Genomic DNA, 129,153 nt, shown 5'->3' on the forward strand with positions numbered 1-129,153 from the left:
TCCTTAGGTGAAGGTAAAGAAAATAAAAGAAGATTGCTAGCTATCCGACATTAAGATAGGAATATTATCCTAGATTATCCAGGGGGTGATTAAAAACTGGAGGAGGAGGAGAAAGCGGTGTGATGGGAGGGCTCAGGCCGGCCGTAAGATGGAGAAAGGAAAGGAGAAAGGGGGCCACGTGGCAAGGAACTGAAGTGGCCTCTAGAAGCTGGAAAAGACCAGGAAACCAGTTCTCCCTTGGAGCCTCCAGAAGAGAACGCAGCCCAAGGACCCCTCGATTTGGACTGATGAGACCCGCTCCGGACTTCTGACGTCCAGAACTGCAAGAGCACATCTGTGCTGCTTTAAGCCACTACGTTTGTGGGGATTTGTTGCGGCAGCAATAGGACACTACCACATCCTCTTACCCTTGCCCTTTACCAAGCCCAGGCCCGTCTCAAGCAGTTCCACTGTGGCCCCAAAGTTTCGAGACTCCCCACAAGCCCTGCAGTTGCCGAATCCCACCCTCCTAAAAAGGCAGCTTTGGCAGCCATCCGTTGTTACGCAAGGATGTGTCTCTTGATAAGAGGGCTCACGACCTAGCAACGAGTCAAAATACTCCTCCCAAACAGAGCCCTTTGTGCTCTGTCATCTCCCCGACGACTCTGGGACTTCAGTCGTGAGTTCTCTCTGTTCTGAACCTCCCTCTTCCCATTGAGGGTCAGAACTTTCACTCTTGGGGCCTGTGATACCAGTTTCTGTAATGGGGACCTCTCTCCCTGCTGGTTATAGAGAGACAAGCCCATTCTGGAACGCTGGCTGGACAGATGGGGTGCCCCCTGCTAAGTGTTTGTCTCACTGGACTTCTGCAAAGGCCAGTCCGGAGTCACAGTGGCCACTCTGGGGATCTTCTGAGATTCTGAAATTAGTGTGCTCACATGCAGAGTGGGAGACTCTTAGAAATGTGAACAAGCTGAATGGAAGGCCCTTTTCCATCGGTGTTCAGAGGCCTCTGAGCAGCTAAATGATGCACAGTCTTAACACCTCTCTCGTCCCTCTGTCTGGCCGAGACGGCTTTCAGGGGAATTTCCCTTCACCACAGGACCTTCACCCTCTGCAAGTTGCCAAAAAGTTCCTTCCTTGGAAACTCTAGCTGCTTATGTAGACAGACATTGTGGTCGCTTCTCTTGTGTCTTTATAATAAAATGGACCGACTGAGTCAGAATAATTTACAACTCTAATGGCCATTAAGGAAAAACTTTGTTTAAAGTCCATGTCAAGCACCACCCCCCACTTGAAGAGAGAATTTCAAACCTCTCCTGGACCATGGGATTCATTCTTGTATTGACATGCAGAAGTTTCTAATAGATAAATTGACTTAAATACACATACACACACACACACACACACACACACACACACACACCTAAAAGGATCCTGAAAGAAACTTTGCCCATCTGAGCAGGAATTTAAAATTTTCTTCCTATTTTCTCCTGCCTGAAACCTGATAAGATATAAGAAAGGATTTAATAATTTTTAATCAGAAATTTGGCCCAATTGGAAGGTAAATATTCAGAGTATGGTAGGAATTTTTTTAAACCTTCCTCCCTTAGGCTAAGATGAAACTGTGCACCCAGAGAGAAAGAAACAAAGTAGGAAGATGGATGCGTAGACCTACCTAAGATCTTCAGAGATGGAAGGCAAGTGTCCTTAGCTTAGAAACATTTGCAGACAACTGTAATTGAACAACAATAAAATAATTTTTAAAAATAGCATCTGTTTGAGACAGATAATATGAAAAAAAAAAAAGAAAAGAAACATTTGCAAAACCAGAAGTGCAACCCTAGAAGTTCAAAGTCACCTGCCTTTCCTGACAACCTCCATTGCTCTGGGCCGAAGAAAAGAAATAGGAAACAAGGATTTATGTAAAAAACATGAACGCTGCTCTGGTCCCAAGGCTCCTTGCCAAGAACAAGTACAAATGTTAATTGTCTTCTCCGCAATTTGTTACAAGTGTTAAAGAGAAAAAGCCTTAGCCATTTGAATGAATAGACTTAACTTACTGCAATGGTTACAAATTTGTAGGGGAAGGGTTGCTTTATTGTACCTGGCTCAAGGCTAAAATTTTAAAGCAAAACTATCAGGTCTCTGGTTGTGTTTCTCTGTATGTGTGTGCATGTCCACCTCCAGAGGGTATTGCCAGAATTGGTTTGTGAGGAACTCTGTTTAATTGGCTTAAAGGAATTAAGTATTTATATAAAAATTCTTAAAAATGTAACAGAAATTAACCCAAATGTTTTTTTGGAATCCGAGAAAATACTTGATATTAAAACTAGTGTGAGGTTGGTTTGGCTAAACAGGCATGTCTTTAGAGTATCAGCATTAAGTATAGTATTTTTTATTTTACCTGGGACTACAAAAATAAGTTCATATCATGTCTGTTACAAAATTTGTCGGCAGGAAAAATGTCTTGGGATAATACTCAGTTATTATTATTGTCTGACATCTCTTGGAGTTTTCATGAGTAATCTGAACACAATTTTAAGAGCTAATAAACTATTACAATAAAGTCTTGTAAAGTCCCTGGGATGGGGGGAGAACGAATAAACTAAAAAGATGTAAGTAAGAGAAAAGGGCTTTTATAAGTAAAACTTTTTAGCAATAAGTGTATGACAGATATACTAAAAAATAGTTTCCCAAAATCTTTTGGTAATGTCAAACCTTAGTGTTTTTCCAAGTTAAATTATGTGTCAAATTAAATTAACTATCTAGATCATTTCCAAATAAGATGATATACTAAAACATTAACTGTTAAATGAGTCTGTCTACTTTTGAATGCATACAGAGAAACTAAGAGATAAATTGGGGTCTGTTGATAAACATGTTTCGTACTTTGCTGAGGAAATATATGTTTCTAAAAATTATGAAATACATTTACCAGTAAAAGAACCTATGTGTCCAGAAGTTATGAAATATACTCATAAATTTGCCAATCTAAAGAAAGCTGGTTGCTTACTTTTCAGTTGTCTTTAGAAATTAGGTTTTTAAGGATTAAGAATTCTGACTAATATGGGAGGAAATCATTCAGTAAACGAGGATAAAGGAATGAAAATTCAGTTCTGCTGAATTAAAAAAAAATTGCTTATCCTAAAATAAGTTGGTTATTTCTGAATAAGAAGAGACAAACTAAAAAGGACAGGAAAATTGTAGAAGGTTTGTGAAAAAGAAACCCCAAGAAAGGAATTTTATGTGTGGTCAAGCAACATAAGATTAAAATGAATTTAATTAAATAAGTGAATTGGAAAATTAAAAGTAAGCCATTTCAAAACTACAGTTTGGTTCCTTCTCTGCTAAGAGGACAAGGTTTTCCTGTACAATCGGTATGCTCTTAAGAAGGAATTATAAAAAGAAGGCAAAAATTTTGTGTTTTATTAAAATTATTTCCTGTGATGTTTCATTAGTCTTTGATTGCTTAGGTAAACCAAGTCTTTTTAATATTATGAGGGCTAAATTTTGTTTATAACTATTTAACATTCTGTATTTGCCTGTGAAGTCTCTGTAAAACTTTTTTGTCACTATGATTAAGTAGATAACTAAATATTGTTTCACTGACTTATGATCCTATTTGACTGAGTGCTTTAAAACTTTTAATATGTTTCACAAACTTCCCCAAAATTAAATAACATCTTTCTTAACCTGATAACTTAAAAAATTTTAAGACTGACCCCTAAAACATTTCAAAGGACAGCACTCTCTCTTTATGAAAAGGCAAAATTAAACTAATTAGGCCTATTGATATGCTAAAATTAATGGGAAGCATTATCAAATAAGAAATAATAATTACATTTTACTTGTATGCATATATTATTATTGTTAAAAATAAATGTTCTAGAAATTATACAAAATTTCCAAGAATCTATAATGTCCTGATACAATGTTTTTATTTGCAATTCTAGCTGTAATTTTAAAATGCTGCGTATTACAGAAAAAAAGTAAATTTTTTAGTCAATTGCATTATAATCAGATCTTTAACCCTGTCATTTTAAGTCTCTGTCATTAACAGTCATTATTTTGATACTTTTCACAAATATGTTTTATCTTCACAGAGATTCAGAGTGAGGTCCCCGATACTCACTCTAAAATACAGGTTTCTGATAAACTTTCAGATTATTCCTTGAACTGGGTGAGGTTTGCGGAACTCTGGAAAAAATTGGATTCATAAAACTGCTAACAAAAAAAAATTAAGATTAGCCATGGCTGGTGTGGCTCAGTGGATTGAGCCCTGGCCTGTGAACCAAAGGGTTGCTGGTTTGAATCCCAGTCAGGGCACCTACCTGAGTTGTGGGCCAGGTCCCCGGTTTCGCGTATATGAGAGGCAACTGATGGATGTACCTTTAATATATCAAAGTTTTTCTCCCTCTCTTTCTCCCTCCCTTCCCCAATCTCTAAAAATAAATAAAACTTTTTTTAAAGATTTTATTTATCTATTTTTAGAGAGGGGAAGGGAGGGAGAAAGAGAGGGAGAGAAACATTAATGTTTGGTTGCCTCTCACGAGCCCCCCTCCAGGGACTGGACCTGCAACCCAGGCATGTGCCCTAGACTGGGAATTGAACCAGCAACCCTTTGGTTCACAGGCCAGGGCTCAATCCACTGAGCCACACCAACCAGGGCAAAATAAATAAAACTTTTTTAAAAATATTAAGACCAATAAAAATTAATAGCATGAAGATAGCATAAACTTATGAGGATAATTATAATTTTGGTAACTTTTAATTAGAAATATTACTGGTTCTTTAATCTCTTGTTTTCCAGACATATATAAAGAAATCTTTTTCTTAAGCTACTTTTTGAGTTCGTTCAACCCTACCACGAGTGAAAATAATATAGATAACATTCGGGAGCTCTTACTATGGGCCAAGCAGTATTCCTAGAGCTTTATGTGTATGAACGCATTTCATCCTCCCAACAACCCCTTGAGGCAGGTGCTAGTCTCAGGCCCATTTCGCAGTCAAGAGAACTGAGATAAAGACTAAGTTACTCGCCCAGGGTCACATAGCTGAGATTCCAATTCAGTCAACCCCACCTCAGAGTCTTGGTTGTTAACCACTGCAGTGTCCTGTCTCCCAGAACACAAGTGAGTGAATAAGTGAGGCACATGGACAGGGGTGCATATGTGGATGCAGGCCTGTGGCTCCAGATGCTGAGAAACAAGGGAGGCAGGGTAGCTGTGCTCAAGTTTCTCACCGCCCAATCAGAACAGAGACACAACGCGTCCACACAGACGGTACTCCAAGAGCATCCTGCATGGAGCTCTGGGCGCAAGGGGGAAGAGTGTCCAGATGGGAAAGGAGGGGACAGGGAAAGCTTTCTGGAAGAGGTGGCACTGAGAGTTTTGAAGGGTATGTGGGCAGGCAGTCATGGAGTGAAAGGTAGCAAAGGACATCAAGTCAAAAAGTCCCTGAAGACTGAATGAAAAATACAGAGATGGGCCGAGACACTGAAAGACAGAAAAACTGACTGCAAATTGTAAACACAGAGAAAGAGGCAGAACACAGTGGACTGTGTGGTGACTACTGCTTCTGGCCTGACCTTCCTCCCGCTCCGGGACAGAAAATAGCCTGGCTGACCCGTGGTGTACAAAGCATTTCCTGTGTAGCCCTGGGGACCCCTGAGCTGTACTTTCTCAGGGGTGGGGCTGGCTGTGGGCAGTGAGGGCGGGGAAGGGGGGTCAAGGAGCCCTGGGCCTGGACGAATTCTCCAGCACTGGAGTGACTGAAGATAGGAAGGAAGTGGCAGGCACACGTCAGAGTTCTTGTACGTGTATGGGTGTGTGTGTGTATATGAGGGTATCTAGGGTGGGGGTGACGCGCCTCCAACATGTGCTCATGACTAAGCCTAGGATTCCATGTCTCTTCCTGAAAATGAGAGGCTGGATGGACTCAGAGCTGGCCACCTCCCTAGCTCTGAGAGCCTTTCTAAGCACACAAGTGGCCTGCTCTGGCAAGCTGCCGGCTTCAGTGTTGTGGAGCAGCTTCCAACAGACTCTTTCTCCGAACTGGTCCCCCAGGGCACCACCTCGGCATGCTCCTTCACAGGCCAGCGACCTGGTCCCAACCTCTGCTGGGGAATGAGTGATCCAGCCAGAGCCTTCTCTGAGCGCCCTTCCCAGGGAAGATGGGCAGAGGTTGGGACCAGCCAGGCCTGGCTCCCAGAAACCTGAACATCTCATCGGGGAAGGTCTGCTTCTCTCAAGGAGACCCCAAACGTCCCGCGGTGACTTCTCCACGCCTTCCGCCAGCCCCTTCCCCAACCTCCCCACCAGTTCCCGTCCCTGCCATCTTCAAGACTGTTCTTGAGATCAAACCGGCTCTCCCTGTCCTGTCTTTATCCCTCTATCCAGACTAGATTTTTATCTCTGGATCTAGGGCACACCTTTTTCCCACTTGATGGACCCCCTTCCAGCAACATTCTAGCAGAGACTGAGTGTACCCCGTGGGACTGCCACAGAAGGATCGCTACCCCGGGAATTCCTGCCCAGGAAGGAGGCTGGGCTTCCATTCCAGCCAGGTAGGTGACGTGCACACTGTGGGAGGTATTCCAGGTGAAATGGATTTTCAGGACGCCCAGAATTTATGTTCCCTCCACCCTCCACCTAAGTCTGATGATGTGGACTCCAGCCCGCGGGGTCCATGTGCTGTGGCTGGGACGAACAAATTCACACGGACGGCAGAGGTCCCGTGGAGAAAGAGAGACGGCGTGGCCACTCTCTAAGTGAGAGAGAGGGCCTCAACCTCTGCCTGGACAGGCTTTTATTGCTTTTCTGGGTACACTACATCGAGGATGGTCCTCATTTACTATGCACAGGTGCACTGTAGGTGATTACTATTTACAGATAACAAAGGAAAGAATGTTGCCAATCCAATGTTACTTCAAAGAGAAGGATGTTGGAGATCAAGGGGAAAAGAGGTTGAACTGGTTACACTCCATACTTGGGAGGTTTAGCACAGACTTTAGGAAGCCATTTTAAACATATGCAGTAACCATTTGCTGCCTCATCCAAGGTGAGGGAGTTTTAGCAAAAGCAAACCTCAAAGCAACCTGGGTACAATGCAGGCCTGATTCCCCACAGGAAAACCAATCCATAGGATTGACTCCAGTGTGCCGATCTCACTCCCTATAGGTTTTCCGAATCGGGGGCTGGGCTACATTCGCCATACCACTTGGACAGGTTCCCTATCGTCTGAGGTCTCAGCCTGGTTACCTTTCCATGACCTCTTCACTCGAACCCTGACACACCTAACCACCAGCCAGGATCATTGGTCCCACTGCATTGGGGCCCATGGAGCTCACCCCAGGAGGCCACACAAGAGTTGCTAGGCTAGAAGTCCACTGGCTTCATCTGGCCGGGCTGGACCAGGCCCTCCTGGCCCTCACTGGGCCTGATCCCCTGGCACCCAAGCAACCACACATATCAGAAGTGTCACCGTTCCTACCTTCCCAAAAGGAGACCAATGCATCCCTGGATTAAGGAAAGGGAAGTAACATTTGTTGAGTACCTATCATGTATGTCCTTCACCTGACACACCAACCCTTCTAACAGGGTATTGCTTATCCTGGTGAAGGAGAGTGTTCCAGATGATGCTAAGTCAGGATTCAGGGTCAGATTGTGTCTCACTCATGGACAGGACAGCGCCCCTTCCTCCCAGCATCCCTTCACAAGGGGAGGGTCTGACTTGGGGGTGGGGCATTCAGGACGTGGGATCCTGGAGAAAGAGAGGCCAGAGCAAGGTGAGATTTCCCCAGGCCAGCTCCCAGGACTGGGTCAGAACGTCAGGGAGGAAGGGGGTGGGGAGGCTGCTGGCAATGAGATTTCCTTCCTGGGGATTATGTGAGAGAAGGCTCACAGGCCACACTACTCTGAAGCATGGGGACAAGGTGTGATCTGCACTTGGTCACAGGCACCTTCTCCCCACTTCCTTGTGGAACTCCAAGTGGTGCAGTTCAGAGAGGACTGAGGGAAACGGGATGGGACCTGGCATCCAGGCTATCTGCGGGCTTGGGGGCTCTGGGATGGCACTGGGCATGGAGTAAGGGCTCTTTCAGGGCCCTGAAGACCTTCTATGGCTTGCATACCAGGGCCAGTCATGAATTAACAGGCTACTAACACCTGTGAGATAGCCTGGGGACTGTCTGAGTGGGTAGAAATCTGGATCCTAGAGATGGAGGCTACAAGGCAGAAAAAGTGGGGCACTAAGGTCAATGGGATTTCATTTGTAGACAGGGGTTGATGAGGCCAGAATAAGTCACATCTCATGCAGTTTCAGAAGGAGATCAGGTTCAAAGAGGTCAAGTCAGGGGTGGAGGTGGTGGAACTACTGCCCTTGGTCTCTGGATCCACAGCCATGCTCTTTCCAAAATACTAGTCTAGCTGGGCCACCGCTAATGCCCAAAGCCAAGGACCCAGGAGTCCTCTTGGTGACTCCCATCTCATTTCCATTTTTTTTTCTTTAAGATTTTATTTTTAGAGAAGGGAAGGGAGGGAGAAAAACAGGGAGAAAAGCATCAATGTGTGGTTGCGTCTTGCGCACCCCCTACTGGATACCTGGCCCACAACCCAGGTCAGTGCCCTGACTGGTCGTTGAACCGGCGACCCTTTGGTTTGTGGGCCAGGACTCAATCCACTGAGCCTCACCAGCCAGGGCTCAGTTCCATTTCCAAAGCCAGTGTACTTCCAGGAAGAAGCCACCACAGCAGAGAGAACTGAACCCACATGGCAAATCCCTGCCCTGCCCAAGAGACATCACAACTGCTCCCCTGCAATGTCATCTAAGAAACTGTCTGCCTTTTCTGGGAACTGGGCCCTAGCCACCAGCCACTGTGGCTCTATTAGTGTGTTCTATAGAAGCGGCCTTGTTCTATTTTTGGAATAGGAAACCAAGGATCAGAATTGGTCCTGTGACAGAACCTCTGTGGAAGAAACAGGTCTGCAGTGAGAGGCTGGAGCCTCCGTAGAGAGAGGCACAGAGGTGAGAGGCAGAGCACTGGTGTACAGGAGACCCTCCTGTCTGCCACCAAAGCTGCTCTGAGAGCTAAGGTCTTTTGCCTGAAAAGTGTAAGTTGGAATTTTGGTCACTTGCCTCGGGCTCTGTCCAGCCCCCACATGCCCTTTTCCATCCATCCCAGAATAGGCAGGACAAAGAGCAGCAGCTCTAGGGAAAAGAAAAGCTGGAGCTGGGAGCGGGGGGTGGGGGGGGGGGACCAGTCAGGCGTCCCTTGGGTCTCTCCCAACAATGGTGTGGGCAGCACATTGTGTATTTCTGGGTTGAGACACCTCCCCAGATACCCCCACCCCTCACCTGGCAGTCAAGTGAGGCAGCGACAGGAATGGGTGGCAGGGCAGTTGCTAGTACCTTTGGAAACCTCCAATCCCTGGGGGCCACCTCTCTGACCACAAATCACACGGGTAGGAATGGAAAGGGAAGAGGTCAGACGGAAACAAGAAAACAACTTGTTCTGTGCTAAGGAAGAAGAGAGTGGCCCCAGGCTTGGGTGGGAAAAGGGGCTGGGAGACCTCTGGCCAACAGAAGCAAGATGGATGCTTGACCCTACTCAGACCTTCAAGGTGACCTTGAGTCAGCCATTTCTCTTTACTTTCCTTTGGGTCCCCAACTGTGAAGGAAGCAACAAGCTCTGGGCCAGAGAACTCTGATCTCTCCCAAGTTTGGGGACAACTTGGCCTCATGTGAGATCCCAGGCCCACTCCTAATCTTAGTAGCTCCAAACTCCTCGACACTTGAACTGCTGTTAGAGTGATTTGATTGTCTGGGTACCTGCCCAAGCAAGGTGGGCAGGCCAATGGGGCCAACACTGGTGGCCTCAGATGCCAGGTGTTCTGGGACTTCACTGTTGTGCTAACTGATGGGCAAGGACAGGAAGCTGGGACTCTAAATAGGCAGGGAAGGTTAGCCACCCCAAAGGCAAGATCCAGCCCAACACTCATGTCTTTAGGCCAGTTTGATGTTCAGAGCAGATAGATTTCAGAACTGGACTTTCAGGTGATGGATGGATTCAAAGCAGAACCACAGTCCACATCTTAGGAGCTCAGAAACCTAGCCCAGCCCCTCTGGGGGACTGGAAGGACAGAGGGAGAGGAGAGGACACTAATGAGGCTGGTCAGGGTACCTGTGAGCAAAGCAGAGCTTGCAAACTGTATAAACTGGGACAATGCAGCAGCAGTTAGATGGCTAAGGCCCAGGGGTGCCCAGGTCTCATGCGCACCAGGCTGTCAGCAACAAAGCTAATTCCAGGGTCCAGCGACCTGCCAAGGCTCAGGGACCAAGCCAGGCTGAGTAGTGGGATCAGCCCCTGTAGCTTAGCTTGGGGATTAAGGAGAAACTTAGAGTCACATGTAAGAACTACAGTCTACACTTGGGAGGAGGTTGTGCGATTTACATCAGGGCAAGGCCCTGTGAATGGCTCTAGTTTCTAGGCCATGGGTGGGAGACAAGGGGGGAAGAGAGTCTAGAGCAGCAGCCTTGGGAATAAAGAGTCTTCTGGCGGTTGTGGCTCCCGCAGCTACAATTCACAACTGCATGGGGGTGTGGAACACAGGCAAGTTGTATTCATCTGTAAGTCCTGAAGGTGACCCAACCCTGGAGCACAAGCTCTACATGGGCGGCTTTCTCAGCACTGCCTCAGAGTCCCTGGCATTTAAGTGTTGGCCCAAGTGTCCTCTGGATTAATTCCACTGATGGAGGAAGGGCGCCACATAAAGAGTTCAAACCCCACAGACACGCCAAGCAACAGAGAGCCACGACTTGTCTCAGCTCTCGGCTGCCCAAGTCCTCTCTTCCATTAATTTACACTTACCAGATTTGCGCTCCAGCTCAGCACTGCCCAACAGAACACTCTGCGATGATGCACACGTTCCCTCCCCACTGTCTGATACAGCAACCACCAGCCACATGTGGCTACTAGACACTGAATTTTTAATTTTAGCTCAGTTTTAATCATCATATGCAGCTAGTAGCTACCATATTGGACAGCTCAGTCCTGGCTCTTCCACATGGTGGGTGGGGCAGTAAAATCCTCTGGGGTCCAAACAGTTAACCATATGCACATGCCAGTCTCAATCAGAGAGGGCTCTGTCTCCAGGGTAGGGCTGAAGGGACAGAGCCAAGAAGGAGAAAAGAGAAGGGAAGGGAAAAGGAAAGGGAAGGGAAAAGAGAAGAGAAGGGGAAAGGAAAGGGAAGGGAAAAGGGAAGGGAAGAAAAGAAAACCACGCGTAGGTGGCAGGCAAATGCAGTCTTAGTTCACCCTCACAGGAACCCTTGCAAAGTGAATATGACAATCCCCACCTTCCAAAAGAAGAGACTGAGACTCAGAAAAGTCTCATACCGTACCGAGGGTCACACAGTCAGTCAGAGACAGAGTCAAGGTTCGAACCCAAGTGCCTGACTCCAAAGCCCATGTTTTTCCACCTTATCATACAGCTGGGGAGGAAGGCGCCCCTTCCTGGCACCGGCGGGCTGGGGTTGCACAGGGCCAAGCCGCAGGCTCTCAGACAGTCCTCCAACTTGCCCCTTCCTGAGCTGGCTCTGCCCCGTCACAACTTCATTATTTGGCTTAAAGTGACTTCTATTACTAGAATTCAGATACAATCAGATTCACACATAAGGCCAAAGGCACATGGCCAAAGAAAAATTATCTGCTTTTAGGCCGTCCATTAGTACGTATAATTAACGGTTGATTTGATATTCTTGGCATAAAGGGAGGCAGAGCTCTGCTTTGTTTGGGCTGATATTAAAATGCCTCTCACACATGCTGACTCGGTCACTCACTAGAGGACCGGACAGCGGGGTCAGAAGTGAGCTGGAAGGGAAGGAGATGAGGGTGGAGAAGGAACTTAACATTGCTTCAATATCTGCTACGTGCCAGGTGCCAAGCTGAGAGAAGTTCAGCAGATCATCTCGAGTGACGATCAGCCCTAGGAGGTGGCTCTGACTATTGTTCGCATGGCTCTGAAGCTCAGAGAGGGGAGGCGACTTGCCCAAAGTCACACACACAGTTGACAGTGGCGGAATGTGGCCTGCCTGACTCCAAGCCCCTTTTCTATCACACTGTCTCTCGGCAGAGATCTAGAAACCCCAGCACTGGGAAAAGCAGTCCTGAACTCCTTCCCAGCTCCGTCTGGCATCACTCCTGCAGACAGGCTCCTGCTGCAGCCTTCCCTTCTCCCACTCTCCCAGAAGTTCAGGCTCCCAGGAGCCAGAGAGGACCCCCGCCCCCAGCCCCATTGTGCAGTCAACGACAATGAGAGGCAGGCGTCCCCTTCTTACCCACCACTTTCCTCCCCGCCCCATGGGGTGCTGCCAGCCCAGCACAATAGTGCCTGCTGTGTCCAAGAGCCTCTGCTGGCGGCCCCCAGCCTTTTACAGCCCCTCCAGACAATGGCAGAGCCCAAAAGCCCTGATAGCTGGTGACAAACGTATGTGAGCTCACGGGAAGTGGCCTTCAATAGTCCGATAGCTTCCTGTATCCTGACATTGTAAAGGCCCACTTCCTGTGCTGTCTCCGAAAATATAGCCAGGCAGAGCTGGGGGCAGGGGCAGAGCAGGGCTTCCGTGTCTACCCCACACCCCCGGACCAGGCTCTCCTACAGTATTCCAGTATCCATGAACCCAAGGAAGCCATGCCTCACCTGATCTCTAATCAAGGGTGAATTCCCTACTGGCCTCTGACTAGTCCCTCCACCTCCTGGCCAAACCCTCCCCAAGCCCAGTCAGAACAGAGCAACCTGTTTTTAGATACCCCCTTCCTCAATTCGCCCTTCCCCGCCCATTCCAGGATCTGAGGCTTTCTGCTGGGAAAGCCTTTCCCATGTCCACACACACAGATCTCCAGTGCACATGAAACACACTTCCTGGCGCCCGCTGCTCACTGGTCTCTGAATGATAACCTTCGATAGGCTTACAAATGCTTATTGAGTCGCCCCTTCCACCTTTTCTTTGCAGAGCGAACAATCACAAATCCTTCAGCTTCCTCCCTGTCACAAAAAGCTAAGCACAGCGAGACAGCAGGGAGGCAGGTGGAGCTGAGGGGCCTTATGACTCTGAGTAACTAATAATATGGGAATAAACTCTGTGTTTCACATACTCACAACTATAAGCCTACTTTTGCCCACCTCGTACATACCCCAGAGGCAGCAGAAGACAGCAGCTTGGACCTGACTAGTGTCACAAGGTCAGGACCTCTGGCAGGCTAACCTACCCTCTTGACCTAAGTTATGTTTCAGTTCTTGAGCTCCAAGGCAGAATGACCCCCTGGCTATTTTCCCACGAGAAAAGACCTCAGAGCTATCCTTAAGACCGGAAGAAATGATCCATTGTTGTTACCTCACCTCCGACCAATCAGCTCCCAGAATGAACCCAAACCCCTAACCCACAGTGTCTTATGAATTTTGCCCTATATAATCTGTAACCTTACATATCATCCAGGAGTTCAGGCTTTTGAGCATTAGCTTCCTGTTCTCCTGGGTGGTGCCATTCATAGTAAAATAGCCAATATTCCCCCACTGCATTTCCTGGTGTTTAGTGTTTGTCTCTACTAATGCTGGTGGATGAGCTCTCTCTGTTCTATAACACCGGGAGCCTTCTCTCTCTCGGGACTCCAGCTGGACACGAAGAAGTCTTTCCCACATATCCGGCCTGCCTGCAGAAGCTGCTCGAAGAGATCAAGACTGCCTACCAACTAGCAGGGAGGCAGGGGCAAGAGGGGAGCTACTGTACTGAGTGTCTCTGTGGAGTCAGGCACTAGGCTTCCCCAGTGACATAGGTGGTGACACAGGTAGTACATCTGCATTAAAGACAAGAACACAGAGAAGTCAATTCATCGGCCCAGGGTGACCCAGCTAATGAGAGGCAGAGCCCTACTACCCCCAGTGCTGCTTGGCACTGGGAGACAGCTTTAGGTGTATGGGAAAGGGGAGGATACCACTTGCAGCCTCCTCTCACATCCCCTTAGGATCTCCACTCCTTATCCCAGACATTGAAGTCCTCCCCGCACTTCCTGGTGCTAGAGGAGCAACCCTGCAGAGGGGCCTGGGGCTGCACCCACCCTTCTAGCAGCCTGCCTGGGGAGGGGAGTATTGTTCTCCACTTTCAATAGAGCAGGCACTGAATCAGCCTCAGGCCATTGTGGACGGCTGGGGGTGGTGGGGGCTGGTGAGGAAGACAGGAATGGGTCAAGAGGTGACAACCCATTCATCCCTCCTAGCAAGTGGAGACCTTGGAACTGCAGCTCAGCCAGTTCCGAGCCCCAGGTCCTGAGTTTCCAGGAATCAAACAAAGAGGTCTCTGGGGATGGGAGGAAGGGGGAGGGGAGGAAGCCCTCACTGCCTTTCCCACCCTCCTCCCACCACTGTCACAGGGGAAGAAAGGCAAAGAGCACAGCGAAATTGGGAGGACATATTCTGCAAGCCAAGGAGATGACCTCACCAGAAACCTGATTGGTTGACATCTTGGTGTCAACCAATCAGCCTCTAGAAAGAGACTTCCAGTCAAGATGGTGGTGTAGATAGACACAAATCACCTCCTCACACAATCACAGAAAGAATTACAACCAGATCTTAAAACAACACCCAGAACCATCAGAAAATTGACCTGTGTAACAGTCCAACAACCACGGATTTAAAGAAGCCACATTCATCCAGACAGGTGCCTTTTCTACACAGGCCATGCTACTAAGACAGGGAGGAAAGGCAGCTCAACCTAGTACACAGAAACAAACACAGGGAAGCTGCCAAGTTGAGGAAGCAAAGAAATATGGCCAAAAAAAAAAAAACAGAACAAAACCCCAGAAAAAGAACTAAATGAAATGGAGATGATGCAGAATTCAAATCACAAATGATAAGGATGCTCAGAGAACTCACTGATTATAGCAACAAAATAAAGGAAGAAATGATGTTTACACTAAGTGAAATAAAGAAAAATATACAGGGAACCAACAGTGAAGGGAATTAAGTTGGCATTCAAGTCAACAATTTGAAACAAAAGGAAGAAATAAACATTCAACCAGAACAAAAAGTAGAAACAAGAATTCAAAAAAATGAGGAAAGGCTTAGAAACCTCTGGAACAACTTTAAACTTACCAACATCCAAATCACAGGAGTGCCAAAAGGAAAAGAGGAAGAACACGAAATTAAAAGTTTATTTGACAAAATAATGAAAGAAAATTTTCCTAATTTGGTGAAAGAAATAGACACACAAGTCCAGCAAGCACAGAGAGTCCCAAACAAGTTGGACCCAAAGAGGGCCACACCAAGACACATTACAATTAAAATGCTAAAGGTTAAATATAAAGAGAGAATCTTTTTTTTTAAGATTTTATTTATTTACTTTTAGAGAGGGAAGGGGGGAGAGAGAGAGAGAGCTAGAGAGAGAGAGAGAAACATCAATGCGCAGTTGCTGGGGGCCGTGGCCTGCAACCCAAGCATGTACCCTGGCTGGGAATCGAACCTGGGACACTTTGGCTCCCAGCCCTCGCTCAATCCACTGAGCTACTCCAGCCAGGGCTTAAAGAGAGAATCTTAAAAGCATCAAAAGCTGAGAGTTACCTACAAAGGGGCTCCCATAAGACTGTCAGCTGATTTCTCAAAAGAAACCTTGCAGGCAAGAAGAGGCTGGCATGAAGTATTCAAAGTGATGAAAAGCAAAGACCTACAACTAAGACTAGTCTATCCAGCAAAGCTATCATTTAGAATGGAAGGGCAGATAAAGTGCTTCCCAGACAAGGTAAAGCTAGAGGAGTTCATCATCACCAAGCCATTATTACATGAAATGTTAAAGGGACTTATTTAAGAAAAAGATCAAAACTATGAACATTAAAATGACAACAAACTCACAGCTATCAGCAACTAAATCTAAAAACCAAAAACAAACTAAGCAAACAACCAGAACGGGAGCAGAATCATAGATATGGAGATCATTTGGAGGGTTATCAGCTGGCAGGAGAAAGGAGGACAATAGGGGAAAAGTTACAGGGAATAAGAAGCATAAATGAGAGGTACAAAATAGGCAGGGGGAGCTTAAGAATAGCATAGGAAAGGGAGAAGCCAAAGAACTTACATGTGTGACCCATGGGCATAACTAAGAGGGGGGGTTGCTGGAGGGAAGGAGGGTACTGGGTGGGGGGGGGGGGGGGGGGAAATTGAGTCAATTGTAATAGGATAATCAATAAAATATACTTAAAAAAAATAAAAACAAAAATAATTTTTAATCCATAAAAAAAGAAGAGACCGGGAGGGACAACTGAGCTGGGCTTGACTGCTTCCCTGCAACTGAGCGGGTGGCAGCCTCCAGGTCTCCCTCATCTGCAGGAACAGAGACATCACTCCCTGCCTTGCAGGGATATGGGGAGAGTTAAATGAAATATTGTGAATCCCCTGGTCTGACACTTAGGCTGACGTTCAGTGAGCAAGCAGGTTCTCCTCCTTTTTTTCTGGGATTGGTCTGCCTCAGTCTTCCAGGACTAACAGGGTCCACAGGAGAAAGAGGGCGGCTGCCCCCTGCCTCTTTTCCAAGCAGCAGGGAATCCTGGGATTCGCACAACTGCTGGCTCCTCCCCCTTGTCACTCCAACAGAAAACAGCCCTCTTCCGGCTCCCACTGCTGGCTCCTGGACCCTGGGGAACCAGCGGCCACAAGAGACCCAGGCTGCTGACCTCAGAGGGAGACACTGAGAGCTGTGACTATTTGCCATCAGAAGCCCCTGAAATGCTGTCTAGCCCACCTACTGAGGCTGCATGAAAGTGACAGGGAGGGGAGGTCCCAGGTCAAGTCCAAGTGTTCACTTGTTATCTGTGACCAGTGTGGGAGCCCCCAAAAACTACTTCTGAGCCACTTCTCCCCCCTGCATTCTGCTTATGTGAGTTCAGTGGGGGGAAAGGCTTTACTAGAATATCAGCCTAAACCAATGCAACCAGGCAGGTCAATCTTCTGAAAAAAATCATGAAAGTGATGTTTGGACTCTCAGTGCTGTTCCTGTCACTCCCTACCTGGAAGAGAGAGGCGGGGTGCAAAGGTGCAGAGGTCCAGGGTACAGAGGGTACCGAGTGGAGCCAAAACAAGGGCGGCCCCTTCAAAGTCAGTGTGCCCCCACTGGGAGAGCCTGGGGCCGCGGCCAGCCTGTTAACAGTGTCCAGAGGAAGGGCATCCCGGCTGTGATAAGGCAGGGGAAGAACAGGACCCGAGCCTGGGGCCCCTGCTGTTCCTTCACCCCAGAGACCACAGGGACAATCAGCTACCAGGGCCATCCGGCCTTGGGAGTTTAGGTCCCACCCTAAGGTCCCTTGGGGACAGGAGGAGGAGCCAGCCCCAACCTCAATCCAGGGCCAGACAAGCAGCCAGGAATCAGCGGGAACTTGCCTCGAGAGGCTGGGCACCCCATGCCCAAGGCTCCAGCTGCTATCACTCTCCCCTGATTCCCCCAAACGCAGTCCCTTCCATGCCTCTGCCCTGTCTAGCCTCCTGTTACAGGCTGAATCATTCCCCTCCCCCAAATCCCTGTGTTGAAGCCCCCACCCCTGTATATCACACAGAATGTGACTATTTGGAGATAAGGCCTTTAGTGAGGTGATTAAGTTAAAATGAGGCCACGAGAGTGGGCCCTAACCCAAACTCACTGGTGCCTTCACAAGGAGATGCGGACACACGAGAGATACCAGGGCCTCCTGCACACAGAGGGACGCCGTGGGAGGATGCAGCGAGAGGGCAGCCGTCTGCGAGTCAAGGACAGAGGCTGCAGAGGAAACCCACCCTGCCGGGCCTTGATCTCGGACTTCCAACCTCCAGAACTACGAGAAAATAAACGTCTGTGGTTTGAGCAGCCCCGCCTGTGGTATTTCGTCGCAGCAGCTCCCCTGCCTCACCTGGGGCACCGTGAGGCGGGGCCTGGGGGATGTCCTCCTCACCCACTCCCAGCTGAGCCCCACAGTGGGTTGGCGCTCCGAGAGCCACAATAACCAGGCGGGACCCCTTCAGCCCAGCTTCTACAGCCTCCTTCCGAAACCTCCATTTGTCTGCAGGCCAGTCAGTGATCCAACCGAGGCAGGGCTGCGTGGCTGCTGGGAACCTGTCCGACAGTGGGACAAAGGTGTAAGGGCCACCGTCACGAGAGGTATCTTCAGACGGACGAGCAAAGCAGGCAGCTCCACAGAATATAACACATTTATTGTAGGGCAATGTACTTACAGGGATGTGGGGTCGGTGTGGACAGGTGACCGGCTCTGTGAAAATGGTTTTCTGCTAACAGGCCCCTGTGACAGTGCTGTTTTTAGAGTGTGACTCGGGCACTAACGAATGACAAGACCAAGAAAGCAGGGCCCATGCCTCCTGGTGGTTGTGACAGATGACTATGTATAACCGATAGCTACTCTTACCAGGTTGATATTCAGCTCGGCCATGGTACCACTGCAGCTAGTCCTAACAAAAATATTTATGTCTACATACTTAAGGAGCACAGATAATCATCTAGAAGGCTTTGGTGTGCTTTGCTTGGGACGTTAGCGGTTGGTCAAAGGTCCCAGCATGGAAACTCCAGGGGACAAACATGGAGTTGGTTTTGTTCGCATCTGCAGCTGTACAGGACCCACCTGGGGCTGCAGATGCCACAAGATTCCAAGGCTGGTGCAGAAGGGCCTGGGTGGTGGGGGGCCAACAGGAGGCAGAGAAGCATCAAATGGCAGAGCCAAAGGGCCTCTGGGCTGAGCAGCAGTGCACCTCACCCCTCCCCAGCCCCTGCCACAGCGTTACTGTGGGCCTTGGTTCCCCTCTACCCTCAGGCGACCCCTTACAGTGCCCAGACAGAGACCAGAGTCTTGAAGTGTGGGTAAGTCCATGGGATGGAAAAATACTACTAATCAAAATAACCAGTTCTTCCTCAGTGCTGATTATATTTGTCTCTGTTCCAAATACCTTGCATGTTTTCTTGTAACCCTCACTCTAACCCTGTGAGGTAAGCAACACATTAGCCCCACCTGGCACATGAGATTGAAACTGAGAAGTAGCTTGGCAAAGGCCACACAGCTGCAAGTGGCAGCGCTGGGCTTTGAACCCCCAGCAGTGTAACTCCAGAACCAGGTTTCTTGGAGGGGTGACGGGAGGGCTTCGACCTGAGCCCGGTGAGGCCCTGGCATGAGTCAGCAAGGCAAAAGCCAGCCGAGGACAGGCCTTTAGGGATGACAGCAGCCGAACAATAATCCACCTTGTCGTCAATTGACCAGATCATCAACACACAGGACGCCTATGTGTTGGGAAAGACTGTGACCTCCTCCCCTCCCACACGTGGGGAAAAGAGCTTGGAGAGCATCAAAGGGGCAGAGCTACCCCACAGGTTTATCTTTGGTCTGCGCCCTGGGAAAACGAAACCGGGAAGGGGTCGGGAAGAGCAAGCGGCCGCCTCCATCGGAGGTTCAGGTCTCGCGAGCTGCCAGCAGAGGGGCTGCAGCTACGCCCACTCTGTGCCCGAGGGCAAGCTGGCACCGACAGTGTTTCCCTTGTCAAATCAGCTTGTCTGCAGGTCAGCCGACTTTGTTTGCTGTGATGACAAGATGTAAACTGGGAAGGCGAGCAGGGCACAGGGTGGCTGCAAGCCCAGCTCTGCCAAGAATTCCGTTATCTTGGGTGAGCCGTTTCCTGCTCTTGGCCTCAGATCCCCATTGTTAGCCTAAGTAGAACCAGCGCCCTTCTACCTTCTATTTGAATTCCATGGGGATGAGGGGCACATGAAAAAAAGACTTTGTGTAAATGTAAGACGTTTACATCAGCTTCTAGATGAAATGAGAAAAGCAAAGCTGGCCGTGTTTGCAAGGATTCTTCTGCCTCACCCTACCAGCCTACTCTCCCCTCCCAGGCCTCAGTCGGAGGCGAGGCGCTGAGGGGAACAGGAGACAAAGCAGAGACACTTGAGGAGCAGGAGCAGCAGCCCAGCGGTCTCTCAGGCCCCCAGGCATTCCCACGCCTTCTCAGGACGTCCACATCCCACAGGGTCAGCAGGGGCATGCTGAGGCTCAGGAGGAGCCCCACCTGGTAAGGGCTTCAAGAGGCCCCCTGGGCTCCGACCCAGGGCCTTGCCGGACTCCTTGGAGTGCTCCCACCCACCCCGCTGAGCTGCAGCGGAGCTTTGATCGCTGTTACACGAAGGGCTTCCTGAATGCTTTCCTGAGGACATTGTTCCCCACCACAGAGTCATCAGGGTCAAATTCATCACGGGCTGTGCTGGTCCAGGTCCCACCCAGTGGGGAAAGCCAGCCTTCTGCCCTGCTTCCCCTGGGAAAATTAAGGCAGGCACTTCTTCGGGTTTAGCTCTTTACCAGCCCCGGGGAAGGCAAAGCTGTAGCAAAATACTGCTGCCTTGAGCACAAGGCTGCTGGGCCCTCAAAGTCCACACCTGGTGGTCCGGTCTTCCAACGGGGCTGGTCTCTGCACCCAGCCCCAGTACCTGCTCCATCCCAGAATCACCCTCGGGGGCCTCCTCATTCATTCAACACTTACTGGAAAATGACTGTATGAGTGAGACCTGGTCCTGCCCTCCAGGAGCTCACAGTCTCAGGGGAACACACACACACACACCCATCACAGTGCCTCCTCGTCAGCACTGCAGTAGAAGGAACACAGAGCAGGAAAGGCAGGGAGGGAAGGACAAGCTCCGCCTAGTGGAGTGTGTAGGGACCCACACATGCTCAACCTGGCAATGCACCACGAGCTCACCAGGTAGCCAAGGAGGCGCGAGGCACAGCGCACATGGACGCGTCAGGGTTTGAACAAGCGGGACACGCTCAGGAAATGGCAAAAGCTAGGTTCCATCCTGGAGGTGATGGACGAGGCTGGAGGGCAGTGAAGGATCTTGCAGGGCTTGTAAGGCGCTTTGGTGAGAGGAGCCACAGGGGTCTTTAAGGAGCGACCTTATCGAAGATGTGTTTGAGAAAGAAAATGCTGCAGAAATGGGGAGAATTCTCAGGAGGAGATCAAAACTTCAGGCAAGAGATGATCAGGGCCTGAAGCAAGGACATGAGAGGGAGGAGAGAGGAGGAATTACAGATAGAGAAGTGGGTTGCCACGGGCTGGTGACAGAACCCAGGAGAGGGGGTGGCGGGGAAGAGTCAGAAACCACACGAGCACCAGGACAGAGGAGACAGTCCCTGTGCCACACCGGGGGGGTTTACAAACATCCTCCCAAACGTCATCACCCTGTGAGGCAAGCAGAGCTACCCCTGTTTCACAGATGACGCTTAGAGAAGGGAAGTGACTTCTCTAGCCACACTAGATCCGGGCTAAGCTTCAAACCCAGACCAGCTCTTTTAACCATCAGATTACTGGGGAAATGTAGACAGAGACGTGCGGTAAGCTGTTTCAGAGAATGATCCAGAGTTTAGGAGGACCGTCACAGCCAGAGACAGACATTTAGGAGTCACCGAGTTAGATACAGGTAGTGGCTGAAGCCACAGATGAGGCTAAAATGGTCCAACCAGAAAAAAAGCCCCTTGGAAGAGTGGGGAGAGCTGCAACAGGAGACCGCCGTGGAGCCGAAGTGAGAGGGAATCCCACAAAGAGGGCTGAATACTGCAAGCAGCCAACAAATGACCAGGCCCAAAATGAGGATATGAGATTTGAAACTACTGAGGCTTTTAGCCAAAATGGCTTTGCTGCTGTACAGGTGGAGAGCAAGCAGCAAAGGACAAGAGGGAGTCCAGGGATGGGGTGGTGGACTCGAAGAGCCTGGTTTAAAAAAAAACAACCATCTTGAAGATTGCACCCACAAGCTATAAATGGAGTGTGCCAGGCAACAGGGTTATGCAAATATTTCCAGCTGCACTTGGCAGCACAGGCCTGGAAGCAAACAGCAATGGACAGCGGAGCCCAGGGTGGAAGCGAGGGAACGGGGCAGCAGCAGGGCACAAGGGCACGGAGGACTCTGGACCCTTCCAGACCGAAGAGCTGCCCCTGCTGGGATCCCAGTAAAGCTCTGAAAATCTCGAATAGCTGGAGGACCCGTTCAGCACTTTTAAACAAAATAAAGCCATCATGCAAAGGATGCATCATGTAAAAAGGATGTGATACAAACAGAAAACTAATGCTAACAAATTTAATTCAAATTGAATGAACTTTTTAGCTATATCGCAGGCACCACTGGAACTGAGACACTAATGACTAAATTACTCCTCTTTACTCTAAAAGCTGAAGTCCCCAAGACTTCTACTTAGCAAACACTTTGAGAGACTGTACAGAAAAGGACTGAAAGAGCATTTACTTCTATTTCATTAGTCAGACTGCCTGCCATTCCAAGTCAGTGAGGCGAGGTTTTCCTGGGATGTAATGTAGCGCTTGCATGTTTTTCAAAGCACTTTCTAAACTGGTTTCTCCCTTTCTCACACTAGCAGCAGAGAACATGGTAGTATCCCCACTGTGTCATGGGGACACCAAGGCCAGGAGAGGTGAAGGCACATGTCTCTGGTCCCCCCATTGTCTTGCTTCCAAGTCCAAGGCCCTCCACCCATTCTCCTGACGTGTGACCATCCTAGGCATCCCACAGCGCCTTCCTCCCCACTTCTCACCTCTGGCCTTGCAGATGGCACCAGTGGAACTGTCTCCTTACAACACAGGTCTGGAGCTGGCAATACCCCAGCCAGCTCGGTCCTTATGTGAGGCAGTCCCTTCTGTACCTATCCTCAGGAAGCCCTCAACCATCAGGCCTGAGCAGCGAGGACCCCTTGGACCATGCCCCCAGCCAAGGCCGCTCTTGCCTCCACCTCCCTGCCTCACCGGGATCACAAGGACATGTGCAACTATTGCAAAAAAATTAAAGCAGCTAATACACAAAGGGGGACCCCTCAAAAACTGGAATTATCTTCTGGAGGGCGGGTCCCGTGTAGCACAGGTTTCCCCCACTGTGAGTGTTCTAGGAGCCCATCTGTATCAGTGTACCAGCTGGTATTGCTGTGAGAGGTTGTGTTTGGCTTCAGTGGATTTTTTTGAAGGCTCTTTCAGCGTGTTTGTCCATTTCATGATGGGCAGTTTATGAGCACACCTGCCCACACCGTGCTGAGTGTTCAGCAGTTTTTGACAAAATAGCATGACCCCTGTGCCCCACCCTCCATAATCATCCCACCTCACACCAAGTGACATTTTTTTGTTTCCCCAGGTGAAGAAAGCCCCCAAAGGGAAGCGTTTGGCCAATGTGGAGGAAGTGAAACAAAAAAGGGCAGAAGCGCTAAAAGGCACCAACATCGACAAGTTTAAAAACCATTCTGAGCAGCGGAAAAATATCTCGATAGGTACACTGCATCGAATGGAGAGTACTCTGAAAGTAACTGAAGTTTAAACATGTAAGAATAAACACACAATTTTTAATAAGTGCCTGGTTTTGGGGGGATCTTCCTCCCTTGCACACTGAGCACCTACTGGTGGCCGTGGACTCTGAGGAACTTCGCACGTTACCTTCTCCTCACGCCACCGAGCGAGACTAGGCCTTGTTATCCCTACTTACAGATGAGGACACCACGGTTCAGAAAGGCCACGTGACTTGCCCACAGTCAATCAGCTGGTTGTTGCGGCAGCACTCACAACCCAGGTCGGTCAGACTCCGGGTCCCACTTTGTTTTGAGTATGCCACATTGCCCCGGTTCCCCACTCCACAAGTGCCTAGAGACGCACACCCAAGTGGAAAAGCGAGCTTTTTCATGGCCGCTGCCTGGCTCCCAAGCGATTCTAGGGAGCCTAATCCCACAGTGTTCAGCCCCACCAGCAGCCCCTGGGAAGCCAACAGGAGTCAAAGGACTCCCTGGCAGGCCTGTCCTGGCAGCTGCCCAGCGGACTTGTGCTAACATAGCCACAGGCTCAGGAAAGGCTCCAGAGAGAATGGAAAAGCACCAGACACTGGGCCGCGGGCGGGAGAGGAGTGATCCCTGCCATGCTCAGGCAGGGAGACCCTGCTCTGAAGCCACCACCATCTCTGGGCTGGGAAGAGACCCAAGGAGGGGCAAGGAGAAAGCCCCAACCACATCCACTTACTAGTGTTTCCGTGAATGTGGCTGTTGGGCCAGTCCAAGAGACGGTCACATGCCTCCGAAGTGAATCAGCAGGCATGGAAGAAACCAGTCCGTGCCCCGGTGCATCCCAGCAACCCTGGCCTGCCTTTGCTCACATCCACCCCCACCCTGCCACTTCAAGTCACCTAGCATGCGAGAAAGCATGCACGACTTTGCAGCAGCCCCGAGGCAGCTCCCAGAGAGCCGTGGGAAAGGAAACCCACCGAGAATATTAATAGACCTACTGGAGGCAGAAATTCAGTGAGGGCAAGCCCTAGGAAATGAAATTATTTAGAAGGGGGCACAATTAAAGTGAGCCTGGAAGAAGGGAGCAACTTGGATCTCCCAGGAGAGGGCCTCCTGGGTCAGGCACTGGGAAGAGGTGCACCAGCAGTGACAGGATTATTCTAAAATATCTGAAAACCCAAAATGTCTTAGTCTATTTATAGAAAAAACTGTTCGGTGTTTGTTTCTGTAGCTTTTCTGTCCACTAATGTTTTGCTTAAGGCTGATACTACCCTACACATGTGCAGTATACTCAAAACTGTTTCAAGGGAAGCCACTACTGGAATCTAATGTCTGCCACAAATTGTTAGGTTGCCAAATAATTAATTAATCAATCAACTAAAAGGAGAGGGACAGATGAGAGGTTGCAAATTGGCAGCCATTGGTCAAATTAACCACATGGGTATGCTAGCATGCTTAGAACTTTTTTTTAAAAAAAATGAACTGTCGCCATGGCCAGTGGCTCAGTTGGTTGGAGCACTGTCCCATGCAGCAAAAGGTTGTGGGTTCAAACCTGGTCAGGGTGTGCACGGGTGGCAACCAAATGATGTTTCTCACATTGGTGTTTCTTTTTCTCTCTCCCCCCGCCTTCCTCTCTCTCTGTAAAAATTAAAAAATAAATAGAAACATATCCTTGGGTAAGGATTAAAACAAATTAAATGAATTGTCTACATTTAAAAATCAGAAGATTGCATACATACACACACAACCACATGCACAAAAATCTGAAAAAGTCTGGAATCAGCAGCAGAAACTGGAGGATGCTGAGTAGTGACTGCCCCCTTTAGGCAGACCTGTGCTTCCCAGTTCCCGGGCTGGCACAAACGTTACAGCCACATGACTGACCCCTGTAGGCACCCCTGTTGGCTACCCCCGGTTTAACCCAGGGAAGGGATCCAGGCTTGGTCACGCTCAGGACTGCCACGGGAGGGCAGCACTGGCCTGCCAACGCCTGCCCACCAGCTGGAGCCTGTAACCAAGCTCAGCTTGGCATATCCTTTCAGAACCAAATACCCCATCCTCGCTTCAGCAGCAGACGCTCCTCCCCCATACTCCCCATCAGAGTTGCTCCCTGAGGAGCAGCAGCAGCAGCAGCAGCTCACGTCAACATTCCCACTATGCCTGGGCCACCTGACTTGCTTGCTCCTCCTCCGCTCTGGCCACCACCTCCCACATCCTCCCAGCTCCCCACTCCACAGCTAGTCTCTCAGCCTGTTCACGATTTCTACCTTCCTCACCTGTTAATGCCATCAGGCCTCAGATCCTGAGATAGGAAGCAGGCAAGCACCCTTTCCCTTTTCAAAAGCAGTTTGTCCTTCATCAAATGCGCATTACTTGCCTTTAAAAGCTCACTTAGGTTCAAGTCAGTTGACTTCATGAGGCAATGGGTTCTTCTGCCTCTACCTGCCCTCTGCTCTCACTCCCCTTCAACCTCACCGGCAGCATCTTAAGTGGTAGCTTCTAGTATCAACTTCTACAGCCCTTTAGGTAAGGCATTTGGTACAATGTGTTGAGACCCTTAAAACTGCTCATGCCATTTCACCCAAAATGCCACTTCCTGTTCCTACCACTTAGTCCAAATTGCAGGAAAAGCCTTATACCGTATAAGATACTCACTGCACTATTTATGCTGGTGAGCAACCAGAAATAACCCGAATGTCCACCACCAATAGGGAAATTGTTAAAAGCTTAACAGAATGGTAGCTTTTTCATTGTGTTAAGAGTGCTGGAGGGACTTTCTGCCCAGATGGAGGCGTAGGTAGACACACTATGCCTCCTCGCACAACCAAAAGACAACAAATTTAAAAACAAAAAACAACCAGAACTGACAGAAAACCGAACTGTATGGAAGTCCGACAACCAAGGAGTTAAAGAAGAAACATTCATCCAGACCAGTAGGAGGGGCGGAGTTGGGCAGCCAGGCAGAGAGGACTCTCAGCAAGGCGGCAGCTGGAGGACCAGGGCGGGCAAGGCAGCGGCTGGCCAGCAAGGAGGTGGCTGGAAGACCCAGTAAGGCAGTGGATTGTGGATTGGGCAGTCCCACATTCGAGTGTACATAAAATGGGAGGAACAACTGGGGAGCAAGACAGATCACTCAACCCAGGGTTCCAGCGCAGGAAAATAAAGCCTCAAAACTCTGACTGAAAACACCTGTGGGGGTTGAGACAGGAGAAACTCCTAGCCTCACAGGAGAGTTCATTGGAGAGACTCACAGGGTCCTAGAATGTACAAAAGCCCACCCACACAGGAATTAGCACCAGACGGGCCCAATTTGCTTGTGGGTAGTGAGGGAAGTGACTGAAAACCGGCAGAGAGAGAGGAGCAAGCACCATTGTTCCCTCTCAGACCCCTCCCCCACACACAGCCTCACAACGCAACCACATGGGTTGCCCTGCCCTGGTGAACACCTAAGGCTGCACCCCTCACTATCTAACAGGCATACCCAGACCAAAAAAAAAAAATTGGCCCAAACAGAAGAACAGATCAAAGCTCCAGAGCAAATACAACTGAGCAATGAAGAGATAGCCAACCTATCAGATGCACAGTTCAAAACACTGGTAATCAGGATGCTCACAGAATTGGTTGAATATGGTCACAAATTAGATGAAAAAATGAAGGCTATGCTAAGTGAAATAAAGGAAAATGCACAGGGAACCAGCCATGATGGGAGGAAACTGGGACTCAAATCAATGGTGTGGACCAGAAGGAAGAAACATTCAACCAGAACAGAATGAAGAGACAAGAATTCAAAAAAATGAGGAGAGGCTCAGGAACCTCCAGGACATCTATAAATGTTCCAATAACCAAATCATAGGGGTACCAGAAGGAGAAGAGGAAGAGCAAGAAATTGAAAACTTATCTGAACAAATAATGAAGGAGAACTTCCCCTTTCCTTTGCCAGCAGGCAAAGGAAACAGACTTCTAGGAAGTCCAGGAAGCTCAGAGAGTCCCAAACAAGTTGGACCCAAGGAGGAACACACCAACACACATCATAATTACATTAGCCAAGATTAAAGAGAAGGAGAATCTTAAAAGCAGCAAGAGAAAAGGAGACAGTTACCTACAAAGGAGTGCCCATAAGACTGTCAGCTGATTTCTCAAAAGAGACCTTACAGGCAAGAAGGGGCTGAAAGAAGTATTCCAAGTCATGAAAGGCAAGGACCTAGACCCAAGATTACGCTATTCAGCAGAGCTTTCATTTAGAATGGAAGGGCAGATAAAGTGCTTCTCAGATAAGGTCAAGTTAAAGAAGTTCATGATCACCAAACCCTTATTATATGAAATGTTAAAGGAACTTATCTAAGAAAAAGAAGACCAAAAATATGAACAGTAAAATGACAACAAACTCACAGTCATTAACAAGCGATCCTAAAACAAAAACAAAATAAAATAAGTAAACAACTAGAACAGGAACAGACCCACAGAAATGGAGATCACATGGAGGGTTATCAGCAGGGGAGGGGGAGAGAGGGGGAAAAGGAATAAGTAGCATAAATGGTAGGTAGAAAACAGACAGGGGGTGGTTAAGAATAGTATGGGAAATGTAGAAGCCAAAGAACTTATATGTATGACCCATGGACATGCACTAAAGGAGGGAATGTGGGTGGGGAGGGAGTGTGCAGGGTGGAGGGGAATAAAGTGGGGAAAATGGGACAACTGTAATAGCACAATCAATAAAATACATGTAAAAAAAACAAAGAGCTCTGGGTGTTGTATTAGAGCCCTTTCAAAAAATCCCCAGCAAATACTCTAAGGTACATACATTACTTTTACAGGGAAGTGTGACTGTGTTTGTGAAATTGAAAAAATTTGATAGCAGCTATTCAGCTCTCTGGTCTCCTCTTAGACTCTGAAGGTGCAATAAGCCTCTTGAACATGATAGAAAAGTGCCCGGGAACCTGTACCTCCAGAACTCACCACCCCCAGGAGCTAGAGCAACCACACTAGTAAAACACAGCTCCCAGGCCCCCAGAGTCCTTAGTTAAGGGCCAGTGTTATCCTACCCTGAAATGCCTGCACTTGCACAACTCCTAAGAAGACCCCAAACACCATCTGGAAGGTCAGATTAGATTATTATGGTTCTCAGATGCCACTTTAATCACGTTTTGCGCTACACAGTGATGGGAGGTGAACGATGGTGATGTTCGGGCAAATTCACCTGCCTGGAGGTGAAGAGCCTGGGCCGCCAAGAACAGTAACGTGCTCTCCTTCCCAAGGGAACCCCCTCCCTGAGCTGGCAGGACAGGGTTTCAGAAAGAGCAAGCACAAAAAGACAGGGCAAACGAGTGAAGGGAGCCAGGTAGATATCTGAATTCTTCCAATGCAAACGGGAACTAGACGTGTGGTGTCTCTCCTACGGCAACACCCCAATCCCATGCACTTCTGCTTGAAGCCAAACTGCCTCCCCGCAGAGACAGACAGCCAATGTTCATTTCGTAACACTACTTCCAGCAGTGCGCCCAGAAGCCCAGGAGCCCAGGCAGTTGTGGCCAGCATACAACAGATGCAGCCTGCAGGCCAGACCCCTGCAGGGCCTTCCTCTTCACCTGGCCCTTCAGCTGCCAGTGTGTCTTCCTGACCACAGAACAGCAGCCAGTTTGTGTGTGGCTGGGTGGTGCCGAAGGGGCCAGAATAAGCAACAAAGCTAATCAGATGTGGGTTCTGGAGCTGAGTCAACATGGTGGCAGGACTGTCACAGCCTACAGAAGGACCTATATGGCCCCGTGTCTTCTATCAATTCTTCTCCGGGCGGTTTCTGTTTAGGACAGCTTTAGGGGCAAATTCGAGCTTGTCCTTAAGGCTCACCACCTGGGTGTGGTCCTTGCCTAGCAGCTCATCCAACTTGCGCTCCTCCCGACGCTCGGAGATGCTCTTCTCCTCCTCCACAGGCTGGGGATCCTTTCCCCTGATGAACCATTCCAGGTGGTAGCCCACAGCCCCAACCACGAAGGCCACAGGAAATGTGACATAGGGAGCGTAAGTGCGCACCACGGTCCAAAGCACAGGCCACATGACATCTGCAGAAGAGCACAAGGCAGCATTAGGGAGACACCAGCACCCCCTCCCTACCACATGGACCACCTGCCAGGGCTCCCCACTTACCAGGCAGCCTGGCACAATTTACTGAGCATACATCCCATGCAGAGTAATGCAAGAGGGTACCTTGCTTTAAGCAAGAATTAGATCCCTAAAACAATCTAGAAAATTTCAAAAGATTCAATTGTTAGAGAAGGGGAGAAGACTCTCCATTTTACCTGCATGTACAATACTTTTTGACAATTATGCAACCACATATGGCCTAGAGGTCCCTATGAGGGGACCTCTAGGCCTTACCTAATAAAGCTTCATCCCTGTTCTTGACCCCACGCCTTCCCTCCACAGTTTGCCAACTTTTCAAGAATGGGAAAGAAGCCTTTCTCTCACATCCGCCTCCTGAGGTGGACGGCATTATCAGAGGATTAAGTAACTTGCCCGAGTCTCGACTAGAAGACCATCCTGTTTGTGCTCCTATAGATATTTCTGCATCCATTCCTCCATCCCACCTGCTACCTCTGGTCTCAAGTGAACAATCAAAACCTCACCAAAGTTAGGATGACTCTCTCCCTTTCTCTCTTTGGGTCTAATTCTCTTTGGAGAAATCCCAACATTCTGTGGACCTATGCCTATAATGGGCCATCAGCAGAGAAAAAACTGCAGCAGCTCCAAGATTCCCCTCTGGGTCCTCTATCTTGGCACCAAGCACTTGGCCAGACAATTCACACCCCAGTCACCAGCTGATCCTCACAACACCTCTATGAGGTAAGAGCCAGACTTCTGTCTAAGGCCACAAAGGCTCTGGGACATGATGGTAATGTGCCCAAAATCACTAGAAATAGTACAGCCACTGATTTTGAACCCAGGCCCTCTGACTTCAAACCCTATGTTCTTTCCAGTGGAAAGAACGCACTGCCAAAAGGTGTATGGTTTCTGTGCAAATCCTGAATTTGGGGAGAACTTCTACGGCTTTTTTCCCCATTAGCTTGGCATTTCACTTCCTAGGAGAGCTCCCTTTTCTGCAAACTCTAAGGTTACACTCAGAGATTTGTGCAATTATAAAATTAGGAGTTGTTAAAAGAGGTACTACTGAAGAATCTCAAACCTAACACTTCTTCATCCTCCTCCCACCTTTTGAGCGAGTTCTAAGTAAACACTTTCCCTAAACAGCAACTCTCCATTCAGATTTCCAATTTTCCTTAAAATACTATCAAAGTCCACAACTATTACCTATCACATGTAGCACAAGGTCTCTCTGTCCTCCTACTCACATTCTAGTCATTTACAAGTAAGTCAATTAATTTATTTATTTAACACAACTCCCTCTGTGTCATGCAATGTGCTGGCCCACCTTACTTGTCTGCATTCCAACAGGGTAAGGATGAGTCTGTGGTCCATTGTGTCCCATCCATTCCTCCATCCCTCCCACCTGGCCTGGCATAAAATGCTCCAAAAAATGTGTTGAATGAAAGAACGACAGTTCAAGCAACACACTAATGTAATACCACAGCAGTCATCCACCCACCCGCCTTCAAAAGGTAGCAGAGACACAGCAGGGGCCTTTGCTGATTACAAGAAGCTAGATGCTCTAACAAGTCATCTCCAGGGTAGTGACATTAAAGAGGCAAAAGTGTCTCGTAAATACTCTGACACCTATTTCCAGCCGAGCTTAAAGGGAGCCTGAGCGCCCGGTAAAGGTCAACTGGGCTGCCGCAAACCTGCCTTGTTCCGGGGTCCCGGAGGCCCAATGAGACTCAAATCCGCAGTCTGAGATTTGAGAATTGCCAACAAAGGCAGAGGTGACCTAAAAGGGCGGAAGATTAATACCGACCGTCACTCTAGCCCGGTTCAGGGAAGCGAGTGCAAGTGAGGTTAGGGTCCAAGTGTCTGTTCGTCTCCCTCCACCGGGCTCCCTGTCCCCAGCCCCTATCCCACCACGGTCATGGCCTTGTCGGCAGTGTCCTTCCTCACCCACGTGCCTGAGGCCTAGAAGCCGTGGCCACAGAAGGCCAGCTGGGTGGCCAGACTCGACCCGCGAGCCTCGGTAAGAGTGGGAGCCATCAGGCCAGTAACTCAGAGGTCAAGGCCAGCAGCCATCGCCAGGACAACGGGCTAACGGGCCGCGGCAGCCGCCCTGGAGAACGGAACTGTTGGCTGAGACGGGCGTGCTCACCTGAGCCGCAGCCGCACTCTACCGGCCAGCCCCCGCCCTCTGTCTGCTGGCCAGGAACACCTTTGCCGCCCTTCCCAGTGGCCCACGGGGCCTCGCGCGGGACCCCGCCCACCGAACGCCAGCTCTATCAGAGCGCAGGGATTGGCTGAACTCCAGTCCGAGGACTGAGCAAGCTAGGCGTCCACAACAGACTCCCACTGCCCTGAGTTGGACATACGCCCCCTGGGGGTTAGGAGGTTTTTCAGTGACTAATCACGTGCTTTTCCAGTGAAGAAAGTAAAAGGTCATCCATTCATTTATTCAACTGATGTTCACTAGGCGTCTTCTAAGACCAAGGTCCAAACACACGCGCACACACACACACGCATGAACCCTGACCTCAAGTAGCTCTCGGTAGCAGAATATAGACTAGTGCTTAAGAACTCTTCGGATCTGGGCTAGCTTTCTAACTGTGACCTTGGGAACAGTATTAATTTGTTTTAGCCTCCTTTCCCTCTTATAAAGGTAATAACACCTATTTCACAGGATGTTGTGAGAGTTAGATAAGATTATTGCATGTAAAGTGCTATACCAGGTACAGAGCAAGAAGAAAAAATAAATGATACTATTGTTAGTCTACAAATAACAGAAATAATACAGTAGTACAGTGAAACCTAAGTTTTACCTGACCCTTCAGGTACAAGTATTCCCTCCTTCTGTGTCTGTGCGGCTCCCTGTTCAGTCATCTATGTTGTTGCATATAGAAAAAACAAACAAACAAACACCAAAGCTCAGGCTCCATAATGCTCCCACCTAGCCCTGCCTTTCCACTCTTATTCCATTAGTCTCCACCAGGAATATTTATCTTATCATTAGTAACACACACTAAATACTCCTATTCCTCCATGCAGACCAAATCGTTCACATCTCTGTACCTTTATTTATGCTTTTTCATCCACCTGGAGTGCCCTTCCCACCCTTCTTTACCAAGTATCTCTGGCTCATTTTTTCAAGCTTTAGGAATACCACTGTAGAAGTCTCCTGAACTGCATTATTACCCTTCCTCTGTAATCTCAAAGAGCTCAATGCTAAGCTCTGGCCGTGGAAATAGAGAAAAAGGAACAGTCTAAAGAAATATTCAGGAAACTGTCATTAGCAGAACTTGTTCACCAACTGAACAGGTAGAGAGGAGAAGGGAACAGAATTACCTAGAATAACCAGCATTCAGTCAACCAGTTAACATGTGTTAGGCATCACAGGGATGGAAAAAGTGACTCGGACCATCTCTGCTCTCAATTCTATGACTGACAGGCAAGCAGACTGGTCTTTAAAATGTCAATACAATGTGAGAAGTGTGTCAACAGAAGTATGCACATGTGGCACAGGAGTCCAGAAAGGATTAGGGAAGGCTCCACAGAGGAACCTGCCCTTGAGCTAAGTACCTAGTGATAGCTAGCAGTCCCATCAGGCAGAAACGAGTGGGGCTCAAGACTTAGGAATCAGATAGGCATGGGTTCAAATCCTGACTCTGCTGCCTGGGAATCTCAGGCAAGCTATTTATGTTTTTTAAAAGACAATAATAGCCCTGGCTGGCGTAGCTCAGTGGATTGAGCACGGGCTGCCAACCAAAGTGTCGCAGGTTCAATTCCCAGTCAGGGTACATGCCTGGGTTGCAGGCCATGACCCCCAGCAACTGCACATTGATGTTTCTCTCTCTCTCTCTATCTCCCTCCCTTCCCACTCTAAAAATAAATAAATAAATAAAATCTTTTTTAAAAAAAGACAATAATAGCCCTGGCTGGTGTGGGTCAGTGGATTGAGTGTCGGCCTACCAACCAAAGGGTTGCCAGTTGGATTCCCAGTCAGGGCACGTGCCTGGATTGCAAGCCATGTCCCCAGTAGGGGGTGCATGGGAGGCAGCCACACATAATGTTTCTCTCCCTCTCTATCTTTCTTCCCCTCTCTCTAAAAATAAATAAATAAATTCTTTAAAAAATAAAAAGACAATAGGAGCACCCACTCTCTGGGGTTGTTCTGAGTACTAAGTCACCTATTGTGTATAAAGTACTTGGTGTGGTACTCAGCATCTCCTAAGGGCTCAGTAAGTAGTCATCGGTATGTTCAGTATACTGTAAATTTACTTCTCCTTCTGTAATATCCTATGCCCATTTATGGCACTACTTAGTCACTAGGCCAAAAACCTAAGTGGCATCTTCAAGGTCTCTTCATCTTTGCATTATTCCCAAGATCCAGTTTATGCATAGCACCTATGCCTCCTGAATGTCTCTCAAATTAATCATCATCATCTCTTATCTGAACCACCTTAGCAACTACCTCAGTGGTCTCCCTTCCTTCCATTTCCCCTTTTAGTGCATTTCCATTCTGTTGGCCAAAAGACCTTTCAAAAACTTAAAATTTGAATGACATCTCCAGGCTTAACCCTCCTCCCAACCATGGGTCCCTTTCCATCACATCTCCTCCCCTGTTCTCTTCAGTCTTTGCTCTCCCCGTCGTTTGCCCAAGCTGGTCCTTTTGCCTTCAATAAATGTCCTCCCTTCTCTTTCTTCATTACAAAACTCAGTTCAAAAGGCCCCTCTGACAAAAAGTTTTCTCAGACTTCCTGGATGCTCCCCAGTCTCTTCAGGCCCTCTGAGAGATCAGGCCTCCCTTTATACTGTACCTTTCTGTTTGTGTGCCTGGCTACAGCCGAACTAAGAGGAACTCAAGCACAGGAAATGGGTCTAATCCTTCCCTTATCCAGCACAACTACCCAGGCCACAGTACCCAAAGGAGACTACCCCCATCAACCCCATGTGTGGAGATTTCAGAAAGCATGTCTGCAGAAGGCTGCCCACACCATTGCAGATGCTGACCTGTTTCACCCTGTCCACTCCCATATATTTATTTCAAGATCCTGGGAAAGCTGGTCCAGTTTCTGGGAAAAGACATAGACCCATAAAATAACCATATAATGTAGATGGTTAAACTCAGACTCAGCCACTTCCCAGGTTTGTGATTTGGGGTAAGTTGTTTAGCCTCTCCAAGCCTCAGTTTTCTAATCTGTAAAATGATGGTGAAAACAGTACCTGCTTCATAGCATTGTTCTAAGGATCATCTAGTTCAAAACTCACCCATGGGACTTCCGGCCAAGATGGAGGTGTAGTTAGACACACTGTGCCTCCTCCCACAACCAAAAAATGGACAACAGGAAATTTAAAAACAAAAAACAACCAGAACCAACAGAAAATCGAACTGTATGAAAAGTCCAACAACCAAGGAGTTAAAGGAGAAACATTCATCCAGACCGGTAGTAGGGGTGGAGATGGGCAGCCTGGAAGAGTAGAGGACTCCCAGCAAGTCAGCGGATTGCAGACTGGGCAGTCCCACCTTCGCCTGTAGATAAACTGGGAGGAACAACTGGGGAGTGATACAGACCACACTACCCAGGGTTCCAGTGCAAGGAAATAAAGCCTCAAACCTCTGATTGAAAACACCTGTGGGGGTTGAGGGGACAGCAGGAGAAACTCCCAGCCTCACAGGAGGGCTCATTGGAGAGATCCACAGGGTCCTAGAATGTACAAAAGCCCATCCATCTGGGAATCAGCACCAGACGAGCCCAATTCACTTGTGGGTAGTGGGGGAAGTGACTGAAATCTGGCAGAGAGAGGGAGGAGCAAGCGCCATTGTTCCCTCAGACCCCTCCCCCACACACAGCATCCTAACAAAACCACACGGGTTGCCCCACCCTGGTGAACACCTAAGGCTCCAACCCCTTGCTATCTAACAGGCACACCCAGACCCCCCTCCCCCCGCAAAAAATTGGCCCAAATGAAAGAACAAATCAAAGCTCCAGAGCAAATACAACTGACCAATGAAGAGATAGCCAACCTATCAGACGCACAGTTCAAAACACTGGTGATCAGGATGCTCACAGAATTGGTCGAATATGGTCACAAATTAGATGAAAAAATGAAGGCTATGCTAAGTGAAATAAAGGAAAATGTACAGGGAACCAATAGTGGCGGGAAGGAAACTGGGACTCAAATCAATGGTGTGGACCAGAAGGAAGAAACATTCAACCAGAACAGAATGAAGAGACAAGAATTCAAAAAAAAAATGAGGAGAGGCTCAGGAACCTCCAGGACATCTATAAATGTTCCAATAACCAAATCATAGGGGTACCAGAAGGAGAAGAGGAAGAGCAAGAAATTGAAAACTTATCTGAACAAATAATGAAAGAGAACTTCCCCTTTCCTTTGCCAGCAGGCAAAGGAAACAGACTTCCAGGAAGTCCAGGAAGCTCAGAGAGTCCCAAACAAGTTGGACCCAAGGAGGAACACACCAACACACATCATAATTACATTAACCAAGATTAAAGAGAAGGAGAGAATCTTAAAAGCAGCAAGAGAAAAGGAGACAGTTACCTACAAAGGAGTGCCCATAAGACTGTCAGCTGATTTCTCAAGAGAGACCTTACAGGCAAGAAGGGGCTGAAAGAAGTATTCCAAGACATGAAAGGCAAGGACCTACATCCAAGATGACGCTATTCAGCAAAGCTATCATTTAGAATGGAAAGGCAGATAAAGTGCTTCCCAGATAAGGTCAAGTTAAAGGAGTTTATCACCACCAAGCCCTTATTATATGAAATGTTAAAGGAACTTATCTAAGAAAAAGAAGACCAAAAATTTGAGCAGTAAAATGACAACAAACTCACAGTTACTAACAACCGATCCTAAAACAAAAACAAAAACAAAATAAGCAAACAACTAGAACAGGAACAGACCCACAGAAATGGAGATCACATGGAGGGTTAGCAACAGGGGAGTGGGAGGAGGAGAGAGGGGGAAAAGGTACAGAGAATAAGTAGCATAGATGGTAGGTAGAAAATAGACAGGGTGGTTAAGAATAGTATAGGAAATGTAGAAGCCAAAGAACTTATATGTGTGACCCATGGACATGAACTAAAGGGGGGAATGTGGGTGGGAAGGAGTGTGCAGAGTGGAAGGGAATAAAGGGGGAAAATGAGACAATAGCATAATCAATAAAATATATTTAAAAAACTCACCCATGGCCCAATATTAGAGATGAGAAACAACCTCAGAGAGGTGAAGTGACCCACTCAAAGCCTCACTCGGCAAGCCTCCAGGAAATAGATGAACCCTTCCAGTGGAAACTTTCAGACAGTCATCCAACCGAAGCGTTCCCGGACCTAGATGCCCAGCTCGGTCACCTGGAGCACTTGTTAAAAACTCATTTGAGGGCAGAGAGTCTACTCACTAAGTGTTGGAACAGGGTCCAGGAATCTGTTTGAGATCATTCTGAATCTGATTCATTTTGGGGAATTTGGATCACATGGGGACCCTCTCCACCTTCCAGTGGTCCCGTGTGAGTGTGTACAAACTCTTGCTTTTTGGGCAGTCTCCCAAACCAGTCTGTAAAATATCTGTTCATGCCACTCTTCTGTTCAAAACCCTTTCATGCGTTGGTCTAGCCACTGTGGTCCCTGGGCCTTCAGGACCCAGGCCTACTCTCCCCCAATTGCCCACTATGACCAAGCTCTGCATTCCCAATGCCTTTCTGCTCCAGGCTCTTGGGCAGCTGTTGCCTGATCTTGGACCATTCTTCCTAGCCCCAGCCTTCCTTCAGTGACTAATACCTTAACATCTTCCCTGCATTCAGCCTTATATTTTACTTGCTTGTTCACCAGTTTTTCCCGTAAGACTGCAAACTCCATAAGGGTAGAAATTACACTTGTTCAGGGCCATCTCCCTGGTGTTGGATGCCAGCAGTGATTCTTGATGTTTGCTGAATAAACAAATGAGAACTGGCTAGTCCAGTGTGGCTCAGAAGAATAGCCAACCCCCTCAAAAGCTTTTCCTCTTGCCTCAGGATGACACTTCAACCCCAGGGACTATTTAAGGAAAGGTGGCTTTCTGGGGGACCTGCCATCAAACACTTTCTGGGCTCACAAGGCTGTAGAGCTAAAAGTTCATGGTTTGTCAGACCTGAGTCCACCACCCTTAGCCCTGTGACTTTGGACAGGTCACTGAGCTTCCGCTTTCTTATCTGTCATCAAGATGAGCCACATTCACATAATGCACTCCCCCTTTGCCTAACCCACAGGAAGTATCCAAAAAAATATTAGCCATCACCACTATGTTTGGATTGCTATTTAGCTTCCCAGGAAAGTTCTGTTCTCTGCCCCCACCAAAGTGCTCCGCCATAGGAGGCATCAGAAAATATGGTAGCACCAAAGTGAACAGGATTTTTCTGCTGATGACCAGGAATGACTGGAGAGCAGAGGGAACATTGGGCCTTCAGGGGAGGGGAAACCAATATTTGTCCATAGCGAATAACAACCACACTCCCTGTTTATTGAGCACATGCTGTGTGCAAGGCATTGGGCTCGCTCTGGGCTCCCCTCTCTGGGAGGACCCTGGAGGACTAGGGAAAGGAGTGGAGAAGCGGAAACCCTCCGGGAGGGCTCAGGTCCTTCTGTGGCCACCCAGAGGGCTGAACCTTTCCCCAGATGGCTCACGCAATCCTCACTCTCCCCGAAACAGGAGCTTGGGCTCCCTGACTCCCCTCCCTCCGCCCCCAGTCCCCCATGCACAGTGCAGAGATGGCTTCTTCAGGAGAGAGCAGCTGGCTTGAGTGCAGTTCTGCCGTTTTATTTTTCCTGGGATACTCAAGGGGATGTGGGAACAGCCACAGGTGTGGTGAAGGGGAGCCCCCATCTCTCCTCCCCAGCAGCTGGGAAAGGAGAGAGGCCCAGGTGCCCTGGTCCTGGGTTGGTCCAGCCACTGTGGTCCCTGGGCCCGGTGGGCTGAGGGCTGAGGGTGGAGCCTCTGGAAGGGTGGGGCGGGCTCGTAGGCGGGGTTCGGGATTCTTCATAAAAAGCCACGAAGCTGATCCCCACGAAGCCCAGCCCCGCGGGGTGGTGGAGGGTGACGCAGAGCCCAGATGGGGGACCCGGCCCGGCCTGGCCCGTGGGGTGTGTAATGGCAGAGATGGTGCCCATGGGTAGGAGGTGGGAACGAAGCGTCGGACCAGGAGGGAGGGGGGTCCAGTTGGGGGTGCAGGGCGGAGAGGCACGGCCCTCAGCCCAGCCCAGGCGCCTTCGCGTGGGGTCAGGAAGGTAAAAAACCCACGAGAGTGTGATGGGCAGGAGGGGCCGGGGCGTGCGGTGCCGGCGGAGCGGGCGCACGGGGCGGCCCGCGTTCACAGTGACCTCGACGCTGGGTGTACAGTACGGGTAGAAAACCGCGGGCCCGGGCCCCGGGCTGGGCGGGCCGGGCGGGTCACAGCCTGGTCTGGGCCTCAGGGATGTAGATCTCGATGCTGTCGGCGCTCTCGGTTGCCGAGCTGTGGCGGAAGGAGGCGGCGCGCTTGGCCGCCAGGAGCCGCTTGCGCGCTTCCTGCCGCTGCCGGTCCACCGAGTCCAGGGAGCGCTCCTTCACCGGCACGCCCCGGCCCCGCGAGGGCTTCTTTGGTATCGGCGGAGGGACCTTCTCCTCCTGCCGGGAGAGGGGCGGTGGCTCAGTGTGGGAGCAGGTCCCACCTGACTTCCCGATCCACACCCACAGCGCCCAGAAGGATTAACCTCTGGCAGCTCCGCCACGGGGCAGCGGTTAGAAGCTGCTCTTTGTGCAAGCCCCCGAAACCCCAGGTGTACCTGCTCCCACAAGGTCAAAGCCCACATTTTTCTTTTAAAAACTGATTGACTCGAATGCCCCGTGGGCACCGTTCTTGACAAGTAAAATCGGAGGGTGCGCTCCCTGGAGGAAGTGAATGTTTTCACTCCAGGTCCAGACCACGCAAGGCAATGGGGTCCTATCCCAGGCTTCTGGGCCCCATCACAGACAAGGTTTAGTGAGATGATGGCTTAGGGGACCCTCAAGGTCAAGGGCCCTCGAGTTGAGGGCAGTTAGCCCTTCGGGAAGCTCTAGGTCTACTCCCTCAAACTGCAGCTAGCCCAAGGTCAAGGAGGCTGATGCCACCTTGGGGTTCTCGCAGCTTAGGCAGTGATAGGCATTAGGGCCAAGCAGACAGCCGTGACCAAGAGTGTGGTCATTTTGGAAGAAAATGGTCACCATCTTCTTCCAAAGGCATGGGCTGCCTTTGCTGCCCATGGGTCTCTTCTCTTGTCTCCCCCCACCCCCCCCACCACATGACTCCATGGGGAAGGGCATTTTCCACCGTCTGGACTCTTGGCTTGAAGGGTAATGGAAGGGTAAGAGTCAGTCAGGGCAGACTTAGTCAGGGCCCCCCACCTTAGGCTCCAGGAGTTTCCAGCTGTTGGCCTTGAGTTGCTGTAGCTCCAGGAACTTGAGGGTCACATCCTCAATAGAGAGCTGCAGGAGGTCCCAGAAACCCGCCAGGTCCTGGAAGGTGGGCACAGGGAACGCAGTGGGGTCCTGCAGAGAAAGGACACAGAGGACCTCCAGCATCCAGTCGGGGAAGTCTGAGCCCCAGCCAGGACCAGAGAAAGCCTTCACTGTCAGGAAGCTGGAGCAGGGAATCAAGAAAGCCCAGGCTTCTCCCTCTTGTATACACACACCTGGTCTCCCCTCTGGCACACACACACACTGGGTCACAGCAGGCACACACATCTGACAGGCTTCTCATCCAGAGGCACTCACCATGCTTTGCTGACACAGCCGGAAGAACTGCTGAACCTTCTGGGACAGGAGAAGCTGTGTGCTGCCCACAGCGCTGCGGATCTTCTCCAGGACTGGGGAGCAGAAGGAGATTCAAGGGGGGATAATGCATTTCCTCCCCTAGCCTCCGGAAGTCTGCCCTGACTGACTCTTACCCTTCCATTACCTGACCCTTTTTGTGTCTCCTCCTGCCCCCTCCCCCTCCCATCCTCAGCTTCCTGACAAGCAGCTCCCATTCCACTTCACCAAGGAGACTGTATCCTCAGTGAACCTTCCTTCCTTCATACAACCTACATTTCTTGAGTGCTTATCCTCTCATGTCAGACAACAGAAGACGCCAGCCCCAGACTGGCCCTATGGCTAAGTAGGCACTACCTCCCTGGCCACCCACTGGCTGAACTGTGTCACTCAGCAGTGCAGAGCTCCCCAACTGGTTAAGAATTACTAAATAATTTCATGTATAGGAATCCTGTCTTCCGAGTCACTATCCCATCAATTGGAGACTCTGGGGTAAGACCGTGTGTCCCCTCGGATTGAACTTGCAGGGAAGGGGCCCATCTTCCTGGCTTTATCTTCACCTATGCCTAAAACATGATCTGACATTGTGCACTGCCTGCCCCTCTGCCTTATGTCCTGGTCCCACCTGGATCTGGCCCAGATGCCCACACCAGTGCAGATCGGAAGTTTCTTTGATCCCCATGGACTTAGTGACTCGCACTGGGAACCATCTCCTAGAAGGTCTGTTTCCTCAAACTGCATTTAGCCCAAGGTCAAGGTGGCTCCCGCCACCCTGGCTCTGGCAGCGTAACCAAGTCACTTTCCCCAGTCCGGGACCTAAACTCTGAAGCTGCTCCCTGCTTCCTTCCAAGAGCTCCCAGAATGCCCTGGAGCCAATAGGGACCCATCATGGTCTGGTGCTGGAGAATCAACCGGTAGGACGGCAACCTCACATCTGATGGGGCAGCCCTCCTATTGTACCGCCGCCTCACTGCCCCCAGCCGTGATCCCTCCACGCAGAGTCCTCTCACTCACTCTCCTCGGGCAGCTCGTAGTCCTCCGCCTCGCGCTCCATTTGTTGGCACCAATGCTCCAGCTTCTCCACTTCTGCCCTCAGCATCTTGATGAACCACTCGCCGTCCCGCGGGCAGGGGGACGTGCGGCCTGAGTCGGGGAGGCTACGTGAGCCACGCTCCATCCAGGAGTCACGGCGGCCGGCCCCGGGGCCTGGGGTGGGGGCAGGGGCAGGGCCTGGCGACCCATCGGTGGCCGGCGGCTCATACGGCAGTGGGTAGCCCTCGCGGTAGGCCCACTGGCCCTGCGTGTGGACCGTGCGGAAGACTGAGTAGGTGGGGGCCCGGGGCCCAGGCTGGGGTTCAGAGGCGTGCCTCTGGAAGGAGCGTCCGAACTGTAGGGCCTTGTCTTCTGTGGCTACCGTGGCCAGACCGGCCAGGCCCTCCAGCTCCAGGTCTGCCTGCACGCCAGCTGTCACACTGTTGGAGCGCTTGAACCTCGCCCGCCTGGTGAGAGAGGTGGCTGTCATCTCTGCCCTTGCGGAGTATCATCCCAGCCTTCACACCCACCCCAGACGAAAAGGAAAAGTCAGGAGAAAAGAAGCCTACAAACTGACCCACGACCTTTAGTTATATTAATCCTTGCAACAGGTGGGTATATATTATACTTACCTGTTGTACCACCTCTGGACAGGGTGATACATAAAATATTTAACCTGTACAGAACAAGCTGCTGGCATACACCAAAGAGAACAGACACAGCTCTAGTGCTAGAGCAATGCCCTTAGAATCTGAATTCCGGGGGACGGGGGTGGGGCGGTAACAGAGGGGCTAGGGAGGGGCCAGGGTTGCGGCTCTTTACCAATGAACACAGAAGTATTTCAGCAGTTTAACAAATGCTATGTCTTTGCTAATTTACATCAGCTGTACAGGTATGTCCTTGGCCCTGCAGAGAGATGAATAAATTAAGGCCCATAGAGGCCCACGGGCTCCTGGGTACAAAGTATTAATAGCAGAGCCAGGATTTGGACCCGGGGCTTCTGCTCAGTCCACAGCCCAAGCACTTCCCAAGGCACCAGCTGCGAGGACATCAGGAAGAACTGCCTTGGAATAGCGGGGGGAAAGGGAGGTGGCAGCAGCTGGGAAGACTTCTCTAGGGACCCCCAGGCTCAGCCTAGAGCCTGGCCAGACACAGTGAGCTGATGCCAGTGGAGTTGAATTAAGTTGTTGGCAGGAATGACATGAGGCCTGGAAATTTCTTGGTCTTTGAGTTAATAATATGCAAATCATATGCAAAACAGAAAGTCAGTAGGCCTTGTTCTTCCCCCCACCCCTGGGTTCTGTGAAGAAGTCAGTGGCCCCCTGAGGAGCATAAGGCTGGGGATGTCAGACAGTACTTGAAGTGGGAGTCAGGAGATGCAGGGGTGAGTGAAGAGGTGAACAGAAGTTTGAAGTCTGGAGATTCAAGGATAAGAGAAAGTCTCATGTGTCCTAAGCAACCTCCACCCTCGTATGATCAGGAGAAAGTGACTTGGGGGGCAGCTCTAGGGGCCCCTCCAGCTTCCCAGGAAGATCCCCCAACCCCCACAACTCCAGCCTTCCTCTTGCTGCCCAGGCCTTCTCTCCCTCCCTCCCTGCCTGCCTGTCTTGCCTGCCTGGTTCCCTCCAGCTGGCGGGCTGCCTGCTGGGAGCCTGTTGCCATAGAAACCAGGCCCAGAAGGATGCTGCAGGACCCAGGAAAAAAGAGATGCACTCATGTGCAGTCTCCAACAAGCCCTATGTCCCAACCCCCACTCAGAGAAAGAGAAAGCGAGAATATATCACTTTGCCTTCTACATAGTCTTCACCTTGGTGTCTGCCCTGTCCTGCCCTGGTCCAGACCTGCGTCACCCTCTGTCTTGACCATCAGATCAACGCCTTTTCAGACATCTCTCAGTAGAGCACAGAAGAGCACTGGATTAGGAGTCTGACCTGAGTACAAAGGCTGATCTTGTTGCCGTGTACTTTAAGAAAGTCACACCCTCCAGCTAAGCCATCTACTTATGTGTGTGTGTATAAAACATATGATAACACATTATATATAAAATAATATGAATGTACCAGAATTGCCAAGGTCCCTCCTCTCTCTAAAATTATACCTGGCATAGACCTGGGACCCAATAGTCCCTCACTAATCCACCCAGGATGGGAGTAGTCTTCCTCAAGTTGACCTCTGCTCAATTCATTCCCCTGCTCAAACCTCCTTCATAGCTTCCCACTGCCAACCAGATATAAGTCAAGCTTCCTCTGCTAGCATCTACCCAATGCATTCTCCTTGTTCCCCAAGTAGATTATAGTGGGGGAACAAGTTAGTACCTCAAGGAGCTCTCTCACTGGGTCTACTTCAAGGAAGACCAAAGAAGTTGAGTTTATGGGATTACTGAAAGCACAATCTTCACCAGCATTCTCACTCGACCAGAGATTTGCCCAACACAAGCTGGGGTCAGTCATCCTTGTGCAAATGGTATTTACAATCAGAAGTGCGGGACAAGATCACCCAAGCAAAGAGCAATGGAACAAAGATCCAAAGTCCCAGGGAACATGGACATCTCAGGGGGTGGAGATAATGTAGCCCCCAAGATGCCTAAGCCAGAGAGGATAAGGAAGACAACCAGGACAAGACACCTAAAGGCAGATAGGGGACATATGGTCTCAAGGAGGGATGAGCAGTCAACATGGAAAATGCAGCCAGATAAGGAAAGGTGGCCATTGATCTGGCAATGTGGAAGAAGGGAGGGGTTGTCAGGAGGTAAAGAAAACTAGGTAAGACAACTCTTGAAAAGAGCTTGTTGAGAGGGAGGAAGAGAGAAGACAGTGTACCTTCAAGGGAGAGATATTTTGATGACTTGTCAATTACATCTCAATAAATCTGGGTGAAGGGAGTATTTTGTTTAGGATGGTTCTCACAAGCCATATCCCAAGGTGGGGGGTGGGGGGAGAGTCTGGGAGGTGAGCAGAACAATGACTGCCCAAGGAGGTCCATGTCCTAATTCCCAGGACTGGTGAATGTTACCTTGCATGTCAAAAAGGACATTGCAGATATGATTACTTTAAGGATCTTGAGAAGAGCCTGGATTATCCAGGTGTGTCTAAATTAATCACAAAGGTCTTTATAAGTGAAAGGGGTGGGGGAGAGGAACGCCACAGAAAAAGTTGGGATGATGGGCTCAAGGTTGGAGCGATGCCATGTGAGGACTCAACCTGCCATTGCTGGTTTTGAAGACAGGAGTGGGCTCCAGGCCAAAGAATGCAAACAGTCTGTAAACTGGAAAAAGTGACAAAGTGGATTCTTCCCTGTGCCCTCAGCAGGGATCAGTCCTTGATTTTAGCCCCATGAAACCCAGTTCAGACTTCCAATCTCTAGAAATATAAAATAATAAATATGTTCTATTGGATGCCACTAAGTTTGTGGCAATTTATTACAGCAGCAATAGGGAATCGATACAACCTGTAAAGAAAAGTCAATTGAAGATATAAAAGAGAGAGCCAGTGGTCCAAGGTACCAGATAAATAACGACTAACACCCTCTGTGCACTAGCATGTGCCAAGCACTATACAAGAATAAACGTGCCCAATCCCTACAAACAGTCCCACTTAAAGATGAGAAAACTGAGGCTTAGAGAGGTTAAGTGACTTCCCGAAATCAGACAGTTATAAATTAGTGCAGTCTGGTTGCAGAGGCCAGCTCTTAAGCCTCTACAGTCTGCTGGCCCGCTAGGATTGCCGGAGAGGAGCGGTTTTAATCAGGAACAGATGCCTCACCCCTAAGGCAGGACTGCTGGAGGAGGCAAGGGAAGAGATGCAAGTAACTCAGGGCTTGGTCCACAAGTGGAGAGAGGACCCACCAGATAACCCCAGCCATTAGAATGAAGAGAACAGGGCGGGAGGTTGTCTGCTGGGGATTTGGGGGGTGGATATTTGCAGGGGAAGAAATGAAAACGAGGCGGCCTCACAGAGTGGTGAAGTACATGTACTCTGGAGCCAGACTTCCCGGTCCAACACCCAGCACTACAGCTTGTGCCTCAGTTTCCTCATCTATAAAGGAGAATGGCAATAGTACCTGCTCACAGGATTGTGATGAGATAATAAATGTAAGAAACTTAGAATAGCGCCTGGTCTGCTGGTTGTAAATGTCAGCTGTTACAGGGAGAGGCAGGAAGGACCATAGCTCTTGCTGAAAAGAAAGGAAGCTGGACAAATAAAAGAACGGGGATGTAGTGCTGAGAACCCAGCTAGGGCATTATAGTTATTAATTATTGTGATTGCTGTTGATTGTTTCCATCTGTTCCCCCACAGCACTCTGAATAAAACCTCTTTTGTACTCCATATCACATTGTTTTGTGGTTAGTTATTTGCATGTTATCTATCTCTCTTACTAAATAGGGCAGTTGCTTATCCTTAAATGTTAGTTGAGTGGTTGGCTTGGAAGAAAGGATGGTAGAGACTACTAATCATCCCCAACATCCCTTCTTCCTTAGAAACAGAATCCCACAATTCTGAGCTGGACACATGTCTACTTCAAATAAAGATTCGTTTCCCAATCTCCCTTGCAGCTAGATGTAGCGATGGGGCTAAGTTCTAGCTCACAGGATATAAGCAGAAGTGGTCTGTGCAACTTCCAGGAAGTGTTCTTAAAAGGACAGATGCCCTTCTTTGTTCCTTCCTCCTCCCTGCTGGCCAGAATGCACGTGATGGCTGGGCCTCAAGCAGCCACCTTGGGACATGAGATAGAAACCACATGCTAAGGAATAAGGAGCAATAAGACAGCAGGACCTGGGTCCTGACACCTTAGAGCACCCACCAGCCCTCAGCTGACTTTCTCTGGACTTCCAAACAAGAGAGAAATAAACTTCTATCATACTTAAGCCACTGTCACTTGGAGGTTTTCTATGACACACAGCCAAATCCAATCCTCACTATAACAGGCGCATTTTCAGGGTACTGAAGTCCAGGGCTTATGTTCCTATTTAGTTTTGCATTTGGCAGTATTTGCTGTGGTCTTGACCCATAGCTATAAACACAGGATAGAAACTGGCTTCAGTTACAAACTGTCACTAATTCATAACAGTGCGTTTTACGATATTTTCTCCCTGAGCCTTTGATAAGGTTGAAGAGGCCTCTTCCCCTGGAGGTCTTTAGGGTGACAATGATGACATTTCTGAGGATTCTAGAAGTTGTTATATGGTCTCTTCACAGAGACATTTCTGCTGTGATTCTCTAAGGGATAACACAAGAGGCTCTGGGAAGTAAAAAACTGGCTCATCCCAAGAGACACAGTGTCCAAGGAATGCTCACCATCCAGGAGTTGTCAAGAGGTTGTGCCAGAAGTACCTGGCAGCCGGCTGGCCGGGGGTGTGAGGGGGAGCGGGCAGGGAGGAGTAAGGGCAGGGACGCTTCTGCAATGCTCAGCCACTGTACTGGCTCCCACCTTGAGAAAGCATCTAAGGGCTTAAGTGTGTAACCAATTGGGGTCCCCGAGTCTAGCACCCCAGCCTGGGGGCTATGGCAGTGACGCCGAGGTGGGGGTGGGGCGGGAGATTTAAGCAGAGAAGTGACGGTCAGGCAGGAACCATCTTGGAGTCGACAGCTGATGAATGGAGGCAGTGTCCCAGCCCAGGGTTGTGGTCAGCCAGCAACTCATTGCTTTTGCAGGACTGTTCTTGGCATATAACTTCACAAGGAGGGAAGCGCTCTCCTCCTCCAGGGCTCAGGGGGCTCTGTTCTTTCAGCACACTCACTCCCCAAGGTCCCAAAGCCAGAAATGACGGTGATGCTGAGGAAGGAAGATTGGGAGTAGGATGGCCTTCTTCCACAGGGTTCTCCAGGTGGCTCTCACTGAGCACGAGTGGGCAAACATACAGTTGTCAGATAAAATACGGGACTCCAGTTAAATTCTAACTTCAAGTAAATAACAGAAATTTTAAGTGTAAGTATGTCTCATATATTGTTTGGGAAACACACTAAACATTATTCATAATTTATCAGATAATCACGCTTAATTAGATGTTCTGGGGGGGCGGTTATTTGTTTGTTTACTTTGTTTTGTTTTCTTTTTGCTGAACCCAGAATTTAAGATGAGGTCTTGGTGAGGAGGGATCTAGGAATGGAATATATAGGGGATCCCCCCAGTTAGAGAGAGTTAGAGGCAAAACTCACATGGTTTCTGCGTTCTCAAAGGGCCTCAGGGACATTCTACGACATTCAGCAAGGACATTGGATGCATTCCTTTACCACGGCCCAGGGTGTGCTGGGTCTGGGAAGAGGGTCAGGTGCCCTGATACAGGGCTGGAAACTGTTTCTTAACCACGCTCCCTCTCACCGCAGGGCCTTAGTGCATGCTGGTCCTTCTGCCCGGAACACTCTTATCCCCCATTTTCACAGTTAATTTTTGTTCATCTTTCAGATCTCCACTCAAATGTCACTTCCTCAGGGCAGCCACGCCCGACCCCTCTGGCTAAGCCCCCTATTGTACACGCTCCTCAACTACAGACCTCTCCTCTGCGGCACCGTTCCCTGCCGTAACTTCTACTTCACACATCTGAGGTTCTTAGAGGAACGGGGCCATAAGCTTCACAGGGCAGAGGCTACATCCGGTTCTGCTCTCCTTTGTATCCTCAGTGCCCAGCAGAGTAATTGACAAATAATAGGGATGCAATAAGTATCTGTGGACCGACAAACCTTGGGTGGGGGTGCAGTAGAGATGGAACGGCAGGGGCACCAGCTCCCACCCCTGGGTATTTCTAAGCCAAGTCACCACTAGAGATGAACAACTGGAAGGACCCAGGGATGACTCCCAGGTATCAGAGGCAATAAATCTGAACACCTCACCTAATAGGTGAGCAAGGAACACCCTGAAAGGCAGAAAAGAGAGACCCTTCCTCCCTGGCAAGTTTCAAAATCAAAGTATAGAGAAAAAGACAAATACTGGGACCAGGGAGACAGGAACAAGGACAAGAGAGTCCAAGAAAATGGGATGACAGCGGGAGGGGGGCAGTCCTGGACATTTGCCTGGAAAGGCTGCTGGTATTTATGGCTCGCGTTTATGTACCAGTTGGGGCATGGTGTGTGGTCAGTCAGACTGAAAGCGCCAGGGACATAAGGGACAGAAAGGACAGTGCAGGTGTATCAGTAAGGACGCCTTCAGCAGACAAGCAAGGGAGCCCAGCCAAAAAGATGTGCCAGATTTCTTCTCTCCCCCACCTGTCACCCCCCTCTGGATTTCCAGTGTGATCACCTGTCCCAAGTAATTCAGTTCTTTAGACATTTACTCAACAGCATCTCACTGGCCCGACCCACCAGCACCCCCCTGAGCACCTACACAAGAGCGAGGAAGACCTCACCCTCTGCCTGTCCCTGCCCTTCCTGACTTCACTCCAACTGCTTCCCAAATTGGTCCTCTTCTCTCCGATTCTTCTGCTATCAGCCTAGTCCAGACAACTGATCAATATTGTAGACTGACCCAACTTAGCAAGCTCCCACCCACCCCTTAAACATATAGAAATGCTGGCTAAAATGAAGTGAAAAGGATGGATGGGCTATAATGCCAAGCTTGAAATAAAAAAGAAAAATCTTCAGGTAACCAGAAACAAAAAAAGAAGTTTGAAGCATGAGTAGTGACAGGGAATCTAAGCCAAATGAACCAGAGGAATATCAGGCTAGACACATGCTAGAGGCTCGGTGATAACAGCCAGAGAGAGCAGGAGAAGAGACCTAAACCTGCGCGTACTGGGGAGCTGGAAGGAGAGCCCATGCATAGAGCCAGCAGCCAAGAAGGGTCATTTCATTTACAACCCTGGACTAGAAAACTCACGTCATGATTCAGGAAAGTGGCCAGGAAGCAAGACGCTGAGAAAACAAAACATTAAGGCTGCTCTGTGTGTGGGTGTGGGGTTCACACGAGTACTACCAGTGAAACACAGAAATCTCAAGCTAAGATATTAACTCTAAAACTGGTCCCAAGCTCAAGAAGTACTTCGGCATAAAGGAAATTGAGCCCATGAGGAAGGTGTGGGCAGTAACAAACAATAGTGAACACATAAATTGTTCAAACTGTTTGTAAAACTGAACTGGGAAACCATAAAAGATATAACAACAGCCAATTCAGAAGAGTTTTTTAAAAAGGAATGATCAAAATACTATTAGATAAATACAACATGGAAGATGGGAGGAGGGAGTTAAGAAGGAAATTAAAGTGTTCCAAGGTACTTGTTTTGTGCCTAAAAGAGATTAATTTTGGACCTCACTAGAAGAATATAAAACTAAACCCTGGCCTGGTAGCTCAGTTAGAGCATCGTCTCCTGATACACCAAGGTTGCAGGTTCGATCCCCAGGCAGAGGCACACATACAAGAATCAACCAATGATTGCATAAGTGATTGGAACATCAAATCACTGTTTGTCTGTCTCTCCCAAGTCAATAAATAAAATTTAAAAAAGAAAAATATAAAACTAAGTATATTTGTTAAAAGCTTGAGAAAAAGCATTATTAAAATGTAAACTTCCAAACCAGGAGAGGAAAAAAGGAATATAAAGTAAATTTGATCAGTTCGATAGAAGCCAGAAAAGTAGGGGAGGAGTACAGCAAAGAAAAGCATATCAAATGGAAAATGTTTAGAGATGATAGAAATAAACCCAAATAAGTCAGTAATCAAAATACATTATTAGTGGATGAAATATGTCTACTAAACTTTAGCCCCATACCACTTACAAGCAACACATCTAAACAGGAGGACATAGGAAGATTGAAAATAAAAAATGGAAAAAGATAAATTGGAAAATTAACCTAAAGAAAGCAGCCATAGTAATAAAATCAGACAAAACAGACTACCGGGCAAAAAGCATTAGTAAAGACTGAAAGCAGCCTCTTTAATGATAAAACAGCCAATCTACCAAGAAGATAACAGCAATCATAAGCTTGAATCCTTCTAAATAGCGCCTTCTCAAACTAAAACTAATAATAATAATAAAATTACCAGGAAAAATGACACATCCACAAACATGGTGAGACATTTTAACACACCATTCTCAAAAATGGTAGACCAAACATCCAAAAAATCAAAGATAACCATTTGAAAGATCTAATTGGTATGCCTGATCGTACACATGTACATATGAGGAAGGAAGGCTGACAGACTCTAAGGAGTGACTATCATTTGGACGGCACGCTATGACCACAAGGTAGCAAATTTAGATTCAATGGTGAAAAGTTAGATCCCCCAAAATACATTTGAAAACTAAAAAAAACAAAATTTAATAATCCATGAGTTAAAAAAGAAGTTATGATGAAAGGTAAAAATCATTTCAAACTAAACAATAAAATGGAGCATCTCAAAATGAAATGCAGCTATAGTAATTTAGTTAGAAGGAAATTTATAGCCTTAAAAGCGCATGTTAGAAAATAAGAAATTGTATTCAAGAGGCTGAAAACATGGGCAAATATGGTAGAGAAAAAGACTATGATAACACAAAAGTAGTTGATGGAAGAAAATATTAATGATAAAAGAGAAATAAATAATAGAGATGCTCACTGAAACCAAAAGCTGTTTTTTTTAAAGATTGATAAAATCTAATTTAAAAATATATTTCAGTGATAAAATATATAAACCTCAGGCAAGACTGATCAACAAAAGGAGGAAGGAGTGAAAAGATATATAACCAATAGATACGATAAAAGTTTATAAAATTATAATACCATAACAGAATATTTGTACCAACATTTTTGAAAATTGCCCATTTTTGTAAACTACTCTATTTTTTAGAAGAATGTATAGCACCAAAATTAACTCAAGAAGAAAAATAAAACCAGAATAGATCAATAACCACTAAAAAAATCGAAGCTGTAGTTCAGAAGGTTTCTCCTATCCCCAAAAGGCATCAGGCTGAGATAGTTTTATAGGCAACCTTTACCAAACCTTTAAGAAATAGATAATTCCTACTTTACACAAATTGTTCCAGAGAACAAAACACAGAGAATGTTATCAAACTCATCTTAGGAATATTGTATAACCTTAACATCTGAACTGAATAACAACAATAAAAACAAAATAGTAAGCCAATATCACCTAGGAACATAAATATAAAAATCTTAAATAAAGTAACAGCTGTTCAAAAATCCAGCAAGGCATATAAAAATTATACAGCAAGTTGGCAACTAAAACTACTAGAGTTCAATATGTCCATTCTTTTCTTTGTCTATTCCACAGCCTCCCTTGCAGCTAGATACCACCACGTGAGGAGGTTTCAGCCAATGTGATGTAGGTGGAAATCTTTTTTCAAAGGAAGGGCTGCATCTCTCCTCTCTTCTTCCCTTCTACTGCTGAGAATGCACAGAACGCCTGTAGCTTGACCTTCAGCTCCTTGGATATAAAATGACACACACAGGGTGGAAATGCAGCAAGACAGAAGGAGCCTCGGTTCCTGACACTTCACTTCTATAACCAGGCTTTTTTTTTTAATTTTGATTTTTAATGAGAGGGAAAAACAGTAAGACACTATTGAGGCCCTACACTCACAGTGAAACTTAATCCCAATTGATAACAGTATCGAACATGGTTTATCCCAGGAATGAAAGAATGGGTCAATGTAGAAAATCCGTTAATATTGTACAATTCACCACATTACAAATAAAAGGGGGAAATCTATCATCATCCAAGTAGATTCTGAAAAAAGTTCAATAAAATTCCACTCTGATTTTCTGTTTTGAAAAAATTAAAATAAGAATTCTTAGCCAACTAGAAATAAAAGGGAATTTCCTCAACCTGATAAATAGTATTCATCAAAATCTGTGGCAAGCATCATCATACTTATGAGTGGGAAGTGAGAAGACATCCACTAACATCAGCACTGGGACAAGCATGGTACACTCAACAGCAAACTTGAAGTCCTATTCAATGCATTGTTACCAAAAAAAAAGAAAAATTATAAGAAAACAGACTTAAAGAAAATATCCTCATTTGTAGAAAAAAGTAACTGACTAAATAGAATGCCCATTATGATTTTCAGATAAACTAGGAGCCCTAATAAGAGAGAGCAGCAAAGTTGCTGAATATAAAAGCAATACATAAAACTTAAGTGTCCCCATACACCAGCAGTGCCCAATTATAAAATACAATGGACAAAAAGGATCCCCCACACAAGATCTTCCAAAATGCAAAAGACCACCACCTTTCTTCCCCATATCCACTCTCACTTCCCTCAAATTCATTCTCCACTCAGCAGCTAGTGATCTTTTGTAAACGTGAATTGGATCAGGTCACACTGCTTTAACCTTTTAATGGCTACTCATCAGTTATAAATTCTCCTTCATCACACCCATGCTCAGCATGACCTGGCCCCTGCCACCGCCCCATCCCAATCCACACCAGACGCAAGGACCTTCCTTCAGTTCCCCATGCAGGTCAAACTTTTTCCTGCCCCGGCACCTTCCATATGCTCTTTCCTCTTCCTGGAAAGATTACACCCCCCACCCCCGCACGGCAATCATCACCTGAGTGTTTCTAGTCAATCCTCAAGTCTCGGCTTAAATGTCACCTGCTTAACCTAAATAAGGTCCCTTCTCTCTTAGCTCCTGCTTTTTCCTTTCATATTCCCACTATAATGTGTAATAATATCCCATTATATGATATACTATAATGAGTAATCACATTTTTATTCATGGATGATTTATTCATTGCCATGATTCACCTCTAGACCATAACTTCTATGAGGGCAAGAGTCATGTCTTTGATGTTTCTCTGAGCATTTAACAGGAACTGTCATATAAAAGATGCTTAATAACTATTTTATGAATGAATGACTCAGTGAATGAAGGACAGAGTTTGCTGATTTAGCAGAAGTCTCAGTTGAATGCATACTGTACTCTTCCCAGGACTCAGGCTTGTTAGCAGGCATAGGGGACACCAGAGGTGTATCTAGATGAGGGACCACAAAGCCTCGTGTGGGAGTGAGTGAGTGGGAGCACATGGGCTTAGTTTATGATCTACGGGGCAGCATTAGAGTATGTATGTGTTGGGGGGTGGGGAGGGCTACAGGTTCTGAACGCAGAGCTACATTCATCCATAACTCTTAACTCACCTCTCAAGAAACTCAAATCATGGACTGGAGGAATTGGGTTGGTCATAAAGTGCTGCTTTGCTGGGATCTTTGTGGAATAATAAGAGTTTGCAGGACAGTAGCTCTCAGGAGTGGTAGGAGCAATAAGAGCAAATTTTTGCCACCCTTGATGGGGGCATTTACAGGCTCAGGAGTACACAGAGCTGCACAGAGCTGGAGTAAGGCTGGAGAAAATGGTAACTCCCACAAGAACCCCAAGAAGATTTGATCAGGCACACACACACAAGACACCCTAGGGGTTCCCAGGAATAGTTGGGGGAACTTTAGGAGGAAGCCCAACAATGGCAACTGGGAACAGAGCTGCAAAGGACTGCTACTGGGACTCTGGTTCTATTCCTCCAGTGGGTACGGCCTGGGCGACGCAGATTACCATGTAGGTCCTACAACCAGCCCCAGGCAGGTTCCCAGACACCACACTTAGGGCCAATGGCCTGGTGGCACTACAGCCCAGAGGGCAGATGGGCCACAGCAGCACTGCCACATGGTCATCAGGGAAGGCATCTTCCCACAGGAACTCAACAACACAGGGACTTCTCCCAGTCTGACCTCCAGAGCTCACAAGACTAATGTTTCCATTGGAAAGTAAGGAAGCAAAGTTTCTGAGGCCACCTAATGCCAGAATGCTGGCTGCTGGTAATTCGACCATCATGGGCACACCACAGACTCAAGCATATAATACCCCCAACTGGTTAAACACTGTGTGAGCCAAGTGAGGAGGAGGTTAATATCTGCCAGGGTCCCCTGAGAAGCAGTCTTCGTTTTTGTTTATTTCTCTTTGAGCCCACATACTTTGTACACCACAGTAACAAGACAATGGCAAAATCCTGTCATCTGCTTTAAAGGACAATTGCTGGAGGCCTACTCAACACCTACCTGTTACCCCTCCCTCCCCTCAACCACTGTGTATCTCCGGTCCACCTCAGTGCACCTGGAACAGGCAGGGGTACAAGGAGAACTCACTTCAGATTTGGTGCCTGCCCATCTCTGTGGATAACTCCTGTGGCTGCTCTGACTCCTCCAAATTAAAAGAGCTTGGTCTCATCCAGGAGGAGAGGGTGCCCAGGGAGACCAGGCCACCGAAGTCGATATGCAGCCCTCTCTCTTCTTCTCCCCCAAGGAACTTGACATGGCCCCCCCTCAGACCTACCTCTTGTCCTCTTCCACCTGTACGCCTATGGAGTGGAACTCTCTTCGACTCCTGTTCTCCGTGTCTGAGTCTGAGATAGTCTCCACCTGGTGGCAAGTTTGGGGAGTCAGTGGTGGGGGCTAGACCAGGGATTCGAGCCCTTCCCAGGGAGAAAGGCCAGCAATGTTTGAGCCCCAAGCCAGCTGGCAGATTCTGTAAAGACAAGCGGCCTGAACAAGATGAGCGACCCAGGAAGTTAGTGGCATCCAGGTGGCAACCTCTGGGCACTACCACTCGCCAGCAGGGAGGACAGTGCCTGGGAGAGGGCTAGGGCTACTTGAAGCAGCCTTGGTTTTGACCAGGCACAGGGGGTACCTGCAGCTCAGAAGGTGAAGGCCTATGTACCCAGAAGGCCCCAATGACCCACTCGACGGGTCCCCAAAAGGCCAGGGCCCGAGTTTTCGTCCACCCGCCTCCTGCCGCACCTGCACCCCAATGGACGGCCGCCACTTCCGCTGCCGCGCCAGGCTCCGCAGCTCCTCCCTGCCAGGAATGGTCTTGATGATGAGCGTGGGGGGCTTGGGGCTGGCCCGAGGTGGCACCGGCGCCAACTCCAGAGTGCGCGCACCCATGGCGGGGCCATCCAGCCCGTCGGCGGAGCTGCAGCGCCGGGCGGGGCCCTCGGCCGCGGTGAAGCTCTCGTGGGCGGAGTCGGTGCTGCTCTGGGCGGTGATGGAGATGCGGGGCGGGGCCTGGCTTCCCGGTGGGATGGGGGGCGGGGCCTTTCTGAAGTTGAAGGCTGCAGCCGGAACGCAGAGACGCAGAGGATGAGGAACGCAACGCTTCCAGGCCAGTGTCTGGGTCCGACCACCCCCCACACCAACCCGGTGCCCAGGTCTCCACGTGCTGCCACATACAGAGCGGAGGGTTGTTCTCCCCATCATCCACTCCAGAGGGGCAAGCGATCTGCCCAAGGTCACACAGCATAGCAGTGGCAGGGGCCCCAACCAGAACCCAAGGCCCTCTCCAACCTTGGGCCTGGCTGAGGGCAAACTCGGCCTACTCACAGGAGCCGGGCCTCCCTGAGACAGAGGCAGGGGCAGCAAGGAGGGGCAGGCAGTCGTCGTCTTGAGAGCAGCCGGCCTGGATGGCCCGGAGGTAGCTGTGGCTCCGCATGCGGAAACAGCCGGGCAGGTCCAGGGCGTCCACGGCTTGGGATTCAAGCTCCCCAAACACAGACCCGCACACAGCCTCCAGTTGCTGGTTCAGCTCCTCGCTGAGCTGGGGGACAGGGGCCAAGAAGATAGTTATTGGGGAGCTAGGATGGGGTGGAGGATGTCTCTGAGGCACTCTACCGCAAGAGTAGTCTAGATCTGCAGAAGCTGTCTCTGGGCGGACTCTTTTGCCTTTGGACTATAAGAAACCCTCACTCTGCAAAGAAGGATGGAGGTACCTTTGCCCTGTGCTGCTGCCCAAAATGCCTTAAAGCCAGACTTAGGGGTCCAGTCTTTCCTGTAAATACTCCTCCCTTCGCTCCATCTATGCCTCCCCTAGATGTGTGGCTGTACCTTAGCCTCCAGACCACCCCATCTTCCTCTCCCCCTAGTCCTAACCCCCCCCATTTCTCTAACCTGATCCTGAGGGACAGGACCAGGGACCCAAGAGCCACCTTCCTGCCCCATATGGTGGTGGGGGGCTGCAGGGAAGGCCACCTTTTATTATTTGTGATCCACTACATTGCTGATTGAAAGCAACATACACACACACACACACACACACACACACAACAGGGCAGACATAAACAGGCAAGTGATAGAGCAAAAATTATTAACCTTCAAGTGTTCCAGCCACTGCCCCCACCCCCACTTTCTGCCCATGCTGGTTCCTTCCCTGCCCTCCACCTCTAAGGAAAGCCCAGCCATTGTTGGATGAGCTTCTCATTTTTGTTTCTGATATTTTGTGGTGCAGAATCCATTATGTTTTTTTAAAAATTAAAGCAACTCAGAAAAAAACTAAAATTTTATTCACAGAACCATGTCACACAACACTGCCCTGAGACTAAATATACCACAGAAGCTGCAGCTTCTTTTTGTGTTGTATATTTGTGTTGTATGAGAAAACTGTGCAAAGGAAAAAATAAAGGTAGGAAAAGAAGGCGGTCCAGTGGTAAGCTCTATACCCAGAGCACAAGATGGGTGCACACTTGACCCTGAGATTCACAGCAGCCAAAGCATCCAGGAGTACAGCCTCTGGGTTGCCTGCATGGTTATGAAGTGAGACCGACCTAAACTCAAGCACTGGCTCTGCTACTTTCTCAGAGAGGAACCCGAGAAAGTTACTTAAGGTTTTGGGGCCTCAGTTTAATCACCTGTCAAATGGGAATGATAATGGTGCCATCTTCATGGTCTATTTGAAGGACTCAAAAAAAAAAAAAAAAGAAACCTGTGAGACACTTGGTACAGATGCTGGCACATAGTGAGTGCTCAGTCAGTGTCATCTGGGGGTCCCGGGGTCTACCTGGGAAACACCGGCCAGCACTCCCGTCACTGAGCCCAGGAGAAACTCTCCCATGAGTGATTTACAGCAGCCACGGAATGAAGTCATGGACAAGAGCCGCAGTGGCATCCACACGGTGTGACAGCAAGTCTGCCATGGCTGCATCCTGTGTCATCTCCCAGGAGAGACTCATGGCATCATATTTATGTGCAGCCCACAGAGGCCCAAAGGAGCAGCTTGATTTATGGGTGAAATGCAGTTCAATGTCTCCATACCTGAACCTCCCAACGCATAATATAGTATCATGAGATTCTACATCAATTTGAAAAGGAATCTCCAACCCATTCTACCAGTGGGCAAACTAAGGCCCATAGAAGCAGGTGAGGATGCCCAGCTTGTAAGTGGTAAAACCAGTTAAATGCAGGTTTCCTGGCTCTCATGCCGGGCTGACTGACCATCAGAATCTCCCATGGAGCTTGTTCAAACAACATTAACTAAAGCCCCACTTCGAGGATCTGAACCCAGGGCTATTTAACTATATGCCTGTCTTTGCTTTGGCTCCTTTGAAGCTCAGAGCCAAATTTGCTGGAGAATCAGACTCAGTGGTTCCAATATGGAGCCAGTAATTTTAAAAAGGACTGTCTGGATTTCTTTTGGCAGCTTTTTCTAAAGGAACTTTATTATAGGTGTACAGAAGTCATAGGCCATGGAAAAATCAATCCAAGATCCTGTGGAAGTTAAGTTTGCCCGCATTTGACTGGCATAAGCCACATTCCTGCGGCAGCTGCAGCTTCACCATGGCTCTTGTGAGTCTCCCTCTCAGTTTCCTATCTGTGGACCTCTGGGGCACCAAGGACCAGCAGTGGCAGGGTATTTGCTGAAGCTCAGGAGCTGCTCTAACTCCTACTACTTCTAGGCTGGGCTTAGGGAACTCCCCCACTGGAACCAATCTGACCCAGAGGGTCCCTTGTGGGACCCAGAAGAGCTGACCTAACCCTAGCAGCAGCATTCTGGTCTCGAGACAGGATACCAGGGATGGAAGGACTCTCGCTCTGCAGCTTATCTCCATACCTCCAGCCCTCTTCTGTGTGTAAAGCATGAGGCAGACTATCTGGCGTGCAGCAGATGCGCTAAGTGAACATTAGCTACTATTATTAGTAGCAGGAGGTTCTTAAGTCACAGTGAAAATGCCTCTGAGAGACCTCTCTTTCTCAGGGGTTCTGAAGCTCTTGAAATCCCAACCACATGCTATTCCCACAGTTAACTCCATATGAGGTGGGGGTGAGGTGAAGGTGGGTGAGAAGTTCCCTGGGGCCACGCACCTCCCATCTCTACAGGCCAAGAGAAGGTTCTGGAGTTCCAACAAGAGACCAGGGCCCAAGGGAAATACAGAATCATAGAGTCTCTCGGAGGAACATTGCACTGGAGTTGATCTTTACTGGATTATGATTATGACGCAGTAACAGTATACTAAGGATTCTTCTATTATCCTGGATTGCCTTCCACCCCACTCCCCCAGCTCCCACCTTCAAGAGAGACAAAGTCAAAAGAATCCGCTTGGGAAGTAAAAACCTTAGCCTTTTTCCAAACCAGACTCAGAATCCATAATATTTCCAAGGGTATGGGATATCTAGAAAAAAATACTTTGTTTGGGACTAATTGGAAATTGTCCATGGTAGAGTTGGTGGGTCCAGACGGGGGCCAGGCATCGGGCCATATACCTTATGTATGTCGTTCAGTTTAGATATCCTTAAAAAACCTTCCCATTTCAGAACACTCTAAAACACTGGATGAAATATAACAAATGCTATTTTATATGCATAGCTGAGCTCACAAGAAAGCAAGATAAGTCCCCAGAGGACAAAAGCAAAGAGGAGCTGGGAAATCAGAATATTAACTGTGTGAGCCGAGCCTTCGAACAGCCCAGTGGAGGTACAAGGGGAGGGGAGGGGTGGCTGGTCTCAGTAACCAAAGGGCTTAGGTTTTAACACTCACTTGGGGGCAGCCGTAAGGTTTTGTGCCCACATGAAGCATGGTATTGGAATGAGAACCTGCATAAAAGTAGGAAAGGGGAAACCTTTGGTGAAAACGTGGAGACTAGGAAAAAATATTAGTAGACAGACTGATGATAAGGAAGCTATCCTATAGTCTAGGCACTGTGGGAAATAAAAAGGGAACAAGTCTTCTAGGAATTTGTACCCACAAGCTAATCTTCACACAAACACAGGATTCTGTGTCTGCATGGGCCTGCATGGGCCAGAGCCACCGAAATTAAAAATTAACATAAAATGGTCCCAGACTGAGAATAGTCTAATAGAAGTGATTGCAAAATATTTTCTGCAAACCTATTCCTAACCCAGGCTGCCCAGGATTCTCACAGATAAAGCTCCATCAAAGATCAGCTCATTTTAAACTGACAGACAGATAATCTCTGACATGGCCCCCAATAATTTCGAACTGGCATTCCCACCTTTGTGCAGTCTGCTCCCACTGAGTATGGACTAGACTTACCGGTCCACTTCCAATTAATGGAATATGGCCGATACAATGGACTATCACTTTTGATATCTGATTACCAAAAGGCTGTGGCTTTCATGTTGGATATCTACTCTTACTCTCTCTCTCAGAGCCTTTGCTCTGAGGGAACTAGGCTGTTATGTTTGAGGAGCCCTATGGGAAGTCCCACAAGTCAAGAAACTGATGCCTCTGGCCAACAGCCAGCAAGGATCTGAGGCCTGTGGGCTGCTCTGTGAGTGAGCAGGGAAGCAGAGCTCCCTCCAGTTCAGCCTGGAGAGGACTGCAGCCCTGGCTGACACCTTGACTAAAGTCTTGTAAGACACTGGTCCAGGTGGCACCCAGCTATGTTATGCTCAGATTTCTGACCCACAGAAACTGTGAGACAATAACTATTTGTTGTTCTAAGACACTATGTCTGGGGTAATTTATTCTGTAGCAATATATAACCAATACAAACTATGATATAAACAAGACCTAAACTGTTATGGAGTTAAGCCATTGAGAATTTAAGTTTCACCTGTAACAGCAGCTAACTTTACCTTAGCTAAAACAGATTAGCTTTCAAACTAATGTGTTTAAAATTTCTAAAATTTAACAGATAAAACTGAAAATATAAGAAGAGAATAAAAGTTTTGAAAAAGACTACAAAGATTTGAAAAGGCACAAAATCAGATTTCTAGAAATAAAAAAAAGCCAATAAAGTTAAAAACACAATCGGTTAAATTGTAGATGAGACACAGTTGAAGAAAAAATTGGTGAACCAGTAGATACGTCTGAGAAACTAACCAGAAGGGAGCAGTGAGACAAAGAGATGGAAAACACGAAGGAGAGGTTAAGACACATGTACGAAAGAATAAGAAGGTCCTACATACAACTAATAGGAGCTTCAGAGGGGAGACTAGATAGAATGTGGAAGGGGCAATACTTGAAAACATAATGATGGTGGCTGAGAAATTCCTGTACTTGCAGCTTCAGGCCTGATAAAGAAAGGAGGACACGAAATCCTATTTCACCAAGACAACTATATAGCTGGACAAAACTGTCAAAAGCAACCACATCATCACTCTGAAAATCAATCAAAACATTTATTAATGAAAACTACTGGACTTTGGGTAAGAACTACATGAGTCTGTGGTATTTTTGCCTGGGGCGGCTCTCATTACCTGAGCTCCCAATAGTTCAAAAAGGGTGAGACAAACTGTGAAAAACAGCTGCTTCACTGCCAATGGTAAAGGGGCCTCACTTATGCCCTGGCTGGTGTGGCTCAGTGGATTGAGTGCTGGGCTGCAAACCAAAAGGTCACGGGTTTGATTCCTAGTCAGGGCACATGCCTGGATTGTAGGCCAGATCCCCAGTAGGGGGCATGTGAGAGGTAACTACACAGTGATGTTTCTCTCCTTCTCTTTCTCCCTCCCTCCCCCTCTGTCTAAAAATAAATAAATATAATCTTTAAAAAGAGGGGGGGCTCACTTAATTCAGAGTATCATCAGTTAGAGTGTCAAGAACAGGAAGAGCCAGCAGCACTGAGGGACTGAGGTTTGGGCACTGTTTGGGGAAAGCTATGGACTGGCAGACTAAGCAAGGATCTAATGGGGGAGTTAGAGGGGAGTGAGATAGCCATAAGCAGTTTTATAAGCTCTCCACAAATCCTGAGTTAACTAGCGTCTGGGTGCATGCACAAGAGAAGCTGGAGAGGCCCTGAGCCAATGAAGTCTGTGCACATGTATAGAGGAAACACAAGGGAGGGAGCCTGGTGAAAAGTAAAAGCCAGGGCAGGCCTGAAAACACCCTAAAGGCTGTACTCCCTAGCCCACATATAGAAGCAGAAACAGAGAGGAAAAAGTCTTACCGACTTGTGGATTTTGAGCACAACCTCTCACCAATCTTTGACTGAACAGTAAGCTATGCAGACATAACAGCAACCCCTAGAAAACCAGGCTTAAAAATAAAAGCAAGAATTTGCATTTGGCAGGAAAGTTGGATTTTACAGATATAGCCCTGAGAGTAACAAATAAACAAAACAATAGCAACTTTCAAGAGGTAAAGTAAGAATCCAAAGTTGCTACAATACATTAGCTAAAAATGTTCAGTATTTAACAAAAAATTATGATACAGTCAAATAAATAAGAAAATGCAAATATTCCCAAATGTCTGATTTACCAAAGACTACAAAGCAGTTATTATAAATATGTTCAAAAAAGTAAAGGAAATCATGTTTCAAAATTTAAAGAAAAGCATTGCAACAATGACTTACTGAATAGAAAATCATAACAAAAAGATATAGATTACATTTTAAAAAAAGAAACAAATGAAAATTCAGATACTGAAGAGTACAGTAACTGAAATAAAACAATTCACTAGAAGGGCTCAGAATAAGAAATGACCAGTAAACTTGAAGTTAGATCAGTACAAATTATCCAATCTGAAGAATGGAAGGAAAAAAGACTAGAAATGAACAGAGCCTCAGAGACCTATGGGATGATATCAAGTATAGCAGTGTACATGTAATGGGAATTTCAGAAGGAAAGGAAGGGGAAGGAAAGATATTTGAAGAAACAATGGCCCAAAACTTTCCAAATTTGATGAAAAACATTAATCTACAGATAAAGAGGCTCAACGAACCCAAGTTGATTAAAAATAAAGAGATCTATATCCACACACATTACATTCAAACTGTCTCAAGTTGAAGCAAGAGAATAGCAAGAAGAGAATAAACTATCACATACAGAAAAACAACAATACAATTAACAACTGGCTTTTTATCAGAAACAATGACCTCTAAAGGCACTAGAATCATACAAAATGCTGAGTGAAAAAAGTGTCAAACAGAAATTCTATACCCAGCAGACTATCTTTCAAAAATGAAGTAACAATAGCCTTGGCTGGTGTAGCTCAGTGAATTGAGCACAGGCCTGTGAACTAAAAGGTCATGGGTTCAATTCCCAGTCAGGGCACATGTCTGGGTTGTGGACCAGGTCCCCAGTTGGGGGCATGTGAGAGGCAAGCAATTGATGTTTCCCTCCCTCTCTTTCTCCATCCCTTCCCTTCTCTAAAAATCTTTAAAACTTGTTTAAATAATTAAAAAATGAAGTAAAAACACATTTTCAAATAAATATAGACTGAAGAATTTATTGGCAGCAGATCTATCTTATAAGAAATGCCAGTGGAAGTTCTTCAGACTAAACAGAAGCAACACCCAATGGGCAACTCAAAATCACAGGAAGAAATGAAGAGCACCAGAAATTGTATATATGTAAGTAAATATAAAAGACTCCATAAATATATTTTTCTCACTTCTTTAAAAGAAATAAGATTGTAGAAGGCAATTTACCATGTCATCATTGGTTTACAATATTTGTTTACAATAATTGCAAGTAAACATATATAAAATAATGTATATAATAATAACAACACAAAGAGAGGAGAGAAGAAGATATATTGGAACAGTGTTTCTGTATTTTACCAGAAAAATTAGATATTAATAAGTCAGGATACACATTGTAATTCCCAGCACAACCACCTAACAATCTGAATAATATTGTAAAAGGAATTCACAATAAAGAAATTAAAGTGTTACACTAAAAGTATTTTTATTTAATGCCAAAGAATGTAGTAAAGAAAGAACAGACGAACAGCAGTTACACCACGCAATTCAGTTCCATCCATAAGCACATTAAATGTGAATGGACAAGATATGCCTATTCAAAAGGCAGGGACTGTGAGACTGAATATAACAGCGAGTAGGTTGCAAGTAAAAGGATGGAGAAAGATGTACCAGCAAACAGTAACCATGAGAGAATTTTCCAGATTTGAAAGACGTGAATCCTCAGACTCAGGGAACGTACGTACACATCATAAGGAAACTTCCGAATACCAAAATCAAAGACAAGACTTCAACAGCAATCAGAGAGAAATAAAAATCACCTACAAAGACAATTCTATGAATAACAGACTTCTCAACAGCAACAACGGAAGCCAGTTGACAAAAGAATGGCATCAAAGCACTGAGAGAAAAATGAATGTAGATCTAGAATATAACAAACTAGATTATGTTTAGTTTACTACTTAATATTCACTGACCAATTATAAAGGAAGGAGTGAAGTGTAAGCAGATACAGTGGTGGGAGGTAAAGATGTAAGCATATACAGTCAAGCAGCTGGTATAACAATGACAATAAAGATTAATTTGAAGTGGTAACAATAAGATGGAACTAAAACACTGGGCAGCAAGCAGCGTAAGGGAATTTTGAGGAGATCAAAATTAAAGTGTACTAAGGTTTTTCCATTGTTCAGGAGATGGGTAGAAGAAATTGTCAACTTTAGACTTTGTTAACACAAATATGCACATTAAAATTATAAGAGTAACCATAAAGAATGAAAACAGAATACTAACTGCCAAGCCAGCATGATATTTGGTGGGGAGAAAAAAATGAAGAAAACTCAATTGACCCAAAAGAAGGCAGCAAAGAAGTAAAGAAGCATCACCCCAAAGGCAGGACATATAAAAGGCACAAGGTAATATGACAGAAAGAAATCTAAGTATATCAGTAAATCACAATGACTATAAATGTACTAAACTCTCAAACAATTGTTGGAATGTGTATTTTAAAATCTATCTATAAACTATTTACAAAAGATATACATAAAACATAAGGAGACAAAATTCTTTTGAAAGATGGAAAAAGATGTTCTGGGGAAATCTAAACCAGAGCATAGACTTAGGGGCACAAAACATTACTTACTGTAGACAACAGAATGACATCTCAAGTGTGTTAAAGCTGCTTCCCCTTCTGTAAAGCAAAGATGATAAGCTACACCTCTGAGGAGAAATAGTTAATGTGTTCACAAAGTGCTAAGAAGAAGAATAAGAAGAAGAAAACAGAGAAGAGGAATAGGGAATGTTGGGATGGGGGAGGACTAAAATTCACATTTTACGATATTTGGGGAAAGACTCAAAAGAACTGAAGGAGCGATCCATGGGAGTGTCTGGGACGGAGCAGTCCAGGAGGAGGGAGCAACAAACGCAAAGGCCCAAGACTGGAGCACAGCTGTGGGGTCCCTGGAGCAGCAAGGGGGCGTGGCTGGAGTGGGTGATGGGGGGTAGGGGGGGAACAGTGTGAGGAGGGGAGCTCGGGGCAGCAAGAGCCACACCATGCAGGGTTTTACATGTCACAGTAAAGCCCTTGACTTTTCTTCTAAGTAAGCAGAGGGTTTTGAGCTAATATAATTCTATTTGTAAATGGTCACTCTGACTATACAGAGAGAATGAGTGCAGGAGACCAAACAGGATTTGCTGAAGCACCGAATGTGGGATGGAGGAGAGACAAGGAAGCCAAGGCTGACACAAGCTTTTAGACCAGAGCTCTTTGAAGGATAAAGTCGCCGTTACCTGATATGGAGAAGACATCGATGGAGCAGGGAATTTGGGGGCAAAGGGTACCGGCAGTTTAGTTTTAGACATCTTAAGTTTGAGGTGTCTACTAAACATCTAAGTGATATTTGCCATTAGATAAGTATGCCTGGCATTTATGGGAGGACTTGGGCCAGAAATATACATTTGGGACTCATCAGGCTCTCAGAACTGTCAAAGTCACGAGCCTGGATGAGAGGAGCTCACTGAAGAAGTAAGTGTGGACAGAAGTCCAGGGAACTAAGCCCTGAAAAACGTCAGTGCTCAGACCCTGGAGAGCTGCAGGCACGGACTGAGAGTCAACAGCCAGAGACAGAATCTGGAAGAACCTAAAAGGGATGGTGTCCTCAAAGCCAACTGAGCAAGGTGTTTCAAGAAAGAAAGTTTCACCACCTGTGTGAGGTGTTGCCAACAGGTCAGGTAAAACAAGGACTGCGTATTAACTAGTAGGCTTATGTGATGTGAAAGATAGTTCTGCCGATCAGATTCCCTGACTCAGGAAATGTAACAGAGAAATGCTGAGAGACTGCAGCAGCAAACAGTAGGAGCCAATGCAGACAGCCTTTTGCATTGGTTTTCGCATTGCTTTTTCCCCCCCAGCAAACAGTAAAAATAGCCAGCCTTTATGGACTGCTGGCTATGTACCAAGAACACTATTATGAAGCCTATTTTTACATAGGAAAAGTGGGGCTCAAAAAGTCAAGTAACTCGCCCCTGGTCACTCAGCTGGTAAGTAGCTGAGCTGGAATTCAAACCCATCTCATGCATTTAATTACTAAACTGCCTGCTTCCCTTTGGCTAAGGGAAAGTCTACACTTAGATATGGAACTCACAATGGTAAAGTACGAATTTGGGGCCAGGTACCTCGTGTTGGCATACATTTTCTCACTGAACAATCACAAAACCCCCGTGAGATAAATACCACTACCACTGTCATTTTAAAGATGGGAAAACAGAGGCACTGAGAGATGTCTTGCTGGTGACCCCACAGGTGCTGGTGGTGGGGAAAGAACTCAGGTGCAGATTATTTGAGACTGAAGCTCTGCCTGCCCCATCTGTGCAACCAATCCTGCCATTTGCACCGGGAGGGCCCGGAGCAACCAGACCAGGACAGGCTGGGGAATCTGAGAGAACTAAGGTTGCCCTTACACACTCATCACTTCGAGGACACTTGGTTTTTAAGGACTCGACTCTGAGATCCCCAATCCAAATCAGGCCCAGGAGTCCCAAAGCAGGCTTTCCAGCTCCCCAGAATCAGACCTGTGCTCTCTGCCTCGCCAGACCTTTGATTTTAAGGCCTAGGCCGAGCACAAGACTGAATCCCTTTCCCACCCTCTCCTTCAGGCAGGCTGGGCCTCTCCCTACCTGTCCAGTGGTGAGGGACCGGCTGTAGCCAGGGATGGAGCTCCGGGGATGGATCCGGGGTGGCACGCAGCAGCTGGGAAAGGTCAAAATTTCAGATCCGCATGGGGGTCAGTGAGGAGGCAGGGGAGGGGAATGAGAGCACCAGGGCCCCCAAGCAGGTCCCATCCCTCAGGAACCCCCAGACAGAGATGCCACAGAAGACTCCTGGGTAAAGGGACTCTCCCAAAGAGGCACTCAGAAGCTATCCCAACTCCCCAGTTAAACCTTAAGCAGGGAACAGACCAATACTCACTCTACACACGTCTTCTGCAGGGACCCAGTATCTGCTGCCCACTCCCTCTGCACCCCCACCCCACCAGGCCCTCCCAGTCCTTACTTGATCCGGGCCTGGTCCACACTGGAGGAGCGGCGGGAAGTGAAGCGCCGAGCCACTGCTTTGGGAGATGTCTTGGGGCTGCCATCTGAGTCTCCGCTCTCCTCATCCCCCATGGCTTTGATGTAGCTGCCGCTCCGCATCCTGCGACAGGGGATCTCCCCATCCTTGCCCCCAGTTGGGTAACCCCCCCAGTCATCTTGCGGCACCTGCAGGGACAGGGGCCTCTGACTCTCAGACACAGCCCTGCTGCATCTGCAGGCCAGGACCCCCTTCCCCCACTGCCAGTGAGAAGTGCTCTACCCCCCAACCTGGGCTGGCCACACTCAGGAGCCTACAGGCTCAGAGCAGGAGACACGTCTCAGGCCATCCCCTCCCTTATGTGAGATGCCTCACCATCCTGCAGGAACCTTCTGCCACTCAATTCAGGGCCACCTAGAGAGTCTGGGTGGGCAGTGACATACTAGGTGCCAAAAGGTTGAAGATCAGAGGCCAAAGTGACCTTTCAACCCACCCCCAGCAGTGAAGTATCACCCAACCTCAGTCACCTGTCACTTCTCCTTGTCCTTCATCCTCATAACCTGCTTCTACTCCCAAACCTCCTTCTCTCCTGCCTCTCTGCTGTGAGGAGCCATAGAGGGTTTTAAGCAGGTATGTGTCTCAGAAAGAGCGTCCCAACAGTCCAAACACTGGATGGATTGTGGAGGACCAGGAGGAGGGCAAGGCTCAAGTGGCAGGAGAGAAACCAATTAGGAGGCAGATGCTGTTATCCAGGCAAGAGATGATGAGGCCTAAATTAAGACAATGACAATGAGGAGGAAGAGAAGATGGAAATGAGAGGTGTTAAGGAGCATCAGTGAGCCTGATTAGATGTGGGGGGTGAGGGGGCGGGGAGAGTGGAGGGTGACTGGGAGGCTGCTGGCTGAGGACCTGGGGGATGGTGCTGTCGCTCACTGAGCTACAGGATTCCAGGGAAACAGGTTTGGGGGAAGGAGGTGGGCTCAGGGTTGAGCATCTTCAGTTTGGCAGAGGACTGCCGAGCAGGTGGTTAGATGCCTGGTTCTGCAGTTCGGTGGAGAGATCTGGGCTGGAGGCAGACACGTGGGAGTCATGGGTGGCAGCTGAATCCATAGGACTGAATGAAAGAGCCCGGGGGGTGGGGGGGAAGAAAGAGATGGGGAAGGATCTACTGACATTTAAAAAGGGACTGCAAAGAAAGGAAGAGGAGCCTATGAGGTCACCTGAGAAGGAGTGGGCCGAGGGGTAGGAGGGAAGTCGGGAGAATGACATGTCATGGAAACAGGAGACATTTCAAGAATAAAAGGAGTTGATAATGTCAAATGTCAAGTGCATTCAGAGTTTAGTAATTCAAGCTCAGGAGTTAGACAGATCTATGTTCAAATTCTGGCCCCATCACTTGCTGATAAGGTAAACTAGAGCAAAACAGATTAATTGATCTCCAAGCCTCAGTTTCCTCATCTGTAAATCAGTAATGATAATTGTGCCTACACTCCAGAGTTGGTGGGAAGGATAAATGTGCCAATATAGAGTGCCAGCACATAGTAAGTGCTCAATAAATGCTAACTATTATTAGTATTGGCTTTGAAGGGTACCTTTTAAGGCAGGCTCTCAAGATACCACTGCCAGGGCATGTCAGAGGATGGGGTGTGGAAGTCAGACTGTAGCAAAGGGGGGAGTGAAAGTAAGGGAAGAAGTGGGGTCTCTGGTCTAAGAACTTGGTTATGAAGGGAAGATAGGAGATGGAAGGGGGAATGGGTTTGAGGAAAGTTTTTTTTTTCAGGATGAGAGACTTCAGCATGTTTTCAGGATGAGGAAGAGGGCCAGTAAAAATAGTCTTCAGATGGGAGGGAGGAGTGCAGGCCATTCAGGGGTAGAGAGGACCCTGGAGAGATGGGTTGAAGCCCTGCTAGAGGCATCAGCCTGGGGCTGGTGGTCCCGGCATCTCCTGAGCCGAGAAGGAGGGGGATGAGGGTGGCCGGGGCTCTACATGAGTCTATCAGTGGGCTGATGGAAAAGTGAGGGAGCCCAGGATGGTTAGCTAACACTATAAATGAAGGTGCAGGAGAGGGGGCTGGGGTAGGGAGGGAAGATTTAAAACACCTGTTATTAAAAAAATCAAGTTAAATTGGGGGTCAGACTGGAGGTCTGAGAGGGGTCGGGGGTCAGGAGAGGGAAAGAGACTCTGGGGATGAGACTGGGTGAGGGGACAGAGATGAGTGTGCACACAGGGACCCAGGGATTGGGATGGGGTGCCTTGAAGGAACCCACAGGGAGGGACAGGGCTGAGGGAGAGTTGCGGTCCAGTGAGAGGAGCAGTCTCCGTAAAAGGTTTGGGGACCAACAATGACACCTCGTCTGAAGCAGTCAGCCTCCCCTGCTTTTGTGCCAGAGGGGCACGAGGCTGTCTGGAAGGTCCCTGCAGCCCCTTGTTCTCCCCCAAACGGGTTCAGACCTCCCAGGCTTAAGATGCCCTAGAACCCCAGACTCTGATGGATCATTCCCTTTTCCCGTACTGCACAGAGAGGAGCCACAGGCAGGTGGAGAGAGGCAGGCTAGCAGATGGGACAGCCAGAGCACGCTCTACCACACTGCAGGCTTCCCACTCCGTAGCCACTGCGGAGCTCCGGGCTCCTCTGCAGGACACTGTGAGGTGCATATTAACAAGGAAGCCCCCAGGGAGGTCAGGGCAGCCCTGGAGTAGCAGCGGGAAGCAGCGGAGTGGCAGCGAGGCTCTAGAAATGACAAGGGCTCAGTTACGGGAGAAGGGTCAGTACTCCCACCTCAGCCCTTTTTGTTAGACCCTTCAATTGCCAGCTTAGACAACCTCTGTATCCAGGGAGGGTCAATCCAAGGCCAACCCAGACGTCCTGAATCCTAGCAGACTCCAACCTCCCCTTCTGCTTCCCACCCCTTCCTGCTGCCACTGTGACCCACCTGTTCCCTTGAGCTGTCATGAGTTCCCCACCAGGAGAGCCCTCACGTGTGAACGACTTACCAGTAAAACCACTGACACCCAAAAGACACATGCAAGCTCGATTCCCACTCATTTGAACACACTGTGGCTCCTTCCTGGTGCTCTAATCCATAATCCACTTCCTGGTGCTCTTATTCCTGAATCCACATCTGCACTGAGATTTAGTTCAGGGGACATTCTTCCCAGAAGCTACGCTGGCCACCATCACTCCAGGGTAGGTGAGATGCCTCCTGTCTGCGCCCATGGTGCCCACCACTCTCTCCTATCCCAGCCTTATCACGCTGAGTTCTATCTGCTTCCTCACTTGTCCCACCTCTAACCTGAGCTCCTCACAAGCAGCATCTGTGTCTGCATCTTTGTATCCACAACACCCAGGAAATACTCAGTGAGTGAACAACTGCGGACTATGTGGACTTTGGGTTGGGGGGATAACCCTAAGTCTGCTGGACTCCTAGAATTTGTATTGAGTTGTCCTCCGAAAACTATGAGAGGGCTCAAGAAAACAACATCTCAGGGGGTATGGGAGGGCTGCCTGAGACAGAGAAGAGGAAGGCTAAAGGTGAGGTGAGCCCCTGAGCCCATCTCAGTAAAAAGGTAGAGAGTGGACAAGTGGGATGAGTGAAAGAAAGCTCCCAAAAAAGAAGTCAGAGCTTCTAGTCTCTTCTGCAGAGACCACGGACAATGTGAGACAGCATGGGGACAGCATGCCAGCTCTCCGCAGCACCATCCAATCCCAGGAGGCCTTGCTCAGACTTCAGTGTGACCCCCAGCCTAGGAAAACCCAGGGGACAGGCTCCAGGGTTCTTCCACAGCCTCATGGGTGTCCTACCACAGGCACCCAGAATGACAAACCTCAGCAGAGGCACACTCTGCCCTGACCTTCATATTCAAACCATAGCCGGACCACCCAGATTTGAGAAGAGAGGTCTGGAGAAGGTCGGGGGGGTGGGAGGAAGGCGTGAAGGGCAGGAGAGCTGCTTTCCAACTGCTGACCCCCAGTCTCAAGGGAAGCTACAGCTAGAGAGTACCATGCTGTCCTGTCCACAGCCCACCCTCAACCCCATTCTGCCTCCACCCTCACAAGACAGAGGCCAGCATAGCATGTCCAAAACCGCCAGTCAAGGGGAAGTTTTCCTGGCACTGAAACCCAGCATCCAAATGGGAGGGCCCTTTCATTGCACAAGTGGGGAAATTAAGGTCCCATAGGGGGCTCAAGGTCTTACAGAGTAAAGCAGGGCAGAACCTCCCTGCATCCACACCCTCTATCATGGCGACAGCTGGCTCCCATCTGACCCTTTGCTTACCATTGCTTACCGGGCGACCACACCATGGGGGCGAATGACCCTGTTCCCCACCCCCACCAAAGCCTCACCTGCAGATAGTGATAAGTCCTGGTTTTGGCCTTGGCCTCTGGACCCAGGAGCCCCTTGCCTGGCCCGGCCCCTGGGTATCCATCCCGGCCCTGGCCGACCATCATGGTATGCCAGGCACTTCGCTTGACCGATTGTCCATCCAGAGACATGGACATGCCAGTGCAGGCAAGACAGCGGCCTTCTGACCCACCCGAGCGCCCCTTGAAGCTCAAGTCCCGGTAGGACCCATCTGGAGCCTCCAAGCAGAAGGGGCCACCTGGCTCCCCGGGAGGCCTCCCGCCCGCCAGAAAGCCACTATCACTGTCCAAGTTGTCATCTGAGCTCCACCAGCCCGCAGCCTTGGCCGGGTGCCGCCCATCCCCCTTGCGGTCCTTGCTCTTGCTCCTCTTGCCATGCCGGGACTGGTGGTGGTGGTGGTGGTGATGGTGATGGTGGTGGTGGGAGGTGTGGGGGCCTCCAGAGCCTGGGCCAGAGTAGCTGTCTCCCCCAGAGCCACCTCTTCCGTCAGCCTTGGGCCCATTATAGTCCCGCTTTCCCGGGGCCTCCAGAGAGTGGGACTTGGCAAAGAGCTTCTGCACGGAGTGAACCAGATGCCGGATACGGCTGGGGCTCTCGCTGCGGGCCTCGGGGGCAGAGCCCGACCCCGGCCCCGGCCCGGGCCCGGCGCCTGCCGGACCTCGCTGGTATGGTAGCGTGTGGAAGCCATCCTGCTGAACCGGCAACTGCTTTTCAAACTGGTCCAGGAGTGTGGGAGGCAGGCGGGGGGCACCCTTGCCCTGTGGGTGGCCCACGCAGTCTTCACAGGTGTCGAAGGGGCCCTGGCCGGGGTACATCCTGGGGAAGGTGCTGCTACCCCCGCCAACTCCAGTCCCCCCTGGCCCTCCCTCGGGGCCTACCGATGGCCCCTCACTCAGGCTCAGGGGCCCTTCGGGAGAAAGATGTCCCAGGCCACCTCTCGGGGCACAGAAGCGGGGCTCGGTGGAGAAGGCCTCCCCGGAGCCCAGCAGGTACGGGGCCCTGGCAGCTGGGCCCACGTCCATATGCTGCTGGTCAGCAAAGCGGGCTGGGCGGGGATGGCTGCCTCGGTCGCCATGGTAACCCCTCATGGCCTCAGCAAGGGCTCTTCATAGTGTTGGGGGCCAGGCCCCAGGAACCTCCTGGGGAAACAGGGAGAAAAGGGATTCAGATTTGAACAATAGGCCACTTACCTAAAACTACCTTTTATTAGGTATTCTGGTATCCTTTCAGGTAATGCCTATCAATTTATGGTGATTAATTGTACTGTCTTTCCACCAATGGGCTTAAAGTCCTTAAAAGAGTCATACTAGACAAAGACACTCGCAAGGGCACAAAATAATACCATCATTCATCAAGTGCTGCAAATTTGATACTTATTCACAAAAGGAAATGCCCTCAGCCAAATGAGCTTTTTTAAATCCCGGGGTTGTCAAAAATAAATGCATACACAAACTGATGGACAACATATTCAGAGAAACCAGTCATTAGGTGAACTGGCTTTTAACAAGCTGACTTTAGGCAAATTGATCCAGAGCCACACGTCTGACCCATCCCTACCCTCTTGCACTGCGGTGAAGAGCCAGGCCTCAGGGTCACAGCTCCCAGCAGCAATAACCAAAAGGAACACTGACCCAAGTCTATATATCCAACTTGATTATGCAGAAAAACCCCTCCCCTTCCTTCCACACCCTGTTCCTTCCATCCGTCTGCAGGTTCATTCTCCCTCCCCACCAGGACTGAGGTAGGAAGCAATAACCTGAGATGATTCCTTTCCTCTTCCGGGTTTCAATTATTCTCCAATGAAATGTCCCCTTTTCCCTTTCACCCCCGCCTGCCACCCCCATTCCACTAGAGGGGAATCATGAAGGGAGGAGAAATCACAAACGGGAGGAATGTACAAGGCAGTATCTGAATCCTAAACTGGGACTGGAACCCAGGAGTCCCCCCTCCCAGGAGCAGTGGGCTCGCAGGGCAGAGAGGTGATGGAGAGAAAACGTTGGAAGCAGTGTCCCTGGCCCCCATCCCAGGCTTGCCAAGGCTACAGGACAGAGAGGTCAGCTCTCAGCAAGAACTGCCTCCAATCAGGACTCCAGCGCTGCCAGGACAGGAGCTGTGGCAGGAGGGGGTGACAGCAGGAGGAACAGGGACTGAGATGCTGGCAGACGGCGCCCTCCCTCATCCCAGACCAGGCTCCTGGGCCATCTGCTGACGAGGAGGGGATAACAGCCTCAAAGACTCCAGACAACAGCCCCTCCAAGACTCGTCCTCCCTTGCTCCCCACCACCACCTCCCAATGCCCAGCACGTTTCAGGCTTCCTCCAGATCCTACTCACAGCCCATCTCCTATTTCTTGAGCACTTGCTATGTGTACCAGGTACTGCGCATAACTAATCCCACTGAAATCCTGTGTGTCGATATTATTCCCATTTACCCATGAGAAAAATGAGCTCAGAAGGCGCAGTCACAAAGCCAATAAGTGGATGAGTCACTTTAAATCAAGATTCAAACCCAAATTACTCTGATTTTAGAACCTCGATCTAATCCCACTTCCCAGACTCTCCTATCACTCACCATCCTGGGCGTCCCATCCTTGGTATCAGGATCGCCACCACCAGGCAGAATCCTAACTTCGGAAGGCTCAGGACCACTGGCTCCTGATGGAAAAGAGAAAAGGATGGTGAAGAGAGCAAAGGGGAAAGATCCTCCCAGAGTCCTCAGAGAACAGGCCCCTGGCCTTGACCAGTTCCCTTCCCAACCCCCTAAACCAGGATTGATTGTATCCCCCATGATGCAGAGCCTTTGGACCCCCAGGGAAATGAGGTTGGGCTTCATTATGCAAATACATGGAAATGAGCTTACAGGTTGGACTACCTCCAACTGCAGGTGTCTTAGAGATCTGTCCATGGTGCTGAGCCACTGTATTTTCATTGCCCTCAAATATGATTCCATTCCACAAAAATTTGTTCAGCAGCTACCATAAACAAGACTCTGTGTGAGAAGTGTATAGAGGTGCTATAGGTGTGATCCCCGTCATTGAGGGGCTTATAGTCTAACAGGGAACAGCCTCTTACATAACAGGGTTATTTTAGGTCCCTGTATTTTTACACAAACTGGTCCCTCCTCCTAGAATCTCCTTTCATCCACCTCCCTCCCCCAACCCTTTCCCTTTCCCACTTGCTCATATTGAGCCCCACCTTCCCTCAAAGACTTTCTGTACTCTTATTCTGGGTTATGCCTCTCTATTGGGCTTTTATAACACCCTGGGTTCCCCATGAAAGTAACTATCATACTGCATTGAAATTGTCTGCTTCAGTTTCTGTCTCCCCAACTAGAATGTGGTCTTCTGCAGGGTAGGAACCAAATCCTATTTATCTCTGGACCTCTAGCACCTAACTCAGGGATTTTCCCAGGGCAGGTCCTTTACAAATGTTCACTAAGCAGATGATTAAGTGACTATGTTGGAAAGAGGTACCAAGACATTAGGCTAGTGCAGATGAGAGCAAGACCAGATGCAACAAAGGGAAACTGAGGAAGTCTTCCCAAACAAGAGTATGTTTGAGATGGGGACAAGATGGCTGTGTGTTCCACGGACAAAGGAGGTGGGGGAGATAGAATTCCCAGTGGTGGAGACAGGAGGCACAAAGGCAGGAAAGGTGAGCAAAGAAGGAATTCTGAGGGATGGGGTAGGAGAGTCCCAGCGGACATTTAGGGTTTGGCAAATGCTGTCAAGACGTGGGAGAGAGAGAGTCAGAAAGGAAGACGACTCTAACATTTCCAACAGCCGTGACTGGAAGACTAATGATGCCATTATTAGACACGGGGATATCAGGAAGAAGAGCTAGCTTTGCAGGCATGATTAATAGTAGTGGAAAAGATGCAGTCAGACATCAGGAAGAACTTCCTGACCCCGAGGGATGAGACAGTGAAGAAGATTGTGGAGTCTCCTGGGAAACTTCCACGAAGGAGAGGGTGAGCACACTCAACCCCCAGCCCACCCTGTGGCCTGGGCTGGAGAAGCCATTGTTTTTCTTGCCTGGAGGGAAACTGGGTGACCTGGAAGATATCAACTGCCTGACTGTAGGTGACAATTCTCCTCCATTGCTCATCTCTGGGAAAGCAGAGGTGACTTTAGACCAAGATAGTCTTGCAAGCCGGTATCCAAAAAGCACCTGGCAGCATCTCTCTGCTTTAGAAAGAAGCTTGGAGAGCCTGGTCCTTCATCCATGGCATGGTCCTCCCCGTCCTGCCCCAGGCAGGACCCATGTCTGAGACTCACAGCAGGAAAGGCCACTTTGGCAAAAACCAAGGTTATCTTATTTGCTTTGATTGTGGTCACATCGAGCTGAAGCCTCATGCTGAGCTTCCCAGTGGTGGACATTCCCAGAATCCCCCTCACCTCACTCCTACCCCTCACGGGTGCTGCTGCCCAGTCACTGAACCCTCATCAACATCTTATCAAAGGTCAGTCTCTTTAGCATCAATCCACATTCTCCCAGCTCTAGCCTCAGGGCAGATGGGTCCCTGTAATTTCTCCTCTCCAGAAAATCCACCCCCAACTCCCTTATTCATGTCTGATAGGGCAGCACTGTCTAGTGGAAAAGTCACAAGCTCTGAGACCAGATGTGTGACACTAGCCAAGTGACCTACCCTCTTAAGCCTAATGATACCCGCTTACCTAGCTCCCAGCATTTTTAATCTCAAATTATACTAGGTATGTGAAACCTCTTTATAAACTCTAAAGGATTATACAGTACAATCCCTATATAAAAGCCTTTATTTTGGATTTCCAAAATTTCCAATGTCCAAATAGTAAGCAAGACAATCAAATCCCAATTACTGGAGGAAGAAGATACCCAATTTATGGATTTACTAAAGAAAAGATTTAATTGATATTGATGTAATTATATAGGCTTTCTCCTTTGTATTATGTTTTATGATCACATTCCTCCTGATGCCATCTTAGTACTAAACATAATTAATAAGAAGGAAAAACAAGAGGAGAGTAACAATTTGGTTCATCACCAAGCCCTCTGGATTTTGCTTCCTAACAACAGATCTGCCCACTTATTTCCATATCCACCAAATCATTGTTAGCTGACTAGTTGAAACTCCTTGTCATCCTCCTTTCCCCTTTCCCAGCCTCCCTTGGTACTAGAGGATACATCATGCACTTTTGGCTAATGATCCATACATAAAAATTGGATAAGGGTTCTTAGGGAAGATTGTATCTTTGTGATAAAAAGGAGTTAGGCTTGCTAATACCATCCTTCTCCCCACCCCCACCCCCACCTTTCTTCTCAGCTTGAATGCAACCACAATGCTGGAGCTAGGGCAGCTGTCTTGCCACCATGAGAGAAAAGCCTGGGGAATTGCAGAAATGCTCGTCCTGGAGCCAGTGAGCCATGGAACTAGCACAAGCAGTTGCCTTCCTCCAGGCCTAAATGTGGTAAGAAATAGACTCTGTATTTAAATCACTGTTGGCCAGATTTTCTGTATTTGCAGCAGAAAGCACTGTTAACTAATCCAACTACCTCAAAAACATCACCTCCTGCCTAGACATCTGCAAAAGCTCCAAACTGCTCTCCCTGCTTCTGTTCTTATCCTAATGCAATCCAAATGGTCATTTGAAAACATAAATCTGATGATGTCGCTTGTCTGCTTAAAACTCTTCATTGGCTTACTGATGTTCTTAAGATAAAACACTTTAACCTGTCCAACAAGGCCTGCAGGGTCTGGCCCTTCCCAGTTTTCCTACCTCCTCTCACAACATGCTCCCCTTACTTCCTCTGCTCCAGCCAGGCCAGCCTTTTTGCAGTCCCAGGATCCCTCCCATCACGGGGCCTAATGCCCCTGTCCAGAAAGCTTTGCCTGCCCACCCCTGCCTTGCTAACTCCTACACACCCTTCAGATCTCAGCCCAGTTGTTGCTTGCTGGGGGAAGCTTTCTCTGGCCTCCCTGACTAGGTCAGATCCCCCTGCTGTTTGCTCTCAAGGCAATGTGAACCTGGATAGCTCTTAAATCATTTCCATTCTCAATTCGAGTGACTCAGAGACTGGCTGTCTCTCCCACTAGAATGTAAACTCCATGTAAGTGCAGGAATTTCATCCATCTTACCCGCTGCATTATCCCCAACCTTCGGAACAATGCTTGGCAAATGACAGGTGTTTGCTGAGTGAATGTGAGCCTACAAAGAACAAGATCCTTTCACTGATGACATTTTATTTAATCCCCACAACTATTCCAAAGGATAGATATTATCCCCCTTCCCAATGCCCAGAAGAGGAAGCTGAGGCTTGAAGAGGCTAACTGACCTGCCTAAGGTCACAGAGTTGGTGGCAGAGCCAGGAGTCAAACCCAGAGTGGCCTCACTCCGATGCCTTAGCCTTCCTCCTACCTGTGAAGCCAGCCCTGAGAAGCCAAACTTATTCAACGCCATTCTGAAGTAAACGCAGTAATGAAAATGAGATTTTTAAAAGAGGAAACAAATAAAGCAGCCTCACACATACCACATACTCTATGGCTAACTAGAGTGCGGTTTAGCCTTTTCCCCTGTGTGCTGAGTACCGAGTTTGTTGCAAGTCCAAGGTCAGACTAGTAGAGAATAAAGGAAGCTCCCTGCAGCCCTGTGACAACTCTGGGTGCTGGTGTTATGTTCTCCATTTTCCTGCTCCAAGTCATCTTTCTGCAATCCCAGGACACAGAGAGCTGCCCACATGGTGAACCTCTGGACCCAGGGAAGTGGTCACTTTTGTAATTGCCTGTGGCTGGCTGGCAAGGGGGGAGTGAAGGAGTCTGGGAGAGTGGCGTGTGTGACGAATTCTCTGATGCAGCTCAAATCTATCTGGAAATGGAAGCAGTGGCACACATGCCGTCACCAAGAAATTACCCAATTTAGCACCAGCTACACAATCCAGCAATTAGTTTCTTAAACCGGAACTTGCTGGGGGCTGCCAGGCTGGCGGGGTTGTTGTTACAAATCTCACTGGGAAACCAGCTGTGTAATTCACCAGGAGGTTGTCACTGCCCCAAGCAATTACCTTCCAGAAAAAGAATGGAAAATAGGGAACGAAAGGACTGCAAGGAAGGAGTCCGGGCGTTTTCCTCTCCCCCAGGGCCCTGTCCAGCCAGATCGGTTGACTTTCCTTTCTTGTGACCTAGGCGGCTCTCAAACTCCCTGAATCAAAGCAGTTATCGGTAAAGACTCTCTGGGTTCACGTTCCTTTCCCCTCACTTACTAGCTCGGTGTACTTGGGCAGGTGATTCACTCCCTTAGCTTATTTTCTCATCTGTAAAATGGGGATGATAATAGAGCCATCAGAAAGGTACTAATGATATGATGCTTAACGAGACAAAGCACATAAATCCCTTAGTCCTGTATCAGGCTGAATACGCAATAAAGGTAGGGCTCATTACATGTACTTTCATTCTCATGACTTTCGTTGGTTTATAGCGTGTCCTTGGGTAGGTCACTTAATCTCTGTGGGGCAGCCATCTGAGACCAAAGGTACTCTGCTGAGAAAAAACAGTTCTTCCTCAAGATTATCCACACCCAGGTGCCAGGGATCCAGGAGTGTTTGACAGTGTTCCAGAGGCTAACACAAAGCAATGCCTTGGGCACAGATAAAGATTTCAAACATCCAGTAGTAACCAATTCACTCCTTCCTCACAAAGCTGTCTGGGAGAGAGAGCTGTAAGCTGGACATGATGGTCCAGATGGCAGCAAAGGGGTACAGTTGCTCCCTTGCTGGGGATCAGCCCATCTAGTCCCTCCACACTGGAGCCTATGAGGTCATCCCCATACCAGTTCCAACACAGCAGAACTTACAGCGGGTGAGGCCTGGAACTCACTTGACTGCTGTAGACCTGGGCACTTCCATGCCTATGGATGTACCGTGTGTGCCCTTGGGACCCCCAAGTTTCAGGCTTTGCCTAGCCATCCCCTTTTCCTGTGTTGACTTAATCAAAATGGCCAGGATTCTGTCTCAGTTTCTCTGTCCAGCCCTCCGCTCCCCCTCCACCCTTGTCCTGACAGCAATTTGGGTGGCTGGGACTGTGTGCCCCCTGTGAAAGGGGTAGCACTGGGGGGCCTTAACACAGAGCCTCTGACCTGTAGCCCACACTCCGGAGCCCGTGGGGAAGCACTCCACCCCTAGCCCCCCACTTCTTCCTGCATCCGGGTTTGCCTGAGCCCCCTTGACCATTTCAACACTGGCTTTGCCCAGCTGCCTTTTGCAGGATCTCTGTCGCTGGGCTAGTGACCTTGCCCCTGGCCTCTCTCAACCCCCCTACCCAGCCCTGTTGTTGAAGACTCAATATGCCTTGCACCCAAACCCAGCCCTTAGGACCTGGGGGGAAACCTCCTTCTCCTACTCTCACTGCCCCAGAAAATGGAGAAGGAAGGAGAAACAAAATAGGAGGAGGGAGGCTGAGAGCCTTTTTCATACACCTTTATTACCTTGTTTGATCAATTCTTCCTGGGGGTTAAGGTAAGAATTTCACAGAAAATCGACTTACTGCTCCCAAACACTCCAGACATTTAGGCAGACCCCAATCTAAATCCATCTCCTGAACCCACTGGACAGTGCTCAGACTGTGACTAACCCACTGTGCCGGTAATCTCTTTGAAAATCCCACTTCAGGGGGCTTTGCACTTGATGTTCTCTCTGCTGGAACGCTCTGCCCCAGATACTCCCATGGCTTTGTCTGTCTCATCTTCTGGGTCTCAGCTCAGAGAGGCCTTCCTTGACCACTCACTGAAGTCGAGCCCTATCCTCCACATATGCTCTGCCTCACCTGTTTCATTGCCTTCGTAACACTTTCTGCTCTTTGCAATTATTTTCATTATCTATTACATGTTTATAGTACGTCTCCCTATAGCAGAATATAAGCCCCAGGAGGGGAGGGACTATGTCTGCCTCATGTGCTGCAGTGTTCTTGGTATCTAAAGCAATGCCTGGCACTAACAGATGCTCAAAAAATATCTATTGTCTGAAGGAAAGTCTTCACTTGCTGTCCTCAGCCACTCTACTCCTGTGCCCAACAGCTCATAGAAAGGGACCTCCACTCCTTTTCCTCCAGAGGCTTCAGGGAGTCCCTGGAGGATTCAGTATTAGAAATCCAACCTGGATTTCTGTTTGCCTGGGCTCCTGTTAAAGAGCCCCCCCCCACACACACACACACACATCAAGCATGCCAGAGACAGCCCAGCAGCCCTGGTGGCCAAAGACAGTGGCATCTGAGAGAATGAGAGGCCCTTGATTTGTAGACCCCTTCAGCCAGGGCTGAGGGACCCTCTTGCAACTCCAGAAATCTGGAACGGAAGGCTCAGCAACCTTACTGCTAGGTGTTGGGAAGACAATCATCTGCCTCCAACCATTATATTGCAACTTACCTGCATGACCACGAACACAAGGTGTAACCTGTCCTAACCTCAATTTTCACATCTGTAAAATAGAGACAACAACACCTACCTCCTAAAGTTGTGGCAATGGATAAAGAAACTGATCTACCCAAGGCCACTGGCACACATATCTCCACATATTGGCTTCTCCTGACTTGAGCACCCTAGTGCCTTTTATTTGCGTGTACAGTATTTGATGAGATTTGGGCGGGCGCTGCCCTGGCTTCCAAAATGCTGCCAGACCTGAGCCAGCCAGGGCCATCAGGAAGTAACAGGTGGGATCCCAACCAATGTCAAGGTCCACTGGGCAGCAGCTTCTCATGTAGACTAGGCCCATGGCCTTTCCTAGCTTCTGGCCCAAGTGTCTGGTTTCCCTATGGAGTCCAGAGCTTAGGGATTGCCTCCTGGGTTACCACACTGTCCTATAAGCCCTCGCTCTGTGAGCAGGAACAGGGGCTGCCTACACCAGGGCCTGTCTCCTCCTCTGGGCCTCTCTCATAGAGGAGATAAGCACAGGACTGAGCCCCTCACACCTAGTTAGTTAGCTGACTGCCAGGTTCACGTGGTGGCACCTTCTACCCCTCGGCTGTGCCTGATCCTGCCCCAGCCTCCAGGGTATCTAAGTCCCTGCTCTCATCTCTGGACTCTGGGCTTAGCAGTAGTGGGAGAGAGCATGGGGAGAAGAGGCAGCACAAACTGAGAGATCCTTCCATATGGTAGGCCTGTCTTCCCAACTTTGCCTTCTGATGCAGTTCAGGGAGCCTGTGTTCTAAGAAAGCTTCCCTAAGAGTGCCCTCCCCATCAACCCCAGGTCACAGCCATTGCTACCTCATCTGGGGGCCCATACTTCAACACAGTAGGGTAAATATTGGCAGGCTGTGAGCTCTTTGAAAGTAGTTTTCATCTGATCTATCTCTGTATGGATAAGACCTGGCATACAGTAGGTGCTTAGTAAGTTCAGGATTAGCCATGGATCCTGGATCAGGATTGAGCCATGAAGAAGTAGTACCCCCAGCTGAGGCATAGGGAGAAGGGGAGAAACAGGGGAAGGCAGGAGGGAAATAACTTGCTGCAGCTGAACCAGGACTCAGCAGGCAGAGCTGGTCCAGGGTGATGTGGGTTTCCTGAGGAGCTGGAAGCATCCTGCCCAGGGAGGCATGAAAGCAAAGGTGGGAGGGCCACTTTAGAAGCTGGTAAAGGATGGATTCAGGCACTGAACACATTTCAGACCAAACAGCCTCTGACATCTAAGGCTCAGAATGGCTACAACTGGGCAGACATTATGCTCAATGCTTTAGATATACTTCCTTCCTGTAGTCCTTGCAACTACCATTAGATACCACTATTACTCCCACTTTATAGATGAGAAAATTGAGGCTTAGAAATGTAAAGAAAATTTCCCAAGAGAGATTTGAATGTCGGTCTCAGTCCAGACCCAACACTCCGAACCACTAAGAGACCAAGTGCTGGCAGGTCTAAAGTAGTGTATCTCTCTGACCAAACTGGTGTGATGAGGCCAGGTGGCCCCCCAGTGAGCCTTGACTCACCACTCAGCCTCCGGGAACCTCCTCCCCTGCCATCCCTTCCTCACCCTTGGGCATACGTATTCCCAAGACTTCTTATTCACAATTGAACATACATGTTCATCCAGAGTCAGATCACACAGCCATGTAGAGTCATCCAACATGACTCACAGGGCATTTGTTCCCACATACATAGTCATCATCATGTAATGTGCACAGATGTTCCTACAGGGTTCACATGCATGTGCATTTTTATCCAACGGACACTGATACTCGTGTACACAGAAGCTGCACATACACAGAACCTTACATGCATGTCCACATGCATAGAACTTTACATGCATGTCCACCCATACAACAGGTAGACATTTTCACTTCACATCACTCAGGCACTCACATCTCAACAGCATACACCAACCCTCCCCCAACAAGAACTTTATCCATTGTTCCCCGATCCAATACTAGGCCCAGGTGAGCAATGATTCTCCCTCCCTCTGGGATTGGCCAGGCAGCCCTGAGAGGGGTAGAAGACTCAGCCTGCCTGTGATGGATGGAATTAATCTACTGAGCTGGAGAAACTAAATAATTAAATCCCTAATCACCCCCCAAGCCAGCCAGGCCAATATAGCCGAGGGAGGGAGGGGGCTCTGAGGCCCATACCAATATCCTAGAGACGGGGGAGGGGCTTGGAAAGAAAGGCACAGACTGAAACCTCTAGGAGGTTCTTTAGCACAGACAGACAGACATGGGTCTTCAATGCCCCAGGCTCTGCTTTTCCACGTGGCAACAGAGCAGCTTGAGATGACAGCCCACCATTCTCCACTAATACAGAGTGAGAGGAGGGGTACTGTCCTCCTTGCCCAACCTGCCCCTCCACAAGGTCAGTCCTGGGGGAGTATGGAGATGGTGGACGTGATACTCAAAGTGCCCAGGACTGTGGCCATCAAAGGGTCTGCCCAAAGTGGAGCTGAAGGTTGGATCAGTCAGGTCCTGGCCCACCCCATCCCAGTCAGAACAGACCCCTCCCCAGCCTGGTGCAGATGGCAGAAAAGGACCCCTCCACACAAGTGCACCTGCTTCCCTCAGGAAGTGGGTCCAGCACGTGGCTTGTAGGCTGAGGATGGGGTAGAGGCCTGGGCAGGGGGGCTAAGGCAATCAGCCTGGGAACAGGCTCCAGTCCGATTGGCTGAAAAGTGGGTCATTTTCCTTTTGAAAATAGTGAGAAAATGGAGAAGTAGGTCGGGCTCTCATCCCCTCAGCCCCAGGCACCGTCCCGGACTTGCAGGGTGGGGAGAGAAGGAGAGTTCTTCACATGCCAAAGCCCCATCTCCCCCAGAACCCCTGCGGGCCACCGGCACAGGAGGCCAAGGTCATCACACTCAGGACACCCAAGGACATGCACACTCAGAGGCTAGGACTGGAGCACAAGCCCCACCATGCGTTGGGGGGCCTGGAGTAAAAGCAGCTAGGGCCAGGCCAAGCTGGAGGGGTGGAGGCTCCGGCACGCAGGACCCTGAGGAGCCCCCTCCCATCCTCACGTCTGTCGTGATGTCTTCTCTCCTCTCTTCTCCTCCCTTTCCACATCGTCCACGTGAGCAGAGTCGTTGCCATGACACTGCGGGCAGGTGGGCGGCTCTGGCAGCTGTTTAGTCCCAACCCCCACGCTCAGAGCCCAGGTGGGAGGGGAGCAGCTGCAGCGCCCCCGCCCCTAGTCTAGATGAGAGAGGAGATTGGCACAAGACCCCCATACACCCCAGAACCTGCGAGGGGCTCTAGTACCATCCTCTTGGGAATGAGACAACCCAGGTGCTGGAAGTCTGGGAAAGGAACTCTCAGAAAGGATCTTACGTTTTGACACCCCTCTTTCCTCCCAGAGGTCAGCGAACAGAGGGGAGGGGTAGACCCTCAACTCCCATTTCTACGTTCATATCTTATCAACCTTCCTCCCAGCTTCCCCCATGTTCTAAGTCTCAGTCCCTTCACGCTAGCAGCTGATTCTAAACTCAGTTCCTCGTTTCTGAAACATAAGCTTAATTCTCCAAGCTCTCTTGAGAGAGAGGAAAACAGCCAAAGTTGAGACTTAGAGAGCTTCCTGCCGCCCCAGCCTGTCCTCTAGAAATTGGGTCCCCTTTCCCTGAGTGTCGCCCATACTTGAAATCACATCACAGACTGGGGGAACACTCACTCCCTACTAAGCCCACACTTAGTCAAGGCACCCACCCCATGAGGAGAGAGGAGCAGGAGTGGAGCAGGGAGAGGAAGAGAGGAGGGGAGGAGTTGCGGGCTCCACTGCAGATGCCGTCTGAGGATGCTGTCCTGCCTCCCACCCCATCTGGCCGCAGGAAGCCTGGGCCAGGCCTGAGCTCCCTTGACTCTGAGCACTCTTCTCAGAGTCCGCATGCCTCTCTCCACGTATCTGTAAGCCTCTGTGGCTCTGAATTCCCATGACCTTTCCCACTATTCAGGACCCTGCTCCCTACCTCTCCCTGTTCCCTAAGTGGGAAACCTGTGTCGTTAACTGAATAGAACCAGGAGGACCTGTCTATGGCAGCCTTCTGAACCTGGCTGACAGGGGGAAGTATATGTGGGGTGGTGGTGACAAGATCTAAAAGAAAGGAAGGACCACAGCCAGGGCTAGCTGGAGGGTGTCATACGTGATATATATACCACATATACCCATAAAGACACTTCTGCTTTCTTCCTAACCCTTCCCCTGCTGACTAAGACAGATCTGGCTGTGTGTACGTGTGTGCATGTGTGTGTGCTTGTACATTGCATCTGCTTTTGTCCACTGCATCTGCTTTTGTCCACCTCCACTGCCAGTGTTCGACAGCAGGCCACTCTTGTCCTAAGGTCTTACCGAAGCTACTACAACAGGTCCCTAACTGGTCCCCCTGATTCACATCTTGGTCCAGCTTCATCCAGTCTCCTCACTGGCTACCAGTGTGATCCACCTAAAAAGTATTTATTTAACAATTATGTGCCAAGTACCTACTCTAAGACGAGAACTCCTCTGGACACAGTGGATACAGCAGTACACAAAACAAATGAAGCTTCCATTCTCATCAAGTTTATGTTCTGGTGGAAAAAGAGAGATGATAAATGTACATGTGAAATAATGGAGGTGGTAGGTGCTAAACTAAAAAAAAAAAGTGGGGTGAGGGAATAGAATGGCAAGGGACTATTTAAGATAGATTTTGGCCTCTCAAAAAAAGTGACTTTTGAGCAAAAATTTGAATGAGGTAAGGGAGCAAGTCACATGGGTATCTGGGGGAAGAGTATTTCAGGCTGAGGGGAAAGACAGTACAAGGGCCTCAAGGTGGGACTGTGCTCAGCATCTTTGTGGAACCAAAAGGAAACCTGTGTAAGGATGGTGCCTGAGACCAGGGAGATCACTGGGGGCTTTTACACACAGCACTTAAGCCATTCAGGCCCCATGAGGCACTTTGCATTTCACTCCGAGTGAGATGGAAACCTACTGAAAAGGCATGGCCTCATCTTTCTGTGGCTGCTTTTTGGGGTAGAATCTCTGGAGAAGGGGCTGGCAAGGGTAGAAGTAGGGATACCAGTTGGGATATTTCCTGTCACTGAAATACCTTTTCCTCCAGATGCTCACCTGTTTAACACAAGGACTGTTCAATCAAGCCTTGGTTTGAAGGCCTCCTCTCCTCTAGATCCTTTGCCAAACCCATCCCTTCCTTACTCCAGAACTGACCAACCCCTCTTGGGTCCCCACTCCCCCTAATGAACACCTATGTTCTTTTACCTTCCTTAACACTTTCCCTACTTGGTTCCAGGTTTTTGCCTTCTCTAGATTATAAGCTACCTGAGGTCAAGAACCATTCCCAGTGTCCAGCACAGAATGTGGCACATCACAGGCATAAAGTAAACATTGGTTGACTAAATGGATGCACTGGGTGAGTCACGTGTGATGGAAACAGGAGTAACCCAGGTGAGCGAGATGCTCCTGGATGCAGTCATGGGTTGCAATCAGGCCAGTGTTAGCATATGCCCACATATTTCTGCATACTCTGTTCATATATGTAAATATATATATGCATTAGCATGTATGTTCATGTTGGCAAATCCATGTTGATATCATTCCCGTAGATTTTTCATGTCTGTGCATGTTAGAAAGTGCATTTATCTTGAGATTTGCATATTAAGACATAGAAAAGTAATATACACATATACATCTACACACATATTGCCAATGCCCCATACGTGTGAGAATTATGCATACACTTGGGCCTACCTACTACCTCTGCCCCTTTCATCCACTAAGCCCAACTAGTTCTGCTTGGGTCTTGACTCTGTAGTAATGTGACTGCTCAAGCTCTCCCTACATACACCCCTGAGCTCCATCGCATCTAATCAGCCTTAGTCTCGGCTCCCTTAACCAACTGTCCCCAAGGCAGTAAGTTCCTCCTCAGCAAACTCCCTTCATAGGAATGGTGGCAGGGAACAATTGGGTCTCCATGACATGAGAATTTGAGAGATCTCAAGGAATCTGCTTTCTGAAGAAGAACCGCAGGCATCAGAGTGGAGCAAGTTTAAGCTTGTGGGGAAACAACTTTTGGACAACCTCAATGTTTAGTCAGAATCAATCACTCTTTCATTCTTTGTCTCTGCCACATTCATTCATATGCAAGACAAAAGTTATGTATAGATATTCATATGTTATTATGAATATTGGTACTCCCATATATGTACTCCTACATATATGTTCACATGCACACTTACACTCACACATATGCATCACTGGGTGGGCACCACACACATACACACACATAGGTTTAATTAATTGCCTTCACAGTCACATATATACATGGGTGCATACATATATAGATGTGTATGTGCCCACAGTTATACACAAACACATAAATATGTCTGTACATATTCACAGAGCATCCTTACACACAGACAGAAATACACACATGCACATGCACTGCAATAGCAGAGATATCCAGCCCCACCTCTGGCTTCTACCCTGTGCACAAAGTCAGAAGTCCATATTCTCTCCAAGGGGCATCACAAGTTCGCATTTGCTCTCTATGCTTCCCAGTCTCCTACTTCTCCATTTAGAAAGTTCTTTCTAATATCAATACAATATGACAAAGAGGCAGTCCCCACCCCCTATATACACAACTCTTTAATTCTAAAAGGGAAAACAAAGAGAAAATATCAAGACCGGAGTTCTTTCTCGCAATACCTCTGGGTATTGTCCATTGTTCTCAGGCTCCAAAACAGTTATTGGAGCAAAGGAAGAAACAATAAGAAAATTATCTCTAGACCCCAAAACCTCCTAAGATGATTTTTTTCTTCCCTAGAGAGCAGCTTCATGATATTCAGTGAACCCCTCCTATTCCAGTTCAAAGGTCCTGACAAGGAGACGGTAGATCTGGAGGCTTAAAAATGTAAAGGGGGTGACCCGGGCTCAATATAATAAAAGAAGCAAGTATTTAAAATACAGCAGCTGGGTAGGGAGCAGGGAGACAAGCTGAAGACACCTCCCAGCAGGAAAGCTGCCGCTGGAACACTGGATCATGAATAGCAGGGCTCTCCAAGAGGCCAGGGAGAAGGGGGTGGACACCCAGCATTGCACATGGGGGTGGAGGGGTGACTGCTTCAGGCAGTGGCAGTAGCTCCAAAGTAAAGTCTTATCAAAGCTGTTATGTAACCAAGGGAGCTGAGTGAAGCACAAACACCTCCCCTCCCCAAACAGGCACCTACACCCACACCCAGCACCCACAGCACAGGAAAACTCAGCTCCTCCCAAGCTGCTAGGGAATAGGAGGAATCAACTTGAGTTACATCAAAAACATGATGGGTGAGGGGTTCCTTATTAACTAGGAGTCACACCTGGGAAGGCATGAATTGGTACAGTTTGGGGTCCCTAGATACCCACTCTCTTTTCCTAAACTTCCTACCACACCTGATTTTGCCCAGCATCATCTAGAAACCCTCTCCTTCCTCTCCCCTAAAGACGGATCCCATTTGAATATTTGATTGTGCTCTTGAGGATGGGAGGCAAAGCTGCCATCAACCCCTCCTGCCTGTTGTTCCCCCCCAGTCTCATCTGCATGTCCTGACATTTGGCTCTTGTCCCCCTGGGATAACAAGGGAAGGGGCCTAGAGAAATAACCCCTTGCTCTATTCCCTTCAGAGTTACAAAAACAGTATAAACCCAGGAAAATGAGATGACCCTGACCCTAGGTTGGTGGGCAAAAGATTGCCAAGGGAACTGAGAATCAAAGCCCAGACCCTATCCCCCAATTTGAATTTTTTCCTCTGCCAGCTCTTCGCCTTTTCCCATTGCCCCATCTCCAGTAGCCTCCTCCTTCTCTGCTCTATGGCATTGAACAACCCCACCCACTCCTCAAATCCTTTGCTTGGAAATCTTCCTTCCCAATAAAAGCCTCTCCCAAATGTTCCTCTGAACTGTGCTTGGGGTGGGCAGAGCATAAGACAGGCTTTCAGGCTATTTCACTGTATCCTGTCCAAAATTCCAAAGTATGGTTAGGTAGGGAGATGCACACACTCAATGAAATTACCTTGAACTTTCAAGCTCTAACCATCGAGGCCTAACCAGCAAAACCTAAGCTCTCCAAATCCAGAACTGCCTGAAGCCTGAACTTCCAAACCTTGTAGGAGAAAGGCTGGTGCTAGTGCCCCCAAGCTCATTTTACTAAAGACTATGTGAGAAGAGAGCTCACAGTCACAACATCACCCTCCATCCCTACCTCCATACAAAGGATTGTTTTCAAAAGGGGAGGGGGAACTGAAACAGGGAAAGAGAAGTCTTTTTTCAAATACCATGAATAACTGTGAGGCCTAAAGCCAGAGGGAGGACCCCCAAATCTATGTTTCCATCCAGGGATTCTGTCCTTGGAAAGTGGGTTATCTGGGAGAATTTTTCTAGCGAGCTCTCAGCACTGTCCAACTACCTTTCCATCATCGGCCCCAAAGCAGTCCCGTTCAGGACCCAGGACAGTTCCAAAGGACCAAATCCGCTCCGAGTCCCTTTCAGCACTCGGGACAGCTCCCAGGGATTGCGGGCTGCGTTGCCAGAAACCCAGCCCGCCAGAAAGGAGCAGGCTTACCCTTCCACAGCCCTCTTTATGACAGAAGCCCCTCTCCCCTGCTCCTCCCATACTCTCTCCCATCCACCGGAGGCATCTGGTACCCCTCCCTTTAGTCTCTGCCCAAAGAGAGAAAAGAAACCCAGACAGGAGGCTTCCCGGAGGGAGCCTAGAGACAGGACCCCACCCACCTCCTTTCAGCCCTGAGCCTCTCAACGCCACTCACAGCTGGTTCTAAACACCACTTGCCTTCCTAACCACCGGCCCCCAAATAAAAGAAATACTCACGTGGGGGCTCCCAGCCCTGTAGGCAGATGTAGTGAGGGGAGGCAGAGAGAGGTGGCTCCCCACACCCTGTTGCGAGCCCCTTTTCTGAAGGAACCAGCTCCCATCTGAACTGGGGTGGGGGGGGGAGAGACATGTGGAAGCACTGAGTGATGGGGAGGGGAGAAAGGAGAGAGAAGGAGGCAGAAGCAGGGGACTGAAGGGTGGGGGTGTTGGGATGGGGGTGAGGGAATCCTTTTTAATTTCATTCTCTTCCCATGCCTACATCAGCCCTGCAGGCTCAGCTCTTTAATATTTACACACAGGAAGAGGAGAGGATGAGAAAGAATAAAGTGAGGGGGGCAGAGGATACCTGAGCTCAAAGGGCATAAAGGCTGGGGCCTTTGGGATCTGGGAGCTTGGGGACCCCACACCATCCCCAGCACACTCCCACTATGAGCTCTTGACTGGAAGGAAGGAAGAAGGAACCCTGGGACTATTCTGTCCCTTTGTTAACAAGACACTTTGAAGCTGCATCAGAAAAAGATCAGATCCCAACCCACATACCTGGACACCCCCACAAACCCAGATTTCTTGAGTGCCTTATGTGCAGATGGTAGAGGCAATGTTCATACACAAGCATGTTCTGATGCTTGAAAGCACGTGTGCATGTGGGCTGCTGTGTAAAAGCACATGCAGGTGTCATCTATCATGTATGGGTTTAATCAAGCATGTTCTGAGTGTATTGACATGGAACAGCCCAGACAATCATTCACAAATTATGTAATCAAATGTGTAAACCAGCCCCCAAGTGATTTTCCTTAGATCTTCAGCTACAACCCCAAGGGTAAGGCCACCCACCTCCCCAGACTCCCTCATTCACAAGCCCCTCCCTCACAGCCTCACTTTTTCTTTCTGTGACATGGGGAGAAGGGCTGGTGGGAAGGCATGCAGCATTTGAGCCCAGGGACTTGACAAGTTATTAGCAACAATGAGCTGGCAACCCGTTACCATAACGATGGTGCCACTGCCTCACCCCAGCTCAAACCCAGACTCCCCAGACAGCAGGAGGCCCGCTGAGCCAGCAGCCTTCAGAATGGAAGGAGAGTGAGTAAAGAGGGAATCAAGACAAATGCTTGAGTAGTGGAGGGTACACAGCTGTTCTTCCAACCCCCACTGAAAAACAAAGCTTTGAACCCACCAGGTGGAATGAAGTCAGACTCTGGAAAGGTTTCCTGATCATGGAGACGGAAAGAAGCTAGAAGGGGTCTGCACGAGTTCCTCTAAAGCTTCTGCTGTCACTCGCTCCCTTTGTCCCCTCACTCCAAGGACCTCTTCTAACTGATCTTAGTAGATTAAGAGAAAACCAACCTAACAAGAGGCCCCTCTCTAAATTTCAGTCTTCCCATCTGTAAAGTGGGAATGATTATCATTATCACTCATTCTAGACTCCTGAAAGGTTTAATTAGAAAGGGTTTAAAGGTAACTATAGACCTTTCCAAAATAAGACAAGCCTCAGAAGTTTCTTTACCCAACAAGAACCCATAAAGTAAGGAATTGTCAGGCCAGCTAGAGGCAAAATGTATCAGAAACTGGTGGGATGGAAGAAAATGGAACTCAGCCAGCTCAAGCCCCAACATCAGCTGGAGAGATGAAAGCAGCAGAAAGCAGGCGCTGTCATGGAAGAAAGTCTGGGAGTCTGGCTTGCAGCAGCTCCACCCCTCGCCAGCAGGAATCAAGACAAGCCCATGGCCTACATTGGTGGTGGACATGGCTAGGACTCCCTACCTCCAGAAACATCTGTAGCTCCCTCCCTTTGGAAAGGGGTCCCAACTTTAAGGATCTATAGTCTTGCGTTTATTGAGTCTTTAACTTTTCTCCCCAAATCTCTGCTCACTTCTGATGGTCATAGGGAGGGGGAAGGGGTTTCCAGGAATAGAAAGCAACATGGCGGTTTGTAAAGTTCCTGGGCTGGGACTAACCAGGAACCCACACACTTGCTCTGTGACCTTGGGCAAGTCCCCACCCTTCTCTGAGCTTCAGTGTCTTTGCTTTATAATTAAGAGGTTGGACCAAGTTAATTCTAAGGTTCTTCCCCTAACAATCATTTTACAACCACATACAAGCTCACTTCTTGGACATGAGCGCCTTGGCATAAAATGCAGTGGGCACTGCCCGTCAGATCAGTGGGGCCATAGGTGCCAGGCTTGTGGGGAGGGTATCTGAGGATGTTCATCCTATGTTCATGTTCCTTTTAGAAACACCTGCCACCCTAGCCCTCCCAGCTCCCTTTTTAGACCCTGATTCACTGCCAACTCACGAAGCCTCTCTCTCCCCTCCCTCCTCTCTTCTCCCCCTCTCTTCCCTTTAGGCCTCGGTAGCTGGGTGCAGAAGTAGCTCCAGCACTCAGGGAATGCTGGGCAGAGGTGGAGGGCAATGCCCCCAGGGTCAGAGAGAGCACAGCAGGGAGTACCAACCTCTAACCGTGGCCCAAAACAGCTCCTTGAGTCACCAAAAGACCTCAGCTGGACTCCTTCTGTACTACTGACTAGCAGTGTGGGATTATGGCAAATGCAATTCAACTCTGAGCCTCAACATCCTCATCTATACATTGGCATTATAATAGGCTGAGCCACATGAAATTGCTGTTTTTGTAGGTAAAAAAAAACACAAACAGTTGAATATTGGCAATTTCATATGGCTTAACCTGGCCTGCCTGCTTCCCAGAGCTGTTGGGAAATAAGAAGAAAGAGTTGAAAGGGGGGCATTTTTCAAAAGCCTTGGACTGATAAAAAGGCACTGTTATTATTATTATTGTTGTTATTGTTATTATTATTATTATTATTTCAAAAAGCTTCAGTACAGACCCACCTAAAGCCAGCAGGCTGAACCAATGACCCAGAACTTGGAAATTTAGGGCTTGAAAGTCTGGGGGACATCCACCTGCTCTGATGACTAAGAACAGGGCAGAAGCTTTCACCTGGTCTCCTCAGTTCCTGGTTCTGAAGGTCCCTCGGTGAAACATTACTGAGATGACACAAGTTCTCAGGCCCCAAGAAGCACATGCTCTATAGCTCACCTGAAGCCTTACCACCACCAGGGGCCCCAGCATGCAGCAAGGACACAACCAGAGCTTCACAGAAAGTACCCCCTGAGGTAGGTGAAGGTGGGGACCAAGGTGGGGAGTGCAATGCCGCTCTTGCCTGAAGGGGAAGGGGGCGGTGGGGAGGGGGAGAGTCCTTGGTGAGAGGGGATGATCTGACCTCTGAAAAGTCTGATCTCCCTGTCCCATGTGCCCCAACCACCACGAATCCCCTGGGGGAGTGGGGAGGTAATGAAGGCCAGATGGGGGTGACTCAGAGTGAACCCTGCTCAGATATATTCTCGTACACCCAACACACACGCGCACACACACACACACACACTCATGCAGGCCACAGATACCTGTATCCACTCAGAGACACAGTCACACTGGCACACACATACATACACACACATTCACACACTCACACACACACATACATACACACATTCACACACTCACACACATGTCCACGATACATACACAGTAACACCCTCCACACTCACATTGCATACACCCACTGGCATGCACACACACTCGCCCACGATGACACACACACTCACTGCATACACTCACTGGCACACACAAGCACCCACAGCCCCACACGGTGAGACACACACTCACCACAGACACATAGTGACACGTACTCACACTCACACACCTGCAGAGGAAACTTCTCTCCGGATCTCCCCAACACCACCACTTCTCCCTACAACCCAGCTGGCTACTTGCTCCCAGACCCAAGCCTCTCGCCCGGCCGGGCCGCGCCGGGTCTGGCCAACCCCGCGGCGCTACCTGGGAGAGCCCGTCCTCGCTCCGCGTGGTCCCTCCGCCCGACCCTCGGGTCAGGCCCGCGGGTCGACAGGCCGTTGCGAGGGCGGGGGCAGGGGCAGCGGAGGAGGCCCAGCCCTCGCCCCTCTCTGGGCTGCGAACTGAGGCCGACGGAGCCCGGGGCGTGGGCGGTGCCGGGGCGGCAGCCAGGCCAAGGATGGGGGGCGCTGCAGAGGGCGCGGCGAGCGCGGCCCGTCCCCACCCCTCCCCGCCGCTTACCTGGCCCGGCTCGGGCTCCGGCCGGGTTACATGGTGCCGGCGGCCCGGGCTGGGGGCGCTGCGGCGGTGGGCAGGCGGTCAGGGACGGGGCCCGGCACTGCGGAGCCCCGAGCGAGCGCCGAGCGGCAGCGGGCGCGGGAGCGGGAGGCGGCCAAGCCACGGAGGCTGGATTTCCCGGGGACCAGGAAGGGGAGGCGGGGGGGATCCCGCCCGCGCGCTCCGCCCCCGCCCCCGCCCCCACGCAGGGCAGCGGAGCCCGGAGCCGGGAGAAGGAGGGGTACCGAGCTCCCCGCCCCCGCACCGGACCCAGGAGGGACGAGGTCGCAGCCGGTGGCCGCCGAGGTCTCCGCGGAGTGCACGCCTCGCTCAGCGACAGCACTGGGGAGGCCCAGCCGGGGCACCACCGGGTTTGTGTCTGCCGGGGGCCCAGGACCAGGTGCACAGTGCCACGGCCATGCACCGTCGACCTAGGCTCAGGGACTGAAGCCCAGTGGCAGGGCTGCTGAGGAGACGGTCGCCCAGTCTCACAGACACGGTCTCGCGCCCCATGGAGGCAGTCACACCCTGAATGTCACGCACAGCCCCCCACGCACATCCCCTAGGAGTCTCTCCCTCAGCGTTTCCCGGTCAGCCGCCCGACTCCAGTTGCTGGCCTCGGTTCAAGGAGCCCCTTCCTCTGCCCCAGCCCCTGCCAGTGTGGGGCGCTGTGCCTGGCCTCCGCGCCGCAGATGGGCGTCCCCCCACCCACAGCCCGCACCGCCGAGGCATCCCCGGTGTGGAGGGAGAACCCGCTATACCTGCCGAGTTTGCTGGGGCCCCCACCTGTGCCCACGGTGTCCACCCACCTCTAGGCCCTGAGCCAGGGGTTGTGTCAAGGCGGGGGCGGGGTGGAGGAGGGAAAGGGGACTGTCCGAAGCACAGGCGGAGGCTGCAGAGCCTGGACACAGGCTGCGGGAGCCGGGAGAGGAGGAGGAAAGCTGACTGCAGCAGTCCCTGGCTGGAATCCGTCTTGGCGCCCAGAGCGATGCTGTAATGGGGGGGAGGGGGCCGCACAGGGGAAGCCGCAGGGGGAGGGGCTGAAGACGTGAGGAAGGGTTTGGTTCCAGATTCTGATTTCCCACGGTGGGTGTGAGGGAACACTACCTCATGCACCCAAAGTTGGGGTGGAGAACAGCGTGCGTCCTTGAAGCCGGGTTCCTCTCTCCTTTCCTTCACCTTTTCTGATCTTGAAAGCTTTGGGGTGGTGAAGTGTGGGTTTGGGAGACTGTCTTCCTCTCCAGAAACAGACCTTGAAGTAGGTCTGATTTAACATTCACCCAGCAGTTCCCTTCTCCGTGTACCACTTTGTGGTCAATGGCTCTCCTCCTGGTATAAAGGGGGATATCCAGGCACAGAAAGTAGAAGTTGCAGGCCCAAAAGAGTTAAAACTGGGTGCCAAGCCCTCTCTCCTTTCCCCCGGGAGATGTTTAAAGATCACACATGCCATAAATGACATAATGGAGTTTGCAGAGCCCTTACCCAAGGAAACCTAGCAGTCTGGTGCGAGTCTGGCAAACTGGTCATCCACCTATCTCGCTGCCTACCAGACCAGTTCAACCAAGACTTTTTGATCATGAGCTAAGGTCACAGATAATTCCCAACCCAGGGATCAGCCAAGAGCAGAAATAGGAGAAAATAAGACAAAAAGTTGGTCCCAGGAACCCACTTGAGAGCTGAAAGAAGCATCTCACTTTCCACGAAGCATAAGAACAGCTATCATAAAGGGTGCTAAAAGTCACCCCCATGCTTTCTCTGTTCTAAGATGTAAATTTTGTTAACTGAAATTGGGAAGCATCTTAAACTGGAGAGGGACATTTAATATGATTTCCTACTTTTTTCATAAAGCTGTTATCAAAGAGTTGATGTGTTTGAGATCATAGTGTAGTTTTTATTTGTTCATTCAACAGCCATTCACTGATTGTACCTGGCACTCTGCTAGTGTGTTGGGGCATAACCATTCAACAGACAGGTTTACCTCGGAAAGTGTTGTCTCACACCCACCTAGGGATGTATAAGGGAAATGGAGACGCAAAACAATAATCACTATCAGAGCCGGCTTCATGGGAGTGTGTGCTGTGCAGTCACACAGAGCCCACACTTGAAAAGGTCCTCACTGTCAGTTTAACGCTCTGCTGTCACTGTCTTGAAGTTCCTAATAATTTTTTTAGCAAAGATCCCTACTCTCCACAAACTATGATAGCTATATTAGGAATTGTATGACTTAATAGAGATGAGCACAAAATACTTTTAGAGCCTACAGTCAACAACAGCTCTGTCTAGATGAAGAGGGGAAATCAAAGAGGTAAAGAAGCATTAAAGAGACATTTGACTAGAACCTCAAAGATTGGAGAGAGAATTAAGAGTGGAGAGCCATACATGTGCAGATACAGAAACTCATCAAAATGTCAATCAAGCAGTATAGCAGACTAGGTGCTTGGTTGATCCTCTCACTGAAAACACGATAAATAATTTTTAAATGATAAAATATATTTTAAAATCTTCTTAAATGCATCAATGAGCTGGAAAAAAATTATTCCAGCCAAAATTTAAGTGAAGGCAGAACTAGAGAGGTAAGCAGAGCACTGAAGCCAACTTTATGTAGCCTGGGGGTCGTGGTACATTGATTGCAAAAATGGCACCAATTGACTTCTTGAACCCATGTCCTTTATCACATGACTTTGCAACTCCTTTTTTTATAGTCTTTTATTTATTTATTTATTTATTTAAAGGTTTTATTTGTTTTTAGAGAGGGGGGAGGGAAGGAGAAAGAGAGGGAATGAAACATCAATGTGTGGTTGCCTCTCATGCCCCCCTACTCAGGACCTGGCCCACAACCCAGACATGTGCCCTGATTGGGAATTGAACTGGTGATGCTTTGGTTCACAGGCCCACGCTCAATGCACTGAGCTACACCAGCCCAGGCTGTGCAACTCCTTTTATCAAAAGGTGGACTCTATATCCTCCCCGGCTTGAATCTGAATGAACTGTGACTTGCTTTGGCCAATAGAATATGGAAGAAGTCATGGTGTGCCAGTTCTAAGCCTAAACTGTAAGAGGCTTGTATACTTCCATTCCTTCTCTTGGTCTTCCGCTTCCACTGTGGGAACAAGCCTGGAATAGCTTGCTAGAGGATGAGAGACAAGGTGCAAAAGAGCCATGCTATTCCAGCCAAGACCATCTTAGACCATCCTATATCTGACCCCCAAACATGTAATAAAGCCCAGCCAAGAGCAACAGAGATATAGAAGGTCTGTCCAGTAGGTATCCAGCTGTGTAATATGAAAAATAGAGACATTTATTAAAGATGCAATATATAAGAAATATTGTACATAGGATAATGACACCTCAGTCCCCTTCAAAGTAGGCACCTTGGGACCTCACACAGTTCTCCCAATTGCCATCAGCTACCCTGTCATATTTTCCTGAATTTCATCAATGATCTGAAATCTCTTCCCTTTCAAAGGAGATTTTAGTTTTGGGAAAAGCCAGAAGTCGGAGGGCACCAAATCTGGGCCGTAGGGGCACTGAGTCACCTGGGTGATTTGATATTTCACCAAAAAACAACACAGGATGTGATACATGAGCAGGCAAGTTGTTGTGATGAAGCTGCCAATCACCAGTTGCCCATAGCTTCAGCCTTCTGAATCATCCAAATAGTGTCCATAGAGGAATGCTCAAGCTTAACACAAAATTTCATGCAGATTTGTCACTCTACTCACTTAGTCATTTTAATGAGACAGCCACACAGTATACATGCTCATTCGATGGTGTCTACTGCCCCCACTGACTGGTACAGTGAAGTCATCATTGTTCACACATGCACATTCCAGTCCACTCTCCTTGGCTGCCAGGTAGCATCTAAATCATGCAAACCAGTCTCTTATATTAACAATGATTGGACTTTTTCTGGACAGACCTTGTCTACCTGACCATGGCTGACTATAGACACCTAAGTAAAACCAGCTGAATGAGAACCATCCAGCCAATTTGAGGACTCTTGAGCAATAATAAATGCTTATTAATTTAAACTACTGAATTTTTGAATGGTGTGTCATGTCACAATGTAAGTAAATGATGCAAGTATATTTGCTAATAGATGAAATTGAACTTTGGTTTTCATGATCTCTCAGGGCATGTGGAAAAGAAGATAAAGCACTGGGTCTGCACAAGTTGAGAAAATACTCCCTGCAAAAATTGAGAAGCCTAATAGGATCTCTGTACTCTAATGTACAGGTAAACTAAAAAAAAAAAAAAAAAAACTCACCCATCCCCATACCTAGAAAGTTGCAAGGAAAATTACCTGTTTTGGCCCACCTAAAAAAGTTAGAAACATTCCAAACAAACAACCTAACCCCACCTCCACAAGAACTCGAGGAACAACAACAAAGACAGCCCAGAGCAAGCAGAAGGAAGGAAATAACCAAGATCAGAGCAGAATTAAATGACATAGAGACTAAAAGCACAATTCTAAGGATCAATGAATTCAAGAGCTGGTTCTTTGAAAAGATAAACAAAATCGACAAGCCTTTAAGCAGACTCATCAAGAAAAAAAGAGAAGACCCAAATAAACACAATCAGAAATGAAAGAGGAGAGATTACAACTGATACCACAGAAATACAAAGGAATGTAAGAAATTACTACAAAGAACTGTATGCCAAGAAATTTGAAAACCTAGGTGAAATGGACAAATTTCTAGAAAAATGTAATCTTCCAAAACTCAGTGAAAAAGAAGCAGAAAGCCTGAACAGACCAATAACAACAAAAGAAATTGAAGCAGTAATAAAAAAACTCCCAACACACAAAAGCCCGGGACCAGATGGTTTCACAGGAGAATTCTACAAAGCATTTAAGGAAGAGCTAACCCCTATCCTTCACAGACTATTCCAAAAAATCCAAAAAGATGGGAGTCTCCCAAACTCTTTTTATGAGGCCAACATCATCCTAATTCCAAAACCAGATAAAGACACAACAAAGAAAGAAAACTTCAGGCCAGTATCACTGATGAACATTGACACTAAAATCCTCAACAAAATACTGGCAAACTGCATCCAACAATACATTAAAAAGATCATACACCATGACCAAGTGGGATTCATTCCAGGGATGCAAGGATGGCTCAATATTCGCAAATCGGTAAATGTAATACATCACATAAACAAAAGCAAAGACAAAAACCACATGATCATATCAATTGATGCAGAAAAAGCATTTGATAAGGTACAGCACCCATTCATGATAAAAACACTCGGCAAAGTGGGAATAGAGGGAGCATTCCTCAACATAATAAAGGCCATATATGAGAGACCTACAGCCAACATCATACTCAATGGGCAAAAATTAAAATCTTTTCCACTAAGATCAGGAACAAGACAAGGCTGTCCACTTTCACCACTTCTACTCAATATAGTACTGGAAGTTTTAGCCACAGCAATTAGACAAGAAAAAGAAATAAAAGGCATCCAAATCAGAAAGGAGGAAACAAAACTGTCACTGTTTGCAGATGACATGATAGTATACATAGAAAATCCTATAGACTCCACCAAAAAACTGCTTGACCTAATAAATGAATTTGGCAAAACAGCGGGATACAAAGTCAATATCCAGAAATCAAAGGCATTTCTGTACACCAACAATAAACAGCAGAAGCAGAGATCAAGGAAAAAATCCCATTTGAAATAGCAAAAAGAAAAATAAAATATCTAGGAATAAACCTAACCAAAGAGGTAAAAGACCTGTATTCAAAAAACTACATAACGCTCAGGAAAGAAATCAAGGAAGACACAAACAAATGGAAACATATACCGTGTTCATGGATTGGAAGAATTAATATCATCAAAATGTCCATCCTACCCAAAGCAATTTACACATTCAATGCAATTCCTATTAAAGTACCAATGGCATATTTCACAGACATAGAACAAACACTTCAAAAATTTATATGGAATCATAAACAACCTCGAATACTGCTGCAATTTTGAGAAAGAAGAGTAAAGTAGGAGGGATCACAATACCCAACACTAAACTATACTACAAGGCCACTGTAATCAAAACAGCCTGGTACTGGCATAAAAACAGGCACATAGACCAATTGAACAGAACAGAGAGCCCAGAAATAAACCCAAGTCTCTATGGTCAATTAATATTTGACAAAGGAGGCAGCAACATAAAGTGGAGTAAAAATAGCCTCTTCAACAAATGGTGTTGGGAGAACTGGACAGGCACATGCAAAAAAATGAAACTTGAGCACCAACTTACAGCATATACAAAAATAAATTCAAGGTGGATGAAAGACTTAAATATAAAACATGACACCATTAAAGTCCTAGAGGAGAACATAGGTAGGAAAATCTCAGATATTTCACAAAGAAACTTTTTTACTGATGTGTCCCCTAGAGCAAGAGACATAAAGGAAAGAATAAACAAATGGGACCTCATCAAAATTAAAAGCTTCTGCACAGCTAAAGAAAACAGTATCAAAATTAAAAGAGAACCAACTATATGGGAAAACATATTTGCCAGTGATACCTCAGACAAGGGTTTAATTTCCAAAATATATAAAGAACTTACATGACTCCACTCTAAGAAGACAAGGAATCCAATTAAAAAGTGGGCAAAGGACTTGAACAGACACTTCTCCAAGAAGGACATACAGAAGATCCAAAGACACATGAAATGATGTTCAATATCGCTAGCTATCAGAGAGATGCAAATTAAAACCACAATGAGATACCACTTCACACCAGTCAGAATGGCCATCATAAACAAAGCAACAAACAACAAGTGTTGGAGAGGTTGTGGAGAAAAGAGGTCCCTAGTGCACTGTTGGTGGGACTGCAGACTGGTACAACCACTGTGGAAAGCAGCATGGAACTTCCTCAGAAAACTGAAAATGGATCTACCTTTTGACCCTGCAATTCCACTGCTGGGACTCTATCCTCAGAACACTAAAACACCAATCTAAAAGAACCTATGCATCCCAATGTTCATAGCAGCACAATTTACAATAGCTAGATCCTGGAAGCAACCAAGATGCCCATCAGTAAATGAATGGATCAAAAAACTATGGTACATTTACACAATGGAATTCTATGCAGCAGAAAGAAAGAAGGAGCTCCTACCCTTTGCAACAGCGTGGATGGAGCTGGAAAGCATTATGCTAAGCGAAACAAGCCAGGCAGTGAAAGACAAATACCATATGATCTCACCTTTAACAGGAACCTAAACAACAAAACAAAGAAACAAGCAAAATATAACCAAAGGCATTGAAATAGAGGACAGGCTGACAGTGCCCTCAGGGGAGAGTAGAGGGAATTTCAGGGGACATTGGGAAGGGTTCATGGGAACAAACTTAAAGGACACATGGTCAAAAACTAAGGGGAGGGTGGTAATGGGAGGGAAGTGGGGAGGGGTGGGAGGGGGCGGGACTGGGAGTAAAAAGCAGAAAACTGTATTTGAACAATGATTAAAATTAAATTTTTTTTTAAAAAAAGAAAGTTACCTCTTTTAAACCTCGACAATAGCAATGAGTGTAGGGAGGAAACATCTCCCCCTAAGAATCCATAACTACAAGGTAGACTTCACGCCACAGGCAATCAAATTCACTCTATCTAAGTGATATGAAAAACCTCAAATCAAGAATTTAGTATAAAATGGTCCCAGACTAATAGTGCCCCACATGCCTGGCAGAAGGAAATGTAAATCTTTGTAAGAACAATTCACTTTCATCTCAGGCCTCAAATAATTTCCACAGATAAAGTTCCAAAGATAATGAACAACACACAGTCAAATATCATCAAGTGCACAAGGAAACATAGCACCAAGGAAAAGAAACAGCAAAAACAACAAATAGCAGAAACACACTTGCAAGAATTCAACTTTTAGAATTATGAGGTACTATAATATAACTGTGTGTATATATACACAACACACACACACAAACACACACACACAGTTAGAGAAATAAAATAATCCTTTTGCCTTTGGCTTATTTTCCTGGTCTCTGGCCAGGTCCAAGAGAAGAACGTTAGATAGAAGTGGTGAGGATGGATACATTTGTCTTATTCATAACTTTAATGCTCTGACATTCCCTCTCTAGGATGATACTTACAAGATTTCTGTAGACCTCTGTTGATCAGCTATAGAGAGTTATATTTTATATCTCACTAACTAGAAGTTTTAATCAAATGTGTGTTGAATTTTATCAATGACTTTTTGTGCATCTTTTGACATGATCATATGGTTTTCTCTTTTAATCTGTTTTGATCAATTACATTGAGAGAGTTTCTTGTTAAATTTTACTTTCCTGAGATAGATGCAACTCACTCAAGGAGATTTATGATTTATTTTACAGATACCATTGGATTTAATCTGCTAATATTTTGTTTTAGATTTTTTCATCTATATTGATAAATAAAACAAGCCTGGTATTTTCCTGGATTTGGTATCTAAGTTATTCTACTTCATAGAATAAGTTGGGTAAGTATTATCATTTTCCTTTCTCTGTAAAAGTTGGTATAAGATTGGAATACTTTGATACTTGTAAGCTTAGTGAAACATCTGTAATGCCATCTGGAACTGGTGTTTTCCTAATGGAAGTTTTTGTTTTGTTTTACTACTGCTTTTGTTTCTTTAACAGGACTATTTTAGGCTTTTGATTTCTTTTTGAGTCAGTTCTAATAAATTATATTTTTCTAAGAATATGTTTACTTTTTCTAAGCTTTCAAAGGTATTGCCATAGAGTTGTTGATAAAATGTTCCTATTATCATTTTCATCTTTGCTTCCTTTGTAATTGTGCCCTTCTTTGCAATATTTATTTGTGCTTTCTTTCTTTTACTTGATCTCACTATCAGAAATTTGCCCATATTTTAATCATTTTAAGAATCAATTTCTTAGCTTTGTTGTAATTCCCTATAGTAACTTATCTAATCTCTTGATTTTTGCTCTTACTTTGATTATCTATTTTCTTTTAATTTCTTTGGGTTTACTCATTCTTTAACTTACTGCTTACAATGGAAACTTAGTTTATTTAATTTTTAACTTTTCTTCTTTTTTAAATATAAATTATTCTTGATGAGCTATTTTATGTACATCTCACAGAAAGTTACCAAGGGATCCAATGATTTGTGGGAATCCCAGAAGGAGACAAGAAAGAGAAAGAGGCAGAGAGAATATTTGAAGAAATACTGGCTGGAATTTTCCCAAATTTGATGATAGACAAGAATGTAAACATCCGAGAAGCTCAACAAACTCCAAATAGGATGAACTCAAGAAGACCCACACTAAGACACATTATAATCAAACTTTCAAAAACAAAGAAAGAATTTTGAAAGCAGCTAGAGATTGTCATATACAAGGAATCATCAATAAGATCATAAGCACATTTCTTATCAGAAACTTTAGAGGCCAAAAGATTGGTCAATATAAATATTTAAAATGTTAGAAGAAAAGAAAAACTCTCGACCAAAAAATCCTATACCATCAGACCTACCCTGCAAGAAATACTCAAGGGAGCCCTACAGGCTGAAGTAAAAGGACACTGGACAGTAACTCAAAGCTGTATGGAGAAATAAAGTTATCAAATCAGACAAATACAAGAGCAGTTACAAAAGCTAGTATTATTATAACAATGATTTGTAGCTGTGTTTTTGTTTTCTGCATGATTTAACAGACTTAACACATTTAAAGAAAAAAAAACAATTCATGTAAAAGCTAGTCTTACTATAATTTTGGTTTGTAACTCCAGATATTGTTTTCTACATAATTGAAGATACTGAGGCATTTAAAAGAATTATTAGTTTATGTTTTAGGACACACTGTGGATAAAGATGTAATTTTGTGATATCAATAACAAAAAGGGGTAGGGACAGAGGTTTTCTTATGTTATTGAAGTTAAGCTGGTATAAATTCAAAACAGAGTGCTATAAATTTAGGATTTTAAATTAAATCCCCATGGTAACCACAAAAAATATCTCTAGAATATACACAAAAGGAAATGAGAAAAGAATTTAAATGCTTCACACAAAAAAACAACCAAACACAAGAGAAGACAGCAGTGCAAGAGCAAAAGTGGTTATACTGACATCAGAAAAAAATACATTTTATTTTTTATTTTTTAAAGATTATATTTATTTATTTTTAGAGAGAGGGGAAGGGAGGGAGAAAGAGAGGAAGGGAAACATCGATGTGTGAGAGATGCATCAATTGGCTGCCTCTTGCACACCCCCAGCTGAGGATCTGGCCTGCAAAACAGACACATGCCCTGAGTGGGAAACAACCTGTGAACTTGCGCTTCACAGGCTGGCACCCAATCCACTGAGCCACATTGGCCAGTGAGTAATTTCAAACAAAATAAATTTTAGATCGAAAAACATTGCTAGAGATGAGGGGAAAATTATGATAAGTGGAAAGCCAGCCATAAGAATCCAAATACTGTATGATTCCACTTATATGAGGAACTTAGAGCAGTCAAAATCGTAAAAACAGAAAGTAGAATGGTGATAGCCAGTGACTGTGGGGAGAAAAGGAATGGGAAGTAATTTTTAAATGGGTATAGAGTTTCAGTTTTGCAAGAAGAAAAGAGTTCTGGATATGGATGGTAATGATGGTTATACAAGAATAAGAGTGTTTTTAATACCACTGAATTATACATTTAAAATTGAAATTTTATGTAAGGTGTATTTTAACATAATTTTTAAACATTGAAGAAAACTACTGACAAATTGAATTTTGTTAACAGTAAACTTATGTTCATCAAAAGACACTATTAAGAGAGTAAAAATGAAAATCACAGTCTGGGGAAAATATTTGCAATACATATTTACAGTTAAGAATTCATCTTCAGAATATATAAGGAATCCCTACAAACCAATGTGAAGCAAAAAAAAAGCCAAGAAAAAACCTCAGTGATCATTTCTCCAAAGAGGATCTCCTAGTGGCCAAAAAACCTCTATTGAAACCGCACACACCAACAGAATGACTATATTTTAAAAAGAACAATACCAAGCATTGGGGAAACATGGAGCAACTAGAATTCTGATACAATGCTGGTAAGAGTGTAATGGCACAACCAGTTTGATAAGCTGTTTGACAGTATCTCCTAAAGCTAAATATATACCTACCCTAATTACCCAACAATTCTACCACTAGATATGTGGGGGGAGCTCTGCCCACAGAGACCCCTCCCCTCCATGTGCCATGGATGAGAGTAAGTCTACTGGGGAGGAAAGGTGGCCGATCTCTCAAAGGAGAAGGGCCAGGAGCCTGTTCCTCAGTGGGCTTTTGCTGGGTTCCTTTTGCACAGGAATACAGGTAAAGCTCATCAATCATTATCAGGCAGTAAGGATCAAACAATAGATAACGTACAAAGAACTTTGAGGACTTATTCTGAGTTGGGGTCAGTTAGCTAAAGGGCTATAAAACTTTGGAAAACAAATTCATTTCATGCTTGAACCCTTATCAGAAATCTGAGGACATTCTTAGCAAAGCAGGTTTCACAGGATTTTTTATATTCTTTCTTAGGACTAATAGCCCCGGGGGAACCCACCCTTTCCAGCACAGGGATACACTGCCCTCTGTCATTGTTTTAGTCTTAAATCAGGCAGGGGGATTAAGGCAGCCAAGAGATTAGGAGATTTCTTGCTGACAGAAGGAGGACTCAGGCTAGGTCAAAGCCGAGGGGCGAGAGTCCATCACCCCCTTTCTCTATAGCCCCTGAAGTCCTTCCCTGAGGGCCCCTTCATGACCATTCCTGTCTTAGGTCATCCCTCCCTTGAGGAATCTTACCCATCATTGGCTAACCAGTCATCCCCTCTGGGCCAAGCAGGGTGAAGTAAAAGGGGGCAGAGGCGGCACCTCTGCCAGGGAAATAAGCTTTGTCTCCTTAGTGGCTTATAGTCCCAAGGCTCTCATTCAGCCTTAGCCATGGGGGATTACAGCTTCTGAAATCAGGCATGGCAGTTCCCAACATAGATACACACTCCTCCCAAATGACTGTACATGTCCACCCAAAAACATATGCAAGAATGTTCATAGCAACTTAATTCATGATAACCCCAAAATGGAAACAACAAAAATGTTCATCATTTATAAAATAAGTGAATAAATGTTGGAATATTAATACAATGCAATCATGCATCAATAAGAAAGAACAAACTGCCCTGGCTGGTGTAGCTCAGTGGATTGAGCGAGGGCCTGTAAAGCAAAGAGACGCCAGTTGGATTCCCAGTCAGGGTTTTGGGCCAGGTCCCCAGTAGTGGGTGTGCAAGAGATAACCACACATTAATATTTCTCTCCCTCTCTCTTTCCCTTCCCCTCTATCTAATAATAAATAAATAAATAATCTAAAATATTTTTAAAAGAAAGAGCAAGCTCATGCTACATGCTACAACATAAAACTTATACTTTCACCTCTCAGAGTGTGGCCCACAGACCAGCAGTATCAGTATCACCCGGGAATTTGTTAAAAATGCAGGATCTGAGGTCCCACAACAGCCTGACTGAATCAGAATCTGAATTTTAACAAATTTACCAGTTGATGCATATGCATATTAACATTTGAGAAGCACTATTCTATATAGCATTTTGATCAATAGTTACATGTATACAAGTATATATTTTCATCAATCTGTACATTTAAGATTATACTTCAGATTGTACATATTAATATCTATACACTTAAGATGCACTTCATTATGTCTTTTTAATGCAATACAAAATTAAGATGATCAAATGCAATGATTTTGTTTACTAGTGTACCCCAAAGGCAACCAGAGGGGTTTTTGGGGGGGTTAAATATAAGTACAAACTCATGGATTTATACATATTTTATGTATTTTAATTTATTGATGTTATTATTCTATTTATGCTATATTTTTCCCATCTTTGACCAAAGGGAACCCATTAAATCATCTCCTGGGTCTTTTGCAACCCTGGAAATATCAGTAATTTCCTCACTTTCTAATATAAGAAAATGTTTCAAAGGTACGGGCCAGTGGCCCAATGGATAATGCATCTGACTACAGATCAGAAGAAAATGTTTCAACTCATTTTGTACATTTTCTGTCCAAATCTGAAAAACAGTCATTTTTCCAAGGATCCAGGGACCATTTAACTTGAAATGGTAAAAGTTCCAAGCTAGGTACTAAGAGATCTCATTAATTACCCTCAATACTTCTGAAAAAGATAGAGTTGTGATTTGCCCTATCAGATATCAGGAGTTATTAAGGAGTTATAGATAGCATCAAGACCATGTGATGCTGATGCGGAGACAAAGTGATCAGTACAATAGACTTGAGAGCTCAGAAACAGTTACACATGGAACTTAGACATATAACACAGGTGGCATGGAAGATAAGTGGAAAAGGAGGGGAAATTATTTATTTATAAAAATTATTAATTGGATGCCTAGTTCACATAATGCACAAAACTCAACTCTAATTAGGTTTAAAACTTAAATGTCTAAGTCAAAACTCTTCATAGAAGTTGTGTTAGGGCTCTTCAGAGAAACAGAACCAACAGGAAATATATGTATGTGTGTAAATATATATCTATATGTATACACACATTTATTTTATGCAACTTTTATTTATTAAATATACATAAATACATATATTTAAATATGTGAATATTGCCCTGGCTGGTGTGGCCCAATGGATTGAGTGCTGGCCTGAAAACCAAAGGGTCATTGGCTTGATTCCCAGTCAGGGCACATGCCTGGGTTGTGATTCAGGTCAGGTCCTGTACGGGGTGCGGGAGAGGCAACCACACATTGATGTCTCTCTCCTGCTCTTTCCCCCTCCCTTCCCCTATGTCTAAAATAAGTAAATAAAATCTTTTTTAAAACTCTTTTAAAAATATGTGAATATATAGTTTAAATATATAAATATATGTAAATTTTTATGATTAACAAATTATATATTTTAATAAATGTAATATAACTGTGAGAATATATAATTATAATAATATAATATACTTTATATAATTATTAAATATATGTATGGTTTTACTATAAGGAATTGTCTCATGTGATTATGGAAGCTGAGAAGTCCAAGATCTGCAGTAGGAAAACTGAAGACCCAAGAGAACCAATGATATATAGTTGTAGTCCAAGTCCAAAGGCCTGAGAACCAGGAGAGCAGATGGCATAAGTTCCAGTCAGAGTCCGAGTCCAAAGGCAGAAGACTCATGTCCCAGCTCAAAAACAGTTGGGCAAAGAGAGAGCGAATTCTTTCTTACTCAACCTTTTCATTATTTAGGCCTCAAAGGATTTGATGATGCCCACTCACATTAGGGGTAATTTGCTTTACTCAAATGTTAATCTGACCCAGAAATACCTTCACAGACATACCCAGAAGAAATACACACTTAAAGAGATGCTCAAACGCATTAGCAAACTGAAACTACAAATCAAGACCAGAATGAGACATAAATTTAATACTCATTTGATTAGCACAAATTAAGATATTGACAATTCCCAATGTTGTAGAGAATGTGTATCAACAAGATCTCATCTATTTCTGGCACAGGTATAAATTAGAACAACCACTTTTGATAAGTTTGCAAAGTTGGCATTAGTTTACAAAATTTGTTATTCATAGACTCTGAAGGATAATATTCAAAGTAATAACAACCAATACCACATGGGTACTGACCAATCGGATGCCTGACCAACCAGACTAGATGCCAGGAGCTCTACTGGTGTGTACTGGCTGACCCTACATACCCTACAACCCAGCAGTTCACCCCTAGTTGTGTATCCAATGGACACATCTGCTCTTGTTTATCAAGAGACAGATACAAGAATATGAATAGGAAGACTGCAGTTGGAGAGAAAAAACTAGAAATAACCAAAATGCCCATTAATGGAAGAATGGATGAATAAATATGGAATAGTCACACAATGGAATATTGTATAGAGCATGCAAAAATGTGTCTAAATCTTTATTAACAGGAAGTCAGATTTTCTTAAAGTCACAGGAAATTATATACACCATAAAACTCTTTTCAGAAAGTTCAAAAATAACTAAAACTGAACATTATATTTAGGTCACATATATCTTTGATAAAACTATAAAAAAAGAGAGGGAATGATACTTACAAATCTGGAAAGGAGAAGCAGAGTGGGTGGGGCACACAGCTCTTCTAGCTCTTGGGTTAGGTGGTGGGATTATAGGTATTCATTAGATTCTTTTTTATTTTTTTAAGATTTTATTTCTTTTTTAGAGAGGGAAAGGGAGGGAGAAAGAGAGGGAGAGGAACATCAGTGTGTTGTTGCCTCTCATGTGCCCCTTGTTGGGGACTGGCCCACAACCCAGGCATGTTCCCTGACTGGGAATCAATCTGGTGACCCTTTGGTTCACAGGCCAGCACTCAATCCGCTAAGCCACACCAGCCAGGGCAGATTCTTTTATAAATACATACATACATACATACATACATACATACATACATACATATGTTCATACACAAATAAGAGGTCTAGTCTCCTGATGACAGTGACCATGAAGCAAGGATTATGATTCATCCAGTTCTATCTCAGATTCATTAAAAAATAAAAGACAATTTTGAAGTATGAGCAAAGACTAAGGAATTTTAAAGAATGACCAAGCCAATAAGGAAAGGAACTAAATATAACTTCTAGAAATGAAAAATATAGTAACTATAATTAGAAACTCAGAAAATGGGTTTAAGAATCAAGTGGATGCAGGTACTAATAGCTTCAGTGAACAGAAAGATACAGCTGAAAAAATATATGCAAAAAGCATCACAGAGAGCTAAAGCTCTGAGAGGATAAGAAACATGAAGGGTGACATGGGATAGCCTAACACACATCTAATCAGAAGCCCCCCCAAAAAAGAGAAAATGGGGCAGAGGCAGTATGTGGAGAGATAGTGGCTAATGATTTTCCAGACCTGGTAAAGGTATCAAGCTACAGATAACCAACAAACTTTAAGTGGAAGAAGTAGAAAGAAATGCTCACCTACAACATCATATTAAAACTGCAAAATCAAAGATAAAAAAAAATTAAAAGGAGCCAGCAGCCAGAGGAAAGGCAGGTTGCCATCAAAGAGCAAGAGATACGCTGACAATTGCCTACACAGAGCAACCACAGACACCCAGGGGACAGCGGGGTGGCCTGCTCAGTGTGCTGAGGAAACAAAACGGCCAACCTAGAAATCTACGCCCAGTTACAACAGACTTTTCAAGGGTCATGATGAAATCAAGGCATTTCAGAAAGGAAAAAAATGGAAAGATGGCCATTAGCAGACCATCACTAAATTAAACTATAAAGGAAATTCTTTGGACAAAACAGGATCTCATGTAAGAAGTGATCTTAGGTGGAAGGTCTAGCATGCAAGAAGTAATGAAGAACGAAGAAAATGCTAAGTATGTGGGTACTTACAAACAAACCTTAACTGAATAAAACAGTAGTAAGGTCTGCTGGGCTTTTCAAAGATAGAATTAAAACATGACAACAGTAGCACATATCTCTGGAAAGGAAAGAAAAGAACAGGATTAAACTGTCTAAGATCCTTGTATTGGGGAGAGGGGAATGAGGATAAATGATTAACTTCAAACTTTGGTAAGTTAAGTATATATGTTAAAATTTCTAGAATAGTCAATAAAAGAATAAAGATAGAGCATGAGACATCCAAATAGCTGTAGACACATTGAAATAAGAGACACTCAGTGAAAGTGAGAATCCAAGTCCTGTTTCAGGATAATTAGACGGTGTGGAGAGGGGCAGGAGATGACATCAATAACAGAGGGTCTGGTGAGCCCGGACGAGGAGGTGGACCCCTGAACAATGTGGAGTCAGGGAAGAGTTTCAGTTTAAGCGTGACTGACATAATCAGATTTATTTTGAGAAACAGCACTCTGACAACAGGACGGATATAAACTAGATTACACACACACACACAATCTCAGAAAGATCATCAGAAATCTCAAACTTGCCAGCAGGTGAATACATGTGTCATTTATTACCATTCACAACTACATCTTGGTAGCTTAAAACCCAGAATTTTTGCAAGCAAGCAAAATGTGGAGGCTGCAGGCCATGGCCAGCCAAGCCAGGAAGCTGCATGCACAGGACCCAACGGCTCGAGGAAGCGCCACTCCACACTGGCAGCTGATTCCCATCACTGCCATGTGCCATTGTTAGTGAAATTGAAATGCTGCTGCTTTGGCTTGATGCTTGAGATTAAAGTTATCTCTTGTGAAATAGAGAGAATGCTTTTTCTATGTTATGCTCAGTTGGAGAGGTCCTGAAGTGAAATTGCTGGAACTGTTGGTTATATCATTCTTTTTCTCATTACCATGGACATCCAGGCAGGGGCTCCATAACCTCAGGCCCTCATGACTCCACAAGTGTCATACTCCTGCTGAGACTCCATTCCTATTGATGTTATCACTACCACCACCCCTAGGAACCAGTGAAGCAGGGCTCAGCCATGCCACTTCTGGTGGAGCTGAAATTCAGCTGTAAACTGAAGGCCACGAAAGTGGGACACTGCATTGCACTCGAGGCAGAAAGTCCATGTCTTCACCCCTTGGACGTAAGAAAGAGACTCTCCTGAAGAACGTTTAGCGGAAGTGAGACAGCCCCACGGTGTTTTAGAGATCAGTAATTTCCGCCGCTCCCAATTGTCGTTAATAACCCATTTCTCCCAGGGTGCACACCTGCCACCAGGGGGCGGGGTTGAAATTTCCTCTACCATCGGCCACTGCTTTGTACCTGGAACCAATGCTCTTCTCCATTACTTAGGATCTATTGCTACAGCTGGTTCATATACTCAAAAACGTTTCCAATTATAGGGGGTTCTTCCTCAATGGCTTCTGGTCTACTTACCTATCATTGGGCTTCTGTTGTGGTCACCCCTGTCCATCGGCCGTATTTGTATATGTCAGGAAAAATTCAGGGCTTCTCTTCAGAGCTTCCTCAAACCTTAAGTAAATCAGTAAATGTAAATGTATCAGTAGATATGAATGGAGGAGGATTTGCCCAATTTCTCTCAGAAATACTTGAGCCCTAGTTTGTACCCACCATTTACAGCATTTGAAAACAGCTTTTAAAAGGCATTTTTAGTTTCCTGGCTTGTGTGGCTCAGTGGATTGAGTGCCGGCCTGCAAACCAAAGAGTTGCTGGTTCAATTCCCAGTCAGGTCACATGCCTGGGTTGTGGGCCAGGTCCCCAGTGGGGGGCCACATGAGAGGCAACCACATATTTATGTTTCTCTCCCTCTTTCTCCCTCCCTTCCCATCTCTCTAACAATAAATAAATAAAATCTTTTTGAAAAGGGCTGAAAAACAATAGTACCATTGATAGTACTAAATAAATAGAAAGTTTGATATAGAACATTGGCATAACATTCTTAAGAGAATATTATCTTTTGATATTTAACCATAAAACCACAATATTTCCAGAAAGGAATAAGTATTTTCTGTAGAACTTATTTTGAAATTTGATGATAGAATGGGCCAATATGTAAGATGGATTTTAAAATAATGATAAAATAAGTAATCACTGTCTGAGATGGAGAGTTTAAAATAAGACTAGTAATGGGCAATATAGTAACAGAAGAAATTATATATATTGATAAAATTTCAAAAAGTAAATATTACTCCATTCAGGAACAAGAGTCATTTTGAATAAAAAGCTTTTATTTCCCTATTTTATTGCAGTAAAATACACATAACATAAAATTTACCATCTTAACCACTTTTAAGTGTACACTTCAGTGGTATTAAATATATTCATCTTACTGTGCAACCACCTTCTGTCCCCATAACTCCTTTCATCTTGTAAAGCTTAAACTCTACACCTACTAAACAGTAACTCCTCATTTCCCCTCGCCCAGAGCCCTGGCAGCCACCACTACACTTTTGTCTCTGTCATTTCGACTGCTCTAAGTACCTCATTCAAGTAGAACAGCATTGCCTTTTTGTGACTGACTTACTTCACTTAGCAAAATATCCTCAAGTTTAATTTGTATTGTAATACTTTGCAGAATTTCCTTCTTTAAAAGGGTGAATAATATTCTGTTATATGTATATACCACATTTTGCTTAGCTATTCATTGGTAAATGGACACATGAGTTACTTCCATGTTTTGGTGATAATGAATAATACTGCTATGAACACAAGTGTATGGATATCTTTTCAAGACTCTGCTGTCAATTTGTCTGAGTACATACACAGCAGATGAATTGCTGAATAATATGGAACTTCCATTTTTAATTTTTTGAAGAACAACCATACTGTTTTTCACAGCAGCTGTACCATTTTACATTCCCACCGACAGTATATAGTGGTACCTCAGTATTCATCATTAATTCATTCCAGAACTCATGATGAGTGCCAAAACCAATGAGTCCCAAGCAAGCACCCAGTGCTCAAACATTTTTTATCATCAGAATGTGACCAGTACAGGGTTTGACAAATTCTGAAGCTGATGAGTACCGAGGTGTGACATACAAGGATTCCAATTTCACCATATCCTTGTCAACATTTTTTCTTTTTTTTAACAGTAGCCATCCTAATGGGTGTGAGGTGGTATCTCATTGTAGTTTTGATTTGTGTTTTCCTAATGATTAGTGATGATGAGCATCATTTCTGATTCTAGTAATTTGAATTTCTCTCCTTTTCTCTTAATGTGTGTAGCTACAGATTGTTAATTTTGTTAATTTTTTTGAAGAATTTTTAGTTTTGTTGATTTTTCTCTACTGTCTTCTATTCTCCATTTCATCCATCTCTTCCCTAATCTTTATTATTTTCTTCCTTATTTTTGTTTTGGGTTTAATTTGTCCTTCTTTTCTTAGTTCCTTACGTTGTAAAGTTAGGTTGCTGCTTTGAGATCTTTTTTGTTTTTTTAATGTAAGCATTTATAGCTATAAATTTCCCCCTTCATACTGCTTTTACTAAGTCTCATAAGTTTTGGTATGTTTTATTTTCATTCATCTCTAAATATTTTCTAATTTCTCTTGTGATTTCTTTGATCAATTGGTTGTTTAAAAGTGTGTTGTTTAATTTTCACAATTTTGTTAATTTTCCACTTTTACCTTTCCAACCTTATTCAGTTGGGGTCAGAGATACTTTGTTGCTATCTAGTCATTTAAATCTACTGAGACTTAATTTGTGGCCTAATATATGGTCTATCCTGGAAAATGTCCCGTGTTCACTTGAGAAGAATATGTATGTTGTTGTTGGGTAGTGTTCTGTATATGCCTTTTATTCTAGGTTGTTTATTGGTTTATTGTGTCATCTTCTATTTCCTTAATTATTTTTTATCTGGTTGTTCTATCCATTATTGAGAGAGGGGTATTGAAGTCTTTAGATATTAGTGTGGAACTATTTCTCCCTTCAACGCTATCAGTTTTTGCTTCATGTAGCTTGGTTGTTATTAGGTACATAAAAATATATAATGGTATATCTTACTGTTATATTAAAGCATTTATTAATACATAAAATCTTTAAACCATGTATTAATATATAATGTCCTTCTTTGTCTCCTGCTAACTTTTTTATTTAAAGTCTGTTTTGTCTGATATTCACAGAGCCACTCCTGCTCCTGTGGTTGCCCTTCCATGGAAAATCTTTTCCGTCCTTTCACTTCCTCCCTGTTAGTGTCTTGGGATCTCAGGTGAGTCTCTTCTAGACAGCACAAAGTTGGGCATGTATTTTTATCTATTCTACCGAGCTTTGTGTTGTGATTGGTGAGTTTAATCTATTTACATTTTAAACAATTACTGATAACAAGGGACTTTTCTTCTTTTGTATTTACTTGATTTTTTAAGCAAATGTTTAGATTCCTTTTTCATTTCCTTTTCTGTGTATTCTGGAGCTATTTTTTGTTGTTACCATGGGGTTTACATTTAACATCCTAAAGTTATAACATGCTAATTTGTATTTATATCAACAGAACTTCAATAACACAAAAAAGTCTGCTCCTTTACAGCTTTTTCCCCATCCCTTTTAGTCATTGATGTCATAAAACTACATTTTTATAAACTGTGTGTACAAAAACATAAAATAATAAGTGCATTTTTGTTCTAAATTATGTAGAAAATAGGATTTGGAATCACAAACCAAAGGTACAGTAATCCCAGCATTTACACTGATAATTGCTTTTTTTTTATCTTTAAATGCATTAGTCTCTTAAATTATATAGAAAATAAACAAAAAGTCCAGTTACAAACCACTGTTACCATAATACTGGCTCTTATCATTGTTCATGTATCTACCTTTACTGGTATCTTTAGTTCTCCATTCAACTTCAAGTTTCCGTTTACTGCTCTTTCATTTCTCTTTGTAGCACTCCCTTAAGCATTTCTTGTAGGGCAGGTCTAGTGGTTACCAACACCCTTAGCTTTTGTTTATCTGAGAATGTCTTAACCTTTTCTTTACTTTTGCAGACAATTTTGTCAATATAGAATTCTTGGTTGACAGTATTTTCTTATAGCCCTTGGAATGTATTGACTACCCTCTTCTGGCCTCCAAATCTTCTGATGAGAAATCTGTTGATAATCTTATTGACAATCCTTGTATGTAATGATGTGCTTCTCTCTTGCTGCTTTCAAGATACTATCTTTGTTTTTTTGAATGATCATAATGTTTCTCAGTGTGGGTCTCTTTAAGTTCATCTTATTCAGATTTGTTGAGGTTCTTGGATGTTTGTTTTTTTCTTTCATAACATCTGGAAAGTTTTAAGCTAGCATTTCTTTCTATATTCTCTCTGTTCCTTTCTCTCTCTGCTCCTTCTGGGACTCCCATAATGCTTGATAAGGACCCTGGCCCACAGGGTCTGTGTGTTGTGGCTGCAACAAACAAATTCACGTGGACTACAGAAGTCCTGTGGAGAAAAAGGGAGAGCATGGCTGATCTCTAAGTGAGAGAGAGGGCCCCGACCCCTGCCTGGACAGGCTTTTATTACTTTTCTGGGTACATTACATCAAGGATGGTCCTCATTTACTATGCACAGGTGCACTGTAGGTGATTACCTTTTACAGATAACAAAGGAAAGAATGTTGCCAATTCAATGACACTTCAAAGAGAAGGATGTTGGAAATCAAGGGGAAAAGTGGTTGAACTGGTTACACTGCATACTTGGGAGGTTTAGCACAGACTTTAGGAAGCCATTTTAAAATATGCAGTAACCATTTGCTGCCTCAATCCAGGGTGAGGGAGTTTTAGCAAAAAGCAAATCTTAAAACATCCTAGGTACAATGCAGGTCTAATTCCCCACAGGAAAACCGATCCGTGAGTTTGGCTCCTGTGTGCTGACCTCGCTCCCTGTAGGTTTTCTGAATCAGGGGCTGGGCAAAATTCCCCGCACCACACAGAACGGTCCCCTATAATGCATATGTTGGTTCACTTGATGGGTCCCACAAATCTCTGAGACGCTGTTCACATTTCTTTCATCTTTTTTCTATTCCTCAACTGCAATATTTTCCATTGTCCTATCTTCAAGTTTGATGATTCTTCTACTTGCTCACATCTGCCTTCAAATTTCTCGAGTGAATTTTTAACTTCAGGTATTGCACTTTTTATCTCCAGAATATATTTTTAGTTTATTTTAGGTTTTCTACATCTTTATTGATGTTTTCAATTTGTTCATACATTCTTTTCATGATTTCCCCCACGTATTTCTTTAGTTCTTTGAGCATAGTTAAGACAGTTGTTTTAAAGTCTTTGTCTAATATGTCTGTCATTAGGTCGTTTTCAGGGACAGTTTCTGGTGGCTTATTTTTTTTTCCTTTGACTGGAACACACCTTTCCTGTTTCTTTCTATGCTTTGGGATGCTCTGTTAAACAATAGACATTTAAATCTAATAATGTAATTACTGTGGAAATCATATTATTCCTATTCCCCAGGGTTTGCTCACTTTTGTTATTGTTTTGTTTATCGTGGGAGTGTTTTGTTTATTTGTTTTAGGCTGTATTTGTGATGAGGATCAGAGTGAAGTGTAAATTTAATGTCTTCTTAGGTGTTTTCTGAGCCTTTTCCAGGGCAATGATGGCCAGTTTTTAATTTTCTTCATATATACAGTTGTTTTGAAGTGTCGTAGTTTTAAATATTTGGTTCCCCAATGGGGAAAAGCATGCAAATGAAGGGAGGAAATGGTGCTGGCCCTTTAAACCCCTGCAAGTCACTTCAGCAAGAAGGGGTACATCTTTCAACAATTGAGGTGGTGCAATGACAATGTATCCTTGTCTTTTTGTCTGCACCTCTGTGATCAGAAGCAGCAGCCATATCAAGACCCCCTATATTTGAAGAACAGGATCACTGTTGCCCACCGTGTCTCCCACACTCAGTATATAAGCTGCTCCAGGGGCACATGCACAGCTGTCTGCCACGTGGTGGGAGGTGGGAGTTAGGTCACTGCTATTGTGCTAAGAGCTGAAATACACCAAAATTAACAGCAACTTACTGTCCAAGTTTTCCCTGGAAGTTGTGAACTTTCAATAGACCCCAGAGTTCCAAAACAGTTGCAGTGGACAGATTCTGCCAGTGTAATTGTCTAGGTGGAGAGACTGATTCCTGGTGCTTTCTCCTCTGCCACCTTCCTAATATGGAAGTCAAAAATAATTATCACATCATTAGTTTTATGCATGTTGTTATAAGTACAAGATTTCCTTTTTCATTTGGATATAATTTATATACAGTAAATTGCACAAATCTAAAGTGTATAGATCCATGGATTGTTACATGTGTAATTGCCATCGAGATGAAGACATAGATATTTACAATACCCCATAAAGGCTCCCTGATGCACTATTCCACTTAATACCTCCCGAGAGATATTCTGAAGTCTATCACCATAGAGTAGTTTTGCCTGCACTTTATATAAAAACACAATCATACATAGTGTAATGTTTTGTGTCTGGGTCTTTTGCTCAATTTCATAACTATAGATTCACCCATGTTATTGCACGCAGTAGATTATTTTTAACTTTTGTTTAGTATTCCAGATATGACCATACTATCATTTGTTATCCATTCTACTGTTGATTAACATTTGGTTTGCCTCCAATGTGGAACTGTTATGGAATGCTCATGCATGTCTCTTACTGGACATATGCATTTGTTTCTCTTGAGCATATCCCAGGAGCTAAGTTGCCCAGTCATACAGCATGTTTGTTTAGCTTTAGCATATGCTGAAAAGTTGTTTTCTAAATATTTGTATAAATTTATACTCCCATAAGCAATGTACAAGACTTTTAGTTTCTCTATATCTTCACTAACTCTTGAACTTGTTACTTTTTAAAGTTTTAGCCATTCTAAAATTAGATGTGTATCAGGTAGTATCTCATTCTTTCTGGTCTTAATTTGACTTTACCTGAAAAATAGTGACAATTGAACTCTCTTACAAATGGGTATTAGCCATTTGGATATCTTCTTTTGTAAATAGCCTATTCAATATTTATCTTTTTAAGACTTGGGTTGTAGGTCTCTTTTTTATTATTGATTTCAAGGGATTCATTGCATATTCCAGTTGTGGGCTATTTTTATAAATATCTATGGCAAACATCATCTATAAATCTGTGGTTCACCTTTACACTCTCTTAATTTTATCATTTGTTACGATTTTCATGAAAAATCACCAGCTTTTCTTTCATAGTTTTTTTTCTTATGTCTTGTTTAAGAAATTTTTGCCTACCTGAAAATTATGATGATATTTTCACACTTGGTTTCTTCTAGGAGCTTTATCATTTTACCTTTCACATATAGGTCTATGCTCCATCTCCAAATAATTTTTCAGTACAGTGTGAGGTAGGGGCCAAGGTTAATTTTCTTCTATATCAAATATTTCAAAGATCTTCCTTTACCCCCACTGAATTTCAGTACAACTTAAGTTGTAAGTCAGAAAACTGTGCATGTGTGGACCTGTTTCTTCTCCTCTATTTTGTTCTATTGGTCTGTTTGTCTATTCTTGGACCAATTACATACCATCTTAAAGCAGTATCTGTCTTGACTTCTGCTTCTGGAAATAATGGTGTACTAGGCCAATGCTTAACTTTCCACCAAAATAACTAGGAAATTTAACAAAACATGAAAAAAAGTATTTTCATACAGTAGGCAGATAGTGCAGAACTATGAACCTGAGATAAAGAAAACAAACATAGTGAGCCCTATGAATTACTCAGCTATCTGCCTGGAGATATAGTATGGGCCATTGTGCAGACTGGAAAATCCCAAGTAGAGTAGGAAGTCTTGTTTAGTTGAGGAGAAAAGAAGTCAGGGTCAATGAGCCTGAGGTAGCTTCAAGTAGCAGGGCAAAGTTACAAATAAGAAGAGCTTCGTAGAAAATAAAAACATCATATAAGTCTGGGTTCCCATTAGTGCATTCTGACATCTAAGCCACATATAAAAACGGTGGATACCACAAGACAGGGCAATAAAAACATGTAAGGAGTTGTAAACTGAAAAATTATCAGACCTCATACAAGATGGGAGACGTTTGAGCTTTGGCCAGCCAGAGTGAAGAGTACTCATGAACACCCATGACATTTTCTGAAGATCTCAGGAGGATCGTGCATTAGCAGTAGGGCTAAATTACCCCTACCAGCCCCAATAAAACTTAAAACCAGTTCACAAAAGGTTAAATATAAGCTGAAAGTAACTTAGCTGCCTCATAGGACAAAGTCCAAAGTTCAAAGAGGAAGACACCAAAACTCAATAACATAACTTTTATAATGCCCAACATCCAATCCAAAAATAATAGACATGAAAAAAAAAGAAGAAAAGTGTGGCACACAGTGAAAAGAAAAATTAGTAAATAGAAACAAAAATCAAGAATGAGAAAATGATGGAATTAGGATATGTTGAATACATTCAAGATTTTGAAGGAAAATATAAACATAAGAGAAATAGAAGATGTAAAAATAACTAAGTGGAATTTCTAGACATGAAAAATTCAGCATGAAAGTCACTGGATGGGATTAATAGCAAATTAGACACTAGAAAATAATCAGTGAAGTTGGAAACACAATAAAAATGATATAAAGTGAAGAACACAGAGTGGGAAAAGAAACAGAAAATGAACAGACTCAATGGAACAATTTCAAGTAGTTGAATATGCCTGTAATTGGAATCTCAGAAAAATAGGAGAATACAAAGCTATTTTAAGAAACAATGACCAAAACTTGATGACAACTATAAAGTCATTGAACCAAAAGGCTGAAAGAACTCCCAGCAGGAGAAAAGAAAAGAAAAAAAAAACAAGAAAAGCACACAGTGGCATATTAAACACAAATTTCTGAAAACAACAATATAAGGAAAATGTTAAAAGCAGCAAATGAAAAACACAGTACAATCAGAGAAGCAAAAATTAAAAGGGAAGCAAATTTCTTGTCAGAAACCATGCAAGTCAGAATATAATGGTAAAACACCTTGAAAGTTCTAACAGGAAAAAAAATACCCTGTCAACCTAGAATATTATATGCAGGAAAAATATTCTTTAAAAATTAAGGCAAATGGCTGAATTTTATGGTAGGTAAATTATACTTCAATAAATCTGTTATGAAAATAAAAAGAAACTAAAGATTTTTCAGAACAACCAAAAAAAAAATCTTAAGGCAATTCATAATCACCAGACCTGCACTTGAAGAGATAAAGGAATTTTTAAGGAACAAGAAAAAGGATACTAGATGGAAACATGAATTTACACAAAGGGGGGGAAAGTGCTAGAACTGTGAAAACAGTTGTTCCTTTACAGCTGGGTAAAACTGAGTACGTGGAGGGCCGTACTCTGCCAAGGTCCTGTATCTGGAACTTGGTGAAAATGGGATTTCATCCTAGATATCTCTCGCTCCAGACTCCAAGTGTTTTCCCTTCTGTATCCCAAGTTTCTGTCATGCCTTAATTTCCAAGCAGAATTTAACAATCCAAGCAAAAGAATTTGAACAATTTGATTATTAAACTGTGCATTTTCAGTCAAAACATACTGGTATAAAGTTTTTTCTCAGCTGACATTTTTACAAAAATAGTTTGCTCCTCTGGCTTATTTCCTTCTCTATGAAAACTGCTGCTGTTCTTTGAATTTGCAAGTGTAACCACCCCCACCTCTGTTCCCCTCTAATGCCTCAGGACAGAAGCCTGGCAGGCTGCCACTGAGAAGGTTATTTGACCACTCATCCTCCTGAGTGCCTGAGGCCAATAAACTATTTGATAACAGACTTTTCTTATTTTGTTTCCATTAGTATTGAAATGCTAATGATTCTCTCTTCCCAGAAAAATTACCATGGTAAAAATTTACCCTGTGGCATTAATTACTCATGTTTATTGATAGTTTTGCTTCTAGCAAGAGGTCAATTAATTTGTTTTACTTTTATATATAGGTGTTTGACAAGGGGGAATTATATGTGTGAATGCTACTTATTGGCTTATTTTGCTAAAGGAGCATCCCAAGTCTTGTCAGGGTTGCCTTCTCTATAATTCTCAAATCAATCATTTCATTTCTTTTTGTGAATTCTATCTTGAAAATAGAATGTTTTTATTCACTTTGTTCATATTTTCCTCTATTTTCTGGAATCATTTTAATTCATTAAAAGTAGGCATAGTCTTTGTCTTATTACTCCAACATCTGGGTCATTTATAAGCCCATCTCTATTGTCTGTTTATTCTCTTACTGATCAGTCATATTTTCCTGCCTTTTTGCATGTGTAGTGACTTTCTGATGTATGCCAGGCATTGTATATGAAGGACATTTGGAGGCTCTGTATGATCTCTCCTACCAGAGAAAGTTCTACCTTTCTTCTGTTAGGCAGATAGGGTAGGGACTAGTCACCTCAATCTAATCAGGGGTTAAGTGAGACAAAGCTGGATTGTAGTGTTAGTTTGATTCAGTCTTCCTTTCATTCATTCCTGTTTTCTGGCTGGTCTTGAAAGATCTGCAGGAGATTCAGTCCCACCCTCTGCAGGTTCTGCAATTGACATTTTAACCTATTTTACTGCCTCCTCTTTATACCCATCCAGCTTCAAGATCTGGAAAATTTATTGAGGGAAATACCAGCTGTGTTTTTGCATCAGGCTGCACTTCTCTAGCTGGACTTTGTGTCCTAAACTTTTTAATGAAGTAATCATGGTTAGAAGTCCTTGCTTTTCATCACTTGGAATATTTCTTGCCAATTCCTTCTGGTCCGCAAAGTTTCTGTTGAGATATTAGCTGACAATCTTATGGGAGCTCCCTTCTAGGTAACTAACTGCTTTTCTCTTGCTGCTTTTAGGATTCTGTTTTTGTTTTTACCATTTTGCATTTTAATTATGATGTGTTTTGGTATGGGCTTCTTTGAGTTCATCTTGTTTGGGACCCTCTGTGCTTCCTGAGCTTGTATATCTCTTCCCTTTACCAAGTTAGGGAAGTTTTCAGTCATTTTTCAGATAGGTTTTCAATTTCTTTCTGTCTCTCTTCTCCTTCCAACACCCCCATGATATGAATGTTGGTAACTCAAAGTTGTCCCAGAGGCTCCTTATACTATCCTCATTTTATGGATTCTTTTTTCCTTTTGCTGTTCTGATTGAATGTTTTTTGCTTCCTTATATTCCAAATCACTGATCTGATTCTTGACTTCATCTACTCTACTGCTGATTCCCATAAATTATTCTTTATTTCAATTTGTGTATTCTTCACTTCTGACTGGTCCTTTTATTATGCTTTGAAGTACTCACTAAGTTCATCAAGCATCCTATAACCAGTGTTTTAAACTCTGCATCTAGTAGATTGCTTGTCTCCATTTTGCTTAGTTCTTTTTCTAGAGTTTTGTTCTGTTCTTTCATTTGGGAAATGTTTTTTGTCTCCTCGTTTTGGCAGCCTCCCTGTATTTGTTTGTATGTATTAGGTAGAGCTGCTCTCCTGAGCTTGGTAGAGCAGCTTTATGCAGTAGGAGTCCTATAGGGTCCAGTGGCACAGCCTCCCTGATCACCAAACCTGGATGCTTGAACTGCAAACCCCATGTGCTCTGTGTACACCTTCCTCTTATAGCTGAGCCTTGATTGCTCTTAACACGTCAACGGAAGGGATTTACCCCAGGCCTATGAGCTACAAGGACTGGCTGTGACCACTCACATCCAACCATCATGGAGGATCAGCTGTGTAGAGGCTCACCCCACAAATCAGGACTTACTTCCGTGGGGTTCTGGTACCAGCTGAGTCTACCATTTGAGTGTGTCACTTGTGGAGGTGGTTGGGTGGTGATGCTTCAATGTAGTCCAAAGCTGTCCATTGAGTACACTGGTTCTGGGGCCTCCCAGGAGGTGCAGGTAAAGGTCATCCACTGCCTATATTCTTCCCTGGGTCAACTGACATGAGCTGCAATGCAATCTGTGGATGGCTGCTACTTGTGATGGGCTTGGAGGTGCCCAGGCAAGGCCACACTGTAAACCAGGGTGGGCTGCTTCTAGTGCTAGGCCTGGTGCCACTTAGCAAGAAGTACAGGGCTTGCAGAGGCTGCTTGTTTGAGAGATTTTAGGAAAATCTGAAGCGTGAGCCAAGACAAGCCATTCATCTGAAAAAGCCAAGGAAACAGCTTGGATAGGCCTAAAAATTAGGTGAAGTAGGGATTCAAGGAATCACCTGAGCGGGCAAACAACATGAGCCTTGATAGTCTAAGGTTGATAGTCTAAGATCTGCCAGCTCTTTGAGGGGAGGGCTCATCAAAAGAACAATGGCCTCTGCCAGCACTTCTGTCTGGAAGAAAGCTGTCCCCCGCCCTCCTAGCTCTCATCCTGATGCCAGACAATACAGCTCCTCCCCACATTTCTGGTGCCTTTTAAGCTGGTGCTCCAGTGCTATAGCTTAGAAAGAGTGAGTCTCAGAAAGTCCCTGCATGCCCTCTTTCTTCCTGAGCCTTAATCTCCACTGGTTTTCACAGCCAAAAGTCATGGGACTTCGCTTCCTGGCACTGGAAGCCAAGGCTGGAGGGCCTGGTGTGGGGCTGGGATCCCTCGCTCCTCACAGGAAACATCTGAAGCCAAGATATTCCTTCCAATTTGTATCTGCCACACATGGATGTGGGACCAGCCCATTCCACTTCTTTGCCCCTCCTACCAGTCTCGATGTGGATTGTTCTTTAATTCCCTGGTTAGAGGATTTCTATTCAGCCAGATTCCAGGAAGTTCTCAATGGTGACTGTTCTATAGTTTAGTTATAACTTTGATGTCATTGAGGTATACTTTTAATTGAAGAGACATGTGAACAAATTTAGCAACAAGTTGTCATTTTCTGTTTTTAAAAATAATAGTCCATCACTGAAAAATTTGAAAAAACAACTTATGAAATTCTATATGAATATAGAAATGTCTTGAACAAAAATGGTAAAAAAAATCACATTATGAATGATGGTGATTTGTGTGGTTAAACAAAAATGTTTTATATTTTTGTGATAATTTATTACACAGGACCCAAATGCAATGTATAAACATAGTATATAATGTTAAATTCAGTCATCTTTGATAATTTGCTGACTGTCAGTCCTGAAAACCACAACTTTATACATGTGTTTCTATTCTGCCATTATTAAGGTGTATTTGTCAGGGTAGGAGGATGGAATATATTTTATTTAACTATGTGTTTGCTTGATTTAAAACATTTAAATATTTAGATACATAGTGTGTAGGCCTCCATATGTACTCTTGCCCAGGATCCCACAAATGCTAGAGGCCAGCCGGTGCCTGGACACCCCAATCACAAGTGTATTTCCAAACTAGACTGGTGCTCACTGAGAATTAGGGGTAAGGAAGGATGATTTGATGGCAGAACTCTCTATGAGGGCTGGGGGATGGCATGAGTGAAAAGGACAGGCCTGGGGGACTCCTCAAAGTGATTTTTCTGGGTCACAGTCCCTGTAGCTGGAATGTAGTCCAAGCAAGTGGTTTCAGGGTCAGTGTAGGATAGCTGCAGCAACAGGTGGAAACATGATTCTCCCTCTAGGGCTGGAAGAGAGGGAAAAGGTGTCAAGGCAAATAGCTGCATAGAAAGAGGCCTGAAGATGGAAAGAGAATCAAACTGAAGTCTGACAGACTCCTCAGTTGAGGCCGTGAGAGCAAGGGGAAGACTCGGAAGGAGCAGACAGGAAAACAAAGAATAAGGAACCCCAGGCAATATTCTGCAGAGCCAAGGGCAGGAACAGGGTTGGGCTGGGTTCAGAGACCTGGACTGTGATTGAGCTGAAGAAAAAGCGAGTGCAGTCCAGAAGGAGAGCTTCGTTCTTCCTGCGTCAGAAGCAGCTTGCCTGCACCACATTTGGACCCAGTTGCCATAGGGTGTGGCCTAGATGGGCTGGACCAGGGATTGGGCTCTCCTGGCCCTGAATGAGGAGAGGGAGGAGTCTAGGCATATTAACTGATTGCTGAGAATAGTTGGCAGATGAGTTTTCCCTGGATCCTGAAAATAAGGGGTGCCTTACTTTTAATCAAGGACCAACTTGGGCTCCCTTTTCTCCATTGTGGATTAGGCAGGGGGTTATGTCAAATTATTGAAGGTTTGGAATAAGGGGACCAAGAATCCAAGAGGATTGACAGTAAATGCTTCTTGCCCTCTCTCATCCCTCAGGGTCTTTGCCTCTGGGTCCTCACCCCTGCTCTCCTGAGTGATGGGGAGGGAGGACGGGGTGGTTCTCAAACACTGTAACTCTAGACGGAGGGTTTCCTTCTGCAGGGTCTGATCTCCCAGAGGCAATCAACTCTCAAGTTCTTTTGTCTCCAGGTCAGACACAGAAGGCTAAGTTACACATTTCCCAAAGGAAACTGACTACTTTACTAAGGGAAAAGTCACATCAAAAGCAAGATAGTACAAGACCGCAGGGATGGATGAGGCCACAGGGAATCATGTTTTATCTGGACAGAATCAAATTCAGCCTCAGGAGATTCAGCTGGCTCTAGTGTGGACACCAGATCATTTCTCAGAGACCCAGCCTTGCATGGTCCCTGGGGCTGAGCAATTCATCCCAACAACAGAGCAAGTGAATTCATGTTGTGGGCCCTGGCTGCCTCCTGGCCTTGCTGGGACTGAGATGTTGGTCAGCATTGCATGGAATGAGCCAGCCTAATTCCCAGGAACAGAGAGAGAACTAACAGTTACTATGGACCTACCAGTGTGTATGTGGGCTTTTGTTTAATTCCTCCAACAAGCAAGATAGGCTAGGAGTTGGTTGGTGTGAGGTCTTAGGTGACACCCTTTCTTTTCCCACTCCTGCGCCCACCAGGTTTCAAAGAGATATGAAGAAGGCTGAGAAGCCCTCAAAAAAAAAATTAACTATGCTCACAGTTGGAATGCTAATAGGAGTCTAGATTCAAAAAGGAGTCAGGTGACAATACCCAGTCCTGGTGAGGAGGTATAAAACAGAAACCGTTACGTGTTGCTGATGGGTGTATAATTGATGCAGCATTTGGGGAGGAAATTTGGTGATGCAATTAAACAATTTAAGTGTGCACACACATTCCTTGACACAGCAATTTCATTGCCAGGGCTTTATTCTATGGGTTTTCAAGTAAGCAGAGATTTGTGGACAAGAACATTCATTGCATCATTGTTTACCACAGTGAAAGAATAGAAACAAATGCCATCAATAGAGAACCAATACAGTAAAATAAATATTCTGCACCTATTAAAAAGAATGACATAGATATCTATATGTGCTGATATAAAAATATGTATGAGATATAGTCAATGAAAACCATGCAAAAAAGCCTTCTAATACTACACCATTTGTGAACTTTTGAAGAAAATTGACTATACATACTTTTGCACTGGAATAGAAAGCATCTGGAAGGTACATATAACAAGAAACTGTGAACAGTGGCTACTGCTGGGGGAACCTTTATTTTCTAATTTACATTTTTCTCTACTGCTTTAAATTTATTTTCATGAACATGTATTACTTTTTAAATGTAAAGGGAAAAAGTTAAAGTAAGAATAAGAGACAAATGAAAGGTAATTTATCAAAAAGAAGAAAAGAGAGAATTTGTCAAGTTAATCAATCATTAGAAAGCAAACTCAGCAATGGGACCTGACAGTCAATAAGACATGGTGGCTGATTGGTGGACCCTTCAGCCAGCTTGGCATCATGAACATGCTGCTCTCATCCATCAAGCTCTCACTCCTTGAGACCCATGTATTCTTGCTGTGGGGCCACATAACATGACTAAGGAGAAAACTGGTTCCCTTTCCCTCTTGAAACCAACTCCAGAGTCATCAACACATTAAGAGGGAAAGCACTAGTGGCCAGAACCACTGGTGAGATTTGAACCCAGTGACAGAGTGCTGCTCAGCCAAAGGAAAGGGCAGCAAGTCTGGGGGATCCCAGTCTCAGCTAATAGCAGGGTAGATCTCCAAACTGGTTACCACCAAGTCTTGGTACAGCAAGTCTTGGCACAGTGGAGGTGATGACAGAGTTGTGGTGTCCCACAACAGCAGAAGGAAGCAATTAGCAGGACTGGGTCAGGAAGGCACCCAAATAATACAAGTTAGAGAATCCAAGAACACTTTAGGAAAATCTACCAGAAACTGGAATGTCTGAGTAAGTCCTTCAGCATTTTAATCTAACGATATTCAGGTTTCATATCATTCATCTGATATGCTGAGGTCTTACTATGTAGAGTAGTGAGCACAGGGGATACAGCCATGAATAAGGTAAGCATGGAATTTATTAAGTTGAATTGGATCAACATAAATACATTCTGGCAAGAGAGAAAGAAAAAAATCGATGAATTACCCAATTAATTGGTAGATTACAATTGTGAAAATAACTATGAAGGAGCAATCAGATCTAATCTAGTCGTGTGTGTGTGTGTGTGTGTGTGTGTGTGTTTTCTGGTCAAGAAAAGCTATAAAGAGTTACTTTTCAGGAAGTGAGGATGAAGAGGAATAAACATAGTGAAGAAAAGTGAGGGACATCATTCCTGGCAGCCAGGTACAGAAGCCTTGGAGGTCAGGAAACTGGCCTGTTCCAGGAACTGAGAAGATGACTGAATCCATGGAGAGAGGCAGAAGTGGAAGAGATTGAGGCTGGGTGGGAAGAAGGAGCCAGAACTTTGCAGGTCATTTTGAGAACTTGGGTTTTATCCCAAGAGGTCTAAAAAACAATCTTTAAAAAAATAATAAAAATTAAAAAACAATGGCATATTCTTTTTGTATCCAAAAGCTGGCAATGTCTAGGGAACTTTCTTGTTACAAAGAATTTATATCCCCTTTTATAGGCGAGACTGATGTTCTACAGCTAAGGGGCTAGTTGCATCAGATTCAGAATCTAGCCCTGACCAGTGTGGCTCAGTTGGTTGGAGCATCTTCCCAGAAACCAAAAGCTCTGTTAGATTCCCAGTTAGGCACATGTCTAGGTTGCTGCTATGGTTCCCCATTGGGGCACATCTGAGGGCCAAATGGTGTATATTTTTCTCCCCCTCTCTCTCCCTCCCTACTCCTCTCTCTAAAATCAATAGGCATGTCCTAGAGATTAAAAAATAAAAATAAGGACTGGAATCTCGGGTCTCCATAAGAGCTCAATCCCTCTTTCTTCTGTCCCCAAATCACAACCTCATCATCTCAGTAAGATTTTGCTGTCTCCCCATCTAGCCTGCTATAGTCTTCTCCATTATAGAGAAGAAGAAGGAGGAGAGGAGGACAAGAAGGGAGATGGGAGGGGATGGAGAAGGGGAGGGAGAAGAGGGAGAGAATAAGAAAGAGAAGGAAAAGAAGAATGGAAATGAGAAGACTTGGCCTTATTGTCATTTAAGAGACTAGGGAAAACTTGTTTCTAGAGCTGCGGAATTGCAGATCAAATGCAAACAGTACCAGGTGACTATGAGATGAGAGCCAGACATCTGGCTTTGTGCTACTCTACTCTACTTCCCTATGAAAAACAGTAAACAACATTGCTAGAACCAAGGAGCTATGAATAACACAATTTTCAGCTTATTTTTATCTTTAGCAATATAAAGAAAATAGGACACATGTCTATATAATGCCATGAGTTGAAGGTAAAAATTAATTTTAAGGATATGTTATTAGACCACAGAGAATGCAACTTTTATTTTGGGAATTTTCATGAAGTTCTAAACCAGCATTGCTGAAGTATTTTCTACTGATTTTTCTAAGTGGATCACATACAAATAGCTACTTTAAGGATTTGGGGGGTGGGGGGAAGAAACATATTGAACTTCTGGTCAAAATGGAGGCATAGGTAAAAACACTTCACCTCATCACACAACTGCAGCACAAATTACAACTAGACTACAAAACAAATATCACCCAGATACATCATAAAATCAAACTGTACGGAAGTCCAACAACCAAGGATTTAAAGAAGCCACATTCATCCAGACAGATAGGAGAGGCAGAGATGTGGTGTGGCATGGAAAGGTGGTCCAACGGGTGGTCCCACATTCACATGTGGTGGATAAAAACTGGGAGGGATACCTCGGGGGAGAGCAATCCCAGCCCCAGACCAGACCACCCAGTCCAGGGTTCCAGTTCCAGGATGATAAGTCTCCGTAACTTCCGTCTGTAAAACCAGTGGGAGTTGAGGTGGTAAAAGAAACTGCAGGTTTCTCAGGAGACTTCTCTTAAAGGGCCTGCAAAAATCTCAGGACTAATGCAGACTCACTCCCTCTGGATTTCAGCACCAGGGCAACAGCTGGAAGGGCACAAGTGGCATACAGGGAAAAAGTGAAGTGACTGGTAACAGGTGAGTGGCA

At 46.1% G+C, this 129,153-nt stretch overlaps 2 protein-coding genes across 9 annotated transcripts; both read right to left on the reverse strand.

Annotated features, from left to right (window-relative positions):
• Positions 1–28,420: 28,420 nt before the first annotated feature.
• Positions 28,421–31,687, reverse strand: SMIM12 (small integral membrane protein 12). 4 transcript variants are annotated; one of them, XM_045859190.1, is made up of 3 exons: positions 31,554–31,650; positions 29,450–29,544; positions 28,421–29,364 (listed from the first exon to the last, which is right to left on the reverse strand). In XM_045859190.1, the coding sequence occupies exon 3, from the start codon at positions 29,357–29,359 to the stop codon at positions 29,081–29,083; it is 279 nt and encodes a 92-aa protein (XP_045715146.1). In that variant the 5' UTR covers positions 29,360–29,364; positions 29,450–29,544; positions 31,554–31,650; the 3' UTR covers positions 28,421–29,080. The 4 variants fall into 4 exon arrangements, with proteins under 4 accessions (XP_045715146.1, XP_045715145.1, XP_045715147.1 ...); XM_045859189.1 differs by lacking the exon at positions 29,450–29,544 and having other exon boundaries at positions 31,554–31,687; XM_045859191.1 differs by lacking the exons at positions 29,450–29,544; positions 31,554–31,650 and adding an exon at positions 31,360–31,547.
• A 6,306-nt stretch (positions 31,688–37,993) lies between these two features.
• DLGAP3 (DLG associated protein 3) lies at positions 37,994–117,017 on the reverse strand. 5 transcript variants are annotated; one of them, XM_045859978.1, is made up of 13 exons: positions 116,894–117,017; positions 111,315–111,410; positions 73,596–73,678; positions 71,006–72,163; positions 66,642–66,847; positions 66,266–66,338; positions 55,545–55,758; positions 54,963–55,276; positions 54,499–54,584; positions 41,225–41,709; positions 40,175–40,266; positions 39,806–39,949; positions 37,994–39,049 (listed from the first exon to the last, which is right to left on the reverse strand). In XM_045859978.1, exons 4-13 carry the CDS (start codon positions 72,110–72,112, stop codon positions 38,834–38,836), a joined length of 2,937 nt encoding a protein of 978 aa, XP_045715934.1. In that variant the 5' UTR covers positions 72,113–72,163; positions 73,596–73,678; positions 111,315–111,410; positions 116,894–117,017; the 3' UTR covers positions 37,994–38,833. The 5 variants fall into 5 exon arrangements, with proteins under 5 accessions (XP_045715934.1, XP_045715939.1, XP_045715938.1 ...); XM_045859983.1 differs by lacking the exon at positions 111,315–111,410 and having other exon boundaries at positions 116,894–117,014; XM_045859982.1 differs by lacking the exons at positions 111,315–111,410; positions 116,894–117,017 and adding an exon at positions 94,271–94,378.
• Positions 117,018–129,153: the final 12,136 nt, after the last annotated feature.

This window comes from Phyllostomus hastatus, unplaced genomic scaffold (assembly GCF_019186645.2).
Source record: "Phyllostomus hastatus isolate PE091 unplaced genomic scaffold, TTU_PhHast_1.1 phas_scaffold_182, whole genome shotgun sequence".
Classification (NCBI taxonomy): domain Eukaryota; kingdom Metazoa; phylum Chordata; class Mammalia; order Chiroptera; family Phyllostomidae; genus Phyllostomus; species Phyllostomus hastatus.

Bases quoted from the DNA above. Each gene is read 5' to 3' on its own strand.
- SMIM12 (XM_045859189.1), bottom strand. From the start codon at position 29,359: ATGTGGCCTGTGCTTTGGACCGTGGTGCGCACTTACGCTCCCTATGTC.
- DLGAP3 (XM_045859978.1), bottom strand. From the start codon at position 72,112: ATGAGGGGTTACCATGGCGACCGAGGCAGCCATCCCCGCCCAGCCCGC. The intron at 55,277-55,544 runs GTGAGTAGGCCG...TTCCGGCTGCAG, and splicing joins CTCAGGGAGGCCCGGCTCCT to CCTTCAACTTCAGAAAGGCC. The intron at 39,050-39,805 runs GTGGGGGGCCCT...CTCTCCCGGCAG, and splicing joins GGAAACTCCTGGAGCCTAAG to GAGGAGAAGGTCCCTCCGCC.